Here is a 144,179-nt window from a genome sequence, read left to right on the forward strand (position 1 = left end):
TCTACAAGTGATCTTAGAACTAATGAAAGCATAATATTACTGCCAACTTATAGCATAATATTCTACTCGTCTCGCTCCATCATATTTTAATAAACATTATCTAATTTAAAAATTTTAATTAAACAGTTACTTAAAAAATTCCAGTAATAACTGGTTTTAATTTTAAAAGGATGCATTTTTTATTAAATACATTGAATAATTACATTTTTTTTTTTTTTGAGGAAATGAACTAGTCATTACCCCAAAAAATTTGTTAAGCTATAGATGCAAATTAAAATTTCAAGCAGCAGTTTGTTCACAACAGCCTTGATATGAAAGCTGTCTATGTAAACTGGTGCATTACCTCAACATATACTTAATATTACCTCAATATACTGAAATAGTCAGTATATGCAATAATCCTTGGTGCATTTTTTTTTATTATTAATTATTTCAACAATAATTTTTTTTCATACACCTTTTTTCAGCATATGCAATAATCATGTATTTTTCTCTTATTAAATAATTAATCTTCCTGCATATAAGCTTTTTTTAGTATATGCCATAATCCCTAATGCATGCACTTTTCTATTAATTATTTAAACAATAATTAATCTTTCTGCATATACCTTTTTTTCAGTATATGCCATAATCACTATGCATGCACTTTTCTATTAATTATTTAAACAATAATTAATCTTTCTGCATATACCTTTTTTCAGTATATGCCATAATCACTATGCATGCACTTTTCTATTAATTATTTAAACAATAATTAATCTTTCTGCATATACCTTTTTTTCAGTATATGCCATAATCACTATGCATGCACTTTTCTATTAATTATTTAAACAATAATTAATCTTTCTGCATATACCTTTTTTTCAGTATATGCCATAATCACTAATGCATGCACTTTTCTATTAATTATTTAAACAATAATTAATCTTTCTGCATATACCTTTTTTTCAGTATATGCCATAATCACTATGCATGCACTTTTCTATTAATTATTTAAACAATAATTAATCTTTCTGCATATACCTTTTTTTCAGTATATGCCATAATCACTAATGCATGTACTTTTCTATTAATTATTTAAACAATAATTAATCTTTCTGCATATACCTTTTTTTCAGTATATGCCATAATCACTAATGCATGCACTTTTCTATTAATTATTTAAACAATAATTAATCTTTCTGCATATACCTTTTTTTCAGTATATGCCATAATCACTAATGCATGTACTTTTCTATTAATTATTTAAACAATAATTAATCTTTCTGCATATACCTTTTTTTCAGTATATGCCATAATCACTAATGCATGCACTTTTCTATTAATTATTTAAACAATAATTAATCTTTCTGCATATACCTTTTTTTCAGTATATGCCATAATCACTATGCATGCACTTTTCTATTAATTATTTAAACAATAATTAATCTTTCTGCATATACCTTTTTTTCAGTATATGCCATAATCACTAATGCATGCACTTTTCTATTAATTATTTAAACAATAATTAATCTTTCTGCATATACCTTTTTTTCAGTATATGCCATAATCACTAATGCATGCACTTTTCTATTAATTATTTAAACAATAATTAATCTTTCTGCATATACCTTTTTTTCAGTATATGCCATAATCACTATGCATGCACTTTTCTATTAATTATTTAAACAATAATTAATCTTTCTGCATATACCTTTTTTTCAGTATATGCCATAATCACTATGCATGCACTTTTCTATTAATTATTTAAACAATAATTAATCTTTCTGCATATACCTTTTTTTCAGTATATGCCATAATCACTAATGCATGTACTTTTCTATTAATTATTTAAACAATAATTAATCTTTCTGCATATACCTTTTTTTCAGTATATGCCATAATCACTAATGCATGCACTTTTCTATTAATTATTTAAACAATAATTAATCTTTCTGCATATACCTTTATTTCAGTATATGCCATAATCACTATGCATGCACTTTTCTATTAATTATTTAAACAATAATTAATCTTTCTGCATATACCTTTTTTTCAGTATATGCCATAATCACTAATGCATGCACTTTTCTATTAATTATTTAAACAATAATTAATCTTTCTGCATATACCTTTTTTTCAGTATATGCCATAATCACTAATGCATGCACTTTTCTATTAATTATTTAAACAATAATTAATCTTTCTGCATATACCTTTTTTTCAGTATATGCCATAATCACTAATGCATGCACTTTTCTATTAATTATTTAAACAATAATTAATTTTTCTGCATGCACCTTTTTTGTAGTATATGCAACAATCTTTGGCGCCTTTTTTTATTATAAATAATTTAATAAATTAATTGATAAACATTTTACCAATAAATTAATAGATTGTAGAACTATTTTTCAATAAACTACATTGCATAATCTTCACCTAATTTAGGCTGTAGCAAATTTCAACTGATTGCATCATCTTTTTTTTAAATTGTAGGAATTCATTATATTTTTAAAAATATCAGTCATAGCAAACAGCAGTATATTGAACAAACTACAAATTATTAGAATTTGCAATTTATAAATCCAAAATATAGCCATGAAAGCATGGACAAAAGTCTACAGCCTTGAAACAAGTTTTTATTTAAAAAAATATATCAAATTTAAAAAATGAGAAAATCATATTAACATAAATGTCATAGCAATAAATATTATATTAAATACAATTTAAATGATTTATCTATTTCATAAAAATGAATTTTCTAATTTTTTAACATTAGATAGTCTAAAGCACGTGGCTTTATAATAAATCAGTAACCAGCCAAAATTGAATATTAATTTGTATAATTAATTTAAATACTTAAAAACTATTATTCCTCACATAAATATGCTGCTTTTCAATAAGTTTACCCTAATTTTACCTTAAATCCAGGAAAATAACTTTTTAAGCTAATATGATTACGACGTGTTCGGTTCAGTTATCGACGTAAAATGAACATGTTTTAACAGGTTTGTGGGTTCTACAAAGATTTGAGTCGGGTAACAATCATCCGCGGTCATCTACTTTTGTTTATTAGATTATTTTTAAAAAAATACGTTTATAACTTTTAAATAAATAATATTTGTAAATAAAACTAAATAATATATATTAATTAATGTCTTAATTACAATTAGTTAATAGTTTTACTTATTTACTTATTTATACAATTAGGTACTATTTTAAATACCGATCTCTTTATTTAAATTTAAGTTGGCAAAATGAGAGACTGTTGTTTTTTTTATCGGTTTTACTTAACGTGTATAATTATTTGTAACATGATTTTTTTTTACAATAGAAAATTTAATAAATAAAGTTACAAATATAAATAACAAACAACATTAAATAAAAATATTTTGTAAAATACATCTTTAGAAGAAATCCCGTAATCAGTTTAGTCTGATAACCTCATATGTTTCGTGATAACCAAATCATATGTTTCGCGATTTCTAATTTACTTAAAGCGTTTTGTCTACATAACCTACACAAGATAGGTAAACTTACTTATATTAAAAACTATGTTCGTAAAGGTATTAAATTCTTATGGTGTTATTTTAAATTAATTAGTTAAGCTTAAGTATATCAAAAATTAATTAAATTACAAATAATCTTTTTAGTTTTAATGTAGTGAGGTTATATTATTTTTTTCTTCAGTTGTGTGTAACTACTCGTGACAATATTAAAAAAACTGCTGAAAAATTAATTTTATCGTGCGGTTGATACACACAACCAAAAAATTACTGAATCAGAGATTTATAGGGGGGTAAAAATTAATCCACTTTCATGGAATGAATACAGTATGTGGTCTCCAATATGACAGAATTTTAGAAACTTCTTTCATTGTAACTGTTCCGAAATCGACGATTTTTTTTAATCGATTATATTAAAAAAATATCGTTACATTGTGTCATCTTAACCGATTCTTTTCAGTTTTCTTTTATATAAAAAATGTATCTGATAAAAAAGGTTTTTTTTATCAAAAACACTTATTCTCTTATATAACAAAAAATGTATTCTTTTAAAAGAAAATAGAAAAAAGAGTAAAAGATCATCATGAATTTGTTTGATTTTCAGAAATATTAATTACTAAATTAATACATCATTTTTCTTTCCGACCCTTCATTATATATGTTACCGCCCTCAGTAAATATTTAAATTATTACTTTTTTTCAATTTATTTGTAGTTATTTTGTAATTTAGATCTGTAATATAAGATGTTTCTGTATTTTAGGTTAATATTATGCAACCTAATCTATTTTCCGGCCTCCGTGGCGCGAGTGGTAGCGTCTCGGCCTTTCATCCGGAGGTCCCAGGTTCGAACCCGGTCAGGCATGGCATTTTCACACGCGCTACAAATTGTTCATCTCATCCTCTGAAGCGATAACTTAACTGTCGACCCGGAGGTAAAAAAAAATCTAATCTATTTACACGTTTCATTAATATGTAACCTCTAATGTCATTTTTATAATACATTTAGCTTCATTTATTGTAATAAACGAATAAAATAAAACAGATTGTTAAATTACGGGTTAATATTAATTTTATTATAGTAAACAGTATGAAAATAATAATTGCGAGAAGATAGTACTGTCGGATAAAACGTTCTGGGTTCGATTTCGGGTTGCGCTTGACATTATCTTACATTATTATCAAAATTCATAAGTGAAAAAAAACAATTTAAAAAAAAAAATGCGCGTGATAGTGAGCGGTTAACTCGCGTGGTGCGAGTGATAGCGTCTCGGCCTTTCATCCAAGGTCGCGAGTTCGAATCCTGGTCAGGCGTGATATTTTCACACGCTATAAAATTGCTATTTCATCTCATTCTGTGAAGCGATACATAACGGTTGGCCCGGAGGAAAAGAAAAAAAAAATGCGGATATTCTGGATGTTGTCATAGCGAGTAAAATAAATTTAAAAAAACCGATTATAAATGTTCGTTTAATTCATGTCGGATAACTTTATAAATCATCGTACATCGACGGAACTGCTTGCCGACGCGCTGTCTACAATTTACTTTGCTATGTGAGTCACCCTCTCCAATCGCCGCCTGACCAGTCCTTGATCAAGGTTAAACTACTAGCGCTGTGCGGAACACCCGTTTGTGTAAAGTACATTTTAACAAAAATAATAATTAACGAATAAATACGCGTACTTACAAGATAAATACGTAAAAGATACTTTTTTATGCGATATAATTTATTTCAATATACTGAAATAAGAGATTAAATTAAAAAAATTATAAATATAATTAACAAACTTAATCTACGCTCGCTTCGCTCGCTAGTCAAGTTAGCGAGTGTAGGTTAAGTTTGGTTAAATTACATTTATAATTATTACAAATTTATAATTTTATTACAAACATAATTATCAACAGACAAATGCCTCATTAACCTTGACCTTTATCATATTACCATATTTCTTCTGCTAAATAATTATTTTTGATGGCAGGCATTTTACTAAAAATTACCCAAATTGATTCTAAACGGATTATTTTATAAATATTACAAATAAAATCATGTTTTGAAATCCGATTATGTTATGAGATCGAACCCAGGATCTTCAACTTAAGCTTTTTTTTTATTACCGATACTCGGATATACATTACGAATTGAGGTACTTATGATCCAAGCCGGGAATCGAACCCGAGACCATTTCAGCATATCTCGATTTTTTTTTATTATAATGCATAATATTTTTGAATGAAACTGTTAGATTAAGTCTATTTTTTAACTTATTTAATATTTATTATAACAAGTATGTGATTTTGTGCTGAAACCGAGAATCAAAATCGCGACTTTAAATTTTTCAGTCTTTTTTAATAGGTGATACCTAAATAAAATTTTTAAAAGCGAAAATCAAACTCGCAGACTTTCATTACATCTATATTTTTTAATGAACTTATATATAGATGAAATTTACATTTGAAAAATTTAACTCTGTGGGAATCAAATCGAGTCTAAATTTATTTATTTTTTTTAAACGATTATCCGTGCATTAAATATCTCTATAATCGAATCTTCAATTTACGATAATTTTTTTTTTAACGCGTAAAACTCATACAAGTATTACAGATATGGAGTGATACCCGAGCTGTAACCGAACCCTAAAAATCAAATATAAATTTAATACAAAAATTTGATCTTCTTTAAAAAAAATTCCAATTTTTTTTTTGAACATAGGACGGTTAAGAAATTATAACGAAAAGAACTGGAAATTATACGACGTTTTAACTCTAGACGAGTACAAAACCTGACTTTTTCTGCTCGCGGAAACGATAATACTATTTTAATTCGATAATTTATTATTATTAAATATTCACCGTATTAGGTTGGAGGTTGTGTGGAAGTACGGTATTGAAATTTTGAAGCGAATTAAAATTTCAAGCCTGACCGGGATACGAACCCGGGACCTTTCGGATAAGAGGAAATATATTATTACTCCACCTCGGCGACCGGCGAGGTGACTAGTTTATATGCTCTCAAGTATTACATTACATTTACTTAAGTAAACGTAAGTAAATACTTACGTAAACGTAAAGAATCGTAATAGAAAGTATATGCGATAGAAGATAAAAAGTCTGAAATTTTATAGGATGTGATTTTTACTGACGTTCTAACAAAATAATTAACTTAAAAATAATATGTAACTTTAAATTTGCTTTCAACGGCTTATTTTATTTATTTATTTAGTTTTTTTTTGTTTTCTCTTAAGCGTTATACGTAAATATAATTATTGAGAAAAATACTAATTCTAAACCGAGAACTGAATCTGAGACCTTCAGTTTACTCTTATTTTCAGTAGTGAAACCCGACTAAACCGGCTAAAATTGTGATCCGGTGTCAAGTCGAGAATCAAATCCGTATCTTTCACTATATCAGTCGGTTTCTCTACTGCGTTACCGAGGTGACAAAATTGATTACAGAAATGAAACGAGACACGAAAAATTATAATTATATGTTACTTTGTGATCTCTAAATATAATTTTTGAATTAAATCCATACTAAATGTGTGTTTGCGTGTTCGTGGGTGTATTTGTATTTTAGGCGGGCTGGGCTGTACTGTGAAATACGGTAGTCGGCTTGATGAGATAAATTTAGAAATAATCCTTTTATATAACCCCCTTATGTATTCATTAATACTTCTTATGATCTTTATTAAAACAAAATGATCCTGTTGTTTTTTCTGATTAGTTACTAAAGACGGATAGGGTCTACGTTTTTTAAATTGCTTTTTTATATTAAAAGAAGTAAATATTTAATAATATGTTAACGGGCGCGCACGAGTGTTTTTTTTTTATATCCAAGGGCAGTTATAGTATGCGTGAATGTAAATTATATCCAAATTGAATATTTGGTAAAAAGAAATAATTGAAAACCTTATCGTTATAGTTTGGGTACCTTGGTTACGTTCATTTGTTAATGTGCACATCGGTTTAAGCGAAAATTTGGTTCAGTTATTATTATGTATAATGTCATGAAATCTGTAAACATGAATATTAAACTGTTGGTGTCGGTCGGTCGGTTGTTATGAGAGAGGAAGTGCATTTTAGAGGGGGGGCTTGTTACAGGGGTGGGGACCGACAGGGAAATCACGTGGTGACAATGAAGCTTATGAAATACAGCGGTCAGTCTTGGGTTGTTTACACAGTTATGTTACAAATTAGGTTATCGTTTCTGTGTCCTCTCTTGTTTAACAGTTATTGTTACTTCTTGTACATTTTAGATAATGATCTTCATTATTGATAGCGGTAAGTTTTTCTTATATTATTTTAGTACAGCTTAAAATAAGTGTTATTATTTTTGTTTGCCTGTTGTAGGTACTTATGCGGTTTGGTCCACCCCAAACAAAAGTTTAATTGTTATGACGGGGCGTGATAACTTTAAATGGGGCATGCAAATATATCTGAAAGGAAAGCAAAACAAAATACATTTTGACTTAATAATAAAATACACATTTACACTGATATAATACACTTATAAATAGGATTGTATCGGTAGTGCAAAATGCAATATATTTAATAATTAACTTATCAGTTCTAAATTAAAAACAAGTTTTACACCGGTCAACAAAATTTAATCTTTTGTTTGTAAAATAAAATGGTTATTTCTTATAGTATTTTTTATGCTAATTTCTTATATGTTAATGAATTTTTCTATCGGGCTTAGTTTTTTAATAATCGAAATTTCTTTCGAAACAAAAAGTGTTATAACACTTTCTCTTGACTTGTTTCCCACGTAAACGTTAAAAAATGCACCATAAATGTTTGCAGATTAAGTTTGTTTCGTATATCGTGTAAGCAACATGACATTGTACACTATCAGCGTCCTTTCTAACCGTGCCGTTAACAACTATTACTCAATTTAACGATGTAGATTAATTTGTTACATAAAATAATCTTGCTTGAATGCTTACTAAGGGAAATAATTTTTGGTAGGTCTACCGATTGGTTTTTGCAGATAATGAAATACTATTTTGTGCCGTAGTCCATTACTAAAAGTAAGAATGACATATAGTTAATTTTCTTAATTGTACATAATATGAATGTGAATTTTTGAACCCGTTTTACATTAATTAATTATTTACAGTTGTATTGATTCTAATTATGTTATCTAGATAATATAAAACTTAAAAGTAACTCTTAAGGCTTTATGTTTATAGTTAACTTAGACCTAACATTTTGGTGTATCTTTTGTCTGAAACTTTTTTACCGTTTTAATATTATTTTTAATGCTTGTAAACAAAGTTGCGTTTTATTATTCGTGCTTGTTGTTAGTTCTAATTTTCATGTTAATTATTTTTAATATTATTAAAGCATACTGGATATTGCCGCCAAATAAGAAGTGTCTAATGATTTACCCATCCTAGCTATCTATTTCTAATTGTGTGTTTAAGTGTTTAATACTTGTATTTAAAGAAACGCATGAATATTTACTTCCTCGCACAAATGATTCAAATGTTAGCCTCAAAACCTTTTGCTTATAAACTCAATTTGTAATAATGCTATTGTGAAATGCATAGCGCATTTATTCGTTGAACAGCATGACAAAAAATGACATAAAACTAAAGTTATTAATAATTGAGTTTCAGATTAATGTAATTTTTCTTCTAAGACATGTGTAGCTAATTATTGGCTCCTTCCTGGAATAATAGGAATAGCTGATAATAATTAGCTGCATAAGGCATTTTGGAAGAAAGAGTTTCGTTAATCTGAAACCGGTAGTCAAACTTTAAACCTTATATACTCATTAATTAAACTTAAATGTAAAAAAACATATTCAGAGAATTAAAACTAGGATTCAGATTTTTAAAGGAAGAAAAAATGGAACAGATTAAAGGAAAAAATGGAACAGGTTTTTCTCCAATTTTGTTTTAATAGTTTTAAAATAAATTTTAACTTTTCCCTTTTACAAAACGATTCAAAATTTATTTATATTTGTGGTTATAAGCTCATGTTATGTCACTCCAACGCTTCCAAAAATTCTAATTATCTTTTGATCTCAATGCCTTTAATAAATACTACATGTTAATTCCTAACATTATATCTTCTCATATTTTTTACGGTAGATCATTCTTTCCATTACTAAATTATAACTAACTCAGTGGTGGGAGGGAGGCTTAGGTAAGATGATAATTCTATTGCAACTCCTTACAGTTTGATGATTCCACAACATTGTGCAGAGTAAGATCCTGGAAATTGAAAATTATAAAGTAAAATGGTAATGGCCGAATGATGAATGGCTTAACAAACCTCAGTCAAACCCCTGGCCATCCTAATTATACAGTGAAAATAATCACGATTCTTCTTTTGTATGTAATAATGTTCTTTTAAATCTTTGATTCTCAAACTGTTTTCCCACTGCTCACATTAGAATCAAAACTTTTCTAGCGCCCCAAAATTTTTAAACTTAACCATCCTTAAAAAATAATAATTGCATTTACTGTTTTTAAGATGCGCCCTTAAAAACAGTAAGATTTAAAAACAATTAATGTTTTTGAACGTGGCATATCCTATTTCTGAGTTGAAACTTAGATTTTAAATGAGAGCAATTATAACGCACATTTAATCATATTTAGAAGTATTTTTATTAAAATTGCTTTCAAAAAAATTACAATTGTATCTATACAGTTATATAACAACAATAATGATAGCCCATTCAATATAACAATACAATAATTAAAACAAAGCTTTCAATTGAAAAATTTGTTGTATGTAGTTAGGTATTTAATTTTAGTTTGAAAGATTAGGAAAACATAATTTTATCCTTTTTTTAATCAGTCATTGCCTTCATTGACCGTCTGAACAACCTCAATCTTCTTGGGCTCGGTGAATGCCTCCAGCGCTCACAAGGGAGCATTATCACCCGCTTTGAGAATGAATGTTAAACTAATTGTTTTTTAATCAGGTACAAAATCTTGAATGTTAATTTGTAACATTGTAATTCAATTTCTAAACTTGCGGTTGTTTTTCTTTATGGATTGCATATCTTATTTTACTGCCAAAAAGTGTTAGTTATGTGCTGTATTTATATATTTACAACTTTATTATTTTTTCCTAAGAAATTCCATAGAGCTTTCGAACAGTATAAGACTTCAGGCAAAACTAATGTTCTTTAGCGTGTTAATTTCACTTTTTTGAGTGAATATAATATTTATAAATAACACTTCATGATGCTTGTATCATAGAATTATATAATTCTATAACGGGTGAGATCATAGGTGGTTCTGTTACTTAATTTGTGTTAAGTTAATGTGTAGCATTAAGTATCTTCAAAATAACTATATTAAAAATGACTATGTAAAGGCAATCATTATTTTTAAAAAATACTTTTCAATGTTTATTCATTGTAATGAAATGTTTTTAAAAAAATTATTTTCATGAAGACACTTTTTCAGATAAAACATTGTCCCAGTAAGATACAACTCTGAATGAATTCTTTGATTTACTATATTGTTTGTTTTGAAGAAGCCACTTTTGTTGTAGTTTAAAAAAGTTATAGTTAAGAAATGTTTTATAGTTTTATATTAAAAAAGTTAAAGTTAAGTTAAGTTTCTTAGGAATTCTTGAGAAAAATTGTTGATTTTTTGATCAAGTTATTTTATTTGGCTTCTTAAGCCGGATGAAATTATAAAGTGAATCTGCCGAAGATTTTTTTTGCCATTTCTGATAAATTTGGTAATTACAGTCGTTCAGTTAGGGAAGTTCAGTGTATAAATGTGTGAATCCAATTGTCAATGCATAAAGATGTGAACTAATAAATAAAATAATGTACAGAATCAATAGTCAAGAGTGTTATAACAGATTGATTCAGTTTTTTTTTGATAAGCTAGACTACATTTCAAACGTTATAACACATTTCAAACGTTATAACGTATCCTGTTATTTTTATTTCCTTTTGTTTGCGATTAGACCTTAAAAGGATCACCATGCTTAGTCCAGAGTTCTTTCTTTTCCAAATTGTTTCATTTTTCCCTAAACTTTTCTCTCCTTTCTTTGGTCCAGTCACCATGTTTCATTTTCTGTTTCTTTGGAAATGTAGATTCAATTCACTAGTTTTCTGAACGAATTCATCAAAAATTATTTCTTTGGAAATATTTAATAATTCAAGTTCTTCAGTTGAGAATTTCTCAACTGAATTTTATAAGAAGCTAACAGGTAAGTTACTTTTTACCTTATTTATTATCAGATACCTTTTGAACAGAATTAACTACCAAACTACCATTTGTTGTTGAATATGAATTATTTCAGTAAAACGTTTTTTAATCATTTTGATGAAAAATATGAGTTACTTATCTACTTATAAGTACATAAGTAACGAGAACAAGTTACTTACTAACGAGTAAATGTTTTTTAAAAATTATGTGTAGGAATACACTCCCCTTGTGTCCTTTACTGCACCTTGTACAGACAGTTCTTGATTAATTAATAATTAGAATTTATTTAAGAGACCCACAGACGGACAAACATTCGTTTTTATATATATCGATTCAATAACGTTTACTTCTTAGTCTCGTTGCTGAAATTAGTAATCGTGTGTAAAGGAAAATGAAAGTCGAGATATATCGATATATTTCATTAATCGAATTGTTACTACTTTTTCATTCGAGAGATCCCATCGCTATTGTCCGTTAAAATCAAGTGTATGCGAGTTCAGTTGGTTGAGTTAAAACTGTAGAAAGTTAATGTTAGTTGATCGTTGATATTACTTGTTAATTACTGTAAAATATGACTTTAATTACTTTTATCTGCAGTTTATATGTTTTCCGTTCTTCAGAAATGCAGTTTTAAAGAGAAAATTTTAATTCGTTCATTTTGTGTATGCATATTTATAGTTGTTTGTTAATAATTCATAAACAATAGTTTTGTTTTCGCAGACAGTTATTTAATAATTTTTACGTTATATAATCCTGCGTTTTCTTCAACGTTGTGAACGTCATCGAAAACATACACGGAAAATTATAGTAAGAGTTGAGGAAAGGTTCTATCCATGTTATTTTAAAAATTTATACTTAGGCTGGAACAGCATGATGAAATGTGGTTATACCTTACGTTAACTGTTTGGAAACAGAACTGAGATTCTTACGGTATGACTTTTTTTTTAATTACACATTTACTTAACAGTGACAGGAATTTTTCATTTCGTTTGTGCACAATGTTATTTGTTTTTCTTTATTTTTGTATATCATTACTAAGTAGTCAATCTCTCGAGATAATTTTAACAATAGATCTGATTTAATATTTTTGTTTAACAAACTTTTATTTCAATAATAAAGAATTGAATTTTAAAATTAAAAAAAAAAATTAACTTCTTAAAATAATGCTTGTAGCTTATAACTGTTTACAGATAAATGCATATGTAAACAAAATTTTTAACGATTTTATTTTCCCACTACATTTTAAATAAATTTGGCTAATTTTAAATCATATTCAACCAGAGTTTAAAAGTAAATATCTTAGAAGTTTACTGTAAGGTTTTTAAACATAGAAAACATCTTTGAACATTAATAGGAGGAATTTGTCAGAGGACAGTTATGTTTTGTTGAGAACTATGTGCACTCATATGTTGTACTGCATGTGAATGATTGTCGTAGATGAATGATATTACAGCCAACTCCTGATTATTCATGATAACCAGGGAGAGGATTGCGAATAATCCAAAATCATAGCAGAGTTGCGGTTGATCCAAAAATAATATTTAATAAAGTAATATGAGTTAAAATGACCTAATAGTCTCTACTGTAGTGCAGTTACATGCACTATTATATTAACTTAAGATAGTAAATAATAAAAGAAAATACAATATATTAAACTACACTGTTACGTACTGGCAAAAGTAAGATCCAGAAGTTTATTCAAAATACATATTAACATATAACAAATTTTCACTATTACTAATACTGTACATAAATAGAGCGTACATACCTTAGTACGTTCTACATAATACATTAACAAACACTTATTTAAATAGACTGCAGTAATGTGTGTGAAAGAAATAGATAGACATTAAAAAAATAAAAATTAATAAATTGTGTATTTTACTCTTTTGATATTTTTTTTTTTTTTAAATAAGACATGATTGTTTTAGTGAATGAAACACTTTCTTTTAATTGAAGTTTATAGTTTGCTGGAGACCTTCTGCATATTGGAGTGCTGTTTTGTGCACAGCCTTTTGTTTCATAGTTTCAACTTCATCACTACTACTATTTTTGCTGTTGTCATTTTCTGGCCCCACCCCTATGATTTTATTAACCATCTCTTCATCTGTTATTGCCTCAAATCCAAGATCATTTATATCACATTCAACCATTCAGTTACATTACTTTCGTCAATATTTTCGTATACGGTTGTAGTAGGCTCGGTTGGAGAAATTTCTGCTGATGTATGCTCCTCCTACATTGGTTTCTATAATATTTTCTTTCCACGATCTTGCAAGATCAGTACATTTAATCTTTTTTGATGCTTCTGAGATTGTGTAAATAGCATCAAAGATTGTAAATTCTTTACAAAATGATTTGAAATCAGTTCCCTCATGAATTAGTTTTTGAAGAAAATAAAATCTGTAATATTGATTGAGATTGGTGAGTGTATTAATGCATTAGTAAATTTTTAACTTCGGTACCTTTGAATGATCACATTTCTTGGCCTTACCATTAATCCTTATTTCATTTTATGTTTACCAGAAGTGTTCAAACAGCACATGTTAGTTAATCACTTTGTTTGCTTCGTGACATGGTGCTTGTTGTTCTCTTTTAAAATCGAATGTTCATGTAGGCAACCACTTCCTATTAAACCCATTCTCATTTGCATTAATCTGATCATTACATTAATTTTCTTTTGCAATAAATTCATTGAAATCTTTTATAAATTTACTGGCTGATTCTTCATTATTGTTTAATTTTTCCCTTTGATGGCGATTTTACGGATGCTGTGTCAGTGCTTAAACCTAATTAACCACCCAAAAGATGCTTCAGAATTTCCTTCTAACCAAGTTTATTAAAAAAAAGATTTAATCTGAATTACGCAGATAGGCCCAGATACTGGGTTACTCTAAGCTTGTTGCTGCATGACCTACTCTACCATGGCATTATCAAGCGTTTCATAAAAGGACTTTTTCATGGTTTGCGTTGCTTCATTTCACTGGAAGAATTTAAACCTGTTAAAAACAATATTCAGTTTCTCCTTATTTTTATGAATATCATGTACAGTATTATCTCCAACATTATATTCCATAGAAAGTTGCTTCATAGTTAATTCTATATCCAGCTTCTCTAAATTTTCTAGTTTTGTTGAGTTGACAGCAAGCTTTTGTTTATTGTAGCCATCGAATATACATGTCTTGAAAACAAGTTTTATGTGCATGCTAATTATAAAAAAAAAAAAAAATAGTACAGTCAAAAATACAAACTATTAATTAATTATACAAATTGTTTAAAATTGTCATGCAAATAAAAACAAAGAAGTTCACATGTGACATAGAACTCTCTAACCTACGAATGTGTGACATCAACTAACAGGGTTATGGATTATCCTGACTCATCATTAGTTGCGCCGAAAGACTGATGATGCATTGACAGTAGCCTACAGTATTCTTGATGACTAATTGTTTAGGAATGGTTGGGTGAACACGTACAATGCTTGTAGATTAATAGAAGGATTTGTAATTATAATATTGTGCATTTTATACTAGACTATCATAATTAAAAAAAGCACACATTCAAGTAGTAAATGAATGAAGGAGTAAAATCTATTGTAGAACGATAAAAAACTACATTTTTAGCTTCTTCATAAGTTTTTAAAACTTTTTTCAAGAGGCATTGCGGTTAAGCTGTAATGTGTTTTAACTGCTCGTGGATAATCAGGAGTTGGCTGTATTATGATAATTATTCCACCTTGCTATATTACCATCATAAAATTGAGAAACGGAACTAACAACATTTTATTGTTTTTTTAATTTAAAGGAGGTCTTGTTAAAATAGTTTTTTCTGTCAACACCGATTTTGTTTGTGCCATAATCTAGTAGAACTCTAATTCTACAGCCTTAAATAGTTAGTGTTTAATTTTTTACACTGATCTTGTTATGTCAATCTGTTACTTGAAGTAAGAGAATAGGCATAAAATGTTATTGGTTGATAGTTTTAGCAAAAAAAAAAAAAACAGGTTGACAATGTGATAAAATAATTTTTTTTGTGAAGGTTTGTGTAACTAGTGCTTCAGGTGAATCTTGAAATGCATGTTCCCATTAGGGAATCTTTTTTTTTAACAATGCCAGTAAGTAAAATAATTGGGGAAAAATCCATTTCAAACAACAGACAATTTTTTAAATGTATTCTTTAGACCTCAGGTTTTATTTATTCTGCTGAGTGTAAAAGTAGGTTAAGCTGCATGTTGACTTCTAATTTAATTTGTATAAAAAAATGTAAAAAAAAAAACTGAAAAGCAATTTTATTCTGAAGTCTTACCAGTAAGCATTTTATTTTTCTGTTATCAATAGTGTAGGGTAAGTATCTGCTCATTAATTTCACTACATAAGGATGCAGGAGAAATTAACTGAAATATGACTATGCCAAACAGAATTAAAAGGATTTTTTTTTTTAAATTGAGAAAATAAAAAAATAAATAGTTATTAATGGTTTTTTAAATATTGTAGAAAATTTCAAAAAGTGATTCTGGTTTGCTATTTGATGAAAATGCATTTTCAGCAAGTTGTTAATTATTTATGTACCATGAATACATAACGTGTTTTATTATCTATAAAAATGAAAAAAACAATTCATATGTAAGTATCTTATCCCTTAGAGACTAATGCAAATTGTTACGTTGCTGAGTTGCTGTTGTGATTATCATGTTATAACTAATCATTTTCTTTGGCCTCTTCAAAAAATGCATTTATCTGCACCAAAAGACTCAAATCATTCTGTATCATTGGTATGTTAAAAAAAAGAAAGACTGATTCTTTTCCACGGTATTGGTAAAACCAGATATATTTGCATCTTACCTTGGATAACATCACAATATATCTGGAAATTTTTAACTCCAAATAGTAATGCTTTGTGTATTTATGTACATATTCGTTTGGTACTGTCTTGTATATAAAATATGATGACAAATGTTAATTATTTCCCTTTTGTTGTTAAGAGTTGATGGATGCATTATCTAATTTTAGTGGGGTTGAAAGTCTAACAGTTTTATTACTTAAAGAGAGGGTTAAACCGTTGTAATAAATAAAGTAGTAAATATTAAATCATATGAAAGTAAGTCAATTATTATCTGCAATGTAGTTATATTTTTGTTTATGTTGGTAGTACTGTTGTGTTGCGTAGATGACACATGCGTGGTTTAATTATTGTTGACTGTTCAGGTTTGATGCTGCTAGGTTAGTTCCATTATTGCTTCCTGCCGTTAACCATGGCTACTTTGTTTTCTGTTTGCACCAAATAAGAGCAACATTCTGTGATCTGTTTTTGAGGTCGGAAGGTGTATCAGGGGCCGAAATTCATCGAAGACTTTCGGTACAGTACGGGAACAGTGTGTTGCTGCAACAGATTGTCTATGAATGGATTGAAAAATTCAAAAATGGTCGCACAAGTGTTACGCACAACGAAGGAGCCAGACAACCGTTTACAGCCACAAATGAGGAAAACATTGAGCGTGTACGTGACAAGGTTTTCTTAAGACAGAAGAGTAACTATTGATGAAGTAGCACATCGTCTGCAAATTAGTCACGGTTCTGCTTACGAAATCATCCACAACAGACTTGGGTTTCATAAAGTCTGTGCAAGATGGGTCCAAAACAACTCACACAGTCGCATAAACAAACGCGCTTGGACATCTGCCAAAAACATTTGGATCGCTATGGTAACGAATGGGACATCTTTTTAGATAGAATCATCACTGGTGACGAAACATGGATCCATCATTACGAGCCCGAGAGTAAACGGCAGAGTATGGAATGGAAACATCCAAATTTTCCCTGCAAAAAAAAGTTCAAGACCCAACCATTCGCAGGAAAACTGATGCTTACAGTTTTTTTGGGACTCACAAGGTCCAGTACTGGAACATTATGAGGAAAGGGGCACGACAATAAACAGTGCGTGTTACAGTGAGATGCTTACTGCTAGGCTAAAGCCTGCAATTCGAAGCAAGCGCCAAGGACTGCTGTCGAAAGGTGTTGTGTTGTTGCATGGCAATGCCTGTCCACATTCTGCTGCTCACACTGCTGAAACGCTCCACAAAGTCAACTTTGAAGTACTGGCTAATCCTCCATATAGTCCTGATCTTGCCACTTCTGACTACTATTTGTTTGGTCCACTCAAAGAGGCATTAAGGGGCCGTTGATTTACCTTGGACGAAACAGTGAAAGAAGCAGTGTATCCCTGGCTCGCAGCTCAACCGAAAACCTTCTTTTATGAGGGCATCGGGAAGCTTGTACAACGATGGACCAAGTGCGTTGAAATGCAAGGGGATTGTGTTGAAAAATGATGTAGATGTAAGTTTCCTATTTGTATTGCAATAAAATTTATAACTACATTGCGGATAATAATTGACTTACCCTTGTAGTTTTTCAATCTTTAGCCCTTTGTACAATTACTAAAAGGTTGGTGGCAATGGGTGACTGAGAAAGTTGATTTGGTTGTGTTGATTTTCATCAAATGTGAAATTATTGTTGTTATTATGTGTGTAAATTTTTCTGCTGCACAAAGGAGAGAAAACATGTTTACAACGGAGTGGTTCACCTTTACACAATCATAAATTTGAGTAAATAAGCACATGGTTAGCTACTTTCTGACCTTTATTACGAACATTGCAGTGAAATACAGCTGGATCTCCATTATATATAAAGTAATAGATTTGACAATTTATTTGAATTTCTAAAATTCATTAAAAATAAATTTTTTTATTAAACTTTGATTTTTTTTTTGTTTCTATATAGAATTATTTTGTATATACATTTTCTTTACTCTTTTTGTGTATAGTTAAAAAAGTGTATGAAAGAAAAAGCACATTATCTTAAAAGGTATCTTGATGGAAAAACTTTAATTTTACAAACCATAATTTTTTTACATTTAGACTGTTAATTTGAAGATCTTTAAAAATTGTAGTAAATATGCATAAAAAGTATCGTATTTCTTATCTGTTTCCTTATAGTGTAGTTTAAATTTTCCAAAAGATTGTTAATAAATTTAAAAAAATTTTTTATCATTTATATTTAAGAGAGTTTTTTTTAAATTTAATTATTTCTAAATTTTTCTGATTATTGGTTTCAGTATGACCACCATTTTAAAAAGAAGGTACTTGAGCTCTCTGTATGATTGGAGAATTTTTTCAAGGAAACAATCTTGTGAATTACACTCTTAGATTTTGTGCATAAGTTTAGAATAATGGGGCAGAAAAAGGGCAGTGAAGAAAAGAAGCATTTCCATTAAAATGAGAGGAACATCTATTATGTGCTAAGAATGAGTACAGTTGCTTTGCATAAGTGTGGAATGCAGTGTTGTCTGTTGTTATTTGGCTGTAGAGCAATATTCACTATTTTTCTTTAGTAGAAAGCCAAGATTACCAGTAATTTTAATCAGAATTCTTTTACGTACTAGTGCTTTTCAATTCCATTATTAATCAAAATTTTGGTACTATGTACAAGAAAATGATTTTGTAATTAGTGTAGTGTTAAGATCCTACAAGATTTCTATTTTGACATTGCAATGTTGGTTAGATTGACAGTTCAGTTTCTTTAATTTCTTCATTCTTTTAAATTAAATTTCCTATATTCACCTTATTTATTGGAAAATCTTTGAAAATATATTCAACTTTCCTTTGATTATCCTACTTTTGCATACTATTACTCTGAGATGATCTTAAACACTGACTGCGTCTACTTAAAAGATCTAAAAGACCTAATGTTGTAGAATATTGAAAAGGCCATTGTTGAATATTTTTATAAGATACTCAATAACACCATATACTAATGCTAAGCATCTAGTAATTTATGTATTTTTTAGTTTTAATTCAGTAGTAAAAAATTGATAGTTTAGCTGATCTTCTGAGAAACATCTTTAATACAGTTATTATATTATTCATTGACAGAATAAAGGAAAAGCCTCTTCAAAATAAAAAAAAATACTTATTAAGGGGTAAGGCGGTGCAACAGAGAGTTGTAAAATTCACTTGTGTGCGTGTGCATGCATGTATATGTGAATGTGTTCTAGTATACTGATCAGATTTTTCTGTTTGTGTAGAAGGCCTCAAGTTTCTTGTTGATGAAGTGGCGTACCTCTGTCTTTACAATATTTGCTTATGCATTGCTTTTTATATTCTCTGTTTGCAGGTGTTAATAAATGTTGCATACGCACTCATACATGTGGTGAATTACGAGGCTCAGATGTTGGAAAACATATCAGGCTTTGTGGTTGGTTACAGTTTCAAAGAATGAATAAATTTGCTACAATCCGTGATAGTTACGGTACAACTCAGCTTATTATTCCTGATCATGTAAGGAAAAATTATCTGGTACTATTTTGCCATTCATCCGTTATACTAAATTAAGTAATTCAAGTGTTAAAGATATTATTTTTTCCAATTAAAAGAATTATCACTGAATTTTGTAGAAAATAGTTAAACTGTGTCTTAAGTGCTAAGGTACTATTAGTGTTCAGATTTTTTTTGTCTATAAATGTGAATGAACCTGTTATATGATAATTCAGTTGCTTCTAGGATGTTTGCTGCAACTTAATTTAGTTGAAACCTGTAGGTCACTGCACCCTGTTTTTCTGATGTGGTAGTGAATATACAAACTTTATTATAAACCTTTTGTTAATTTTACTTTGAACTCTTTTACCAGATAAAAGTGTTTGTCAATAAAATTAATTCATAATCATCCTTTTTTGTTATCAAATAAAAGTATTTTGTCAATAACTTCTATTCATTGTCATAAAAAAGTGTCAATGATGACCCCCGTCATTATGATGCTAATAATTTCAAAATACAAAGTTTGGAATGATTAATTTTATATTAAATGATTAATTCTTTAATCTTTAACATTGTTATTGTAAAATAATATATTAAGGTTTTATTTCACAATATATTAGCAAGGTATTTTATAAGGTTTTATTTCATTTTACTGCACTATTAATGAAATGACTGTTTTAACTCGTCTATGTGAATTGTGGCAATTTGACGTTGTTTCTAGCAATCATGAGGGATTGAATTTGTTTTTATAATAGATGAGCAGCTATTTGGATAATTAAAAATGATTCTAATTAATTTTAATGGATTAATTAAATTGTATAAATTCATAATTTTATTATAAACTGGCTGACCCCGCAATGCTTTGCCAAAGCTAGATTTGAATATATATATTTATAGATTAAATGAACATAAATGAAAGTTTGATAAAACATTTAAAAACCGAACATTACAGAACTTCACAAAATTTAACCTCTCCCTTTTTTCATTTTTCCTTTCTTTCCTTTCTCCCTATTTCCCCTTTTTGCAAAAATATTTTTTTTCATGTAACCAAAATATATTCTGAGTATGAGCCAAATTGAACTATAAATGCATTTTTCCAAATATCTCAACCCCAGTGCCATCTAGCAGGTCTATTTTTTGCAGATGTATTTCTTTCTGTGTAAATAACACATATTCTGAATATGAGTCCAATCAGACCATAAATATTTTTTTTTTAAATATCTTGACCCCAGTGCCACCAAGCGGGTCCATTTTTTGCAAAAAATATTTCTTTTCATGTAACTGTTATATATTCTGAATATGAGCCAAATCAGACAATAAATACAATTTTCCCAAATATCTCAAACCTCAGCGCCATCTAGCAGGTACAAACTGATTCAGAAACCTTCGTGGGCATGCGCACAACCAACAATGTTTCATCGCAATTGGATGAATAGTATAGGAACACATATGAGACAAACAAACATTCATTTATATATATATATATTTATTTATTTATATATAAGATTATAAAATATTAAAAGTGTTAGTTTAAAATTTCATGTTATGAGTGTAATAATGTATGTTTAAAGTTTAGTTAAAAAATTATATTTAGTATACAATGGAACTTATTGATAACTGTTCTTGTATCTTTTTAAAGTAATACAGATCCTTGATTTATATCCACTTGATCTAAAATTGCTCATAACCAGCATGTAAATGACTGATTCCCCTAAATACTAAATGTAGTTCATTGTTTCCATAAAAAAAAGGGATATTATTGTCTATTTTTGTATTCTTGGAATAATGCTACAAGTTTTATGCCCTTCATCGACCCAAAACTTACCCCTTCAATCTTACAGAATGCTCTTGCATTCATTCTACAATAAATTGTGTACCCCAGGTTTTTTTAATATAATGCATTTTTAATTTTGGGATATAACATGTTAAAATTATCCATTAATTATGCTGTTTGACCTGCCCAGAAAAGTTCTTTTACATACATATATATATATATCTTAATTTTTTAGTTAAAGATTTTTATTTCTTTGCTTTGCATTATTTTGTGTAGTAATTACATCTAAAATGTATTTTATGTTCATTGTAATTATTAACTTTTGTAAATAAGTTATTGAAAAAACTATTTTAATTAATTTTATCTTCTTAGGGATGATACGTTTTTTAGTGATTAATTGAAGAAAAAGAAGGAAATTGAAAATCTCTTCATAATTTCCAGAAAAGAGATTACAAAGAAGACAAACACAGAATTTTGAAACCATCTGAAAATTAAACTGTCACGTTCAAATAATACTAATATTGTTAAGAACAAGTACAAGTATGTAATATACAAGGACAAGAACATAAAAGGAGTAAAGTGATACACTGATGCTGTCATTGAAAGTAAGAACTCATGAAAGATCTCATACTTGAAGTGGAATTGAAATTTTGAGAATGGGTTAACTATCAAGTAATCAACTTACATGTTTTTTTAACCAGGTTTTTTTAACATTAAAGGAACAGTAATTTGGGATTCAATGCGTTGTGTGTCAATTAAGTTTATTTGATAAATTTAAAAGATCTATTGCATTACACCTTGTGCTACTTGATGTATAAATGGAGGTATTTTACCAACTAAAGGCTGCCATAACACATCAGCTGATGTAACAGAGGCAGGCAGTTATTCAGCATGTTTGACATTCCATGTCAATGAAACAAACTTCTAGTGGAATGTTATGACATTATGGATGTATGCAGGCAAACAAAAAGTATTATGTATCATTTTAAGGACACAAGTGTGATGTTATGATGTATAGAACAATTATGAATCTGATTATTCAGTTGAAATACTGTAATTTAACGTTAAAAATATGCTGCATCTTGCATCTAAATGATGTTAAGAATACAACTTATGATTGGCTGACGAAAGACAATTCTCAAAAAACCAATTAGGACATTGTAGTAGGGGTCTGTTGTACTTCTGGGTGATTTTTTTTATTTTTAATTTTTATTACTTTCACTGATGTTCCTGTCTTGTGCTAATGTTAGATTTGTAAATAAGTATAATAAAAAATGTTTTCTAATTATACATGTTTATGTTTATCTGTTTTTCCACAGTTAATTGATATTGTGGAGGTGTTAGTGAAAACTCCTATAGAAAGTACTATCAGTGTAAAAGGTGTTGTTTGTACTCGCCCTGTAGACCAAGTTAATCCTGTAAGTATTATTTATGCTGCTTTATTTTGTTATTAAAAATATATATGAAAAATATTATATATTAATATATATATATATATATAAAATGTTTTATGATTGTTCTATGTTGTAGCAGGAGGGATGGTTACATTAATGTTATTTCTGATCATCATCACCTTATAGCTATTCTGTGACACTAGTATCTAGATTCATGTCTAGTTGAAGTATAATTACTTTTAATTTGAATGTACATTGTTATAAGCTGTTCTCTGCTCATTGGAGTTCAGTATATGGTATTTTTTTGATAATAATTTCCATGAGATTGCTCATACAAGTTCCAATCTTGTGCTGTAATTGGACTTTCAGTCCGTTACAGAAAAATATAATCCTGAAATAATTAAAAAATTATATAGTGCTGACTTAATATAATCAGAAATATTTGTGTCATATTTTAAAGAGGAAATACAATAAAGTTCTGAAAGTGAATTTTCATGGGAGTGAAGTAAAAGTGTTTTATTCCTGAAACTGCCCATTTATATAAATTTTAAAAATGCGTACTGCATTCGCAAAAACCTGTAAGTTAAATTTTGAAGTCTGAGGTTTTTTAAGTATCATAATTTGAAAAAAAATAAATTCATCAATCAAATTGTTAGATTAACATTAACCCTTCGTGGGCGTAAACCTGAATATGAGCTACCTGTACTTTCATTGTAGAGCTTAAACCCATATATGAGTCTCTGAATGTGACCGGCTATTTTTCTTCACATAGTTACTTATAAATTCCAAGAGATGGCAGGAGATGCATTTTGAGACTGGAATTCCTGATACAACATGATTGGAAACCATTTTACTTCGGTTTTCAGATGATTTCAGTGACTGTGCATTATTTTCAAGATGCATGCATTATTTTTTCATGTTTTTTGCTCATTTTTAAGTAATTTGTTTACAAACTACTGTTCCTTCCAAAACTTCATTTTCGGCTTGTTTCGTTTGAATTCATACAAAATTTTCTAGACAAAAATTCAGAGGGAAATGAATAAAAATATTTATAATAATATTATTATTATTATAATAAAACCATATACTATTCCATGCCTAGGCACACTACTTCTTCAAAATTGCTGTTTTTATATTACCATCAACGTTACTACTTTTACTGTTATTATTCAGTGTCTTTTACATGAAAAGAACTCACTGTAAAACATAACCAAAATCTTCACCTATAGTTTGTAAATTCTAGTGCGGTCAGTGAGACTTGTGCCGTTTTCGCATAAACTTTTTCTCATGAGATAATTAAACAGTGTTCCTAAACCAGATTGGTGGCAGAATTCAGCAAAAACACAATGTATGCTGTTTTTATGCATTAATGCGTGTTTTAAGTTACTTTAAATAGTTTTTGCATGAACTTTTTTTTGAAAATGTTTTCTGTCTACAGCCATAAAACATTGCCGCCTGCGAAGGGTTAAAATTAAATTATACAATAATTTAAATGTATTGAGCAGAACTGGATTAATTGACAACTATGTCAGTTTAAACTGTGAATTTTTTATTGCGCTTTTTGTGCGGTTAGTATCATTAGTATTATTTTTACAGGTAAATTAAGGCCTAGTTTTTATCCCATTTGTAATAAGTTTTTAAATTACTTTTCTTTTTTTTAATTTTAAGCAACATAAATTTCTGTTGTCATTAGCCACTAAAAAATTCAAGTAGAATGCAATGAACTGTATCCAGCATTCCTAACTTTGGGATATCTGTGGGAACTAGTACTTTGAATGTAGCTTTTGTCATTAGGATTTTACCTGACTACACTCTACAGTTGCCATTATGTTACTCCGTGAGGCATTTAAATTGTTGTAGAACCATTAATATGTAAGATGGATTTCAGGCTTGCCTAGGATGCATAATAAATTTTAATTTATTACATTAACTGTGATATAAATTTAAAAAATTATTGCATTAGTTTCATTTTAATTTAATATCGAAGAATGTTCATTTATAAAAGTGTCAAATGTTTTTCTTTCAGAAAACGCTAACTGGAGAAATAGAAGTAACTGTTGTAGAATTTGAGGTTTTAAATCTTGCAAAACCTAATTTGCCATTTCTCATACGGGATCATAATAAGGTGAGAGTGTCTTTATATATCTTTTTTTCTTTTTATATATGAATCTTATGGTTAGTAATTATTGCATAAATATATTTTTATTTTTGATCAGTGGAGTCTGTTATAATGTTTTTGGTCCTGTTCTTTGTAGTTTTCTTAATATTTTTTAATATCTTTTGATTCCTTTTTTATGTTTTATTACTACTAATCTTGTTTTGTATATTAAAATGAGGTTTTCTAACAAATTTAACAGTGTGTAAAATTGTAATAGGGTTAATTCAATAATGTTTTCAGTAAAGTACTAACCGTTTATGTACAATTATTAAAAATTATTTGAATTTTTTGTAACTGACAAAAATAATTTTACGTAAGAATAAAAAATTATTAAAAACAAGCCAATTATATTACAATAATTTAATAGTTCAATAGGAAATGAATGTTAAAACATAATTCAGTCTTAAATATTTAATTTAGAAAACAGGGCCATGATAGAACTAGAATGTGATAGAACTAGTCGGTGAAGATATTCTTAAAATTGTAACGACCAGTAATGATCACAAGCTTAGAGACCAATGCCACCAATTCATCCATGCCTGATTCATCCTCATCTGAGTAGGAGTGATACAATCTCTCACTCCCCTTTCAATCTTCTTTAACTCTTCACCAGCAACTACTGAAGATAAATCTTTAGCGGGCAGCCCGATCTTCATTAAGCCGTGGTGCTCTTCAGCTGCTTCAGGTTTCCTTACCAATTTCTAATTATTGTAGGGCATTCTTCAACGTGTGGCTTCATAGGCTTGCCGGCAGACCTTTGCAGTGATTTAGCTAAGCTTTTCTTGGCTTTAAATTGGTTATTGTGACCCATTTTCTTAAGATTGATTCCTGAATGTGGGAAAAATCTGCCTAGCAAAAGTCAAGGACAAGAAAAAAATTATGGTTAGGTAACATAACTAATGATTCTGTGTACTGAACTTTGTTTGATATCAACATAACCTAACATTTACTTCTCTTGCTAACCTCGTATAAGTAATATTAAATATACAAATCATATAGAACTTATTAATAACAAAATTGATATTTAAATTAAATACAAAAATTAAAATACATAATACCAGCAGAAAACAGCAAAAATTGAGTGGCTCCCATTAACACTGAAGTGCTGAAAAGATCATTAAACATCTAATAGCAATCCATACTAACACAGGCTGATATTACCAGCCAATGTTTTCTATGTAGGTGAAAGATAGATATATAAACATATTCTATTTGTTTATAAGAAAGATCACATCTTAGTATGCTTACGTTATATAGCAATAAATGGTATTATAAAGTATAAAAATCTTCAAGAATGATTTACTTAATGGATGGGCAAAATTCAAATTGAATACTTTTTTAATTATTACTTTCTAAACATGTATGTTCCTAACGAAAAAAGCCACCAGTAATGACAAGATTCAATAGTGCGTTATTGAACAGCAACATCTATATGTATTTAAATTGCTGTAGCATTTGTATTCTTCTATTATAACTTGAAGTACTTAACGTAAAGATAGAAAAACAATATTGCTAAGTAAATTTGATTCAGTTTGTTTTTAAAAATTAGTAGTTTTCTAAAAGACTCTTTGCTGATTGACAATAGAAGAAAAGTTTCACAATATTCTCTTTCCGTTTGGATTATCAAAATTATTTGAGTGTTGTTTTCTGCGTTTGCAAGCATTGTCACTCTAACATTTGTAGTTGATGTGGTTTGGAGTATCTCCACTCTATATTTCTATGTTTTCTAGATGCTTAAATATTCTAAAAAAACATGGAGGTATTCAAGCTAATATGAAAAGGACAGTACATAATTAATGAATAAATAAACACTCTGTCCGATGTAGTATTTAAAAATATAAAATTGTTAAAATAAAGAATCAGAAGGATTAGTTTCAAGAAATTTTATAATTGTTAGAGCAAGAGGGACAAAGTAGAAGAGGTCGTGACAGTAAGGATTGCGAGTGGGAGGAGCTTAACATCGTTATTTATTTGATCATTCCAACTCAGGAAAGTAGTTTTGAGAATTGTGGTACTCCAAAATGTGTCAACATGAATGTTAGGGTGACAGTGCTAGGAAGGGCAGAAAACAGTGCTATTAAGTGCTTGAAAAGTTTGCTTTTAGCATGTGTTTCAAACTATTGTTTGTTTATCAATATACTGCTTATAGTAAATGGTAAAACGGTGTAATGTACTCCAGAGAAATGTTTATTATTCAAGTGTAATTTTACTTATTGATATTACATTATTACTCTGTAAATAATTACTAATAACATAACAAATATCTGCTATAGCATTTGGTTTTAATTACGATTGATAGTTATGATAGATTATAGCAGTTGTCATGTTATAATAAATTTCATGTTCATTTTTATTCAGATTTCAGTTCTAATTAGACCGTTACAAACACAGGTGTTCTTCTTTAAAGGGGTCCCATCACTCAGAAGTTTATACTGAATGCATATCTTTGTTAAAATGCATATATTGGTGTGAGATGGGTAAAATAATATGGACGATGTTGGTACGACTCGAACCAGAGTGAGGGAAGACTGTTTATTGTCTGCATTTGAGTATTGCCAGTCTTTGTCGAGCATTGGCTTTTGACAGGGTTGCCTAATTGTGTGTTTGTTGAAATGCGGTTAACTGTTGAAGGACATGTATTCATGATAGAAACTTATTTACAGATGAAATCTCATGTTGTGTGTTGGCAAAAGATCAGGGAAAAATTTGAAAAGGAAGTACTTGTGAAAAGTGTTATTCAGAAGTTAGTTAAAAGATTTTGTGAAATAGGTTTGGTGTTAGATCACAGATGCGCCCAACACGATCAGCTTTAATAACAGGTCATAAGGTCATACAAGGTTTCAAAACGGCAGTTACAAGATCTCATTAATCTCTGCAGAATGTAAGCCAGGAAAAGAACATTTTACTAGACTCTGCTCACACTGCAGTAAGGAGAATGCTGAAATGTTTTTGCATCAAATGCTGGTTTTCCATGACCTAACTAATGCAGATTATACGAAAAGGGTTCGCCTACTGTCAACGGTTCAAGAACTTTATTAGAGGCAACATTGATCATTTTAGATCAAGTGTTTTGCACAAATGCATAGTTTTTATCTTTGTGTGTATGTTAATAGTCTGAACTACCGGACCTGGGCTGCTGAACATTTTCTTTGAATCTCCCATACGCCCACAAAAAAATAGGAAATGATGTGTGGTTTCAAGGTGATGAATAATAGAACCCTTGATTTTTTGAAAAAACTGTAGATGCTGTTGTCTACCAAGAAATTGTCCAACAGTTCATAGCTTTACTGCAAGAGGATGAGTGTGCTGGTTGCAACAGGGCAATGTCGCTTGCCATACTTCTTGCTCTACTATGGAGTTGCTGTATGATTTTTTCAGTGGAAGAATCATTTCCAAAGGATTGTGGTCACCAAGATCCCCTGATCTGACTAGTCCAGATTTCTTTCTGTGGGGTTACTTAAAAGAAATTGTTTATAGGAGCAATCTATACACTCTGCAAGAGTTGAAGACAAACATTACCAGTGCCATTCAGGAAATAGGTAGATTAGCCAGGAACATGGTTAAACTTATTGACAACTGTATAGAAATGGAGACACATCATTTTCAACATCTTCTGTAAACTATTACGTAAGTTATTGCCAATAAAGTAAGTGATGGGGCCTCTTTTAAGTTGAACACAAGTAATTTATTAATTTTTTTTTCTGTATGGTTTGTTGTAAGAATATATGTTTATGTTTAACATAATTCTGCTAATTTTAAAATAAAATAATATAAGCTCTTTCTAATTAATCTAAGTAAATAATCATGTTTGGTAGCAATTTTGACTTTTTGCAGGGATATTATGGTAATTCAGTATTGAATGTAATTGTTAACTGGGGGCAAGGTTTTTCCTACATGATTTAAACTCTTTATCTCTTCTGAGTATTCTTGGGGAAATGTCAAATTAAGTAAAAATGTATAGCTCTACAGCAAATAATAAAACCAAAAGAAAATATTATTACTTTGAATACAGATATTGTGAAAAAGGTTTATGACTGAAAAAAACAAAATTTTGTGACTCAGTGGATATAAATTTTTTAACTTTGTGCTGATACGATAAATATCACTGGTTATTGGGTCATGTATCTCTACTTAGTTAATTTTTTTTACTGTGTCGCTTTTTATTACTCGCAAATTATCATTTTGTAATTGTTTGTTTGTTTATTATTAACAGCAATATGGTTATTTTTAAGTTAAATATTTTAATGTAATCTTTATATTGTATTTAGTTATAGATTACAAAACTAAAAAAATTACATCATTTAGCAAATTAAAAAATAAAATTTCAAGCAACATTGGAAAAAATACTTGAAATATATTTTTATAAGACATATTCTGTTATAGTTTAAAGATATACTATAAATATTTCTGTAGTTTATTCTTTTTATTGATTTTAAATAAATTGTTGCAAAAATAACCAAAATAACTGTCACTCATACTGTTGATAGCTTCATAAAAATGGTAGAGTAAGTATTGATCGTAAGCCATTAGCTTTATCATAGAAGTACCATTAGTAGTAGTTTATTTAGTTCTAAATTATTACTTACTTTTCTTCATTTTACTGGTTGGAGTCTTTTGTGTCTTGTTTAGTATTAAAGTTTTAATGTGATATTCAGATTGGTGATATCTTGAATTCTCTTATAAATATATATATACAGGGCATTTCATAATGTTCTTAGGAGTTACAAAAATTCAATACAAAAAAAAGTATTTCACTTACCTAAATGAAAGTTGTACAAGGTGATGCAGGGACTCAAACAGTTTTTGTTCAAATCTATAAATATTCAATATGTGCTCCTCTGGTGACACGGCACACATCAACACGAATGTCTAGGTCTTGTCAAACTCGTTCTAACATGTCATTTTCGATTAGAGTTGATTGCATTGATTATGCGATCCTTTAGCTCAGAGATATCGTGCGGCATTGGTGGAATAAACACCTTATCTTTCACGTATCCCCAGAGAAAGAAATCACATGGCATGAGGTCTGGTGATCTTGGTGGCCACAGAATAATGTGTTGCTCTTCTTCAGACGCACGTCCTATCCAGCGCAGAGGTAATGTTGTGTTAAGGTACTGTTGAACCTCGTTATGAAAACGGGCAGGACAACCATCTTGCTGGAAAATGTAGTTGTTGAGTAGCTGAGGCGTAAGCCATAATTGTAACATATCCAGGTATATCATGCCGGTTACTGTGTTTCCATAAAAAAGAACGGCCCATACACTGCCTCACGAGAGATCGCACAAAAAACGTTTACTTTCAGAGAGTCCTGAATGTGTTCCACATAAGCGTGTGGGTTTTCAGTTCCGCAGACTTGCATGTTATGATGGTTTACTTTGCCACTAATATGGAAAGTAGCTTCATTGCTGAAAATTATCTTGTTTACTTCATCTAACAACATCTTTTCCTGTAACTGTAAACAAAAATCGAGCCTAAGTGTTTTATCTCCATCAGAAAGACACTGGATTAATTGAAGACGGTACGGTTTGCATAATAAACGTTTACGGAGAACTCTCCATACTTTTGTTTTCGGAATTCCTAATTCTCTGCCTGCAGCTGCAGTCGATTTTGACGGGCTGCGAATGAAACTTGCACGCACACGTTTGACATTGACTTCTGAGGTTGATGGACGACCAGTTGATCTTTGCTTGCACAAGCAACTGGTTTCACTGAATTGTCACTTGGTGGCTCCTTATGAAATTTCAACCGAAACGCACATTGCACAGAAATTATAATTTCGACAAGTGAAATTGTAACACACAAAATGACTTCTCGCTTCCCGTGGCAGCCATTTTTTCTAGTGTCGACGCCTAGCGAGCAATTGGTTTACTAACTGCCTAGTATACGTGGAAAAAACTATTTGACGTACTCGTTTGTACAGTACTTGTTTTATTCTTATGATTGAAATAGTTTTTTATTAATGAATTTTCGAAACTCCGAAAAACATTATGAAACGCTCTGTATATATATATATATATATATAAATCAACCACATTGTTTTTAATAGATCTTTTCTATTATTTATATATATGTTGGTAACTTGGGTTTAAATTGCTTCTACTTTTAATTGTTTGATTATTTCTTTATTCATTTATTAGAGCAAAGATTTACAGCTTCTGACGTTGTAAAGAATTGGTTAATAACTTATCAGTTACTTTTAACAGGCTAAGGAGCATCTTAGATTGAAACATCGTTACCTGGATCTTAGATTTCCTCAGATGCAGAGGAACTTACGTCTCAGATCAAAGTTTATAATGCAGATGCGTGACTTCCTTATTAATCATCGAGAATTTGTTGAAGTGGAAACCCCCACTCTTTTTCGAAGGACTCCTGGTGTAAGTTTTTGTTGGTTTCATTTGTATATTTTAATTAATATAATGTATTTTCTGAGATTTATTTACCATTTACTTAACTTTACCATTTTCTTACGCTTTGTGTAAGTATATTTAACATTAGCTGAGCATAATGTTCACTTATGTGAACATCTACTAGATGCTTTTATTTTTTCATATCAGAGATTTATGTTGTCAACAGTAGAACACAGCTTCTAATTTCGAAGCCAGCTGGTATTCTTATAAAAACAATACTGGTTATTAATTGTAATAATCGGTGACTATAATTATTTTATTGAGTAGTGTATATGAATTTACTGAAGAAATCTTACTTTATTAATTATAAATGACAAAATTTTTATTTGCGATAAAAATGGCCCTCATTATGTAATTCACCATCTTTGTATTGTCTATGGTGCAGTTAGATTCTAGTTTTTTAATTGTCAAAATGTAAGCGAAAATTATTGTTTTTGAGTTTTGTATGTTACAAAAACTCATAAACCGTTACGCATAAACTGTTTTCAAAAATGCTACTTGAAATCTAAAACTAGATAGTTCATTTTGATTAGGAGAAAGTATAGATAAGAAAATAAGTAAATGTAAAAAGAAGAAATAAAGATAATTCAAAATATTAACTGCCAAATAAGCAGTATTTAATAAATATTAAACGAGTACTTTTAAATGGTTTTACCTTAATAGAAACGTTTATAATAATGACCAAAAACTTCATTGTTGAAAAGTGATAGGGAGTAATATCTAATAGCCTTTTGAATTTTAAATTTATTAAATCTTTTTGAAAATGTTTTCAGTCATACGAACATTAAACAGTTATCAAATTTGGTTTATGGGAGGGGATATCTCTGATTGATGTAAAATTCAATGCTTTCTTATCTTTTTTGATGTAAATTTTTAACTGTATAATCTATGTAAGAGGTATGCATTAAGTTGTAATGAAAATCTGATTTTGAGGTTACAATGATTTTGATGCTTGTAATGATTGCCAACAGTTGTTGATATCTTTTATTCTAGAATCAATATAAATGTTAAAACATTTGTTTTAAGTATTCTGACCCCAGGGTTTACCTGGGTCCTGGGAGTCCAGGGAGCAGAGCCCAAGCAACTAGTACACACATATATATTAAATGCCAGATCCTTTCTGTATACATGTATGTATAATTTTTCATATGCAATGCAATCCAGTTAGCAGAAAATATGTTTTAAACAACAGTAAAATTGGTTTTAAAATTTAGGGATAATTTTGTTAGTATGAATTTGTTATAAGGGTTGATTGGAAGCAAGTTCTGCTGGATACTCCATTGAGGAAGGAGCCAGTAAAATTAACTCTGAAAGAAAAATTTCAATAATTTGAAAATAAGTTTTCAGTAAATTTATATGTTATCTTGTTGTTAAATGAAAAAAGAAGAATTTCCTCTTTTGTCAAATGTGACATGTGATTGCTATGTTTTAGCTCATGTTGGTCAATGATGAAAATGATTTAAAATTATAAAATCTTTGAATCACAACAAACCCAAAGTTACTGAAAACATAATGATATAAGTTTTAAATTATTATTTTTAATTTTAACCTCTGAAATATAAGTATTTTATTTTGAAAAAAAAAATTAATTTTTTCATTATAATTATTTTTATGGCTCCCTGTTGTGTTTGAAATATAACAATTATGAATATTATTCTATTGTAGTATTATTTACACTACTTTAATCACTTCATAATTGTATTTTACTACTTAGAAGATAGGGTTTTCTATTTTTTAAGAAAACTATCAGCTTTGTTTGTTTGATTAGGAAATAATGTAAATCATAATAATTTAGTTGTAACTGTGTAGTAAGCATAATAATAGCATATTTTTAGCTAGAATTACAAAGAATTAAAAGATAACTAAAATAAAAATTAAAAATGTATTAATGCTTAAGGAATAATGTAAAAATTCTTTAAAAACAAAAATTAATGTTGTACATTTATGGGATGGTCTGTTCCCTGTGACAAGTTCAGATTGCTAAAAGCCAATATAGTTGCTGCTATCAGTGATATAGTATACTGATAGTGATATAGTAACTGGTAAAATCATTGGTTTTAGTTGTGCCCAGTACAGTAATCGTTGTGTGGCCAAAAGAATGATAGTTCTTGAAGATGTTGATTCAGTGCGCTTTAGTATCAATTCAACATGTTGCAGCAGTTCAGAAAACACATTTTAGACGTTGATTAGAAGCCACCGGGTTGGTCTAGTGGTGAACGCCTCTTCCCAAATCAGCTGATTTGGAAGTCGAGAGTTCCAGCGTTCAAGTCCTAGTAAAGCCAGCTATTTTTACACGGACTTGCATACTAGATCGTGGATACCTGTGTTCTTTAGTGGTTGGGTTTCAATTAACCACACATCTCAGGTATGGTCGACCTGAGAATGTACAAGACCACACTTCATTCACACTAACACATCATCCTCTGAAGTATTATCTAAACGGTAGTTACCGGAGGCTAAACAGAAAAAAGAAAGAAAAAGATGTTGATTAGAAGGAGCCACATTTGTTGACTAGATTACAATAAAATAAAATTTAAAAGTTTGGTATATGTTTTAACTGGACCTAGAATTAAGTATTTGTGATAGCTACGTAGTCTATCTTTGTAAAATTTTTATTTTTTTTACAGAACACAATTATTTACTTATATGACTTCATTTAGTGAATTTCACTTCATTTTAGATTTTGGATTTTTATTTTAGCTTTTTATTTTTTAAATGTAATTGTTACTGGATATTTTTATATTAAGTTATATAAAAAATTTTGTATAATTTTAAACTGTAGGTATAGATAATTTTCTTTTTTAAAACATTATTTAGAATGCAATTTGGTATTTTTTCTTAATGGAAGATTATTTTAAGTTTTAAATAGTTTTGTTTCAGTTAAGTTTGTTGAGACTATGTTGTTATTATATCAATATTTTTCATAATTATTTAAATATCAGGAGAATTTGGAAAGTAAGTACTGTTTACAAATGTCTGTGCAGCAGCACTGGGAGCCATAATTTCATGCATCCACATTTGCTTTTTTGTTTTATTGAACTACCATTGCTATTAGGAGAACAAAATCATCTTTGTGTTTTTTCTGTACCTTTAAAATATTTAACTCGATCAAGGCAAGAACATGAAACAGGCTAAAACTGATTATCAACTGTTATTCTGTTATCGTTCAAATACTGTTGTTCTTTAAGTAACAACAGGTATTTTAACCTGATCGCACTTGCTAAAGGTAAAATTGATTTTGTGTATTGCATGAAAAAAATGCCAAGCCAACCTTCTAATACAGAAAATTCCAAATAAAAGGCAAAAAACACCACTCTGAAGAAAGGCTACTGTTCTGCCACTGAGCTTGGTAGATGTATTAATTGTATGGAAGAATTGCAATGAGAGATAGAATGGTAAGAAAATGGGCAAGCAGTTCAGTGAAGAATGTGAAAATACACACTAGTCATATATAGCGGCTGTTCATTGATGATTGGGTTCATTTGATCAAACTTGTTAAGAAAACAGACTAGTTACAATTTTTTCTTTGCATTCCTCTTTTCTGTAATTTAGTGACTTCCATGTGAAATTAATTCAGAACAAAAAATGTGACATGCTTATTGCATAGTTGTGATGCTTTGTGACCGACAATGATAGGTTGTACAATGCTGTTTAAACCTAACAACTTTTTCCATCACTTAAGTGGGAACAAAATGATGAATTCTTATTTATCCTACTGAATGACAAGAGATCTGTGTATGTCTGGCCTAATTTTTATTAGGTTTCTAAAAATAATGTTAACAGATGATACCTCCATGTATTCTGAAACTTGCAGTTTGATGAGTGTAACATTTTTTTAAAGTAGATTACAAGATTTTATTGAACATTTTTGTTTTTAAATTCAAATTAGGTTTATTTCAGTTATTAAAGATTTAGAACTTTGCAATGTTTACATTTTCATAAATGTAATTTATTTTCATTACTTAATATTTCTGTTGTGTATCTTTATTTTTAATACTTGTTTATTTTCTTTATATTACTAAAATATGTTTACTAACATATATAAACTTATTTATGAACTTATATTTTTGTTTGTATATATATATATTTTTTTAATTTTTGAATAAAAAAAAATGTACCTATTATGTCAATGTTCTGTATATAAATTGGGGTTAATTTTCTCTTGCTTAGTTGTCTGTTAATTATACAGGATTATAAAGCTTAAATTTAGTAGTATTGTTTTCTTGAAAATGTTACTTAATATTATATTAAAGCTAAAATTTATTGTGCCTCAACTCTGACGTACGTTAAGTGTTTATTGCTTATTCTTAATACGTATTTATTATGCCTGCGCTTAATAAGTTTTAATATGCACACAATAATGTTTCGTTAAAAATCTGGTGTTGCTGCCATAATATTAAATTAACCAGGATTTCATCATGGAAGCATCCTTTCATTTAACCATTAGATCTCTTGTTTTTTGTAGTTTGAAATAAATTCTAATGGAAAATTAGATTGCTAAAAGATTTTTAATATGATTCAGTATTTTATTTAGTATAGATATTACTGGAATAAGTTAACATTAATTACATAAAAACTTTGGATGAAGATATGATCAAAAAATCTTTTTTTAATAGCTAATAGAAATATATGTTGTCCAAATTGTGAATTAATGGAATTAGAGACTGTGCATAATGGTATGACTTATGAATAAATTATTATAATTTTATTTATTTCCATAAGCAATAGAGTAATTTAGTTGCAAGTTGCATTGAATTTTGTTATTTTTTGTTGCACAGGATATTCATGAACATTTGATAAGGTTTGGTGTACCTTGAATCTATTGTTATTGTGATTGAATTTTACGCGAGAGACTTGGTTGAGATGACTGTTTAGTAGAGCAATTAAACTTTAAAAGTGGCTTGTTTTAAAATAAATTCTTAAATGATTAATTGGAAATATAAAAAGCAATTCAAAGTCTACCTATTAAATATTTTGATTGTTTTGTAGTTGTAAAAAAAAATTCTCATAAAGCTATGTTGAAAAAGTCATAACTTGTAAAATTTAAGAACAGTAAATGCTCTGGTATCTGACAGAATGGATTTGCTGGTTGTGAGAATTTCCCGATTACAGAAATTTATGTAACAAGCTATTGAAATAGGTACTACTAACATTTTCTTTGATTCTTTTGCTTGATGATATCACCGCATAACCTTGAAGTTTGTGTGTGGGATATGGAAATTTAGTGTATGAGAAATGCCATGCCTGACCGGGATTCGAACCCAGGATCTCTGGAGAAAAGGCCGAGATAGTACCACTCATGCCGGCCTCCGTGGCGAGAGTTTTCATTTATGTTATATTACATGGGTTCCTGAAAATGCAATGTAAAATTAATGTAATACTGTACATGTAGTAATGTAATACATATAAATAGTCTGACATTAAAACACATTTAAAGGTTAAACAGTTTCATTTAATTTTGATTGAATTTTAGCTACAGTAGGCCTATATTATAAACTACTGTAGTTTAAATAGAATTAAATATGATAATAATGTAAAATTACGATCTTACCCTTCCAGAAAAATACTGGGGCAAATCAACCTATAAAATTCACAAAACATTGAAAACTATGGTTCAGTATTTTAATTAAAATATTGTACAGTAATGCGGTACAGTATATAATCAAAACATTACTTATTGAATTCAGATAAAAACGTGAGCTAAAAAAAATATGGTACACAAGTTTCATACATGTAATTACAATTGAACTATGTTTTTGCACTTCCTTATTACACAAGAATTTACAAATATTGATTTGCCATTAATTGACAGTCGCTTTTGCAGAAAAGATTAATGAAGGAGGTGCAGCTGCAGAATTTCTTGTTCCTAATAGCTTGGCAGCAAAGTTTAACACAGTAGCATTTGCATCTGCAGCACTAGCTAAATTAATCTTTTATCGTGCAATTTTATCTTCATTATCTGAAGATTTGCTGTCATTATTGCATGTTTCCTGTAGAACAGTACTAATCAAATCTTCGCCCACCATCTCCTGTAATGATTCACTTTGTGCATTGGCACCAAACCAGCAATTATGTCATCTTGAGTGAGATCGCTTATAATGTTTGAAGCATTAAGTTCTTCGCAGGTTGACACAATTTCTTGCAATACATTGTCTTCACTTTCCTTTAAAGAATCTTTGATTAAATTTGTAGACAAGTTTTTCCAAGCAATCTGTAAGGTGCTTTGTTTTGCTGTATTGTAGGCAATGCTATATTGAATATCATGAACTTATGCTATAGGTTTTTAAAAATTCTTTACTTGATCAATTGTGGCAAACAAGTGTTTGAAGCATTTTTTATAATGTCATTTCATATTCTGTATCACAACTTGGTCCATTGGCTGCCATCACATTTGGAGGAAAAAAAGAAATGAAATATTACCCAGTTGGAATTCAAGTTCGGTCGGTTGTGTGGTGCAGTTCTTGAGATTAAAACATATTTGCTTCTTCTGCCTTTCCAATTTTTTAAAAATGTTCTTTCACAGAAGGAACAAAGTTATACAGAAACCAATTTTCAAAAATTTCCTTGTTCATCCACGCATTTGCCTGTCCTTTATAATTCCAATTGCAGATGAGGATGTTTGGATTCTACAATGACCGACAACTTCAGATGATGAACACCAGTGGTGTTTGAACAGCACAAAACAGTTATGTGCTGTTCATTTATTTTGAAGTCTTGAGTATTTTTTCATAGTCTCCTGCCAGAGTTTTATTGAAAATGCAAACCTGTTTCATTGGCTTAATACAATAGCGTGCAAATTAATCTGAACACAGATGTTATTTAATAAAGAGTAGTTTTATTTAGAAAACAATCTTTTTTTGTGAATATCTAGTAATTAATATGCCGCCCTCTATTCTTTATCACTTCACGTACATAGTTTGGCATTGATTCAACAGCTGTACTACACATTTTTCTGATTTCTTCATCATGAAACTATACCGATATTATTGTTTTATGAGATCAATTTTTGTGGTATAATTCATTTTTGAGAGTTTTTTTTTTACTATTGCCTAAAAATTTTAGATTGGGTTTAAGTCTGCGGAGCTGCCTGGCCAAGGGAGCGGTTAAATGTTTCGTTCTTCGAAAAAGTTTTCCACGTTTTTGGCAGTATGGCATGATGCCAAATCGTGTTGGAACACTGTTGTCTTGTGGAAATTTGTTTTGAAGTTGTGTTACAACCTATCATGTATCCTAGATTCATAGATTCATATTTTTATATATCATGCATTACTTCAGAATCTTGATATATCCATAACTTTTCAACATACTATCTACTGGAAGTAATGAAAAGGGCCTTCAAACATGAAACATTTTTTCTGGGGATGTTTCACTGATTGTTGGATATGAGATGGTGATGTATTTTCATCTGATACTTTTTGTAATATATGGAACCCTTTGTTCCTGAACATAAAAATGTGAGTTGTCAGAAACGTCTCATTTTTCCAGGCTTTTTTGGTCCAATTACCATGTGCTTTGGCTCGCAAGAGTCTATTTTTCACATTGTTGGTGTTAAAGCTGTATTTTAGCTGGCCAATGCGCATTTTGTCCAGCTCCAATGCAGTAACATTCTGTCCACAACAGTTATCACATGCAGTAACAGTTATCACGTGTAAATCTGTTCATTTGGCTGTTAATTCTCAATTTAACATACTCGATAATTTTTGGGTATAGTTTTTTTTTATGGCCACATTATTTGCCTTTAATTTGAGGTGAAAAAGAACCAGTTTCTTTAAATGGTTTTAATATAGCATTCACTATTTCTAGTCCAACATCACACTCAGAATCTATTTATCATCATGTCACACTGATATGCCCAGAAAGAGAAACAATTTTTGAATGCTTTCTTGGAGATAACAACAAAAATAATCGACATAAGTCCATTATTTTAAATTCAAGACACAAAAAACAAAAATATGATTTTGTAATAAAAAATGAATTAAGCTTTCACAAAACACTATTTATAACATGAAAATTGCTAAATAACCAAAGAACAATAATAACATCACATTATAGATTCAACTTAAACACTGCTTGTGGTCTAGCAGTATAATAATAACATAAAAATGAACAATACATTCCTTGTGTTCAGATTAATTTGCACTTTACTGTATATCTTGTCAGGTGTGAATCTGTGTTCCTTGACTAATAAATTTGCCAAAGGTGTGACTATACTCTTCAGCTTTTTAAAAATCTGATGGTTTGATTTTGCCTGAAATATCCGTCTTTCTGATTTTGTGTCTAAATTTAAACTTAAATAACTTATTTTTTTTTTTGTAAAATTCTTTTGTTTTTTCCAAAGAATTAGAAATAAATTGATCCAGAAAGTGGAACATCTTTTAATTGTTGGCACTAGATGTACTCGTATAATGCTAAATGTAACTTTTCTGATTTGGGTTTGCCTTTCTGTAGGACAATGATTTCTTATTGATTGTTTTGATTCTGATGCTGTGTAAAATTTAAGAAGTTTTTTTGATTCTGAATATCGTTATGTGGTAGATGATCCGATACCATGTTCCCCCATTAATCTATTTCTTTTTCTCCTTTATCCATTTGTTTACAATTGTAGATCTTTCTTTAAGGGTTAATTTTCTTTTTTTGAGATGCTTTCTTTGATTCATTCATCATTTCTTAAAACAAAAGAAAACACTGAAAACTTTAGACTAATTGGCACTATATGTACAGTACTACTGTGTGTATGTAAACTATCGTAAACAAATTAAACTGAACCGTCTACCTAACGCTGAAAAAATTGTAATATATTGAAAATGTTGACACAGTTGAAAAGTAATCAGTAGTATAGACTAAAGTAATGCATCAGTAGGTGGCTGTTTGGCTATGGAGAGGAAAAATAATAGTAGAGAGGGTTTTTTGGAAATTTTTGTTTTGAGACCAGAAGTGTTGGTGATTCCATTATGTATAATAACCTTTTAGGCCTAATAAGCTTACTTGTTGATGCTACATGTATGGCTTGCAAATTTCCATTTTCATTCCCAAATATGCCTACCAAAAATATGATGGCATGTATTTAATTATACAGTATTTTTAGGATGTTTAACTTATTTCACAATTATTTGTTCTCATTTTTACTTCCTTGTATGAAGTAAAGGAAATATTATGAAGTCGTGAAAAATTTCGATTTTCAGATTTCAATGGAAATATCCATTTTGACTACTTTTGGTATTACGTCTATATGGGTGTATGTATATATGTATCTTGTATAACTCAAAAACAATAAGCCATATGATGTTGAAATTTTGGATTTGGGACTGTTGTAATATCTAGTTGTGCACCTCCCGTTTTGATTTAAATCGACTGAATCAAGAGTGTCCAAAAAAGCCCAAAACCCCAAAAAATTGTATCTTGAACTTTTTCTTAACTGCAGTAGTAAGCCCTCATTGAGAGCTTTTCAACGATGTATCATAAGTCTTACTTATTTTCATTGGTTCCAGAACTATAAGCTGAATCAAATTTTAATTAATGAAATATTTGGATCGTAAAAGGGTAAGGCACGTTGGTTTGAATTAGACTTCATCTTCCTTTTTTATAATTTAAATGTACTTACTGATTTTTTAATAATTACTAATCTCCGATTGTAAAAAAAATGTACTATAAATAATAATTCAATAATAATAAAAAAAAATATGAAAAATATCAGAAGTTATTAATGAAATAAAATTTGATATACTTTTTGTTTAAAAAAAAAAGTGTATATTTAATTTAATAGGCGTAGAAGGAAGTCATGTGGTGTCCACATCATTTTTTTTTTTAAAAAGATAAATTATCTTTTCAAAATATTCTCTGTTAAGTGTAAATTATCATATTAATCACTTGATTTATTTAATAATAATAATGATCATATTAAAAATTGAGAATATTTTCAAAATACTCTTTACAGTATCTGAAAGTATATATATATATATATATCAAGGTTTAAAATTTATAAATGTAAAATGTCAAGTTTGGAAATAATGATACAGCTGTTTAAAACTGAATACAAGTAATGATTTTGAAATATTGTAAAAAAGATTGGACTTTTTTTTAGGGCTGCATTTTAAAGAATAAAACGAATTTTTTCACTTAATGCGGTAACCATGTAAAGAAATATTTTTAAAAATTCTACTGAAAAATATACAACCAATAAATGTTTACCCAAGACTTCTTTTTTGGGGGGGGTCAGGTGAATTATGATGAAATTTTTTTGTAACTATTATTAAAAGTTTAAATATACTAAGAAAGTTTTAAAAAAATTTTTTTAAATTTGATTGGCTGCCCAACCTCTTTCACATTACCACCAAAGTTTTTTTTTTTTGGCCGCTTGCACTGCTACACTTAGGAAGACATAAAACAAAAATTCAGTTAAAAAAATGTGCAGCAACTAGAAAAGAGTTTTTTTTTGATTTTTGGGAAAGGGAAGAATTTGAGAGCAAAGTGTTTTTTGAAATGGTAAGGTAAGTACATAGACATGTAGAAGCTTAATATAAAGTGGTGTTATATTTGCAAAATTTTGAAAAAATTGACCCCAAAGAAAATATCTATCCACCCTCTGGAGTTATTAACCCTCAAATGTTTACCAACAAATTGGTCCATATACACAAGTCTCTCTGCTAAATTTCGTCAAAATCGGTTTATGCAGTCACGAGTTATTAAGCTTTAAACACAGCAACACATTTACATACATATGTACAGTTGCCGCCAAGTAACGGCGAACTATTTCGGATGGGTAAATCGGTCCTTGATGCAGTGGCTGCCATTCGTCGACTAGTGGAAGGGATCATCAGGGGAGCAGGAAACCGGGTCAGAGGCAGTCTATGTATATTGGTGACACTTGATGTGAGAAACACCTTCAACAGTGTCTCACACGCAGCAATAAGCAGGGCCTTGGTAACATGCTACCATATATAAAAATTATATCGTATTTGACATAAATTGTGAAGTGGAGTGAATCATCGAAAGGGGAGTTCTGCAGGGGTCAGTACTTGGACTGACTATGTAATATTGTGTATGACGGGGTTTTCCGGCTCCCAATCCCACCAAAAGTCTCCTTACTGGGCTAAGCTGATGATCTGGCCCTTGTATCTGAAGCCAAGAATAGGAGAGAGGCAGTCAAGAAGATAACCAATGCATTCAATACAATAAGCGGATGGATGAACGAGGTCGGGCTACAGATGGCACCTGAAAATATAGAAGTCGTCGTGATCACAAAGACCCATCGTAGTGATACCACTGGAAGGACAAACAATAGTGTCACGGCTGGCGGTTAAGTACGTATATGTCTGGATAGATGCCCGGCTTTATTTCAGCACACACGTAAAGGAGGCACGTGAAAAAACCGAAAGAACAAGGAAGTTAGTTGCTGCCCTTCTCTCGAACTGCCATGGCCCAAGGCAGCAAAGGAGGAAACTACTTGTAAGTGTAGGTTATTCAACGTTACTCTATGGAGCAGAGGTATGGGGGGGAGTAACAAAGTACCAAAAGTACAAAGGTATTATGGTGTTTTTACACAGGAGGTGCTACCTAAGAATCACAGTAGCATACAGGACCGTGTCGAAGGATGCGATAGAAGTACTTACAGGAATCCTTCCGTTAGATCTGGTAGTCAAAATACGGATAAGATTACGTGAGCTTGGGGCCCTTTCTCCCACAGACAGAAGAAGATGGACACGCATACTGACTGAGGAGATGGAGAACAAGTGGCAACACAACAGAACAGTGGGACGGCAGCACAAAAGGCAGATGGACACACTGCCTGGTGAGAGATGTAAGGGACTGGCGAGGGAGAGCTCATGGCTTGCTGGATTACTGCTTTACCCAGTTTATGGCTGGCCATGGGGGCTACAGAGCATACCTTCATAAGTACAGTCTCGACGATGAACAGAACTGCCTGGTATGCCAGGAGGAGGAGGAGGAGGAGGAAATGCCATGCCACGTGTTCTTCCACTGTCTGAGATATGAAGGACCTAGGACAGAGCTACTTGGTATACTAGGGAAGTGATGTTCCAGCCTAAGGAGAAACTGGAAGCCGATCACTACGTATGTGAAAATCATGATGAGGGACCTCCAAGCATGAGAGGAATCACAAAGCAATAGGCGGCGTCGGAAGGTGCAGGGGCGGACAGGTTTGCAAGTGAGCGACTATACACTGAGGGGTCCCCTGTGCATGTGGGGTTGCCTTAACGTGAAGATGCCGTGGACACTCGGCTCCTGTTTCTGATGGCATCTGCAGGTAGTAAATATAAGGAGTATGTATATGCGCCTGGTTAGTTTGTGATGTAAGTTTGCTGTACTGATATTATGATGTAATGTTTTTGATTTATAATTTTTTTTTTACGTATATAGTTGAGTATTTTGCGTTTGATGTATATGATGTCTTTCTGATCTTGGTCTAATTCCCTGTTTCTTGGGGCCTTATTGTAGTATTTAGTATTTTGAATTTACTGCATTCTGTGAGGATTAGCTGTTTGGCTGCAGATTTTTACTGCTGTCCGATGTTTACATTTTTAGTATTGCCTTGTTGCACTGATCGTGTAATATTAATGAATGTCTCTTTTCAGGCGTATTTTTGTGTTCTTGCCGTATTGGTTTTGAAAATTTTTTTCTGATGTTTATATTGTTGCGAGACTTGTTTTCTTGAGTTTTTCTTTTCTTGTATTTGTATATATTGTGTGACTTTTTTCTTTGTATGTAGTTTCATAATCTGTTTTCTGTATTTAGATCTATGGTGATGTATCTTGTTTGCTGTAGTTTTGCTGTGACTGATGTGTTTTTGTTGATATTCCTATTATGATGCAATTGCACTGTGATGTATGAGTGTGTGAGTGAGCGTGTAACCCTACTTCCAGAAGGAATGCTTCACTAGCGGTTCCAGGAAGGGTGGTAGCCAGGGGTGGCAGTTTACATACACATATTGCTACAACATCTTGTAGCACCTGTTAGTGAGCCCAACACTGCTTAGGCATATGTAAGTGGGATTCCCACCTCTTTAACAGCGAGCTTAGAGTGGTGGCAATTACTACCCGATTTAAAAACACTTTATATACTTGGAAAACCAAATGAGAAACAAAAATAAAGTAAAAAATAATTGTTTTGTATTTCAAACATGATGTCATTTTCTTAATATGTAAACACACAAAATACATTGCTTTATAAAAAACAATTGCATCATGTGAATAAGAGATGACTAATAATGGTGTGCCAATGTTTCAGAGAATAGTAGTATAGCAGTGATGTGCAGGCTGATAATATAAGCTCGCCGTTATGTGATGGTGGCTATTGTATGTATGAACATTACCCCTTCTTTTTTTGTTTTTTGGGGTCACTGGATCAAGAAATGTAAAAAACCACACCTCATTTTTTGACTGATTACCATACTGTATTCCTTGCAGCATAGCTCTTATCTAGAGCTAGGATGCCACGAAAATAAAAATAAAAAATTGAACCCAAACTGTTATTTAGTAATATTATTATTTAATAAAATAATATTTAGCGGGGTGATTTAACTTTGTAATCTTCAGATTTTATTACAGCCACTTAAATGAGTTTTTCAAAAGGTTTGTTGTGACAGAATTTTTTTTAGAAAATACTTGTGTATTTAATTGCATTTCACAAGTTTATGTAGGGAGTATTAACGCAGTGCCATAAATTTTTCAAATGTTGTTAAACATTTAATGATATTTATTCTTTATAGATATTGTTTTCTGGAATGAATAAGTACGAGTACATGGGCACTTGGACACAGGTTCAAAACTATGTTCTCTTTGTTATAAATATCTTGCTGGATCACTGTTCTTTTAAAAGATGAAAAATGTAATAAATAGAAATGAAAAAGGTATGTGTTGTAAGGATTCATGTAGATTGTGCTCATGTTCATTTTAAAAAATCATATTTTATTGTGTATCTTAATCATTCTAGATTAGGACTTCATCAGTATTATCCTTTATTGACCTGTTCTGTGCTGTATCTGAATTTTATTTTAATTTGTTTCATATCTTGGTAGATTTTAATTTTCAATCGTTAAATATTTTTTCTTTCATCAGTTATTTTACTGAGTTTGCATAAATTTTCATTCCTTTCTGTTCTGTGGAGATCTCTTTACCACAATGTACCTGTTACATATTACAGCTGCAATTGTCTGTTTCATGAAATTTTCTATCCTAATTTTTTACTAAATTTAGAAGTGTTCATACTAAGCCTTGTATGAACACTTCACAAAACACAAGACCTTTTTCTTTTTTACAAAGTTTCTCTTTTCTCTTATTTGTTTATCTGTAATGTCACATTTTTTAAATATCTTGTTCTTCTGGCTTAACTGTTGTCAATGTTTTGCTGCCATGAAGTAATATAACAGAACAGTCTGGATACAAAACATACAGTAAACCATACAAATATATATTTTTTTAAATTTCTAAACCCGTATTTGATACAGTTGATTTGTTTCCCTTCATTAAAGTTTTCCTGAGTAGTGATAAAATGTTTTTGATATTTTCTTAAGTTTATTCTTTATAATTCTACGTTGCCTAAATAAGTGAATTCTGCATTTTTGGTATATTGTGTAACTCCTTGTTATCCACATTTTTTTTTGAATCTCATAACTTTCGTTTTACCCCTTTATAATATCAAATTGAATTTCTCCACCAGTAGTGAATTCTTAAGTTACTATTTTTTATTCATTCTAAGTTTCAGCTAAGTATTTATATCATCAGTTAATCAGCTGTTACTCTGATCTCAAATTTTTACAGACTTTTCAAAGAAAAGTAGTATGATATTATTTTCTTTGCGTTTTGAGATATATGAGGATTATGAAATACAATACCATTCACTTAAAATGTAATTTCCTTATATATATATATATATATACCCTGGAAAAAAAATTGTGGCTGGAAAGTCTTTAAAACTACTAGATCAATTTTATTAAAATTTAGATTTGCTGTAGTAGTGTACCTGAAGTTGTGCATGTGAAAATTTGATGCAGATTGGTTGAGTCGTTCCTGAGTTAAGCTGAATTTAAGTTTGACAAAAGTCAACCTCAATTTGAAATTATGTTGACTTTGTATTGGTGTATTTTTCATACATGCTTATGCAGAGAATCACAGTTGTGAGTGAGATTAAAGTTGATGCTTGTGTGTAGGGCTATGGTTTGCAACTTGGGAGGCGTGGCTCCCAGGGGAGGTGCCAAACCCTTTTAATAAAAAATTAATGCTCATATCATAATATCTATAAATAAATAAACTTCATATCGTAACGTAAAGTATAAATTCAGTGAAGTAATGTTCATTTTTATTTTTTTTACATTTTTATACATTCATTTAATTCTTATTAAAAAATTATCCAGAGCGGAAGATTTTAAAAATGGTGCCTTTATTTTATGCAAAAAACGACTGCTAGTTGCATGAAACAATAACCTCAAATTTAAACATCACTCGTAGCTAAAGTGTCAATTGAAACATATTGGCGGGGTGTGATGTAGTTTTTATTGTGGTTTCTTTCTAAAAATCACTGTTAGTGTATTTTTATGATTATATTTAATTATTATTTATTTTAAATTATATTAATAAAATATTTTTTAGACAAATGGATAAAATCTGAGTTGTTACAAAAGAAAAGTTGACAATAATGAAGATACTGATGCTGATACAAGTAAAAGCTTGCTTTGCTAAAAGCAAAAAGAAGGTAAAGCTCCTCAAAAAAAGACACTACAATTCATCATATTTATTATTAGGATTCACAAGTGTTATTATAGATGGCTTGGAAAAACCAATGTGTTTGCTGTGTTCAAAAGTTTTGGCTTCAGATAATATGAGACCAGTCAAATTGGAAAGGAGGATAAAGGACCCAGGCACAAACTTAAGGCATTTGGAATGGCATTAGTATAATCATATCTGTGCATTACAGTAATATTTCAGTTTATATTTTATAATTTATATATAATTTTAGGTTTGATTAAGAAAATATTTTAATAGATATTATTGTTGGAAATGGATTATGGCCTGTAGGGTGCCCAAGAATTTATAGTGCCGACTAACAAGAAAGGAGAATTTTATTCACTGGTACAGAGTCCACAACAATTTGCTGATGGCTGGAGCAATAGATCGATACTTCCAAGTAGCTAGATGTTATCGAGATGAGGATTCACGTTCTGATCGTCAGCCAGAATTTACTCAGGTAGTAATATTTATCGTACTAAAGTTTTAATATTGGTGTCAGAATTATTAAATGAAATGACTGGACTATTGTGTGTGTGTGTGTGTGTGTGTGCGCGCACACGCAACACATGCATGTATTTCTTTTTTGTATTATTTGATATTGGAGTTTGTTTCATTCTATCCTTCATGGAGTGAGGAATTTATTTTTATTTAAATCATCAATATTGAAGTGACAATATATATATATATGTATATATAGTTTTTTCTACTTAACTTAATTACAGAAATTTAACAATCCTATAATAATAAAGATGAATTTGTTTGGTTAGTTTGTTAATTGTGATGATTCTGAGGAACATAACTGAGAAAGAATGTACATGAGCAAATGTTGAAGTCTGTAGTAAAGTGCTGTCGCAGCTGATGTTTTGGTTTTATGACATCACTTTTGGAGAGAGTTTTTTAAATGGAAAAGTTTCATAAGCCAAGAATGCTAGAAATGAGCAATTATTTCTACTGAAAAATTTCTTAAGTATCTGCAGTTGTTTCAAAATGTTTACGGTAAAAATAAATACTGATTAATTATGTTTTTTTAAATATACTGATTAATAAAAAAATATAAATTCTGAAAAGTGGACTCTGTCTGAATTATTGGCTTAAGTTATGAAAAATAATATGTCAGTTTTAGCATCCATTTAACAGAGTTTTCTGTAAATGAGAATTTGTCAAAGTTTCTCTGCTTAGTAAAATGTAAATGTAAGCTATTTAAATTTTTTCTATGTCGATTGGAATTAAAAAGTGGTATATTTAACGCCTTTCCCGATGCAAAAATATGTAAAATAATATATATATATATACTTGTATGAGTTTTTTTTGAGTGTTTAAAAAATTGTTTATTTATATTTTTGCTGTACGCGTGTGAAATGTTAATCTATGTGTTCTTGTTATTGAGACTTGGTTTTCTATAATACTGAAGTATTATGTCATTTTTATTGTCTATTTTATAAATGAATGTGTTTTTAAAAACATTTTAATTGTATTCTGCTCAGCTCAGGAATGGTAAATATTTAAAAAGATATTTACAATTGCTAAAATCTTTATTTTTTGAAAATAAGGAGTTAGTAACATAAAGGGTTTCTCCTTTAAAAGTTGAAGCGGGTGTGTTGTTTTTCAATAAATAAAGGAAATATAAACAATAAATTAAAGTGATATATTAATTTATTGCTTTATGCTTTCTGTACCAGTCATTATTTTGACTGTAATTGATGTAAAACATATGATGGACAATATGCATCACCTAAAATTGCTTTCTCTGAAAGAGTGATGTTCATTGTACCAGTCAGTCCCTAGTGTGAACAGAGTGAAGTATTATAGAAAAGATATCCTCTGTATTCCAATAGATTTAGATTTCTGATATGCAAAATTATATTTGGATCAGAGAAGGAGGTAATGGGAAACCTTTTCACTTCTCCTTTCCTTATTAAGGGTGGCATAAGATTGTGTTTTTAAAAATAAATTCAGTTTTTGGGAATGACTTGTGATTAAGGTCAAGTTACAAAACATACATTCAACAAAATGTGGATTTCTTTAAGATATATTTAGAAGCTATTTTGAATAAGAAATCAGTTTTTAAAAATTCCTTTTGTATCTGTCCTTATTATGAAAGAAATCTTTAATAATTTTGTGTTCAATAGCTTTGTACCTGTATTTTGCATTAAACCAAAAATCCTAAAAAAAAACATTAATTGTAAAAATTGATTGGAGCACATACACAGTATGTCTGAAAAGTATCCATACTAAATTAAATAAAAATACAGATTTAAAGATAAACGAATTTACTCACATCAGCCCTCTGTATAGAACTTTTCTCTAGCTACACTCGTTGCAGCGCCAGTAGAGCCCGTCAAATGCTCTGGAAAAATCACTTTGTGGGATTGCCTTCAACTGCTTGGTGCAAGCCCTTTAGATGGCCGGAATGTCGCTGAAAAAGCGGCCTTTCATCTTCAACTTGAGTGTTAGGAATTAAAAATAGTATGTTGGAGCCAAGTCAGATGAATAAGTATGATGATTTAATTTATGGTGTTATAACATGTTAAAAGTATTGTCGTGTGTGCCGGGGCATTGTTGTACAATTGAGTCCAACTGCCTGGATCCCAGTACTTGGGCCAGATTCAATGAATGCGATACATCAGGCGTTTCATTACTTCCAAATAGAATGTAGAATTCACAGTTTGACCAATTGGAACAAATTCAAGATGAATCGGGTCCTTTGAGTCGAAGAATGCAGTCAACATTGTTTTCATTCATGATTTTTGCTGCCTCACTTTCGCCGGTCTTTGTACAACAGGACTCAACCAAGCAGCAGATTGACGCTTCGTTTATGATATGAAGCACCAGCTTTCATTCTCAGTTAGAATTGTTTGCAAAAAATTTGGGTTGCTATCAACAGTTTCAACAAAGTTTTGAATGTAAAAAAGATGCACGTTTTTGTTCTTCGGTCATGAAGTGTGGAATGAAACAAGAGCACACCTTGTACGTGCCGTATCTTTGTACATACATTGTACGTGTCGTGTCTTTACAGATTTTTAGCTCTTGTCCTAGGGTAAGATGAGGTTATCAAAGGCAACCTCAGATGAGGTTAAGATGAGGTTGTCAAAGGTAAGATGGCTTGTCAAAGGGTAAGATGAGGTTGTTCGAGCAGGAGCACATGTACGTGCACTTTCGTAAGATTTTCATTGTGAACAACTGTTGACGGCCTCCCGCTTCATTTGTTGTTATCCAATGACTCTCTGTCATCTTTAAACCGCTTCCACCATCTTTATGTTTTAATACAAGATGCGGCTTCATCACCAAATGCTTACTGTATCATAGAATAAGTTTCAACGAGAGATTTTTGAACTCAAACAAAATATTATCTTGCTTCTCTGTTCCTTGTCGCAAGCTTGCACAAGGTCACATGAACACAATGTACTGAATATAACTGGAGACTGGAGTGATGACATTTTATACACACACTCGTCAAACATACATGCACATCATTCTACATAGTACGCAGCATACTATGTAGTTCCTTGGTTGTCCGAGAGATGGCACTACTTGTACCGACTACAGAAATTTAGTTTGGGAACTTTTCAGACCTACTGTATCTTATGAATAATGTAGTTCTAAAAACATTACCGTGAAAGTACATTTATTCTTATGCAGATATGATAATTATTGCAGTTATGATAAAAGATAGTAATAAAGACCTTAGTGACCTAATATTTTATAAGTTTGCCAGTTACATGAAGTGGCTGGCTTGCTGGTTCACAGCTCCTCAGAATATGCTGATAAATATAATGCTGATAAAATATAATATGCTGATAAAGTATATGTTTTTTTACAGATGGATATAGAACTGTCATTTACTGATAGAGAAGGTGTGATCTCTCTTGTTGAAGATATGCTAAAGCATAGTTGGCCAGATTCTCTACCTCCACTTGTTACTCCTTTTCCACGTTTATCATACCAACAAGCAATGGATATGTATGGCTCTGATAAGCCTGACATTAGTTTTGAGTTAAAGGTTTGTACATTTTGTTTGTTTAATTTCTGTTTTTCATTCATAATAAATTTCAATTATTATTGTTATTCAGCAAGTGGTTTTTTTTATATATATATGCATTTATCCTGATGAATCAGTTTTAAAAAGAATGACTAGTTTTCCACTTAATTGGTTTACTATTTAATTTTGCTCGTACCACTTTATGCTATACTATCATGTACATATTATACTTGGTTCAGACATTTTTTTTCTTATGCGTCATAGCTTCTTCATCATAACACGTTATATAACTTATCTGTTTCCTGTTTTTTTTTTCAAGTTTTTTGTTTCACAGGGATTAGTGTCAGTTAAGTAAATGTCAGTTTTTCTGTTGATTGTTATTATTGTGCTCTTATCTTTGATATATGTAGCTTTTGTATAGGCATTGGGCTGGTTGGTGAGGTTTGTCAGTGGCAAACCTGGAACTTGTATTGGTCCTTCAAAAGGAACAGTAGAATTGGATAGTACTATCCAATTTTATTACAATTGTACAATTTGTAATTTCTAGTTCTAGTACTATCCTGGGATGTCTGGAAACCAGAGAAAGCTACAGGGAAAATTTTAAAGAACTGAATATCATCTCGATGGCAGGTCCTGCCACCGAGATGATCCCCCTAGTTTTAAAAAATTTAAACATTTTTTCTGAAACTGATGCTAATAAACTAATATTAAATTTTGGTTATTAATTTATTCTGTTGAGCCACTTGACTTCAAAACTTAAAATTAAAAAAATTAAATATAATCAAACAAGTAATTTTATATTTCATAGAAATTTTTTTTTTTAAAGATGAGTAACATTAAAATTTATCACATTACATGATTTGTTTTAATGTTGATGAAGAAATACCTGAAGCTGGCTAATGAATATTTTTGATTCTGTTATCACTTGCTGTACTTTTAGTTATTGTGTAAGTTTGGAAAAGAACAAGAATACAGAACAACATTCTCACTGTCCAACTTTCATTAATTTCTCCACCAATATAGAAATAGTTAGTTCTATTGGTATCTTATTAAATGAATAAATACTTTTTGTATTTATTCATTTAACTATGGGCCGTAAAATTATAAATAAATATTTTTATTTAAAAATGTGAAAAAAGAATTCATAATTTTGGTTATTGTTTTTAAAAAAAGTATGTTTGACTTCAATTTTTTGACTTCGCAACAATCTTCACATTAACTATTGGAATTGTAGTTCTAGATTTGTTTTATTGAATTTTTCAGGTAAAAAACTTATAAAACCATCAAATTGCCTCTAAATTTAGTACTCAAGAATTTCAATGTCTTCATTTTACCTTTAGTGTAGAAATTAGGACACAATATTTCATTAGCTGTAACTTAAAATGAAATTATTTCCAGACATTTCTGTTGGAACTGTTTTGCTTTCATTAATGTACCAAATTAGCTCCTGAAGTATTGCCATGTAACTTTGAGTAATGTGAAACGTACGACAAGTAGTATGTTAAGTTTATTATTGTACAAATTTAAAGAACAGTATATAATTGCTGGTTTTTTTGTATAGTAAGTTGTGTTGTGAAATGTATTTCTGTTATTTTAATTCCAGTTAGTGGATTAGCTGAACCAGTTAGCTGAACTAATGGAGAACAAACTGGGATTGTCAGATGATCTTAAAAAGATAGAAAACCTGGCTGCAAGGGCTGTTGTCATACCTAAAGGAGCTGTAAGTGTCTTCTTTGTGTATTTTAATAGTAGGAATAGTAATAATTATAATAATAATATATGTCAGGTTAGTGCTTCCTTTTTTTGGTGGTAGGTTAATATTTATTTTAGTCAACTGTTCGATGTCAGACCACCTATATTTTAACGCTATTGGCTCCTCGATACTGTCTCCTAAGTAACATATGTAGCTAATTAACATATCTTGACATTGAGATCCAGGGATTCTCATGTATCAAATTATAAGTAACTCATTACAGAAATTCACAGTTTAATAAAGCTGCACAAGATATTCTGTCCTGAATTATAGATTAAGTTTATGTGTGTTTTGTATACCTTGGAAATCTGCTTAAGAAATAGGGAACCTGTTCTTCATAGTTTAATAATAATCATGAGAACTTTACCTAAATGTTATTCACTTAAATAAATTAAAAGTGCAGCAATAGTTTATGAAAAATTGCATCAAAAATACCTTAAATTCCTCTTACAAGGGTAACATACCTATTAGAAATTTTCAAACTTTATTGTTTTCTGAGTACAAATATCTTTCCTCAAATATTTTTTTTTTTGTGGGAAATTTAAATTTAGCTTGCACATGGAAAAGTTGTTCACATTTTCCTCTACCTCCTCAAGAAAAAAAAGGTAAATTACTTCCTGAACCCTTACCATAATATGATTTACTTTAAAAAAAAAAGTATATTTTATGAAGCAGGAATGCTGTTGGAGGAATGATGTTTATTTTTTTGACATTTTCAGTGAAAAATATGCTTTGGAGAGAACCTATTCTATGTATGTAAGTATTGTTAAATTGCATGACTCATCACTGTTTGGTGTGAACTAGATACATTAAGATAATTGGCTAATATGTTTCAATCTTATATTCAAGTTTTCATGCCTTCAATAGTGGTAGCTTATGATGTAACAAAATAATTGAAAAAAAAAAAAATTTATTAAAGAAAAAAGTCATATAAACATATAGTGCATGGAAAACCATGGTTTTTTGAGGGAAAAATATTGTACCATTATAACTTTGTATATCTTGCCTTCAGCAGCTCTGTGTGGCATTTAAAAAGGTGAAACAAAATATGTTTTAAAATGAATGTTAGTGATCTGTTGAACACCAGCTTTTTAAAATTTGAATATTTTAACACTGAATATTCAAATATCCAATTTGTTGGTGTTTGTCTTAGATTTAAAATTTTCCTTTTATGTTTATTACTTTTTTCTTTTTATTTATATATATATATATATATATATATATATATATATATATATGAATATTAATTTAAATTTAATTTATTTAAATTTATCTTCTTCTTGATTGGTTAGAATTAAATATAATAACAAGACATATTTTACTTCAAAATATTATCTTTATTAATCTCTTGGGTTAACCAATCAACTATACAAACTTATAAATTAAATCACTACGTTTCATTTAGAATTCTACAAGCTTCCTCAGTTGACAATACACATTCATACATTCATCATACAAAATTCTCTTGCATACTGAGAAATCAAGTGATTTACCATCCTAGATAAAAATATTTTGTCCCCACCCTTATTGTATTAGATCCTTCTATTCGCACGTGACTCATCTTTAGATAATTATATGTATCTCTTTATAAAACCTGATTACTATTTCCTGTATTTTGAAACCTTTACAGAGTATATATTTTTCTCAAAAATTACAAACATTAAAACATTATTTTCCTTAAAACTAAATTTATAATATAAATGTATGATTTTTTAAAATTAAATTAACAATGTTAATACAACATATTAACATATGTTGTGTAATCCGGCTATGTCAGTTCTGTTGTTGACAGCGTTTGTATTTTTCTTGATGTATATCATTTCCAGAGTGGTCCTTTTATGTGTATTTTGTTCTTTGTGTAATATTTTGTTGCTGTTGAAATCGAATGAGTGTTTATGCTCTAAAATTGTACGTATTGTATGTTTAATCACTTACTTTTTTTATATTTATGGGCTTCTATTCTCTTTTTAAGGTATTGGGATGTTTGTCCAATGCACCTAGCATTACAATCTTTACACGGAATGCTGTATACTATGTTGGCTTGTTGATTTTTTCTATCGGCAGTTTTAATTTAAAAAATATACTATTCAGATTGTTGTAATTTTGATGGGCTATTGTGAAATTCTTTTGTAGCAATTCTTTATTCTCACTCTTATTATTTTTATTAGGATGGTTGGCTGATATACTAATGTAGTGTTTATAAATTGTATTTTTAAATATTTTATTTTAAATTTACACATATTTAGTTATCACCTTCAATATACACCCATCCTCTATCCCTCCCCCCATACTCCATGTGAATTTTCCATTGCTAGAAACAGTGCTGGAAGTCTTCTTCTGTAAGCTCTTTCATGACACATGCCACTTTTTTGTAAATTGTAAATGTTCATTTGAAATTTCATATGTGTATAAATTTTTCATTCATGTGCACATACTAGAATGTCATCTACATATCTCTTATAGAATGAGACCTTAGTATTTTCCTAATATTTTATTTGAAAAATTGAGATTAACAGTAATATAAACTTTTTAGATTTAACAATAACGCATTTTGAAAAGAAAATATCAACAAAATGGTATATAAAATCAACATATTCAGGCAGATAACTAATTTCCTATCAACACAACCAATATCACATAAAAAATCAGTAGTCAAGAATCTTGCAAAAAGAGTAATAAAATTTACAAACCCTGAAGCTAGACCACAATATATAAAAAAAGCAAAAGACCTATTAATAAATAAATTATCAGGAAAATATCATATGTAAAATATTAAAAAATACAATTTATAAACACTATAATAATATGTCAGTCAACCATCCTAACAAAAATTAAAATAAATTAACTTAGTATTCAGTAATTTATTAACTTTAATTATATTTACAATTAGCGCTTTTTAGTTTTGTTTTTTTAATTTTGCAAACAATGAATTTTTTTTTTGTTAAGACTCGCAAAGAAAACTTCATAATTTTTAAAAATGCGACTCAGAAAATATTACATATTTTCAAAATCTGATGATTTTCAATAATTACCATAAAATAATAATAGATTACTCTAAAATAACAAAAAAATGTATTAATGGAGGTTGACGCTGCATTGAAAACATAAAAAATGTACTACTTAGTATCAGAAATTGAATTCAAGTTGTAAATAAAATAACTCATAAACTCATACCTATCTTTTTCATATTTAAATCATTAGTTTTTCTTTTAATGTATCAATTAGGCATCATCTTTTTCATGAGCACCTTTTCTTAAGTGCACTGATCTCAGGGTTTTTTTTATTTCAACTGGTTTAATGTGGTGGTTATCTGGCTTCTTTTGGATCATACTGCTTCTACTATACATGAAAAATTTGCTTTTTATTTCAGTTGTACAGAAGGAGATATCCCATGGCAGTGTAGCAAAATTTAGTCATTTGACAATTGTATAATTTTTTGTTGTAAAATTGACATTTATTACTTTTCAAAATAAATTATTCATATGTTAATTTGCCGTTAAATTAATTGTGTACATGTAAAGTGCGTATAATGAAAATAAAAGCTTGTGTTGGAGAAGGTCAAGACTGCGTTACTATCGAACCTGAAAACATAATTTTGTGTTTTTTATTAGTGAATTTTTTTTTTGCAAAGGCAGAATTTAAAATACACACAAAACATTTACTTACAAGCTACATGTTATAAAAGGAACCAGTTATACCACTTGTGCTGGATCATGCCAAGAATTGAACTAAATCTGTTTACTGAAAATGAAAAGTAATGACTAAGCTATTAATAAATTATTATAATATGTTGGGTATAAGCCTAATAAATACCGTAAAATATATTTAGGAAACAAGCATACCACTCGTACCAGGACATACCAAGAATTGAACTAAATCAGTTTTTTGAAAATGAAAAGTAAACATTAGTATTGAATATTAGTCAACAATATGATACAAAAATGACTTAACTATTCTATAAATATGTATAAAATGCCTAAGCTATTAATAAATTATTTAAATTTTTAGGGCATAATCCTATTATTTAATGATAATGTTTATTACCTTCTATAAACATCAATACTAATACCCATTACAAGTGCATATAACATAATTCAGATGAAATATTTTGATAACCTTCATTTTATGACTCACTTGCTGAAGGGTTTATAATAATAATTAACTATAGATTATTATTACAGTATAAACTGTTTGTTTTATAGACTATTAAGCATAAACTATTTGTTTTTGTGCTGTACACAGTAAGAAATATTTATAAGTACGCTAAAAATATTTTTAAGGAAATTAAAATGGTAATAAATTTTAATTGTGGAAAGAATTTTTTTTGTTTATGAAAGTAGTTAAACATATTGTATTGCAGAATACTTGGTTTCTGAATGAGCCTAATGTTACGAGAAAAGAGTAATATAGCCTGCACATAGCAGGCCAGCATAGCAGAATAATAGCAAAGCACATGACAATAAACATACATAATAAAGCTGATCAGTCAGTCTGACTAGAAGTAGTCTATGAACGTTAAGAGAAAAATCAATAGCAGCCATTGATCGTAGAAAACGATCACTTGCTGACTGCAGCAAGTGTGTTGCAATGTTGTCCTTGTGTGTTAGGAATGAACTACTCTCATTAAAATACTTTGAGAGCTCCTGCCGGACCATTCTTTTCGATGACTTTCAGACCTTTAGTGGTCAAATGTAGTTGTCCATTTTGGCCCTAAGACATTTAGTAGATGTTATAGTTTAATGGAAGTAATGCAGTGAGATGCAAAGAGTGTAATAGCAAAGTAATGCAAAAAGATGCAAGCAATGCATCTCTTTTTTCTGATTTTTCAATTGTTATTATTAAATTATATAGTTATTTAATTTTGTTGTGACTTGAAAGTGTGTGACAAGAAAGTAACTGTAAAAAAATCTGCAATAAATTAATTTGAAAATAATCAAGTATTATTTAATTAAAACATTAAGTAAAAAATTGCATCAAATAAAAAATGATATCCAACCATGGCAGGTCAACCAAGATTCATCTATTCTTTTTAAATTGGCATAACCTTCCGTGTGATAATTGGTCTGTGAGCTTATTTATTAACTTCATCTTCTTTTTGTCATGCTTGAAAAAAATTTAATTTTTCAATGAATTTTTTTTATTTTTTTTTACACCTAACTAAATCCCTTTCTGAAAATTTTATTTATATTACTTTCTTTAGAAATTTCATTTTCAAAGCTTGGAAAACTTTCTGTTTATTTACTCCTGTAAAGTAAGATGCCTGATTCAAGAGTAAGAGCTGATGAGTTATAAATAGCAATTGGCAACACTGATTGGTTTGCACATGCACAGTAACTTTAAGTGGTCTGTTGGGCATGTAACTATTAGTTCATTGTTGTTTGCCTTAGCGAGTTAGTGTGTTAAAATGAGTTTGGTAATAACAAATCCTGCCAGTTGTGAAGTTTGATCAGCGGTTAGGTTTCTAAATGCAAGAGGTTAGAATGCTGCTGAAATTCACCATCATTTGTGTGAAACATATGGGCCTAGTGCTATGAGTGAAGGAAGGCAGTGGTGTCATGAGTTTAAGGAAGGGTGTTCAAATGTTCATGATGACAGAGACGTAGTAAGACTAGTGTTGAGACTGATGTTCTCATTGAACATGACAATGCAAAAGTGAAAAAAAATTGCCACTTTACAACTTATAATCTTTCTCTAGAATTTTTCAAAGTTTCAAAAACAACATTATTTAGAATAAAGACCGGGCTATTGTAAACTGTATATGTGATAGGTGCTGAAAATGTTGACAAGTGCTCACAAAAATCACAGAATGACGTGCACATGCTTTTCTCGATTTCTTTAACCATGAGGGAGACAAATTTTTTCCCATATTGTCACTGGTAACCTCAAAATTTGGATTTTGCATGTCAATTCTGGGACAAAACAACAATCCATGCAGTGATATCATTCGGTTCACTTAAACTAAAAAATTCAAACAAGTCCATTATCAAAGGAAAATCATGGCAACTATATTCTGGGACTAAAAGGATGTGCCTTTTTATTGATTTCTAAACTGCATTGTTCCATTCAAAACTAATGATGGGGAATGCTGAGATCAAGAATTGTTCTTGATGCATGCACAGAAACAATTAAAAAATTTGGATGGGAGATTTTTGATCATCTCCCTTATAGCCCTGATCCTACACCTCAAAAACTGGCTTGCATCTCAACAATTCGAGTAAATTGAAGAGTTGAAAATTTCAGGCGGAATTTTATGCAGTGGGTTTGAAGATGCTTGTTTCACAATGTTAAAAGTGTTTGAAATGAAATTATGATTTTGTAAGAAAATAAAGTAAATATGTAAGTATTTGAAACCATTTTTCAAGTGTTTTCATTTTGTTACCGATCAACTCTTAACATTTGAACTGCGTTTCATAATTTTGATATTATTGTAACTTATAAAATATTTTCAGTTTTTTAACTCTTATTATTTTGAGTTTTATTCCCTAGAGCACTTCTAAAATAAATCCTACAAATACTTTGAGAATCTATCAACTTTTTTATAACTTACATCTTTTTCTAATTACTTGGAATCTACAATTCGGTGGATGAAACATAATCTGCTGTAGTGGATAGCTCTGAATATGCACGGCATACGGCCATAATAGTCGTTCGATTCTTACAGGAAATTCTTTCATTCAACAGGCACTGTTGAATGACAAATTGGTTATAGAGAGTTGGTTATATACTTCTTGACCCATAACCAGACGCACACCAGAATTCATGCCACTAAACAGGAAGAATAAGGAGCATTCGATTGAGGTGTTGGGTTCAATTTCCAATTGAAACTTAATAGAATTCAATAAATCCATCACTGCCTATTAACTATATTTATATGCAGCACTTTTTCTAATTAATTAAAAATTTAACTGTACACCAAAAAAACTGTGTTGAATGACTTATATGCCTGAAGATAATTTCTTCTCTTCCAGCACTTGATTTATGAAAACAATTTTTTCAAAATTTTAAACATTACCTCTACTCGTTTAAGTTCTCATGTGGATGTCGAAAACAATCTTCTTAATAAATTTTTCACTTGTGAACAAAATAGGTAAGGGGTATGCTGGTAATTTAATTCTTCTATCGATGCGTGTGTCAACAAAAGGTCCCATCTTTTATTAAAGATAATTAAGAATGCTCAAAAATAATCAAGTAATTGACATGTAATTTTCATTTTGTAATTAATTAAGATTGTTGTGTTTGATAGTAAATATTATATCTTCCTTTGTATTTTGTCTTTTAAATGTAATTTCTGATTTAGGTAAGAGGATTGCATTATGATTTAGTTCTCAATGGAGCTGAAGTAGGAGGTGGTTCCATACGTGTACATAACTCTGACCTTCAGAAGTACATTTTAAATGATTTATTGAGAGTTCCAGTAGAATCCCTCCATCATTTATTAGATGCACTTGAATCAGGATGTCCACCGCATGGTGGTATAGCTTTAGGTAACTACTAAATGTTAATATGTTATGTATTTATTAGAACTATTTTTGTTTATTGTACAAGAAAATATAAACCTGCATAATTATCTACTTTTAATTGCAGGAGACAATTATTAAATGTTAAATATTTTTCTGCTTTTTCCAAGATTGGTACCGTCTACTTCCTCATTGGTGTTGATAATTTTTTTTTTATTGGATTCTTGCTTATCATTAAATTCCTCTATAAATTTTCTGTAATGCTTTCTATAAATCTGATTTTTTTTGGTTGATGCTGGTAAAGATTTGATTAAATCAATAATAGCAAAATATTGAAAGATTATTCCTTCCTTATACACATAATTTGAGACATGTCTATAAATAAAAATTAGTATTTTTGGTTTTCTTATTGCATTAATATAACATTGCAATCAAAGCAGCATTATTCTGATTAGGTGGAATGTGCAGCTGCCCCCCCTTAAATATTAACATTCATTTAAGATTTTATTTTGAGTATTATAGGGAAGCTACTTTGTTTTCTCTTCTAAATCCCCAGAATTTTACACTCCGTTATTAGGAATGGGTGTCATTTTGGGAATTATAGGTGTATGGTGTTATTTGTTAGAGACGTGGTCATAAGCAGCTGAGTGTAATGCATGTACAAACTCTTTTTTACAATGTTTGAGGCCACTTTGTGGAGCACGTATATACTGATGTTAATCTCCATTGTTATGTTCATCTTTAGTTTCTCCAGTGCGTATGGCCTATTTTAAAATACCTTTCCTTTAAGTAACTCCACTGGAAGAAATCTGGGGATATCAAATTGGGTGAAAGTGGGGGTCATATTCCTTTAGAGATGATACTCTCACCAAAAAACTATCACAAGAAATGCACGGTTTCTTTAGATATTTGACACGTGTCACTGTCCTGCTGGAACCAACAATCACGTTCATCATCTTCAAGAAGCACAATAAACTGTGTAATGATGTCTTGGTACACAATACTATTCACTGTAGTTTCAAAGAAAATGGGCCCCACTACCTTTGATGACAGGATATGGCACACCACACCCCCATTTTCTGAGTGTAAGGGGTTTTCAAGTAACACATGTGGATTTTCAGTTGACCAAATTCTAGTGTTTTGGCTGTTCACATAGCCTCTAAGGTGAAAAAATACATCTCATCAGTGGAGAAAACATGGTCAAGCTCTGCAATTCCACGATTATTACAGTACACTACATGCTTTTCTTTATTCTGCTCCTTCAATTCCTCAACATTGCAAACGTGACATGCATGAAAGCGTAACCGCTTCATTATGATTTGAACACTTCCATATGAAATCTGAGCGTGAGTTGATGACAGTCTCTTCAAGTTTTTTGAAGGTAAATGCTGCATCACAATCTTAAGCTTAGCCAGTTTAGCATCAGTCAAAGTAGCCGGTCTCCCAATTCTCATCTGCAACTGATCCACATTCTTTAAAATGAGCGATTAATCTTGTTATGGATGAATTGTTAGGCACTGACAGATCCAGATATTTTCCATGAAATTCGTCTACAACACGTGCATAAGAACGACTGGAAAAATAATGTTCAACAACGAAAACTTGCTCTTGGGAATATGACATGTTTACCAAGCAATAAACAAGTCATTACTGCAAGCGTTGTGTGTGATCAGTACATATTGCAATGGCATCTAGGTTTGTTGTTAATATCTGTGGTGCTGTCTTGCAGTAGCTGATAGAACTTTTCTATATTACTATTTATAGACACTTCAATTTCAATGTGCACAACTTTTGGGTTTCTCTGTAATTGTGTAGAGTAAATTGTCTTTTGCACATCATTTTATTTTCCTTTGTGTCTGTCTTTAAAGTGATTTCTAAAAATTGTAGGCTGACCATTCCTGAGATTTGTGGTTAATTAAATCTCAACCAATAAAGTACCATATTACTTATAAATAACTTAAATTATCTGTTTAGATAAACAGAGTACTGATAAATAGTGATATGTTTTTCTTAGAAAATATGTGTAGAAGTACTTGTATTTCTTATAATTTGTTGACACTTTTAACTCTGGGTAAACATTTTCTCATGTTAGTTGAAGATAGTAAATTTTGCACACATGAACCTTGTTTTTTCTTTCTAATTCTCATTTATTAATTTTTATAGTTTTACTTCAATAATTTAAAAAAAATATTGATTTTGTGTTATATTGAGGGCTATTATATAACTAACTTTCTTAAGAAAGGCCAAATATTCAAATCTCCCCTTTTCTCACCAGTAAACCTTTAATATTCTTTCTCTGAAACCTTACATGTCTTTTTCATACCAATCCTCTGCTCAGTTTTTTCTTCCAGAATTCAGTAACCAATACGGAAAAGTTCTGGTATGATTTATTAAGTTGAAATAAATACATATTATTTATTTTTGCAGGTGTTGATAGGCTGATAGCAATATTAGCTGGTGCAGAATCGATCAGGGATGTTATAGCATTTCCCAAAGGGTATGATGGCAAAGATGATCTTTCTGGTGCACCTTGTGGAATATCTGATGAAGAAAGAAAACGTTATCATCTTCCTAGTCATTCATAATACTCTTTTACTATAATTTAATTGCAGTTTATGAATAAATTGTAGGCATACCTAATTATAATCTTGGAAGACTGTTGAAAGTATTTGCATGATACTTACATAAAATGTTTTGACAGTATAAATAATTTTTAATTGGAAATGGAATGTTTAAAGTTAAGTGAAAACATCTAGTTTTAAAAAGGAAAAAAGATTGTTACTGTTGTTTCAATTCCTTATAATCTGATCCTGTTAACTTATCAGAAATATGTGTTCTCTTGTTATACAATTGTTTCATCTTCTGTTGAGCCCTTGTTTTTCTATACCTGTGATCTTTTACCATAAATATTAATACTAGATAGGTTTGTTTATCTTGTAAAATATTGTCCAATAAAACTATGGTATTACAAAAAAATTGATAATTTGTTAACTCATTTTCTTAGCTATTACTTAAGATAGTTTTATTACTTAATTAAAGAAAATATAGATAATACTGGAGACTTAAATTCCAGTTACCTCTCAGGGAATGTAAAGTACTGTATTGTTGCATTTGATGATTAATAATCACTTGCAGATACCAAGTGATACCATCTTACAGTTAAGTTCTCTAACTTTGGTCATTTTATTTTTAGTTTTTTTACATTTTTAATTTGCACCCTTTTTATAAAAGTTTTGATTAATTGTATTCTAAAATTATTTTTTAAAGTTTTCTATTCTTGTCTTTGGATTTTTATTAGTCATTTGTTTCAATTGTAATTCTATCATATATTGACATAGTACTTGAAGTGCTTTTTTGAGGAGTTGAAGTTTTGGGAAAATGAAATACTATTTTATTCTGTTACACATTTTATTTCATAAATTTTCTTATTTATATCCTTTTTATTGATTTTCTTTTAAAAAAATTATGTTTTACTAATAAGATTTTTCTTTTATTTATTATGTAAAATTTAATAATAATTTTCCAATATATCATCCATATCTAATCAATAGTATGGATTATGAAGATACATTTGAGCCAGTTGGAATGAGAATGGTGTGAGTCAGTATTTTACCGTTCAGAGCAATTCAGATTTTTCATAAGTCTAATATTAAAAATCAGTGTTGATCATTATTCTTTTGTTTTTTTATTCAAAAGTATTGAAACATTTATTGCATATATAAAGTATAATCATAATTTTAGAGTTTGTATTAAAAACTGGCTTAAATGACTTAACCACTTTCAGTTTAAAAGGTGTAACAATAAATGTGACACATATATCATTAAAATTCATTTTACTATATTTTATCGAAACAAAACTTTGTTAAATTATTTAAAAGATACATTGTTACTTCTTACTGACAAACTTATTTGTGTCCTTTCATCATTTTTAAACATGTAAAAATAAGTAAGTTCATAAAAAAAAGAAAAATATTAAACACAATGTTTCAAAAACCACTTAATTCTGTCTTTCATTATAAAAAAATGTAAAAAAAATATTGAAAAAGTAGTTCAAAATTGGTCACACAGGTAAATTTTAATCGGAGATCTCAGCAACTGTTTCTTGTTCTTCCTCCTCATAAGGTAGAAGTCCTATTTTTTTTTCAGGAGAGGTTAATAAATCCATGAAAAATCTATGATGCACATTCATACAAATAAAATTTATTTGTATAAATTTTAATAAATTCATCATCATAGCTTGTTTCTTCTTCTTCTCTGTTTTTCTAGTACAGTGTTCATTAAAAGTACAGGTCTACCTTATCTTCCTGTTGGTTTAGCGTTTAAAGTTGCAAGATTTAACATCTCCGAAAGCATTTCCTTATATAAAATGATGTAAGGATTAGTTTTGGTTAGTTTTATACACTGAATCTTTAACCATTTAACAGGATCCTTATTCATATTTTTTCCTCTTGATTGTATTGCTTTCCAAATTTGATGTGAAAAAATTCTTCACTTTTTACAAACAATAAATTTATTTTTACTGCAGCATGTACCATGATTTCACCCCATTGTTCCATAATAAATTACTTTTACTTTATCAGCCAATTAATTCCATACTCCCAAAATCAGAAATCCTTGGCAAGTATGAGTGGCCTGAAACTAATAATTTTTGTTCAGTAGTTTCAGTCTGCACTTCATCAGTTTGTATCAATCTCACTCATTAAAGCGAAGGTGATATTGAAATTTCTGTTCTGGTCGGTACACATATCGCTGTAGATCACAACATTTTTTTTGTTTCTTGCGTGTTATTAAGCACTTCACCACACACAAGGAAATTTCTTGCAATACTCTTAATGTTTTTGCCTTGTCCTAGACATAAAATATAGCAGAACAACTGACAAGGATATGTATGCCAAGATTGTACCATGTTTTTATTTTATAGTTAAGCAGTAAAAGGAAATGCTGTCTGTAAATCAGTAATACACATTTAACTTTCAGGATGTTTTTTAGCATATTCTGCTTCTTTTTCCATGCATTCTCTTGCGAGTTCAGCTTCTCTTAAGTGGTATTCATGATTAAATTCTAGGTTTATTTTTTCTTCTGAATTTAAACTGTCATCACTGATTTTTATTTAAAAAAATCACATTTTCTTATTTTGGAATTTAGAAATTCAGTTTAAATTTCTATTAGAAAGGTTACAGTTGTCATCTGATGAATCGCTCATAAACATTTTGAACTGATTTTGTTTACAAGTAGCCCTACTCATTTTTCTGTAGGAATTGAAAGTAAGAGAGTTAACAGCATTAAATTTAAATAAAAAATCAAAGGAAACACCACTTTTAAAGGGTCTTCTTTTCAAAAATTACCTAAAACTTCACACCAATAAAAGTAAATCTACACACATTAAATTAAAACAGTTTTTGTTAAAATTAATACAAATAAATGTTCTGTATTTATATTGAAAAACTGTTTAATGTAACCTGAATATCTAATTTAGCCAATACAGTCATTAAAACTTAATAAAATAGACCTGATCTTAAAATGATGATATGCTGCTAGACCACAACACAATGATGTGCTGCTCCTTGTGGTAAATAGTAGAGCTTATGACTTACTTCACTATCATACTGAACAGAATAGACATTGAGAATGATAATCTACGTGGACTTAACTGAAAATCAGATTTTTCTTGACTTAACCATTTTTTTTCCAACCAGCTCATTTATTGTGTTAACATTTTCTTGTGTTACTATTATTATTGATGCATCTGCATTACTGGATAAATATATACTATTGTATCATACTATATACAAAAAAAAATAAAATAAAAAATAATTTAAATATTGTTTATTCATTTACTTAGTATTAATTTCCTTGAAATTGTTTGCTCCATCTGATTTTTTGTGTACACATATATATAAAAATAACTTAACCACCAAATGGTTTTTTTTGTTTTAATGCCTGATTTAGTATGTTTATTATTATGTTGGGATGGGTAGGGTTTGATATATATATATATATATATATATATATATATATATATCTTTTCCAATCAAACATTTTTGTTCACAATAGTAAAACCCTTGGTTGTTATCCAAAGGATAATAATTTATATCTTCAATGTTGGATAATACTTCTTGCAAAATCTATATTTTGGTTGATAAATGTGATTTAGAAAATACATTGACATTGTTATAATGCAAACCATTACGATCAAATAAATTAAAAATGTGTTCTTGCTACAGTTCGAATGACTTACAATTACACACCTGATATTACTATGGAAAGGTGTTGTTGGGTAAAGTTAACAAAAATAAAAGAAAACACAGCTCGTATTTGCCAAAAGAAATTGGACTTTAATTGGAAAGAAAACAAATGAACTATTAAATTATAACCTTAAAAACTAAAAAGAAATTATGAAATTGACATAATTTAATGATACTTAAAATATCAGCTGAATCAACATATGGACAATGATGTTAAATGCAAAAATACATGAATATACATTTTTTAAATACACAATTTAACAAAGCCTGAAAACAAGAGAACATAAAAAAACACCTTATTTTCAAATTAGATACTTAAAACATAAAATCAATAGAAAGTGGAACTGGAAAACAGTAGCACTACTAACATATACTGTAATATGAAAATTAGCAGTGAACAGATGTGATTAGCTTAGAAAAAATAAATTACAATAAATCTTAATTAGCACTGGCCTTTTCTGAATTAAGAACATCAACAAACTTAACGTTAAATAATTAATACATGTAACTCTAGTTTAACATAGAAAAGGGACACAATAATATTCTAGTACAAAAGGAGTTAATTACAATAATCCAATTGAAATTAATAAGCATATAAATAGAGTTCCTTTGCTAGTAAGCTTTCTTGAAAAATATAAATTACAAAGTCCTAAAACATAATTGCACATCAGGAACAAACTGTTTTAGGTTAATTTTAGAGCAGTAATGAACACAGTTCATGAATAGAAATGGATTAATCTTGGCAGTTAATAAGATATAAGATTAAATTGTAGAGTTAATTATCATAACTACAGAATTGAAATTAATAAAGCACGTGAAATAGGTTGCAGCTGAACAATGACAGAACCTTATGTAAGTAACCTGTCGTGACTGTAAAGTGAATAAATGGTTTTTTAAATTAAACATGAAATTGAAATGCGTAATGCGCACGATGAACGGAATGTTCCACAAATATTAATGATAAAATAAATGTTTAACGTAATAAATGATGAAAATTAAACTTGCCTGTAGCACACCAATATTAATAAACGACGAACTCGTAAATGAAGGTAAAACGAATACATACAGTAAATTCCGGGGTGTAGTCCGCCGTGGTGTATGAGGAATACACTGGTGAGAGTGTGGCTTCGAGGTTGAGCAAGACTGGGCGTCTGAAATGTGTAGCAACGAGTTTGAAGAAATTCTGCTTCGCTGAAATTGTAATAAGAAGCTGGAGAAAATTCGGCATCGACAGAATTGACAGCTTGTAGTAATTTAAGCACTTTCATGAAAAACAAAATATTGTGAATTTGAAGAATAACTGGTCTATTCTGGACTGCGTGGTACGAAGTAAAGAAGTGAAGTGAGTCCGTAGGTCAGCACACTACGAAAGTCTAATCTGTACAGCGTTGTACGAGAGGGAAAGAGAACGATCCACAAATGGTGAGAGTCAAATTTGAATTGCAACTGTAAGAGATAGAGAAAAGACAGAGTCCTGGGTCCGCACATTACAAAAGTCTGGTCTGGACTGAAGAAAATGATGGCGTGAAGAGTAGAGGGGGAAACAAAGAAGGCAATACCAACGAGAGTGTGTGTGTTGACAACAAGAGCTAGTGTGCTGGTATTGGTAAGACAAAGAAAATTAGCATAGACGGGAAGTTTGGGTAAGAAACAACATATCGAAAAATTAATATTATAAGCAGACAGACCATTAAAAGAGTAATGTAAAACTGATAAAAAAACTGAAATATGAACAAGTACAGGATATGATCGCAGACAAAGAAATGTATATTTCTAGGAACTTGACAATATTAAAATGAGCTAACAAAAAACAGTTAAAAATTAACGTGGTTAAATAGAATTGCTTTTATGAAACATTGCGACCACAGTAGATAAGATAAAGACAAAAAACATTATTGAAAATAAAAACAACTTTATGCCAAACGGTGTAAACAGGTGTAGCTTGTCCAAGCCGAATTGGCACTGATCTGATGGGCTCCTCACCCTTTGATGTGGGAGTGGCGAACAACTGTACGCTAGCTTAGGCTATGAGTCATAATATAAGAAAAATTTTGTTATTCAGGTTTGTATAAATAATAACTAAACAATGTGTCATTATAAACATTGCAATGTAAAGACACCTTTTTACGTTTTCGCTTTCAAGATTTGTGCTAATCTCTTCATCACCTCCATACTCGCATGCCTGTTGCGGTATTCCTGTGTTGAAAATTCTACTCGTCAGTTTTTCGTGATTTCACAGTTTTCTATGTTCGTCCAGCCTCGTTTCTTCGTTAAGTTGTTCTTCAAATTCACTATATTACGTTTCTCCTGAAAGTGCTTCAATTACTACAAACTGCCATTTCTATCGCCGCCGAATCTTCTCGAATCACAGATTACATTTTACTCGATCCAAAATCTCCAACCTCGTTGCTACATATCTACTACGTATTAGTCTAATGCTACACCACGTCTCACCCCCTGCGTTCCTGATTCACCACTGCGGACTACGCCCAGGAATTACTGTACTGTATGTATCCATTCACCTTCATTCATTAGTTTGTCATTTACTGATATTTGTATGCTACAGGCAAGTTTAATTTTCATTATTTATTACATTTAAACAGTTACTTTATCAGTAAAAGTTTGTGGAACATTCATCATACCTATGCCTTTCAAGTTTCAATTTCACTTAAGTACAGTCACTACAGGTTACTTACATAAGGTTGAGTCTTTGTTCAGCTGCAACCTATTTCACGTGCTTTATTAATTTAATCTTGTATCTTGTTATTCGCCGAGATTAATCTATTTCTATTCATGAACTGTGTTCATAATCCTGCTCTAAAATTAACCCAAAACAATTTGTTCCTGATGTGCAATTATGTTTTAGGACTTTGTAATTTACATTTTTCAAGAAAGCTTACTAGCAAAGGAACTCTATTTATATGTTTATTAATTTCAATTGGAACATTGTAATTAACTCCTTTTGTACCATAATATTATTGTGGCCTTTTTCTACGTTAAACTAGAATTACATTTTTATATTTTTTAATGCTAAGTTTGGTCATAAATCAGGAAAGGCCAGTGCCAATTAAGATTTACTGTAATTTATTTTTCTAAGTTCATGACATTTGTTCATTCCTAATTTTCAATATTACTGCATTTGTCAGCAAGGCAATAGTTTTTCAGACATACTATGTTTATTGATGTTATGTTTTTCTAAATTTATAATTAAAATTAAGGTGTTTCATGTTCTCTTTTGCAGGCTTTGTTAAAAATGTGTATTTAAAAGTGTATATTCATGTATTTTTTCATTTAATATTATTGCTATGCTGATTTCATTTGATATTCTTATGTATCGTTAAATTATGTTATTTTCATAATTTCTTTCTAGTTTTTAAGTTAAGTTGTTTTCTTTCTCAATTAAAGTCCAATTTCTTTTGGCAAATACGAGCTGTGTTTTTTCTTAGTTAACCTTACCCAACAATGATGCTATTATGTTGTAATTATTGCAGTTAGTTGGATAGACCTTTAATATTTCTACTGAATGGTTGAAAATTATAGAGGTAGAAATAATTTTATATACGATGAGGTTTAATAAAAAAATTCATCTAATTTTTTAATTTTCCAGACTGTATAGCCTGGTAAATTAAAACAAAGCTTCCTGAAGAGATAAGATTGAAGAAAAATAATCAAGTTCGATCAAACGTGAAGGTTCTGATCACTGTGTGTCTTTGATTTCAATAGCTTAGTGTATCATGAATTCTTGCTACCAGTTTGTATGGTCAATAAGGAGGACTACCTGGAAGTTCTACGCTGTTTAAGTGAAGCAATCCAAAGAAAACGTTTGGATTTGTGATGAAACAATTCATGGCAATTACACCACAATAATACACCTGCTCACACTCCACTGCTTGTTTGTGAATTTTTTACCAAAAACAACACTGTTATTGATGCCTCAGCCTTTGTATTTGTTGGATATGGCTCCCTGTGACTTTTTCCTATTCCCCAAACTGAAAGAACCATTAAAGGACAATGTTTTGCTGACATTGAAGAAATAAAGACAGAATCGCTGAAGGAGCTAAACACCGTACCGAAAATTGCATTCAAGAGATGCTTTAAAGATTATAAAAAGCACAAACGAGAGTACTTTGAAGGTGACAAAATCAGTATTGATGAATAAAGTAAGATTTTTTGAGAAAAACTAAAATTCTGCATATTTTTTTATCAAACCTCTTATTTAAAAATATGAACCAGAAAACCTAATTGTATTATATGTTAGTGTATTAGTATTAAGTGTATTTCTTGTAGTTTTCTGTTATGCTTAGGAACAAATTTATTCAGAATTTCATTTTATATATATATATATATATATTCTTTTTAATACTTTAATTCTTTTTAATACCAAAAAATATGTGGCTGAAAATATTTCAGTTACATTTTGTTAATTTTTTAGACAATAAAAATTGATCAAACTAGTAGAGTAGTTAAGTTATTGATGTATTGGTTGGTGGTAAATCTGTCCACGTATTTTATTTTATGTTGATAATTGTCAAAAACTTAAAATAATGGAATATACTTTATTTTTCTATGCTTTATCATGCTTTTACTATTTGTGTTAAAATCAGTCCATGATGTAGGTTGTAGAGAGGTTCAGAGACGTTATATGTATACATATTTACATAGACTTAGGTAATTTGTGTGCTGAAATCAGTTAAAAACTCAGACTGGGAAATGGATAGGGCCATTATTTTCTAACTCTGTAGTGGGTATTATTTAGTTTAATTTTGTTAGAGATTGTTAGAGTGGCAAAAAAATTTCTAAATTTGTTTTGGTCTGTGATTCCCATAGTTTAAAAAAATATAATTCTATTTCTTATTAAAGGATAATCTAAAAAAAAAGAAAAGCCAAAACCAAAATCTGTAGTTTATATTTTCTATTGATTCAATTTGAAGATGGTTACTGATATAATTTTGTTTTTTCTTTGCTCTAGATTTATAGTGGGTGAACGTTGGCTTCCTCTGTTCTTTGCTGAACAGTGATTATTTTTTTATTGTAAAACTGTTAACATTGTTTCCATCTCAGGGGTAGAAGAATCCATCTGGCATTGGGTTTACCGTAGCTTAGCTGAGAAAACCCAGTTTTAAAGCACCAGGCACTTGTTTTCAACATATTCCACTTGGTGTAGGATTTTCAAATGGAATAAAGCTTTTTAGTTACGTACTGGTTGTACCTACATGACATTAGAACAGACATTTTAAGTTCCACTGATGGAACTTACTCAGGAAAGCAAGGTTGTTGCTTCCTGAGTATTCCGGATATAATGAAACCATGAAGTTATAGGGTATGCAGTTTCTGTCTTCCAGACATTTTTTTATGCTACATATTAGTAAGCTAGGGTGCCATCTACAGAAATTTTAGTTTTAATTACTTACTCACGTTTGGTATATATTTTGTAAATCAAATTTATAGTTTAAATGTCAAAAGATTTAGTTTAAAATAAATTTTATTACTCGCATGGAAAACAAAAGATTTAAATTACTTTATTGTGATAAACATATACTCCTGTATAATTTTATGACACCTGGTTTCACATTTTATTTTCAATCTAGTTGAAAGTTACTATCAGAATTCTGTCTCTTTAAATTTTCTTTCATTTTTTTATTTTAGATTGATGCTCAGATTTCCAGTGAATTGTTAACAAATTTAACAAAAGACTTTAAAGTTGCAGGTATTTATTTTTTATTTTTTTAATATATTAGTAATAGCTTTAAATACAGCATTAGCAGTAATTATTATTTATAGATAGTATAGTAGCTAGCTTTTATTGGCACTACTCAGAAGTTGTCAGTATTGTACAAAAAAAGAAAAAAAGATTATCTAAAGTTTATTTTATTGACATGTCAAACCTTTCGCTACTTATACATTTGCAGCAGTGTTTTTCATTTTTTGAATGTATTCTGGAAGCCTCTTTTGATTAGTTTGTTCTGGACTCCTGTGGTTTTTTATCTCTTCTTCATGTATATGTTTAGGATCAATGAAAAGTTTAGGAGACCAAATCTAATGCATGTACTGGGGATACTGGAGGGGATTGTTATCTTGACCCCATAGGGAAGACACCTATGATGGGTCCGAGTGTCACACCACCCCTTCTGTACCTAGTCCTTAGGAGCTTTACTGGTCATTTTCAATAAGCCTCAAAACATCTTTCAGCTTGGCCTCGATCAAGATGTCACTGATGTGAATGCCACGAATGACATTCCCATTGGTATTCAACTCCTAAAGTGGACGTATAACACATACTTAAAGTCTCAAATGAGACAACTAATCTTCAATCCTACTTGAAGGGAGAGTGAGTCTGACATGCATACACCAACTCTGGAACTTTAACATCAAAACACAAAACATTAGAGTATCAGAAATTAAAAACACTAATCCAAGCTAAACCAAACAGCTAATAATAAACATAACACCATCAACTATGAAACAAAAACAAAAACAATACAAGGAATACAAAACCAAAAAAATACATAAACAACCCAGAAACTAAAATAACACAAACCCCATAACTATAACAAAAATAACACAAAACCAAAGAACAACACAAGACTAACAAAAACTTTAAAAAGAACACCTAACCTAAAATAACAAAAACTAGAAACACTAAACTGAACTAAACCAAACATAAAAACAATAACGCAAACACTATAAAGAAGCCGATGGGAAACAAACCAAACCAAATAAGACTGAAATAGAAACATATAAACAATAAATAACCAACCAATGAACAATAAACTCGAAACATATAGCACAAAACAAAAACACTATCACTAAAGAAAACAAGAACAAAATATGAAAGATAACAACACAAACACTATAGAGAACAAACATGATGGAAGTTAAATAGAACCAACGCAAAAACAAAAGTATATAAGCAATAAACAAACAATAAAAAAACCCAACACTATCATCAAATAATAAAACAAAAATATATCAAAGAAGCTCCACATTCCACCCCACGGGACTGTCTGTCACTAGAAATGAAGATGACTGATTAATAAATCCTGCACACTCTTATATGCAGGACAGTCCTTGCACTTACAGTCGTGATTATTGGGCTTTACCACCCGAACTCAGTTAACGCAACAAGGAGATTCCCTGTTGTTAACTTTACAATCTTTGGTGTGATGACCTCCTTCACTACGGAAACAAATTTTCGTATACATGCAACCCTTAACCACATGTCCAAATAAATAAAACTGAAAACATCTTTGAACATTAATAGGAGGAATTTATCAGAGGACAGTTATGTTTTGTTGAGAACTATGTGCACTCATATGTTGTACTGCATGTGAATGATTGTCGTAGATGAATGATATTACAGCCAACTCCTGATTATTCATGATAACCAGGGAGAGGATTGCGAATAATCCAAAATCATAGCAGAGTTGCGGTTGATCCAAAAATAATATTTAATAAAGTAATATGAGTTAAAATGACCTAATAGTCTCTACTGTAGTGCAGTTACATGCACTATTATATTAACTTAAGATAGTAAATAATAAAAGAAAATAAATATATTAAACTACACTGTCTGTTACGTACTGGCAAAAGTAAGATCCAGAAGTTTATTCAAAATACATATTAACATATAACAAATTTTCACTATTACTAATACTGTACATAAATAGAGCGTACATACCTTAGTACGTTCTACATAATACATTAACAAACACTTATTTAAATAGACTGCAGTAATGTGTGTGAAAGAAATAGATAGACATTAAAAAAATAAAAATTAATAAATTGTGTATTTTACTCTTTTGATATTTTTTTTTTTTTAAATAAGACATGATTGTTTTAGTGAATGAAACACTTTCTTTTAATTGAAGTTTATAGTTTGCTGGAGACCTTCTGCATATTGGAGTGCTGTTTTGTGCACAGCCTTTTGTTTCATAGTTTCAACTTCATCACTACTACTATTTTTGCTGTTGTCATTTTCTGGCCCCACCCCTATGATTTTATTAACCATCTCTTCATCTGTTATTGCCTCAAATCCAAGATCATTTATATCACATTCAACCATTCAGTTACATTACTTTCGTCAATATTTTCGTATACGGTTGTAGTAGGCTCGGTTGGAGAAATTTCTGCTGATGTATGCTCCTCCTACATTGGTTTCTATAATATTTTCTTTCCACGATCTTGCAAGATCAGTACATTTAATCTTTTTTGATGCTTCTGAGATTGTGTAAATAGCATCAAAGATTGTAAATTCTTTACAAAATGATTTGAAATCAGTTCCCTCATGAATTAGTTTTTGAAGAAAATAAAATCTGTAATATTGATTGAGATTGGTGAGTGTATTAATGCATTAGTAAATTTTTAACTTCGGTACCTTTGAATGATCACATTTCTTGGCCTTACCATTAATCCTTATTTCATTTTATGTTTACCAGAAGTGTTCAAACAGCACATGTTAGTTAATCACTTTGTTTGCTTCGTGACATGGTGCTTGTTGTTCTCTTTTAAAATCGAATGTTCATGTAGGCAACCACTTCCTATTAAACCCATTCTCATTTGCATTAATCTGATCATTACATTAATTTTCTTTTGCAATAAATTCATTGAAATCTTTTATAAATTTACTGGCTGATTCTTCATTATTGTTTAATTTTTCCCTTTGATGGCGATTTTACGGATGCTGTGTCAGTGCTTAAACCTAATTAACCACCCAAAAGATGCTTCAGAATTTCCTTCTAACCAAGTTTATTAAAAAAAAGATTTAATCTGAATTACGCAGATAGGCCCAGATACTGGGTTACTCTAAGCTTGTTGCTGCATGACCTACTCTACCATGGCATTATCAAGCGTTTCATAAAAGGACTTTTTCATGGTTTGCGTTGCTTCATTTCACTGGAAGAATTTAAACCTGTTAAAAACAATATTCAGTTTCTCCTTATTTTTATGAATATCATGTACAGTATTATCTCCAACATTATATTCCATAGAAAGTTGCTTCATAGTTAATTCTATATCCAGCTTCTCTAAATTTTCTAGTTTTGTTGAGTTGACAGCAAGCTTTTGTTTATTGTAGCCATCGAATATACATGTCTTGAAAACAAGTTTTATGTGCATGCTAATTATAAAAAAAAAAAAAATAGTACAGTCAAAAATACAAACTATTAATTAATTATACAAATTGTTTAAAATTGTCATGCAAATAAAAACAAAGAAGTTCACATGTGACATAGAACTCTCTAACCTACGAATGTGTGACATCAACTAACAGGGTTATGGATTATCCTGACTCATCATTAGTTGCGCCGAAAGACTGATGATGCATTGACAGTAGCCTACAGTATTCTTGATGACTAATTGTTTAGGAATGGTTGGGTGAACACGTACAATGCTTGTAGATTAATAGAAGGATTTGTAATTATAATATTGTGCATTTTATACTAGACTATCATAATTAAAAAAAGCACACATTCAAGTAGTAAATGAATGAAGGAGTAAAATCTATTGTAGAACGATAAAAAACTACATTTTTAGCTTCTTCATAAGTTTTTAAAACTTTTTTCAAGAGGCATTGCGGTTAAGCTGTAATGTGTTTTAACTGCTCGTGGATAATCAGGAGTTGGCTGTATTATGATAATTATTCCACCTTGCTATATTACCATCATAAAATTGAGAAACGGAACTAACAACATTTTATTGTTTTTTTTATTTAAAGGAGGTCTTGTTAAAATAGTTTTTTCTGTCAACACCGATTTTGTTTGTGCCATAATCTAGTAGAACTCTAATTCTACAGCCTTAAATAGTTAGTGTTTAATTTTTTACACTGATCTTGTTATGTCAATCTGTTACTTGAAGTAAGAGAATAGGCATAAAATGTTATTGGTTGATAGTTTTAGCAAAAAAAAAAACAGGTTGACAATGTGATAAAATAATTTTTTTTGTGAAGGTTTGTGTAACTAGTGCTTCAGGTGAATCTTGAAATGCATGTTCCCATTAGGGAATCTTTTTTTTTAACAATGCCAGTAAGTAAAATAATTGGGGAAAAATCCATTTCAAACAATAGACAATTTTTTAAATGTATTCTTTAGACCTCAGGTTTTATTTATTCTGCTGAGTGTAAAAGTAGGTTAAGCTGCATGTTGACTTCTAATTTAATTTGTATAAAAAAATGTAAAAAAAAAAACTGAAAAGCAATTTTATTCTGAAGTCTTACCAGTAAGCATTTTATTTTTCTGTTATCAATAGTGTAGGGTAAGTATCTGCTCATTAATTTCACTACATAAGGATGCAGGAGAAATTAACTGAAATATGACTATGCCAAACAGAATTAAAAGGATTTTTTTTTTTTAAATTGAGAAAATAAAAAAATAAATAGTTATTAATGGTTTTTTAAATATTGTAGAAAATTTCAAAAAGTGATTCTGGTTTGCTATTTGATGAAAATGCATTTTCAGCAAGTTGTTAATTATTTATATACCATGAATACATAACGTGTTTTATTATCTATAAAAATGAAAAAAACAATTCATATGTAAGTATCTTATCCCTTAGAGACTAATGCAAATTGTTACATTGCTGAGTTGCTGTTGTGATTATCATGTTATTACTAATCATTTTCTTTGGCCTCTTCAAAAAATGCATTTATCTGCACCAAAAGACTCAAATCATTCTGTATCATTGGTATGTTAAAAAAAAGAAAGACTGATTCTTTTCCACGGTATTGGTAAAACCAGATATATTTGCATCTTACCTTGGATAACATCACAATATATCTGGAAATTTTTAACTCCAAATAGTAATGCTTTGTGTATTTATGTACATATTCGTTTGGTACTGTCTTGTATATAAAATATGATGACAAATGTTAATTATTTCCCTTTTGTTGTTAAGAGTTGATGGATGCATTATCTAATTTTAGTGGGGTTGAAAGTCTAACAGTTTTATTACTTAAAGAGAGGGTTAAACCGTTGTAATAAATAAAGTAGTAAATATTAAATCATATGAAAGTAAGTCAATTATTATCTGCAATGTAGTTATATTTTTGTTTATGTTGGTAGTACTGTTGTGTTGCGTAGATGACACATGCGTGGTTTAGTTATTGTTGACTGTTCAGGTTTGATGCTGCTAGGTTAGTTCCATTATTGCTTCCTGCCGTTAACCATGGCTACTCTGTTTTCTGTTTGCACCAAATAAGAGCAACATTCTGTGATCTGTTTTTGAGGTCGGAAGGTGTATCAGGGGCCGAAATTCATCGAAGACTTTCGGTACAGTACGGGAACAGTGTGTTGCTGCAACAGATTGTCTATGAATGGATTGAAAAATTCAAAAATGGTCGCACAAGTGTTACGCACAACGAAGGAGCCAGACAACCGTTTACAGCCACAAGTGAGGAAAACATTGAGCGTGTACGTGACAAGGTTTTCTTAAGACAGAAGAGTAACTATTGATGAAGTAGCACATCGTCTGCAAATTAGTCACGGTTCTGCTTACGAAATCATCCACAACAGACTTGGGTTTCATAAAGTCTGTGCAAGATGGGTCCAAAACAACTCACACAGTCGCATAAACAAACGCGCTTGGACATCTGCCAAAAACATTTGGATCGCTATGGTAACGAATGGGACATCTTTTTAGATAGAATCATCACTGGTGACGAAACATGGATCCATCATTACGAGCCCGAGAGTAAACGGCAGAGTATGGAATGGAAACATCCAAATTTTCCCTGCAAAAAAAAGTTCAAGACCCAACCATTCGCAGGAAAACTGATGCTTACAGTTTTTTTGGGACTCACAAGGTCCAGTACTGGAACATTATGAGGAAAGGGGCACGACAATAAACAGTGCGTGTTACAGTGAGATGCTTACTGCTAGGCTAAAGCCTGCAATTCGAAGCAAGCGCCAAGGACTGCTGTCGAAAGGTGTTGTGTTGTTGCATGGTAATGCCTGTCCACATTCTGCTGCTCACACTGCTGAAACGCTCCACAAAGTCAACTTTGAAGTACTGGCTAATCCTCCATATAGTCCTGATCTTGCCACTTCTGACTACTATTTGTTTGGTCCACTCAAAGAGGCATTAAGGGGCCGTTGATTTACCTTGGACGAAACAGTGAAAGAAGCAGTGTATCCCTGGCTCGCAGCTCAACCGAAAACCTTCTTTTATGAGGGCATCAGGAAGCTTGTACAACGATGGACCAAGTGCGTTGAAATGCAAGGGGATTGTGTTGAAAAATGATGTACATGTAAGTTTCCTATTTGTATTGCAATAAAATTTATAACTACATTGCGGATAATAATTGACTTACCCTTGTAGTTTTTCAATCTTTAGCCCTTTGTACAATTACTAAAAGGTTGGTGGCAATGGGTGACTGAGAAAGTTGATTTGGTTGTGTTGATTTTCATCAAATGTGAAATTATTGTTGTTATTATGTGTGTAAATTTTTCTGCTGCACAAAGGAGAGAAAACATGTTTACAACGGAGTGGTTCACCTTTACACAATCATAAATTTGAGTAAATAAGCACATGGTTAGCTACTTTCTGACCTTTATTACGAACATTGCAGTGAAATACAGCTGGATCTCCATTATATATAAAGTAATAGATTTGACAATTTATTTGAATTTCTAAAATTCATTAAAAATAAATTTTTTTATTAAACTTTGATTTTTTTTTTGTTTCTATATAGAATTATTTTGTATATACATTTTCTTTACTCTTTTTGTGTATAGTTAAAAAAGTGTAATCATGAAAGAAAAAGCACATTATCTTAAAAGGTATCTTGATGGAAAAACTTTAATTTTACAAACCATAATTTTTTTACATTTAGACTGTTAATTTGAAGATCTTTAAAAATTGTAGTAAATATGCATAAAAAGTATCGTATTTCTTATCTGTTTCCTTATAGTGTAGTTTAAATTTTCCAAAAGATTGTTAATAAATTAAAAAAAAATTTTTATCATTTATATTTAAGAGAGTTTTTTTTTAAATTTAATTATTTCTAAATTTTTCTGATTATTGGTTTCAGTATGACCACCATTTTAAAAAGAAGGTACTTGAGCTCTCTGTATGATTGGAGAATTTTTTCAAGGAAACAATCTTGTGAATTACACTCTTAGATTTTGTGCATAAGTTTAGAATAATGGGGCAGAAAAAGGGCAGTGAAGAAAAGAAGCATTTCCATTAAAATGAGAGGAACATCTATTATGTGCTAAGAATGAGTACAGTTGCTTTGCATAAGTGTGGAATGCAGTGTTGTCTGTTGTTATTTGGCTGTAGAGCAATATTCACTATTTTTCTTTAGTAGAAAGCCAAGATTACCAGTAATTTTAATCAGAATTCTTTTACGTACTAGTGCTTTTCAATTCCATTATTAATCAAAATTTTGGTACTATGTACAAGAAAATGATTTTGTAATTAGTGTAGTGTTAAGATCCTACAAGATTTCTATTTTGACATTGCAATGTTGGTTAGATTGACAGTTCAGTTTCTTTAATTTCTTCATTCTTTTAAATTAAATTTCCTATATTCACCTTATTTATTGGAAAATCTTTGAAAATATATTCAACTTTCCTTTGATTATCCTACTTTTGCATACTATTACTCTGAGATGATCTTAAACACTGACTGCGTCTACTTAAAAGATCTAAAAGACCTAATGTTGTAGAATATTGAAAAGGCCATTGTTGAACATTTTTATAAGATACTCAATAACACCATATACTAATGCTAAGCATCTAGTAATTTATGTATTTTTTAGTTTTAATTCAGTAGTAAAAAATTGATAGTTTAGCTGATCTTCTGAGAAACATCTTTAATACAGTTATTATATTATTCATTGACAGAATAAAGGAAAAGCCTCTTCAAAATAAAAAAAAAAACTTATTAAGGGGTAAGGCGGTGCAACAGAGAGTTGCAAAATTCACTTGTGTGCGTGTGCATGCATGTATATGTGAATGTGTTCTAGTATACTGATCAGATTTTTCTGTTTGTGTAGAAGGCCTCAAGTTTCTTGTTGATGAAGTGGCGTACCTCTGTCTTTACAATATTTGCCTATGCATTGCTTTTTATATTCTCTGTTTGCAGGTGTTAATAAATGTTGCATACGCACTCATACATGTGGTGAATTACGAGGCTCAGATGTTGGAAAACATATCAGGCTTTGTGGTTGGTTACAGTTTCAAAGAATGAATAAATTTGCTACAATCCGTGATAGTTACGGTACAACTCAGCTTATTATTCCTGATCATGTAAGGAAAAATTATCTGGTACTATTTTGCCATTCATCCGTTATACTAAATTAAGTAATTCAAGTGTTAAAGATATTATTTTTTCCAATTAAAAGAATTATCACTGAATTTTGTAGAAAATAGTTAAACTGTGTCTTAAGTGCTAAGGTACTATTAGTGTTCAGATTTTTTTTGTCTATAAATGTGAATGAACCTGTTATATGATAATTCAGTTGCTTCTAGGATGTTTGCTGCAACTTAATTTAGTTGAAACCTGTAGGTCACTGCACCCTGTTTTTCTGATGTGGTAGTGAATATACAAACTTTATTATAAACCTTTTGTTAATTTTACTTTGAACTCTTTTACCAGATAAAAGTGTTTGTCAATAAAATTAATTCATAATCATCCTTTTTTGTTATCAAATAAAAGTATTTTGTCAATAACTTCTATTCATTGTCATAAAAAAGTGTCAATGATGACCCCCGTCATTATGATGCTAATAATTTCAAAATACAAAGTTTGGAATGATTAATTTTATATTAAATGATTAATTCTTTAATCTTTAACATTGTTATTGTAAAATAATATATTAAGGTTTTATTTCACAATATATTAGCAAGGTATTTTATAAGGTTTTATTTCATTTTACTGCACTATTAATGAAATGACTGTTTTAACTCGTCTATGTGAATTGTGGCAATTTGACGTTGTTTCTAGCAATCATGAGGGATTGAATTTGTTTTTATAATAGATGAGCAGCTATTTGGATAATTAAAAATGATTCTAATTAATTTTAATGGATTAATTAAATTGTATAAATTCATAATTCTATTATAAACTGGCTGACCCCGCAATGCTTTGCCAAAGCTAGATTTGAATATATATATTTATAGATTAAATGAACATAAATGAAAGTTTGATAAAACATTTAAAAACCGAACATTGCAAAAATATTTTTTTTCATGTAACCAAAATATATTCTGAGTATGAGCCAAATTGAAATATAAATGCATTTTTCCATATATCTCAACCCCAGTGCCATCTAGCAGGTCTATTTTTTGCAGATGTATTTCTGTGTAAGTAACACATATTCTGAATATGAGTCCAATCAGACCATAAATATTTTTTTTTTTTAAATATCTTGACCCCAGTGCCACCAAGCGGGTCCATTTTTTGCAAAAAATATTTCTTTTCATGTAACTATTATATATTCTGAATATGAGCCAAATCAGACAATAAATACAATTTTCCCAAATATCTCAAACCTCAGCGCCATCTAGCAGGTACAAACTGATTCAGAAACCTTCGTGGGCATGCGCACAACCAACAATGTTTCATCGCAATTGGATGAATAGTATAGGAACACATATGAGACAAACAAACATTCATTTATATATATATATTTATTTATTTATATATAAGATTATAAAATATTAAAAGTGTTAGTTTAAAATTTCATGTTATGAGTGTACTAATGTATGTTTAAAGTTTAGTTAAAAAATTATATTTAGTATACAATGGAACTTATTGATAACTGTTCTTGTATCTTTTTAAAGTAATACAGATCCTTGATTTATATCCACTTGATCTAAAATTGCTCATAACCAGCATGTAAATGACTGATTCCCCTAAATACTAAATGTAGTTCATTGTTTCCATAAAAAAAAGGGATATTATTGTCTATTTTTGTATTCTTGGAATAATGCTACAAGTTTTATACCCTTCATCGACCCAAAACTTACCCCTTCAATCTTACAGAATGCTCTTGCATTCATTCTACAATAAATTGTGTACCCCAGGTTTTTTTAATATAATGCATTTTTAATTTTGGGATATAACATGTTAAAATTATCCATTAATTATGCTGTTTGACCTGCCCAGAAAAGTTCTTTTACATATATATATATATATATCTTAATTTTTTAGTTAAAGATTTTTATTTCTTTGCTTTGCATTATTTTGTGTAGTAATTACATCTAAAATGTATTTTATGTTCATTGTAATTATTAACTTTTGTAAATAAGTTATTGAAAAAAATGTTTTAATTAATTTTATCTTCTTAGGGATGATACGTTTTTTAGTGATTAATTGAAGAAAAAGAAGGAAATTGAAAATCTCTTCATAATTTCCAGAAAAGAGATTACAAAGAAGACAAACACAGAATTTTGAAACCATCTGAAAATTAAACTGTCACGTTCAAATAATACTAATATTGTTAAGAACAAGTACAAGTATGTAATATACAAGGACAAGAACATAAAAGGAGTAAAGTGATACACTGATGCTGTCATTGAAAGTAAGAACTCATGAAAGATCTCATACTTGAAGTGGAATTGAAATTTTGAGAATGGGTTAACTATCAAGTAATCAACTTACATGTTTTTTTAACCAGGTGACTATAGGATAAGCATTATCAGTGTTTTAAACATTAAAGGAACAGTAATTTGGGATTCAATGCGTTGTGTGTCAATTAAGTTTGATTTGATAAATTTAAAAGATCTATTGCATTACACCTTGTACTACTTGATGTATAAATGGAGGTATTTTACCAGCTAAAGGCTGCCATAACACATTAGCTGACGTAACAGAGGCAGGCAGTTATTCAGCATGTTTGACATTCCATGTCAATGAAACAAACTTCTAGTGGAATGTTATGACATTATGGATGTATGCAGGCAAACAAAAAGTATTATGTATCATTTTAAGGACACAAGTGTGATGTTATGATGTATAGAACAATTATGAATCTGATTATTCAGTTGAAATACTGTAATTTAACGTTAAAAATATGCTGCATCTTGCATCTAAATGATGTTAAGAATACAACTTATGATTGGCTGACGAAAGACAATTCTCAAAAAACCAATTAGGACATTGTAGTAGGGGTCTGTTGTACTTCTGGGTGATTTTTTTTATTTTTAATTTTTATTACTTTCACTGATGTTCCTGTCTTGTGCTAATGTTAGATTTGTAAATAAGTATAATAAAAAATGTTTTCTAATTATACATGTTTATGTTTATCTGTTTTTCCACAGTTAATTGATATTGTGGAGGTGTTAGTGAAAACTCCTATAGAAAGTACCATCAGTGTAAAAGGTGTTGTTTGTACTCGCCCTGTAGACCAAGTTAATCCTGTAAGTATTATTTATGCTGCTTTATTTTGTTATTAAAAATATATATGAAAAATATTATATATTAATATATATATATATATAAAATGTTTTATGATTGTTCTATGTTGTAGCAGGAGGGATGGTTACATTAATGTTATTGCTGATCATCATCACCTTATAGCTATTCTGTGACACTAGTATCTAGATTCATGTCTAGTTGAAGTATAATTACTTTTAATTTGAATGTACATTGTTATAAGCTGTTCTCTGCTCATTGGAGTTCAGTATATGGTATTTTTTTGATAATAATTTCCATGAGATTGCTCATACAAGTTCCAATCTTGTGCTGTAATTGGACTTTCAGTCCGTTACAGAAAAATATAATCCTGAAATAATTAAAAAATTATATAGTGCTGACTTAATATAATCAGAAATATTTGTGTCATATTTTAAAGAGGAAATACAATAAAGTTCTGAAAGTGAATTTTCATGGGAGTGAAGTAAAAGTGTTTTATTCCTGAAACTGCCCATTTATATAAATTTTAAAAATGCGTACTGCATTCGCAAAAACCTGTAAGTTAAATTTTGAAGTCTGAGGTTTTTTAAGTATCATAATTTGAAAAAAAATAAATTCATCAATCAAATTGTTAGATTAACATTAACCCTTCGTGGGCGTAAACCTGAATATGAGCTACCTGTACTTTCATTGTAGAGCTTAAACCCATATATGAGTCTCTGAATGTGACCGGCTATTTTTCTTCACATAGTTACTTATAAATTCCAAGAGATGGCAGGAGATGCATTTTGAGACTGGAATTCCTGATACAACATGATTGGAAACCATTTTACTTCGGTTTTCAGATGATTTCAGTGACTGTGCATTATTTTCAAGATGCATGCATTATTTTTTCATGTTTTTTGCTCATTTTTAAGTAATTTGTTTACAAACTACTGTTCCTTCCAAAACTTCATTTTCGGCTTGTTTCGTTTGAATTCATACAAAATTTTCTAGACAAAAATTCAGAGGGAAATGAATAAAAATATTTATAATAATATTATTATTATTATAATAAAACCATATACTATTCCATGCCTAGGCACACTACTTCTTCAAAATTGCTGTTTTTATATTACCATCAACGTTACTACTTTTACTGTTATTATTCAGTGTCTTTTACATGAAAAGAACTCACTGTAAAACATAACCAAAATCTTCACCTATAGTTTGTAAATTCTAGTGCGGTCAGCGAGACTTGTGCCGTTTTCGCATAAACTTTTTCTCATGAGATAATTAAACAGTGTTCCTAAACCAGATTGGTGGCAGAATTCAGCAAAAACACAATGTATGCTGTTTTTATGCATTAATGCGTGTTTTAAGTTACTTTAAATAGTTTTTGCATGAACTTTTTTTTGAAAATGTTTTCTGTCTACAGCCATAAAACATTGCCGCCTGCGAAGGGTTAAAATTAAATTATACAATAATTTAAATGTATTGAGCAGAACTGGATTAATTGACAACTATGTCAGTTTAAACTGTGAATTTTTTATTGCGCTTTTTGTGCGGTTAGTATCATTAGTATTATTTTTACAGGTAAATTAAGGCCTAGTTTTTATCCCATTTGTAATAAGTTTTTAAATTACTTTTCTTTTTTTTAATTTTAAGTAACATAAATTTCTGTTGTCATTAGCCACTAAAAAATTCAAGTAGAATGCAATGAACTGTATCCAGCATTCCTAACTTTGGTGATCTGTGGGAACTAGTACTTTGAATGTAGCTTTTGTCATTAGGATTTTACCTGACTACACTCTACAGTTGCCATTATGTTACTCCGTGAGGCATTTAAATTGTTGTAGAACCATTAATATGTAAGATGGATTTCAGGCTTGCCTAGGATGCATAATAAATTTTAATTTATTACATTAACTGTGATATAAATTAAAAAAATTATTGCATTAGTTTCATTTTAATTTAATATCGAAGAATGTTCATTTATAAAAGTGTCAAATGTTTTTCTTTCAGAAAATGTTAACTGGAGAAATAGAAGTAACTGTTGTAGAATTTGAGGTTTTAAATCCTGCAAAACCTAATTTGCCATTTCTCATACGGGATCATAATAAGGTGAGAGTGTCTTTATATATCTTTTTTCTTTTTATATATGAATCTTATGGTTAGTAATAATTACATAAATATATTTTTATTTTTGATCAGTGGAGTCTGTTATAATGTTTTTGGTCCTGTTCTTTGTAGTTTTCTTAATATCTTTTGATTCCTTTTTTATGTTTTATTACTACTAATCTTGTTTTGTATATTAAAATGAGGTTTTCTAACAAATTTAACAGTGTGTAAAATTGTAATAGGGTTAATTCAATAATGTTTTCAGTAAAGTACTAACCGTTTATGTACAATTATTAAAAATTATTTGAATTTTTTGTAACTGACAAAAATAATTTTACTTAAGAATAAAAAATTATTAAAAACAAGCCAATTATATTACAATAATCTAATAGTTCAATAGAAAATGAATGTTAAAACATAATTCAGTCTTAAATATTTAATTTAGAAAACAGGGCCATGATAGAACTAGAATGTGATAGAACTACAGTAGGTGAAGATATTCTTAAAATTGTAACGACCAGTAATGATCACAAGCTTAGAGACCAATGCCACCAATTCATCCATGCCTGATTCATCCTCATCTGAGTAGGAGTGATACAATCTCTCACTCCCCATTCAATGTTCTTTAACTCTTCACCAGCAACTACTGAAGATAAATCTTTAGCGGGCAGCCCGATCTTCATTAAGCCGTGATGCTCTTCAGCTGCTTCAGGTTTCCTTACCAATTTCTAATTATTGTAGGGCATTCTTCAACGTGTGGCTTCATAGGCTTGCCGGCAGACCTTTGCAGTGATTTAGCTAAGCTTTTCTTGGCTTTAAATTGGTTATTGTGACCCATTTTCTTAAGATTGATTCCTGAATGTGGGAAAAATCTGCCTAGCAAAAGTCAAGGACAAGAAAAAAATTATGGTTAGGTAACATAACTAATGATTCTGTGTACTGAACTTTGTTTGATATCAACATAACCTAACATTTACTTCTCTTGCTAACCTCGTATAAGTAATATTAAATATACAAATCATATAGAACTTATTAATAACAAAATTGATATTTAAATTAAATACAAAAATTAAAATACACAATACCAGCAGAAAACAGCAAAAATTGAGTGGCTCCCATTAACACAGAAGTGCTGAAAGATCATTAAATATCTAATAGCATTCCATACTAACACAGGCTGATATTACCAGCCAATGTTTTCTATGTAGGTGAAAGATAGATATATTAAAAAATTCTATTTGTTTATAAGAAAGATCACATCTTAGTATGCTTACGTTATATAGCAATAAATGGTATTATAAAGTATAATGTAAAAATCTTCAAGAATGATTTACTTAATGGATGGGCAAAATTCAAATTGAATACTTTTTTAATTATTACTTTCTAAACATGTATCTTCCTAACGAAAAAAGCCACCAGTAATGACAAGATTCAATAGTGCGTTATTGAACAGCAACATCTATATGTATTTAAATTGCTGTAGCATTTGTATTCTTCTATTATAACTTGAAGTACTTAACGTAAAGATAGAAAAACAATATTGCTAAGTAAATTTGATTCAGTTTGTTTTTAAAAATTAGTAGTTTTCTAAAAGACTCTTTGCTGATTGACAATAGAAGAAAAGTTTCACAATATTCTATTTCCGTTTGGATTATCAAAATTATTTGAGTGTTGTTTTCTGCATTTGCTAGCATTGTCACTCTAACATTTGTAGTTGATGTGTTTTGGAGTATCTCCACACTAAATTTCTATGTTTTCTAGATGCTTAAATATTCTAAAAAAACATGGAGGTATTCAAGCTAATATGAAAAGGAGAGTACATAATTAATGAATAAATAAACACTCTGTCCGATGTAGTATTTAAAAATATAAAATTGTAAAAAAAAGAATCAGAAGGATTAGTTTCAAGAAATTTTATAATTGTTAGAGCAAGAGGGACAAAGTAGAAGAGGTCGTGACAGTAAGGATTGCGAGTGGGAGGAGCTTAACATCGTTATTTATTTGATCATTCCAACTCAGGAAAGTAGTTTTGAGAATGGTGGTACTCCAAAATGTGTCAACATGAATGTTAGGGTGACAGTGCTAGGAAGGGCAGAAAACAGTGCTATTAAGTGCTTGAAAAGTTTGCTTTTAGCATGTATTTCAAACTATTGTTTGTTTATCAATATACTGCTTATAGTAAATGGTAAAAGGGTGTAATGTACTCCAGAGAAATGTTTATTATTCAAGTGTAATTTTACTTATTGATATTAGATTATTACTCTGTAAATAATTACTAATAACATAACAAATATCTGCTATAGCATTTGGTTTTAATTACGATTGATAGTTATGATAGATTATAGCAGTTGTCATGTTATAATAAATTTCATGTTCATTTTTATTCAGATTTCAGTTCTAATTAGACCGTTACAAACACAGGTGTTCTTCTTTAAAGGAGTCCCATCACTCAGAAGTTTATACTGAATGCATATCTTTGTTAAAATGCATATATTGGTGTGAGATGGGTAAAATAATATGGACGATGTTGGTACGACTCGAACCAGAGTGAGGGAAGACTGTTTATTGTCTGCATTTGAGTATTGCCAGTCTTTGTCGAGCATTGGCTTTTGACAGGGTTGCCTAATTGTGTGTTTGTTGAAATGCGGTTAACTGTTGAAGCACGTGTATTGATGATAGAAACTTATTTAGAGATGAAATCTCATGTTGTGTGTTGGCAAAAGATCAGGGAAAAATTTGAAAAGGAAGTACTTGTGAAAAGTGTTATTCAGAAGTTAGTTAAAAGATTTTGTGAAATAGGTTTGGTGTTAGATCAGAGATGCGCCCAACACAATCAGCTTTAATAACAGGTCATAAGATCATACAAGGTTTCAAAACGGCAGTTACAAGATCTCTGCAGAATGTAAGCGGCATTAATCTCTGCAGAATGTAAGCCAGGAAAAGAACATTTTACTAGACTCTGCTCACACTGCAGTAAGGAGAATGCTGAAATGTTTTTACATCAAATGCTGGTTTTCCAGGACCTAACCAATGCAGATTATACGAAAAGGGTTCGCTACTGTCAACGGTTCAAGAACTTCATTAGAGGCAACATTGATCATTTTAGATCAAGTGTTTTGCACAGATGCATAGTTTTTATCTTGGTGGGTATGTTAATAGTCTGAACTACCGGACCTGGGCTGCTGAACATTTTCTTTGAATCTCCCATACGCCCACAAAAAAATAAGAAATGATGTGTGGTTTCAAGGTGATGAATAGTAGAACCCTTGATTTTTTGAAAAAACTTTAGATGCTGTTGTCTACCAAGAAATTGTCCAACAGTTCATAGCTTTACTGCAAGAGGATGAGTGTGCTGGTTGCAACAGGGCAATGTCGCTTGCCATACTTCTTGCTCTACTATGGAGTTGCTGTATGATTTTTTCAGTGAAAGAATCATTTCCAAAGGATTGTGGTCACCAAGATCCCCTGATCTGACTAGTCCAGATTTCTTTCTGTGGGGTTACTTAAAAGAAATTGTTTATAGGAGCAATCTATACACTCTGCAAAAGTTGAAGACAAACATTACCAGTGCCATTCAGGAAATAGGTAGATTAGCCAGGAACATGGTTAAACTTATTGACAACTGTATAGAAATGGAGAAACATCATTTTCAACATCTTCTGTAAACTATTACGTAAGTTATTGCCAATAAAGTAAGTGATGGGGCCTCTTTTAAGTTGAACACAAGTAATTTATTAATTTTTTTTCTGTATGGTTTGTTGTAAGAATATATGTTTATGTTTAACATAATTCTGCTAATTTTAAAATAAAATAATATAAGCTCTTTCTAATTAATCTAAGTAAATAATCATGTTTGGTAGCAATTTTGACTTTTTGCAGGGATATTATGGTAATTCAGTATTGACTGTAATTGTTAACTGGGGGCAAGGTTTTTCCTACATGATTTAAACTCTTTATCTCTTCTGAGTATTCTTGGAGAAATGTCAAATTAAGTAAAAATGTATAGCTCTACAGCAAATAATAAAACCAAAAGAAAATATTATTACTTTGAATACAGATATTGTGAAAAAGGTTTATGACTGAAAAAATGAAATTTTATGACTCAGTGGATATAAATTTTTTAACTTTGTGCTGATACGATAAATATCACTGGTTATTGGGTCCTGTATCTCTACTTAGTTATTTTTTTTTACTGTGTCGCTTTTTATTACTCGCAAATTATCATTTTGTAATTGTTTGTTTGTTTATTATTAACAGCAATATGGTTATTTTTAAGTTAAATATTTTAATGTAATCTTTATATTGTATTTAGTTATAGATTACAAAACTAAAAAAATTACATCATTTAGCAAATTAAAAAATAAAATTTCAAGCAACATTGGAAAAAATACTTGAAATATATTTTTATAAGACATATTCTGTTATAGTTTAAAGATATACTATAAATATTTCTGTAGTTTATTCTTTTTATTGATTTTAAATAAATTGTTGCAAAAATAACCAAAATAACTGTCACTCATACTGTTGATAGCTTCATAAAAATGGTAGAGTAAGTATTGATCGTAAGCCATTAGCTTTATCATAGAAGTACCATTAGTAGTAGTTTATTTAGTTCTAAATTATTACTTACTTTTCTTCATTTTACTGGTTGGAGTCTTTTGTGTCTTGTTTAGTATTAAAGTTTTAATGTGATATTCAGATTGCTGATATCTTGAATTCTCTTATAAATATATATATACAGGGCATTTCATAATGTTCTTAGGAGTTACAAAAATTCAATACAAAAAAAAGTATTTCACTTACCTAAATGAAAGTTGTACAAGGTGATGCAGGGACTCAAACAGTTTTTGTTCAAATCTATAAATATTCAATATGTGCTCCTCTGGTGACACGGCACACATCAACACGAATGTCTAGGTCTTGTCAAACTCGTTCTAACATGTCATTTTCGATTAGAGTTGATTGCATTGATTATGCGATCCTTTAGCTCAGAGATATCGTGCGGCATTGGTGGAATAAACACCTTATCTTTCACGTATCCCCAGAGAAAGAAATCACATGGCATGAGGTCTGGTGATCTTGGTGGCCACAGAATAATGTGTTGCTCTTCTTCAGACGCACGTCCTATCCAGCGCAGAGGTAATGTTGTGTTAAGGTACTGTTGAACCTCGTTATGAAAACGGGCAGGACAACCATCTTGCTGGAAAATGTAGTTGTTGAGTAGCTGAGGCGTAAGCCATAATTGTAACATATCCAGGTATATCATGCCGGTTACTGTGTTTCCATAAAAAAGAACGGCCCATACACTGCCTCACGAGAGATCGCACAGAAAACGTTTACTTTCAGAGAGTCCTGAATGTGTTCCACATAAGCGTGTGGGTTTTCAGTTCCGCAGACTTGCATGTTATGATGGTTTACTTTGCCACTAATATGGAAAGTAGCTTCATTGCTGAAAATTATCTTGTTTACTTCATCTAACAACATCTTTTCCTGTAACTGTAAACAAAAATCGAGCCTAAGTGTTTTATCTCCATCAGAAAGACACTGGATTAATTGAAGACGGTACGGTTTGCATAATAAACGTTTACGGAGAACTCTCCATACTTTTGTTTTCGGAATTCCTAATTCTCTGCCTGCAGCTGCAGTCGATTTTGACGGGCTGCGAATGAAACTTGCACGCACACGTTTGACATTGACTTCTGAGGTTGATGGACGACCAGTTGATCTTTGCTTGCACAAGCAACTGGTTTCACTGAATTGTCACTTGGTGGCTCCTTATGAAATTTCAACCGAAACGCACATTGCACAGAAATTATAATTTCGACAAGTGAAATTGTAACACACAAAATGACTTCTCGCTTCCCGTGGCAGCCATTTTTTCTAGTGTCGACGCCTAGCGAGCAATTGGTTTACTAACTGCCTAGTATACGTGGAAAAAACTATTTGACGTACTCGTTCGTACAGTACTTGTTTTATTCTTATGATTGAAATAGTTTTTTATTAATGAATTTTCGAAACTCCGAAAAACATTATGAAACGCTCTGTATATATATATATATATATATATATATATATATATATATATATAAATCAACCACATTGTTTTTAATAGATCTTTTCTATTATTTATATATATGTTGGTAACTTGGGTTTAAATTGCTTCTACTTTTAATTGTTTGATTATTTCTTTATTCATTTATTAGAGCAAAGATTTACAGCTTCTGACGTTGTAAAGAATTGGTTAATAACTTATCAGTTACTTTTAACAGGCTAAGGAGCATCTTAGATTGAAACATCGTTACCTGGATCTTAGATTTCCTCAGATGCAGAGGAACTTACGTCTCAGATCAAAGTTTATAATGCAGATGCGTGACTTCCTTATTAATCATCGAGAATTTGTTGAAGTGGAAACCCCCACTCTTTTTCGAAGGACTCCTGGTGTAAGTTTTTGTTGGTTTCATTTGTATATTTTAATTAATATAATGTATTTTCTGAGATTTGTTTACCATTTACTTAACTTTACCATTTTCTTACGCTTTGTGTAAGTATATTTAACATTAGCTGAGCATAATGTTCACTTATGTGAACATCTACTAGATGCTTTTATTTTTTCATATCAGAGATTTATGTTGTCAACAGTAGAACACAGCTTTTAATTTTGGAGCCAGCTGGTATTCTTATAAAAACAATACTGGTTATTAATTGTAATAATCGGTGACTATAATTATTTTATTGAGTAGTGTATATGAATTTACTGAAGAAATCTTACTTTATTAATTATAAATGACAAAATTTTTATTTGCGATAAAAATGGACCTCATTATGTAATTCACCATCTTTGTATGGTCTGTGGTGCAGTTAGATTCTAGTTTTTTAATTGTCAAAATGTAAGCAAAAATTATTGTTTTTGAGTTTTGTATGCTACAAAAACTCATAAACCGTTACGCATAAACTGTTTTCAAAAATGCTACTTGAAATCTAAAACTAGATAGTTCATTTTGATTAGGAGAAAGTATAGATAAGAAAATAAGTAAATGTAAAATGAAGAAATAAAGATAATTCAAAATATTAACTGCCAAATAAACAGTATTTAATAAATATTAAACGAGTACTTTTAAATGGTTTTACCTTAATAGAAACGTTTATAATAATGGCCAAAAACTTCATTGTTGAAAAGTGATAGGGAGTAGTATCTAATAGCCTTTTGAATTTTAAATTTATAAAAATCTTTTTGAAAATGTTTTCAGCCATACGAACATTAAACAGTTATCAAATTTGGTTTATGGGAGGGGATATCTCTGATTGATGTAAAATTCAATGCTTTCTTATCTTTTTTGATGTAAATTTTTAACTGTATAATCTATGTAAGAGGTATGCATTAGGTTGTAATGAAAATCTGATTTTGAGGTTACAATGATTTTGATGCTTGTAATGATTGCCAACAGTTGTTGATATCTTTTATTCTAGAATCAATATAAATGTTAAAACATTTGTTTTAAGTATTCTGACCCCAGGGTTTACCTGGGTCCTGGGAGTCCAGGGAGCAGAGCCCAAGCAACTAGTACACACATATATATTAAATGCCAGATCCTTTCTGTATACATGTATGTATAATTTTTCATATGCAATGCAATCCAGTTAGCAGAAAATATGTTTTAAACAACAGTAAAATTGGTTTTAAAATTTAGGGATAATTTTGTTAGTATGAATTTGTTATAAGGGTTGATTGGAAGCAAGTTCTGCTGGATACTCCATTGAGGAAGGAGCCAGTAAAATTAACTCTGAAAGAAAAATTTCAATAATTTGAAAATAAGTTTTCAGTAAATTTATATGTTATCTTGTTGTTAAATGAAAAAAGAAGAATTTCCTCTTTTGTCAAATGTGACATGTGATTGCTATGTTTTAGCTCATGTTGGTCAATGATGAAAATGATTTAAAATGATAAAATCTTTGAATCACAACAAACCCAAAGTTACTGAAAACATAATGACATAAACATAAGTTTTAAATTATTATTTTTAATTTTAACCTCTGAATTATAAGTATTTTATTTTGAAAAAAAAATTAATTTTTTCGTTATAATTATTTTTATGGCTCCCTATTGTGTTTCAAATATAACAATTATGAATATTATTCTATTGTAGTATTATTTACACTACTTTAATCACTTCATAATTGTATTTTACTACTTAGTAGATAGGGTTTTCTATTTTTTAAGAAAACTATCAGCTTTGTTTGTTTGATTAGGAAATAATGTAAATCATAATAATTTAGTTGTAACTGTGTAGTAAGCATAATAATAACATATTTTTAGCTAGAATTAAAAGATAACTAAAATAAAAATTAAAAATGTATTAATGCTTAAGGAATAATGTAAAAATTCTTTAAAAACAAAAATTAATGTTGTACATTTATGGGATGGTCTGTTCCCTGTGACAAGTTCAGATTGCTAAAAGCCAATATAGTTGCTGCTATCAGTGATATAGTATACTGATAGTGATATAGTAACTGGTAAAATCATTGGTTTTAGTTGTGCCCAGTACAGTAATCGTTGTGTGGCCAAAAGAATGATAGTTCTTGAAGATGTTGATTCAGTGCGCTTTAGTATCAATTCAACATGTTGCAGCAGTTCAGAAAACACATTTTAGACGTTGATTAGAAGCCACCGGGTTGGTCTAGTGGTGAACGCCTCTTCCCAAATCAGCTGATTTGGAAGTCGAGAGTTCCAGCGTTCAAGTCCTAGTAAAGCCAGCTATTTTTACACGGACTTGCATACTAGATCGTGGATACCTGTGTTCTTTAGTGGTTGGGTTTCAATTAACCACACATCTCAGGTATGGTCGACCTGAGAATGTACAAGACCACACTTCATTCACACTAACACATCATCCTCTGAAGTATTATCTAAACGGTAGTTACCGGAGGCTAAACAGAAAAAAGAAAGAAAAAGATGTTGATTAGAAGGAGCCACATTTGTTGACTAGATTACAATAAAATAAAATTTAAAAGTTTGGTATATGTTTTAACTGGACCTAGAATTAAGTATTTGTGATAGCTACGTAGTCTATCTTTGTAAAATTTTTATTTTTTTTACAGAACACAATTATTTACTTATATGACTTCATTTAGTGAATTTCACTTCATTTTAGATTTTGGATTTTTATTTTAGCTTTTTATTTTTTAAATGTAATTGTTACTGGATATTTTTATATTAAGTTATATAAAAAATTTTGTATAATTTTAAACTGTAGGTATAGATAATTTTCTTTTTTAAAACATTATTTAGAATGCAATTTGGTATTTTTTCTTAATGGAAGATTATTTTAAGTTTTAAATAGTTTTGTTTCAGTTAAGTTTGTTGAGACTATGTTGTTATTATATCAATATTTTTCATAATTATTTAAATATCAGGAGAATTTGGAAAGTAAGTACTGTTTACAAATGTCTGTGCAGCAGCACTGGGAGCCATAATTTCATGCATCCACATTTGCTTTTTTGTTTTATTGAACTACCATTGCTATTAGGAGAACAAAATCATCTTTGTGTTTTTTCTGTACCTTTAAAATATTTAACTCGATCAAGGCAAGAACATGAAACAGGCTAAAACTGATTATCAACTGTTATTCTGTTATCGTTCAAATACTGTTGTTCTTTAAGTAACAACAGGTATTTTAACCTGATCGCACTTGCTAAAGGTAAAATTGATTTTGTGTATTGCATGAAAAAAATGCCAAGCCAACCTTCTAATACAGAAAATTCCAAATAAAAGGCAAAAAACACCACTCTGAAGAAAGGCTACTGTTCTGCCACTGAGCTTGGTAGATGTATTAATTGTATGGAAGAATTGCAATGAGAGATAGAATGGTAAGAAAATGGGCAAGCAGTTCAGTGAAGAATGTGAAAATACACACTAGTCATATATAGCGGCTGTTCATTGATGATTGGGTTCATTTGATCAAACTTGTTAAGAAAACAGACTAGTTACAATTTTTTCTTTGCATTCCTCTTTTCTGTAATTTAGTGACTTCCATGTGAAATTAATTCAGAACAAAAAATGTGACATGCTTATTGCATAGTTGTGATGCTTTGTGACCGACAATGATAGGTTGTACAATGCTGTTTAAACCTAACAACTTTTTCCATCACTTAAGTGGGAACAAAATGATGAATTCTTATTTATCCTACTGAATGACAAGAGATCTGTGTATGTCTGGCCTAATTTTTATTAGGTTTCTAAAAATAATGTTAACAGATGATACCTTCATGTATTCTGAAACTTGCAGTTTGATGAGTGTAACATTTTTTTAAAGTAGATTACAAGATTTTATTGAACATTTTTGTTTTTAAATTCAAATTAGGTTTATTTCAGTTATTAAAGATTTAGAACTTTGCAATGTTTACATTTTCATAAATGTAATTTATTTTCATTACTTAATATTTCTGTTGTGTATTTTTATTTTTAATACTTGTTTATTTTCTTTATATTACTAAAATATGTTTACTAACATATATAAACTTATTTATGAACTTATATTTTTGTTTGTATATATATATTTTTTTAATTTTTGAATAAAAAAAAATGTACCTATTATGTCAATGTTCTGTATATAAATTGTGGTTAATTTTCTCTTGCTTAGTTGTCTGTTAATTATACAGGATTATAAAGCTTAAATTTAGTAGTATTGTTTTCTTGAAAATGTTACTTAATATTATATTAAAGCTAAAATTTATTGTGCCTCAACTCTGACGTACATTAAGTGTTTATTGCTTATTCTTAATACGTATTTATTATGCCTGCGCTTAATAAGTTTTAATATGCACACAATAATGTTTCGTTAAAAATCTGGTGTTGCTGCCATAATATTAAATTAACCAGGATTTCATCATGGAAGCATCCTTTCATTTAACCATTAGATCTCTTGTTTTTTGTAGTTTGAAATAAATTCTAATGGAAAATTAGATTGCTAAAAGTATTTTAATATGATTCAGTATTTTATTTAGTATAGATATTACTGGAATAAGTTAACATTAATTACATAAAAACTTTGGATGAAGATATGATCACAAAATCTTTTTTTAATAGCTAATAGAAATATATGTTGTCCAAATTGTGAATTAATGGAATTAGAGACTGTGCATAATGGTATGACTTATGAATAAATTATTATAATTTTATTTATTTCCATAAGCAATAGAGTAATTTAGTTGCAAGTTGCATTGAATTTTGTTATTTTTTGTTGCACAGGATATTCATGAACATTTGATAAGGTTTGGTGTACCTTGAATCTATTGTTATTGTGATTGAATTTTACGCGAGAGACTTGGTTGAGATGACTGTTTAGTAGAGCAATTAAACTTTAAAAGTGGCTTGTTTTAAAATAAATTCTTAAATGATTAATTGGAAATATAAAAAGCAATTCAAAGTCTACCTATTAAATATTTTGATTGTTTTGTAGTTGTAAAAAAAATTCTCATAAAGCTATGTTGAAAAAGTCATAACTTGTAAAATTTAAGAACAGTAAATGCTCTGGTATCTGACAGAATGGATTTGCTGGTTGTGAGAATTTCCCGATTACAGAAATTTATGTAACAAGCTATTGAAATAGGTACTACTAACATTTTCTTTGATTCTTTTGCTTGATGATATCACCGCATAACCTTGAAGTTTGTGTGTGGGATATGGAAATTTAGTGTATGAGAAATGCCATGCCTGACCGGGATTCGAACCCAGGATCTCTGGAGAAAAGGCCGAGATAGTACCACTCATGCCGGCCTCCGTGGCGAGAGTTTTCATTTATGTTATATTACATGGGTTCCTGAAAATGCAATGTAAAATTAATGTAATACTGTACATGTAGTAATGTAATACATATAAATAGTCTGACATTAAAACACATTTAAAGGTTAAACAGTTTCATTTAATTTTGATTGAATTTTAGCTACAGTAGGCCTATATTATAAACTACTGTAGTTTAAATAGAATTAAATATGATAATAATGTAAAATTACGATCTTACCCTTCCAGAAAAATACTGGGGCAAATCAACCTATAAAATTCACAAAACATTGAAAACTATGGTTCAGTATTTTAATTAAAATATTGTACAGTAATGCGGTACAGTATATAATCAAAACATTACTTATTGAATTCAGATAAAAACGTGAGCTAAAAAAAATATGGTACACAAGTTTCATACATGTAATTACAATTGAACTATGTTTTTGCACTTCCTTATTACACAAGAATTTACAAATATTGATTTGCCATTAATTGACAGTCGCTTTTGCAGAAAAGATTAATGAAGGAGGTGCAGCTGCAGAATTTCTTGTTCCTAATAGCTTGGCAGCAAAGTTTAACACAGTAGCATTTGCATCTGCAGCACTAGCTAAATTAATCTTTTATCGTGCAATTTTATCTTCATTATCTGAAGATTTGCTGTCATTATTGCATGTTTCCTGTAGAACAGTACTAATCAAATCTTCGCCCACCATCTCCTGTAATGATTCACTTTGTGCATTGGCACCAAACCAGCAATTATGTCATCTTGAGTGAGATCGCTTATAATGTTTGAAGCATTAAGTTCTTCGCAGGTTGACACAATTTCTTGCAATACGTTGTCTTCACTTTCCTTTAAAGAATCTTTGATTAAATTTGTAGACAAGTTTTTCCAAGCAATCTGTAAGGTGCTTTGTTTTGCTGTATTGTAGGCAATGCTATATTGAATATCATGAACTTATGCTATAGGTTTTTAAAAATTCTTTACTTGATCAATTGTGGCAAACAAGTGTTTGAAGCATTTTTTATAATGTCATTTCATATTCTGTATCACAACTTGGTCCATTGGCTGCCATCACATTTGGAGGAAAATAAGAAATGAAATATTACCCAGTTGGAATTCAAGTTCGGTCGGTTGTGTGGTGCAGTTCTTGAGATTAAAACATATTTGCTTCTTCTGCCTTTCCAATTTTTTAAAAATGTTCTTTCACAGAAGGAACAAAGTTATACAGAAACCAATTTTCAAAAATTTCCTTGTTCATCCACGCATTTGCCTGTCCTTTATAATTCCAATTGCAGATGAGGATGTTTGGATTCTACAATGACCGACAACTTCAGATGATGAACACCAGTGGTGTTTGAACAGCACAAAACAGTTATGTGTTGTTCATTTATTTTGAAGTCTTGAGTATTTTTTCATAGTCTCCTGCCAGAGTTTTATTGAAAATGCAAACCTGTTTCATTGGCTTAATACAATAGCGTGCAAATTAATCTGAACACAGATGTTATTTAATAAAGAGTAGTTTTATTTAGAAAACAATCTTTTTTTGTGAATATCTAGTAATTAATATGCCGCCCTCTATTCTTTATCACTTCACGTACATAGTTTGGCATTGATTCAACAGCTGTACTACACATTTTTCTGATTTCTTCGTCATGAAACTATACCGATATTATTGTCTTATGAGATCAATTTTTGTGGTATAATTCATTTTTGAGAGTTTTTTTTTTACTATTGCCTAAAAATTTTAAGTTGGGTTTAAGTCTACGGAGCTGCCTGGCCAAGGGAGCGGTTAAATGTTTCGTTCTTCGAAAAAGTTTTCCACGTTTTTGGCAGTATGGCATGATGCCAAATCGTGTTGGAACACTGTTGTCTTGTGGAAATTTGTTTTGAAGTTGTGTTACAACCTATCATGTATCCTAGATTCATAGATTCATATTTTTATATATCATGCATTACTTCAGAATCTTGATATATCCATAACTTTTCAACATACTATCTACTGGAAGTAATGAAAAGGGCCTTCAAACATGAAACATTTTTTCTGGGGATGTTTCACTGATTGTTGGATATGAGATGGTGATGTATTTTCATCTGATACTTTTTGTAATATATGGAACCCTTTGTTGCTGAACATAAAAATGTGAGTTGTCAGAAACGTAACATTTTTCCAGTCTTTTTTGGTCCAATTAGCATGTGCTTTGGCTTGCAAGAGCCTTTTTTTCACATTGTTGGTGTTAAAAGCTGTGTTTTAGCTGACCAACACGCATTTTGTCCAGCTCCAATGCAGTAACATTCTGTCCAGAACAGTTATCACATGCAGTAACAGTTATCACATGTAAATCTGTTCATTTGGCTGTTAATTCTCAATTTAACATACTCGATAATTTTTGGGTATAGTTTTTTTTATGGCCACATTTGCCTTTAATTTGAGGTGAAAAAGAACCAGTTTCTTTAAATGGTTTTAAAATAGCATTCACTATTTCTAGTCCAACATCACACTCAGAAGCTATTTATCATCATGTCACACTGATATGCCCTGAAAGAGAAACAATTTTTGAATGCTTTCTTGGAGATAACTCCAAAAATAATGGACATAAGTCCATTATTTTAAATTCAAGACACAAAAAACAAAAATATGATTTTGTAATAAAAAATGAATTAAGCTTTCACAAAACACTATTTATAACATGAAAATTGCTAAATAACCAAAGAACAATAATAACATCAAATTATAGATTCAACTTAAACACTGCTTGTGGTCTAGCAGTATAATAATAACATAAAAATGAACAATACATTCCTTGTGTTCAGATTAATTTGCACTTTACTGTATATCTTGTCAGGTGTGAATCTGTGTTCCTTGACTAATAAATTTGCCAAAGGTGTGACTATACTCTTCAGCTTTTTAAAAATCTGATGGTTTGATTTTGCCTGAAATATCCGTCTTTCTTATTTTGATTCTAAATTTAAACTTAAATAACTTCTTTTTTTTTTTTGTAAAATTCTTTTGTTTTTTCCAAAGAATTAGAAATAAATTGATCCAGAAAGTGGAACAACTTTTAATTGTTGGCACTAGATGTACTCGTATAATGCTAAATGTAACTTTTCTGATTTGGGTTTGCCTTTCTGTAGGACAATGATTTCTTATTGATTGTTTTGATTCTGATGCTGTGTAAAATTTAAGAAGTTTTTTTGTTTCTGAATATCGTTATGTGGTAGATGATCCGATACCATGTTCCCCCATTAATCTATTTCTTTTTCTCCTTTATCCAGTTGTTTACAATTGTAGATCTTTCTTTAAGGGTTAATACTACCCTTTTCTTTTTTTAGAGGCTTTCTTTGATTCATTCATCATTTCTTAAAACAAAAGAAAACACTCAAAACTTTAGACTAATTGGCACTATATGTACAGTACTACTGTGTGTATGTAAACTATCGTAAACAAATTAAACTGAACCGTCTACCTAATGCTGAAAAAATTGTAATATATTGAAAATGTTGACACAGTTGAAAAGTAATCAGTAGTATAGACTAAAGTAATGCATCAGTAAGTGGCTGTTAGGCTATGGAGAGGAAAAATAATAGTAGAGAGGTTTTTTGGAAATTTTTGTTTTGAGACCAGAAGTGTTGGTGATTCCATTATGTATAATAACCTTTTAGGCCTAATAAGCTTACTTGTTGATGCTACATGTATGGCTTGCAAATTTCCATTTTTATTCCCAAATATGCCTACAAAAAATATGATGGCATGTATTTAATTATACAGTATTTTTAGGATGTTTAACTTATTTCACAATTATTTGTTCTCATTTTTACTTCCTTGTATGAAGTAAAGGAAATATTATGAAGTCGTAAAAAATTTCGATTTTCAGATTTCAATGGAAATGTCCATTTTGACTACTTTTGGTATGACGTGTATATGGGTGTATGTATATATATATCTTGTATATCTTGTGTATCTTGTATAACTCAAAAACGATAAGCCATAGGATGTTGAAATTTTGGATTTGGGACTGTTGTAATATCTAGTTGTGCACCTCCCGTTTTGATTTAAATTGACTGAATCAAGAGTGCCCAAAAAAGCCCAAAACCCAAAAAAAATTGTATCTTGAACTTTTTCTTAACTGCAGTAGTAAGCCCTCATTGAGAGCTTTTCAACGATGTATCATAAGTCTTACTTATTTTCATTGGTTCCAGAACTATAAGCTGAATCAAATTTTAATTAATGAAATATTTGGATCGTAAAAGGGGAAGGCACGTTGGTTTGAATTAGACTTCATCTTCCTTTTTTTTAATTTAAATGTACTTACTGATTTTTTAATAATTACTAATCTCCGATTGTAAAAAAAATTTACTATAAATAATAATTCAATAATAATAAAAAAAAATATGAAAAATATCAGAAGTTATTAATGAAATAAAATTTGATATACTTTTTGTTTAAAAAAAAAAGTGTATATATAATTTAATAGGCGTAGAAGGAAGTCATGTGGTGTCCACATCATTTTTTTTTTTAAAAAAGATAAATTATCTTTTCAAAATATTCTCTGTTAAGTGTAAACTATCACATTAATCACTTGATTTATTTAATAATAATAATGATCATATTAAAATTTGAGTATATTTTCAAAATACTCTTTACAGTATCTGAAAGTATATATATATATATATATATATATCAAGGTTTAAAATTTATAAATGTAAAATGTCAAGTTTGGAAATAATGATACAGCTGTTTAAAACTGAATACAAGTAATGATTTTGAATTATTGTAAAAAAGATTGGACTCTTTTTTAGGGCTGCATTTTAAAGAATAAAACAAATTTTTTCACTTAATGCGGTAACCATGTAAAGAAATATTTTTAAAAATTCTACTGAAAAATATACAACCAATAAATGGTTACCCAAGACTTCTTTTTTGGGGGGGGGTCAGGTGAATTATGATGAAATTTTTTTGTAACTATTATTAAAAGTTTAAATATACTAAGAAAGTTTTAAAAAAATTTTTTAAAATTTGATTGGCTGCCCAACCTCTTTCACATTACCACCAAAGTTTTTTTTTTTTTTGGCCGCTTGCACTGCTACACTTAGGAAGACATAAAACAAAAATTCAGTTAAAAAAATGTGCAGCAACTAGAAAAGAGTTTTTTTTTTATTTTTGGGAAAGGGAAGAATTTGAGAGCAAAGTGTTTTTTGAAATGGTAAGGTAAGTACATAGACATGTAGAAGCTTAATATAAAGTGGTGTTATATTTGCAAAATTTTGAAAAAATTGACCCCAAAGAAAATATCTATCCACCCTCTGGAGTTATTAACCCTCAAATGTTTACCAAAAAATTGGTCCATATACACAAGTCTCTCTGCTAAATTTCATCAAAATCGGTTTATGCAGTCAAAAGTTATTAAGCTTTAAACACAGCAACACATTTATATACATATGTATAGTTGCCGCCAAGTAACGGCGAACTATTTCGGATGGGTAGATCGGTCCTTGATGCAGTGGCTGCCATTCGTCGACTAGTGGAAGGGATCATCAGGGGAACAGGAAACCGGGTCAGAGGCAGTCTATGTATATTGGTGACACTTGATGTGAGAAACACCTTTAACAGTGTCTCACACGCAGCAATAAGCAGGGTGACATGCCTCCATATATAAAAATTATATCGTATTTGACATAAATTGTGAAGTGGAGTGAATCATCGAAAGTTAGTAATGATTTGCATTCTGGAGCTCATATGTCAAATTGTTTCCTGGTTATATTCTTTCCTTTCACAGTTTTAAATAATTATTTTATATAAATTATATTTTTATCATTTTATTTATGATTCTTGTTATATTTTAATAGGAATTTTTTCTGTGTAATTGGCAGTGTTTTTTTTTTTTTGTTATTTTTGTAAGCAAACATAACTTGTATGACAGTACTAGTAAATAATTTATTTAAAAATTTGAATTTTATGTTTAAATTTTGAAAGAGGTAGTAGATTAGTTAATTTTAATAATTTTTACTAGGTTTGTTAGCTTGTGAATTTAGTTGTTAGGATATCAATTTTTAAGAATAGATGATGTTTCATCTATAAAAAATTATTTAAATTATTATTTTGTTAAAACTGATTGTTTAATATTGAAATTTGTTTAGCGTTTACATTTAATTAATGCATATTGTTTAACATCAACGCATTAAAAATATATTTATTGGTAAATGAGGTTTTTGAAGTTGTAAAATTTTCCTGTAAATGGTTGAAAAGGGAAACAGAGTTTGAAGGAATAGAGTAGTAAATTATTACATCTAATTACCGGTTTTTGTAGTACTTTATTGTACTGTAAATCACACAAACTTCAAAATTTTAAACCAGATTAATGTATTATTTTAAATTGAAGTATATTCCACTGATTGTGTGTCTCTAACTATACAGCTAATGGTGAGGAGTTTGCTGTTTAAGTAGAGTAGAGTAGTACTGGCTAGAACTGGTTGTAGAGAAAGGGTTAGCATATGTTTTTTATAGTTTCACTTTTTTTGTTTATGGACAAAGTGTGTTTGTTAATTATGAACCAGCTTCAAAATGATCAGTTTTAAAATAATTTCTCTTAATAGTTTAAAGGAGAATTTTTGTCACTGTTATAAAGAAACAAGAGAAAATATTCTATTTTTGTTTTTAAATCAGCAAATCAGCAGTGCTTTAAAAATACTTGGTGATATCTGGTTTAATATTTTATTATAGTAAAAAAAGAGATGTGCTTAGAAAATGGGTTTTTATAATTTGCTTAATTTTCAAAAGATTTTGGTAGTAAGTGAGTGGTAGATATTTTAACTACAAAAATAAAAATAGTGTATAATAATTTTATAAAAATTAACTTTTCAGTTCCTGTTTTGTGGTACTTTATGTAATTTATGTAGTTTTATTATATTTCACATTTTTTCTATGCAGGATATTAAAACTATTATTTATTTAATAATTAATAAATTGAATTTATTATTTCAGGTTAAATATACTGGAACTGTGAAATCTAATTATGAATCTTTGGTAACAAAACGCTATCCAGGTACTAGGTTTACTCCTATTAAAGTTAATTCCCAGTGGCAGACTGTTTTTAAGAAAGTACTTCCCATGGTTTCTCCTGAAAAACTTAAAGAAAAACTAAATTTTGATGTTGAAGATCTTGTGTTCATAGCTATTGGTAAAGAAGAATATGTGGTGAGTAAATAAATTGAATTTTATTTATTTATATATATATATATTCTTAATATAGTACTAGAACTGTTTATTAAAAATAACTTTTATTTATTATAAAATTATTTATATATATTATTAATATTAAATTACAAATCTTGCCCATAGTGAAACACTTTCTCTTTATTTGTTATAGCTTACTTTTTATGGGCATTTCATATGGTATCAAATTCAAAGTGGACTAAGACAAGGTAGTATAGCATTTTCAATAACCTTTGTTGTGGATGAGATTCATAAAAAGGTGATGAGGAAAATAAGAAACTAAGAAACAAGAGTTTTGATTTTTGCTGGTGACATTGTTATTATTGGAGAAGAAAGGATATAATCCAGAATCACTTTGCTGCTTGTGTTGAATTAAGAAAGTGGAAGATGAAAGTAACCATAGAGAAAAGTAAAATGGTATTAGTGACAAAGTGAGTAATTGAAATGGAAGAAGCAGTCTATAAATACAAGAAATACTAAAAATTATTAACAGTTTTAGATAGAGTGCAAAATATTCTGGGATGAAAAGATGAAGTGGGAAATAAGCAATGGAGTGCACATGATGTTTTTTTCTTTTAATCAGTGTCAGAAGTTTGATGTAGGATAAGGAAATACCAATGAAATCTAAATACTATTCAAGAAAAAATTCCCTAATCTTTTTTCTGTGATAAATTACTATGCTCCCATTCTAAATATATTTCAGAGACTTAGGTTATTACAACCAGAAAAGAGCAAAATTTGGGTGATCGAAACAAAGTTTTTAAGAGGTATGTTAGGAAAGATATTAATACATCAAATAAGAAATGTGATATTAAGAGAAGACCTAGGATGTAGAGCATTACAGGATAGAATTGAAAAGGACAGAATAACATGGTTTTTGGCTTAGAGAATGCCAAGTAGAAGAGTATTATTAGAAAATTTAATTTAAATGTAATAGGAAGAAAACAGACTGAAAAAAGTCGGTAATAAAGTAGAGAAAGTTTTCAAAGGGGATAATGATTCTGTTTATTTATGAAGCCTGAAAGATAAAAATTGGCTTCATAAATTGTTAAAAAATTATTCAGAACATCTGGGTTTTCTTGTGCAAATTGTTCACTGGGGTGCAGAATGTAGTTAGTGCTTCCTTGTCTCTGGTGTAGAGTTTCTGTACAATTTGTAAGGGTAAAATTTGATCTCTTTAAGTGTTATGAATAAACAAAGTCTCATATTTGGGAGTACTTGTGGACCAGTGATCCAGGGCTGTATTCAAAAGTTTCCCTTGTACTGTAGGTTATAAAATCTGCACTGTTTGTGATGCTCCATGCTTCTCTTTGAACACAAGAGGCTTGTAGTCTTCTTTAAATTTCTTCACCCAAGCCAATAAGATGTTCTGATATGGTACATGACCATATCAACCAACAATATTTATCACAGTGTACAGCATTGTTGCACATTCCAATACGCCATTGTGACTCACCATATGAAATGACATCATCTTTACCACTTTCCTTCTCACCAACCATGACAAGCTATCGTACCGGAGTATTATTCAAATTTCAAATGTGTCAGTTGACTTTACTCCATTCTTTATTTAAATTTACTTATAGCATGGATTAATTTAATTAATAAAATTGCTTTTACTTGAAATTAATTTTTCATGTGCTTATTTATTTATAATTTTTTCTAACAAAAATCAATTTAGCTACATTAATAGATCCGTGAGGTGTTGTTACCTTCCACATGAATTATTTTAATGATTTATTATCTTTTTTTAATTTATTTGAATTAAAATGCTAATTATAATTTTTTAAAAAAGCATTACGTAAACATTATATAAATTTATATTTCAAGTAAATAAATGTTTATTTAAGAAAAAATATTGCCCTTTTACAGTTACCTCTATTGGGGAAGCTTCGGCTTGACTTTGCGCCAGAGAAGGCAGATTTAGAGAAGAAATTTGATTTTCTTTGGGTGATAGATTTCCCATTATTTTTATCTATCGATGAAGGTGGAGTAAAAAAAGGAATGGAATCAGCACATCATCCTTTCACACAACCCCATCCAAGTGATGCACATCTGTTAAAAAGTGATCCATTAAAGGTATGTTAAATAATCCTTATTTCTTTGTAAAAGCATTTAGAAGAAAAATTTTTCTTTGAAGAAGTCTTGTTAGGGTTTTAGATTTTTGCTCTAGAAATTGAATCTGAACCTGTAATTTTGTATTCTTGAGCAGTATTTATTAATACATGAACTGCTTTTAGCAGTTTATGTTAACCACATTGGTTGAAAATCAATGTTTTATCTGTGATTATGATCATAGCGAGCTGTTGGGAGTGGTTGGCCTCAACTGCATGTTTGAATGGGGGAATGTTAGCCACTTGTAATTACACTCCCGCAAATGACAATATAACGTTTTATGAGGAGTCACTAGTATTTCTCCTATTAATGAAACAATGGGAAAAAAAGCAAAAAAAAAATATTGGCTGTATCCAATTTTTGTACCTTGCTCAGTCAGTTTCCGATAGAATGTATCATTATATGATGAACTGTTAGGAAAAATAGTTATTAGCGCGAATTGACAGGGTATCAGCTTCTCCAGAACTATAAATAGCCATAATTTTATGGTAATTATAGTTAATTAAATAATTACACTGATAAACATAATTTTTGTTTCCTAACATGCGATACATGATTTAATCTGTTTTTTTGATGCCGAAAACAAATTTGAACTCAGAATCTTTCTGTTGCCCACCATTTATGAAAAAACTTTTAAATTTTAATTAAAGGTTTTTTTTTCATTTTTCATTGTATAGTTAGCATTTTAAGCTCCTATATTGTATTCTGTTAGCTCATTTTTTATTGTTTAACTTTATTAATGTAATTTGTAAGCTATAAATAAACAATAATAGACAAAGAATTAAATCATATCATAGTCACACATTATGACATGACATCTAATACTAAAGAGTGAGCCTTCATGGACAAGATTAATCAAGTCTATGCAGGTCAAAACATGTAGTTGAAAACACCACTGTGTTGTTTGTATTAAGTACTGGATTTAGGAATGAATTAATTTTGTTCAGTCTTATTGCTGTCTTAAGTTTGTTAACAGTGCAGTGTTATAATGCCTCAGAATTGTGTAAATGATGTGGTTGCCTTTTGTTGTGTATTTGGTGAGTTTACCATAAAATTAAATAGAAAAAAATGTAAAATTGGTGATTGGAGTAAGACGTGGACTCCTCATATAGTATGCACTAGTTGGTCTGTATATTTAAGAGGATGGCTGAAAGGTACATGGAAGGCTTTGCCAATTGGTGTACCTATGGTTTGGCATGAACCAAAGGATCATGTAATCGATTGTTACTTTTATTTAACAAGTGTGTCTGGAATTGCTAAAAAATCTAAACATACTATAAAACATCCTTCATTGTAATCCGCAATCAGGCAACCCACAGTGAAATTATTCCAGTTCCTGAGCCATCTGTGAATGTATATTTTGAAAGCAGCAATGAAGAATCAGGCAGTACTGAAGAAGACAACAATGATTTGTGAATGGAACGACCGAGTTAGGGATAAACATTATGTTACTAAAGAGTGAAAGAAACGAGACAACTCCAAAACGTTAAATATTATTTATGAGCCCTTAGTAGAACCCCAAAAAATATTTTTACCTCCTTTCAATATCAAGCTAGGACTAATGAAAACTTTTGTAAATGCTGTGAAGAACGAAAGTCCTGGATTTTTGAACATCAGGCACAAATTTCCGATGGTAAGTGAAGGAAAAATTAAAGAAGGAATATTTGTTGATCCTTAAATAAGAGAGCTTGTCAAAGGTGATGTAGTTAATTCAATGTTAAATAATGTAGAAAGTGCAGCTTGGGCTTCATTTAAAGACGTTTACAAAAAGACTTTCTCGGTAAACAAAAATCCGACAATTACGACGATATTGTTAATCAACTTCTTACTTTATACAGAGCTATGGGATGTAATATGTCTCTGAAGATACTACATTTCCTCCACTCTCATCTGGATTTTTTCCCGGACAACCTCGGAGACGTAAGTGACGAACATGGTGAACGTTTCCACCCTAGACATTTCGGTGATGGAAAGCCACAACGGAACTGGAATACTAACATGCTAGTCGATTCCTGTTGGACGTTAATTTGGGATGTGCCTGAGGCTATTTATAAAAGAAAAGCATCAGTGAAATCATTCTAACACAGGTATGGCCTTGCAAAATTATAAATTTTAATTAAATTTTCCCTTAATTTTTTTTTTTTGGAGTGATAGAAAAATTGTATTTACAGAACTGTAATGTACAAAAAAAAGCAATTCAAGAAATGGTATCATACTTACAGAAACATTAAAAAAGGTTTTTGTGTATGAGTGTTATTTGATGTATTTAATTTTCTATAGAGCAATTCTTATTTTAAAATTTAAATTAATATTGATGCTTAATGATGTGAATTACTTGCATGTCATTTGTGATATGATGCCTGTTGAGATCAAATCATATTTATTTCTCTATCTAAGGGGACCTTAACTTCCTTTAATTAATTAGTTGTTAGTTGATGAACAATTCATTTGTACTTATCTATTATTGATTTTAGCAAGATTTTAAGTATTTAAAATGTCTATGAGAAAAGTGATGTAATTTTAATAAAAGACTTTATCTATTGCTACTGAGTACTAAATATTAAAATAAATTAACTTAGTATTCAGTAATTTATTAACTTTAATTATATTTACAATTAGCGCTTTTTGGTTTTATTTTTTTAATTTTGCAAACAATGAATTTTTTTTTTGTTAGACTCGCAAAGAAAACTTCATAATTTTTAAAAATGCGACTCAGAAAATATTACAAATTTTCAAAATCTGATGATTTTCAATAATTACCATAAAATAATAATAGATTACCCTAAAATAACAAAAAAATGTATTAATGTAGGTTGACACTGCATTGAAAACATAAAAAATGTACTACATAGTATCAGAAATTGAATTCAAGTTGTAAATAAAATAACTCATAAACTCATACCTATCTTTTTCATATTTAAATCATTAGTTTTTCTTTTAATGTATCAATTAGGCATCATCTTTTTCATGAGCACCTTTGCTTAAGTGCACTGATCTCAGGGTTTTTTTTATTTCAACTGGTTTAATGTGGTGGTTATCTGGCTTCTTTTGGATCATACTGCTTCTACTATACATGAAAAATTTGCTTTTTATTTCAGTTGTACAGAAGGAGATATCCCATGGCAGTGTAGCAAAATTTAGTCATTTGACAATTTGTATAATTTTTTGTTGTAAAATTGACATTTATTACTTTTCAAAATAAATTATTCATATGTTAATTTGCCGTTAAATTAATTGTGTACATGTAAAGTGCGTATAATGAAAGTAAAAGCTTGTGTTGGAGAAGGTCAAGACTGCGTTACTATCGAACCTGAAAACATAATTTTGTGTTTTTTATTAGTGAATTTTTTTTTGCAAAGGCAGAATTTAAAATACACACAAAACATTTACTTACAAGCTACATGTTATAAAAGGAACCAGTTATACCACTTGTGCTGGATCATGCCAAGAATTGAACTAAATCTGTTTACTGAAAATGAAAAGTAATGACTAAGCTATTAATAAATTATTATAATATGTTGGGTATAAGCCTAATAAATACCGTAAAATATATTTAGGAAACAAGCATACCACTCGTACCAGGACATACCAAGAATTGAACTAAATCAGTTTTTTGAAAATGAAAAGTAAACATTAGTATTGAATATTAGTCAACAATATGATACAAAAATGACTTAACTATTCTATAAATATGTATAAAATGCCTAAGCTATTAATAAATTATTTAAATTTTTAGGGCATAATCCTATTATTTAATGATAATGTTTATTACCTTCTATAAACATCAATACTAATACCCATTACAAGTGCATATAACATAATTCAGATGAAATATTTTGATAACCTTCATTTTATGACTCACTTGCTGAAGGGTTTATAATAATAATTAACTATAGATTATTATTACAGTATAAACTGTTTGTTTTATAGACTATTAAGCATAAACTATTTGTTTTTGTGCTGTACACAGTAAGAAATATTTATAAGTACGCTAAAAATATTTTTAAGGAAATTAAAATGGTAATAAATTTTAATTGTGGAAAGAATTTTTTTTGTTTATGAAAGTAGTTAAACATATTGTATTGCAGAATACTTGGTTTCTGAATGAGCCTAATGTTACGAGAAAAGAGTAATATAGCCTGCACATAGCAGGCCAGCATAGCAGAATAATAGCAAAGCACATGACAATAAACATACATAATAAAGCTGATCAGTCAGTCTGACTAGAAGTAGTCTATGAACGTTAAGAGAAAAATCAATAGCAGCCATTGATCGTAGAAAACGATCACTTGCTGACTGCAGCAAGTGTGTTGCAATGTTGTCCTTGTGTGTTAGGAATGAACTACTCTCATTAAAATACTTTGAGAGCTCCTGCCGGACCATTCTTTTCGATGACTTTCAGACCTTTAGTGGTCAAATGTAGTTGTCCATTTTGGCCCTAAGACATTTAGTAGATGTTATAGTTTAATGGAAGTAATGCAGTGAGATGCAAAGAGTGTAATAGCAAAGTAATGCAAAAAGATGCAAGCAATGCATCTCTTTTTTCTGATTTTTCAATTGTTATTATTAAATTATATAGTTATTTAATTTTGTTGTGACTTGAAAGTGTGTGACAAGAAAGTAACTGTAAAAAAATCTGCAATAAATTAATTTGAAAATAATCAAATATTATTTAATTAAAACATTAAGTAAAAAATTGCATCAAATAAAAAATGATATCCAACCATGGCAGGTCAACCAAGATTCATCTATTCTTTTTAAATTGGCATAACCTTCCGTGTGATAATTGGTCTGTGAGCTTATTTATTAACTTTATCTTCTTTTTGTCATGACTGAAAAAAATTTAATTTTTCAATGAATTTTTTTTATTTTTGTTTACACCTAACTAAATCCCTTTCTGAAAATTTTATTTATATTACTTTCTTTAGAAATTTCATTTTCAAAGCTTGGAAAACTTTCTGTTTATTTACTCCTGTAAAGTAAGATGCCTGATTCAAGAGTAAGAGCTGATGAGTTATAAATAGCAATTGGCAACACTGATTGGTTTGCACATGCACAGTAACTTTAAGTGGTCTGTTGGGCATGTAACTATTAGTTCATTGTTGTTTGCCTTAGCGAGTTAGTGTGTTAAAATGAGTTTGGTAATAACAAATCCTGCCAGTTGTGAAGTTTGATCAGCGGTTAGGTTTCTAAATGCAAGAGGTTAGAATGCTGCTGAAATTCACCATCATTTGTGTGAAACATATGGGCCTAGTGCTATGAGTGAAGGAAGGCAGTGGTGTCATGAGTTTAAGGAAGGGTGTTCAAATGTTCATGATGACAGAGACGTAGTAAGACTAGTGTTGAGACTGATGTTCTCATTGAACATGACAATGCAAAAGTGAGAAAAAATTGCCACTTTACAACTTATAATCTTTCTCTAGAATTTTTCAAAGTTTCAAAAACAACATTATTTAGAATAAAGACTGGGCTATTGTAAACTGTATATGTGATAGGTGCTGAAAATGTTGACAAGTGCTCACAAAAATCACAGAATGACGTGCACATGCTTTTCTCGATTTCTTTAACCATGAGGGAGACAAATTTTTTCCCATATTGTCACTGGTAACCTCAAAACTTGGATTTTGCATGTCAATTCTGGGACAAAACAACAATCCATGCAGTGATATCATTCGGTTCACATAAACTAAAAAATTCAAACAAGTCCATTATCAAAGGAAAATCATGGCAACTGTATTCTGGGACTAAAAGGATGTGCCTTTTTATTGATTTCTAAACTGCATTGTTCCATTCAAAACTAATGATGGGGGATGCTGAGATCAAGAATTGTTCTTGATGCATGCACAGAAACAATTAAAAAATTTGGATGGGAGATTTTTGATCATCTCCCTTATAGCCCTGATCCTACACCTCAAAAACTGGCTTGCGTCTCAACAATTCGAGTAAATTGAAGAGTTGAAAATTTCAGGCGGAATTTTATGCAGTGGGTTTGAAGATGCTTGTTTCACAATGTTAAAAGTGTTTGAAATGAAATTATGATTTTGTAAGAAAATAAAGTAAATATGTAAGTATTTGAAACCATTTTTCAAGTGTTTTCATTTTGTTACCGATCAACTCTTAACATTTGAACTGCGTTTCATAATTTTGATATTATTGTAACTTATAAAATATTTTCAGTATTTTAACTCTTATTATTTTGAGTTTTATTCCCTAGAGCACTTCTAAAATAAATCCTACAAATACTTTGAGAATCTATCAACTTTTTTATAACTTACATCTTTTTCTAATTACTTGGAATCTACAATTCGGTGGATGAAACATAATCTGCTGTAGTGGATAGCTCTGAATATGCACGGCATACGGCCATAATAGTTGTTCGATTCTTACAGGAAATTCTTTCATTCAACAGGCACTGTTGAATGACAAATTGGTTATAGAGAGTTGGTTATATACTTCTTGACCCATAACCAGACGCACACCAGAATTCATGCCACTAAACAGGAAGAATAAGGAGCATTCGATTGAAGTGTTGGGTTCAATTTCCAATTGAAACTTAATAGAATTCAACAAATCCATCACTACCTGTTAACTATATTTATATGCAGCACTTTTTCTAATTAATTAAAAATTTAACTGTACACCAAAAAAACTGTGTTGAATGACTTATATGCCTGAAGATAATTTCTTCTCTTCCAGCACTTGATTTATGAAAACAATTTTTTCAAAATTTTAAACATTACCTCTACTCGTTTAAGTTCTCATGTGGATGTCGAAAACAATCTTCTTAATAAATTAAGAATATAACCAGCTGAGTGTAATGCATGTACAAACTCTTTTTTACAATGTTTGAAGCCACTTTGTGGAGCACGTATATACTGATGTTAATCTCCATTGTTATGTTCATCTTTAGTTTCTCCAGTGCGTATGGCCTATTTTAAAATACCTTTCCTTTAAGTAACTCCACTGGAAATAATCTGGGGATATCAAATTGGGTGAACGTGGGGGTCATATTCCTTTAGAGATGATACTCTCACCAAAAAACTATCACAAGAAATGCACGGTTTCTTTAGATATTTGACACGTGTCACTGTCCTGCTGGAACCAACAATCACGTTCATCATCTTCAAGAAGCACAATAAACTGTGTAATGATGTCTTGGTACACAATACTATTCACTGTAGTTTCAAAGAAAATGGGCCCCACTACCTTTGATGACAGGATATGGCACGCCACACCCCCATTTTCTGAGTGTAAGGGGTTTTCAAGTAACACATGTGGATTATCAGTTGACCAAATTCTGGTGTTTTGGCTGTTCACATAGCCTCTAAGGTGAAAAACCACATCTCATCAGTGGAGAAAACATGGTCAAGCTCTGCAATTCCACGATTATTAGTACACTGCATGCTTTTCTTTATCCTGCTCCTTCAATTCCTCAACATTGCAAATGTGACATGCATGAAAGCGTAACCGCTTCATCACTCTCTGAACACTTCCATATGAAATCTGAGCGTGAGTTGATGACAGTCTCTTCAAGTTTTTTGAAGGTAAATGCTGCATCACAATCTTAAGCTTAGCCAGTTTAGCATCAGTCAAAGTAGCCGGTCTCCCAATTCTCATCTGCAACTGATTTACATTCTTTAAAATGAGCGATTAATCTTGTTATGGATGAATTGTTAGGCACTGTCAGATTCAGATATTTTCCATGAAATTCGTCTACAACACGTGCATAAGAACGACTGGAAAAATAATGTTCAACAACGAAAACTTGCTCTTGGGAAAATGACATGTTTACCAAGCAATAAACAAATCATTACTGCAAGCGTTGTGTGTGATCTATACATATCGCAATGGCATCTAGGTTTGTTGTTAATATCTGTGGTGCTATCTTGCAGTAGCCGATAGAACTTTTCTATATTACTATTTATAGACACTTCAATTTTAATGTGCACAACTTTTGGGTTTCTCTGTAATTGTGTAGAGTAAATTGTCTTTTGCACATCATTTTATTTTCCTTTGTGTCTGTCTTTAAAGTGATTTCTAAAAATTGTACGCTGACCATTCCTGAGATTTGTGGTTAATTAAATCTCAACCAATAAAGTATGATATTACTTATAAATAACTTAAATTATCTGTTTAGATAAACAGAGTACTTATAAATAGTGATATGTTTTTCTTAGAAAATATGTGTAGAAGTACTTGTATTTCTTATAATTTGTTGACACTTTTAACTCTAGGTAAACATTTTCTCATGTTAGTTGAAGATAGTAAATTTTGCACACATCAACCTTGTTTTTTCTTTCTAATTCTCATTTATTAATTTTTATAGTTTTACTTCAATAATTTAAAAAAAATATTGATTTTGTGTTATATTGAGGGCTATTATATAACTAACTTTCTTAAGAAAGGCCAAATATTCAAATCTCCCCTTTTTTCACCAGTAAACCTTTAATATTCTTTCTCTGAAACCTTACATGTCTTTTTCATACGAATCCTCTGCTCAGTTTTTTCTTCCAGAATTCAGTAACCAATACGGAAAAGTTCTGGTATGATTTATTAAGTTGAAATAAATACATATTATTTATTTTTGCAGGTGTTGATAGGCTGATAGCAATATTAGCTGGTGCAGAATCGATCAGGGATGTTATAGCATTTCCCAAAGGGTATGATGGCAAAGATGATCTTTCTGGTGCTCCTTGTGGAATATCTGATGAAGAAAGAAAACGTTATCATCTTCCTAGTCATTCATAATACTCTTTTACTATAATTTAATTGCAGTTTATGAATAAATTATAGGTATACCTAATTATAATCTTGGAAGACTGTTGAAAGTATTTGCATGATACTTACATAAAATGTTTTGACAGTATAAATAATTTTTAATTGGAAATGGAGTGTTTAAAGTTAAGTGAAAACATCTAGTTTTAAAAAGGAAAAAAGATTGTTACTGTTGTTTCAATTCCTTATAATCTGATCCTGTTAACTTATCAGAAATATGTGTTCTCTTGTTATACAATTGTTTCATCTTCTGTTGAAACCTTGTTTTTCTTAGCTATTACTTAAGATAGTTTTATTACTTAATTAAGAAAATATAGATAATACTGGAGACTTAAATTCCAGTTACCTCTCAGGGAATGTAAAGTACTGTATTGTTGCATTTGATGATTAATAATCACTTGCAGATACCAAGTGATACCATCTTACAGTTAAGTTCTCTAACTTTGGTCATTTTATTTTTAGTTTTTTTACATTTTTAATTTGCACCCTTTTTATAAAAGTTTTGATTAGTTGTATTCTAAAATTATTTTTTAAAGTTTTCTATTCATGTCTTTGGATTTTTATTAGTCATTTGTTTCAATTGTAATTCTATCATCTATTGGCATAGCACTTGAAGTGCGTTTTTGAGGAGTTAAGTTTTGGGAAAATGAAATACTATTTTATTCTGTTACACATTTTATTTCATAAATTTTCTTATTTATATCCTTGTTATTGATTTTCTTTTAAAAAAATTATGTTTTACTAATAGATTTTTCTTTTATTTATTACGTAAAATTTAATAATAATTTTCCAATATATCATCCATATCTAATCAATAGTATGGATTATGAAGATACATTTGAACCAGTTGGAATGAGAATGGTGTGAGTCAGTATTTTACCGTTCAGAGCAATTCAGATTTTTCATAAGTCTAATATTAAAAATCAGTGTTGATCATTATTCTTTTGTTTTTTTATTCAAAAGTATTGAAACATTTATTGCATATATAAAGTATAATCATAATTTTAGAGTTTGTATTAAAAACTAGCTTAAATGACTTAACCACTTTCAGTTTAAAAGGTGTAACAATAAATGTGACACATATATCATTAAAATTCATTTTACTATATTTTATCGAAACAAAACTTTGTTAAATTATTTAAAAGATACATTGTTACTTCTTACTGACAAAATTATTTGTGTCCTTTCATCACTTTTAAACATGTAACAATAAGTAAGTTCATAAAAAAAGAAAAATATTAAACACAATGTTTCAAAAACCACTTAATTCTGTCTTTCATTATAAAAAATTGTAAAAAAAATATTGAAAAAGTAGTTCAAAATTGGTCACACAAGTAAATTTTAATCGGAGATCTCAGCAACTGTTTCTTGTTCTTCCTCCTCATAAGGTAGTAGTCCTATTTTTTTTTCAGGAGAGGTTAATAAATCCAAGAAAAATCTATGATGCACATTCATACAAATAAAATTTATTTGTATAAATTTTAATAAATTCATCATCATAGCTTGTTTCTTCTTCTTCTCTGTTTTTCTAGTACAGTGTTCATTAAAAGTACAGGTCTACCTTTTCTTCCTGTTGGTTTAGCGTTTAAAGTTGCAAGATTTAACATCTCCGAAAGCATTTCCTTATATAAAATGATGTAAGGATTAGTTTTGGTTAGTTTTATACACTGAATCTTTAACCATTTAACAGGATCCTTATTCATATTTTTTCCTCTTGATTGTATTTCTTTCCAAATTTGATGTGAAAAAATTCTTCACTTTTTACAAACAATAAATTTATTTTTACTGCAGCATGTACCATGATTTCACACCATTGTTCCATAATAAACTACTTTTACTTTATCAGCCAATTAATTCCATACTCCCAAAATCAGAAATCCTTGGCAAGTATGAGTGGCCTGAAACTAATAATTTTTGTTCAGTAGTTTCAGTCTGCATTTCATCAGTTTGTATCAATCTCATTAAAGCGAAGGTGATATTGAAATTTCTGTCCTGGTCGGTACACGTATCGCTGTAGATCACAACATTTTTTCTGTTTCTTGCGTGTTATTAAGCGCTTCACCACACACAAGGAAATTTCTTGCAATACTCTTAATGTTTTTGCCTTGTCCTAGACATAAAATATAGCAGAACAACTGACAAGGATATGTATGCCAAGATTGTACCATGTTTTTATTTTATAGTTAAGCAGTAAAAGGCAATGCTGTCTGTAAATCAGTAATACACATTTAACTTTCAGGATGTTTTTTAGCATATTCTGCTTCTTTTTCCATGCATTCTCTTGCGAGTTCAGCTTCTCTTAAGTGGTATTCATGATTAAATTCTAAGTTTATTTTTTCTTCTGAATTTAAATTGCCATCACTGATTTTTATTTAAAAAAATCACATTTTCTTATTTTGGAATGTAGAAATTCAGTTTAAATTTCTATTAGAAAGGTTACAGTTGTCATCTGATGAATCGCTCATAAACATTTTGAACTGATTTTGTTTACAAGTAGCCCTACTCATTCTTCTGTAGGAATTGAAAGTAAGAGAGTTAACAGCATTAAATTTAAATAAAAAATCAAAGGAAACACCACTTTTAAAGGGTCTTCTTTTCAAAAATTACCTAACACTTCACACCATTAAAAGTAAATCTACACACATTAAATTAAAACAGTTTTTGTTAAAATTAATACAAATAAATGTTCTGTATTTATATTGAAAAACTGTTTAATGTAACCTGAATATCTAATTTAGCCAATACAGTCATTAAAACTTAATAAAATAGACCTGATCTTAAAATGATGATATGCTGCTAGACCACAACACAATGATGTACTGCTCCTTGTGGTAAATAGTAGAGCTTATGACTTACTTCACTATCATACTGAACAGAATAGACATTGAGGATGATAATCTACGTGGACTTAACTGAAAATCAGATTTTTCTTGACTTAACCATTTTTTTTCCAACCAGCTCATTTATTGTGTTAACATTTTCTTGTGTTACTATTATTATTGATGCATCTGCATTACTGGATAAATATATACTATTGTATCATACTATATACAAAAAAAATAAACTAAAAAATAATTTAAATATTGTTTATTCATTTACTTAGTATTAATTTCCTTGAAATTGTTTGCTCCATCTGATTTTTTGTGTACACATATATATAAAAATAACTTAACCACCAAATGGTTTTTTTTGTTTTAATGCCTGATTTAGTATGTTTATTATTATGTTGGGATGGGTAGGGTTTGGTATATATATATATCTTTTCCAATCAAACATTTTTGTTCACAATAGTAAAACCCTTGGTTGTTATCCAAAGGATAATAATTTATATCTTCAATGTTTGATAATACTTCTTGCAAAATCTATATTTTGGTTGATAAATGTGATTTAGAAAATACATTGACATTGTTATAATGCAAACCATTACGATCAAATAAATTAAAACTGTGTTCTTGCTACAGTTCGAATGACTTTACTATTACACACCTGATATTACTATGGAAAGGTGTTGTTGGGTAAAGTTAACAAAAATAAAAGAAAACACAGCTCGTATTTGCCAAAAGAAATTGGACTTTAATTGGAAAGAAAACAAATGAACTATTAAATTAAAACCTTAAAAACTAAAAAGAAATTATGAAATTGACATAATTTAATGATACTTAAACTATCAGCTGAATCAACATATGAACAATGATGTTAAATGCAAAAATACATGAATATACATTTTTTAAATACACAATTTAACAAAGCCTGAAAACAATAGAACATAAAAAAAACACCTTATTTTCAAATTAGATACTTAAAACATAAAATCAATAGAAAGTGGAACTGGAAAACAGTAGCACTACTAACATATACTGTAATATGAAAATTAGCAGTGAACAGATGTGATTAGCTTAGAAAAAATAAATTACAATAAATCTTAATTAGCACTGGCCTTTTCTGAATTAAGAACATCAACAAACTTAACGTTAAATAATTAATTAATACATGTAACTCTAGTTTAACATAGAAAAGGGACACAATAATATTCTAGTACAAAAGGAGTTAATTATAATAATCCAATTGAAATTAATAAACATATAAATAGAGTTCCTTTGCTAGTAAGCTTTCTTGAAAAATATAAATTACAAAGTCCTAAAACATAATTGCACATCAGGAACAAACTGTTTTAGGTTAATTTTAGAGCAGTAATGAACACAGTTCATGAATAGAAATGGATTAATCTTGGCAATTAATAAGATATAAGATTAAATTGTAGAGTTAATTATCATAACTACAGAATTGAAATTAATAAAGCACGTGAAATAGGTTGCAGCTGAACAATGACAGAACCTTATGTAAGTAACCTGTCGTGACTGTAAAGTGAATAAATGGTTTTTTAAATTAAACATGAAATTGAAATGCGTAATGCGCACGATGAACGGAATGTTCCACAAATATTAATGATAAAATAAATGTTTAACGTAATAAATGATGAAAATTAAACTTGCCTGTAGCACACCAATATTAATAAACGACGAACTCGTAAATGAAGGTAAAACGAATACATACAGTAAATTCCGGGGTGTAGTCCGCCGTGGTGTATGAGGAATACACTGGTGAGAGTGTGGCTTCGAGGTTGAGCAAGACTGGGCGTCTGAAATGTGTAGCAACGAGTTTGAAGAACTTCTGCTTCGCTGAAATTGTAATAAGAAGCTGGAGAAAATTCGGCATCGACAGAATTGACAGCTTGTAGTAATTGAAGCACTTTCAGGAAAAACAAAATATAGTGAATTTGAAGAATAACTGGTCTATTCTGGACTGCGTGGTACGAAGTAATGAAGTGAAGTGAGTCCGTAGGTCAGCACACTACGAAAGTCTAATCTGGACAGCGTTGTACGAGAGGGAAAGAGAACGATCCACAAATGGTGAGAGTCAAATTTGAACTGCAACTGTAAGAGATAGAGAAAAGACAGAGTCCTGGGTCCGCACATTACAAAAGTCTGTCTGGACTGAAGAAAATGATGGCGTGAAGAGTAGAGGGGGAAACAAAGAAGGCAATAAACCGACGAGAGTGTGTGTGTTGACAACAAGAGCTAGTGTGCTGGTATTGGTAAGACAAAGAAAATTAGCATAGACGGGAAGTTTGGGTAAGAAACAACATATCGAAAAATTAATATTACAAGTACAGGAAATGATCGCAGACAAAGAAATGTATATTTCTAGGAACTTGACAATATTAAAATGAGCTAACAAAAAACAGTTAAAAATTAATGTGGTTAAATAGAAATTGCTTTTATGAAACATTGCGACCACAGCAGATAAGATAAAGACAAAAAACATTATTGAAAATAAAAACAACTTTACGCCAAACGTTGTAAACAGGTGTAGCTTGTCCAAGCCGAATTGGCACTGATCTGATGGGCTCCTCACCCTTTGATCTGGGAGTGGCGAACAATTGTACGCTAGCTTAGGCTATGAGTCATAATATAAGAAAAATTTTGTTATTCAGGTTTGTATAAATAATAACTAAACAATGTGTCATTATAAACATTCAAATGAGACATTAAATCTCAATTTATACAAACCGTTCCGGATGAATTAAGAAACTAACTTGTTTTTGTAAATAATTACATTCTAATTTATATTTGCAATTAAAACTTGTTCAATTGATTGTGTGTATCCAAAGAGTATAAGGTTATATAGTGTTCTTTGAGTTTCAATTCTTGAAAGTAGTTGAAGTCTTAAGTGAGATTTTAAAAGTAATTTATTCACCATTAAATGACTAAATTTTTGTCGTTTCCGTTCTTATGGTGGTAGTGAATTGATTTTATTGTTTTGCGTATTATGTCTAATTTACATGGAAAAGGCATTCACCATTAAGGGAAAGAAATTATACACAATGTTTTTAATTACATGGCAGGAGAAGATGCAGTTGGAATGTTTGTTACTGACCCCAAAAAAGTTGTAGAATGTGTTGTCTGCCACAGGAGTCTCAAAAAGAATAGTTAAATTACTGGTGAAATAGCTTCGGAAAAAAATTTGTTTCTCCTCACACAGTAATAAAACACAAGAAGGAAAGTGACAAACCTGGACAGTTTTGATCAGAATGCCATACGTTGTAAAGTGTTAAAATTTTACTTAAATGAGGGCTGCTTGCCTTCTCTAAGGAAACTTACCGCAAAACTGATGGGGTATTAGCTTATGGACATTTTTGTTAAGCGTGGACTTCAAATGGAAGACAATCAGAAATAACAGGTCAATTGTTATTGAAAAACATGATGTTCACTACAAACGGTTTGAGTATTTGAATAAAGTTGAAGAAGATGTAGAAGAAGACTTAGATCGAGTTGAAGAAAGATGAATAGACTTATATTTTAAGTTCTCATTGCCAACAGAAATGTTGGCAGCCTTCAAATGCGCCTTACTATTTTGCTGAACCAATTTCAAAAAGAGAAAGGATAATAATTATCCACGCTGGTAGTGAAATGGGATTTGTTCCCAACTGCTAGACAGTATTTCAACAGTGATAAAAAAATATCAGTTGATAAAATATCAAAAGAATTAGAAAGTAGTACTTCAAATGATAATATTAAAACCAAGGAATCAGGTGTAACAATAACTGAAAGTAAAAAACAAAATTATATCAGTAAAAAAGACTGGTGTTGCTAAACAAAATTCAACATCTGCCGACAGTAGTAATTTAAAAGTGAAACAAATCTCTGTAAGTATAGTACAGAAAATTTCAATTGATAATTTGTAAACTTGATAAAGAAAATAAATCGTTAAAACATTTATGATTATGTTGAAACAATTGATGAAAAAGTCAATAGTTGTGGAAAAATTAAGTACTTTTTAACCGGATCTTAATTTTCAGATGGAAATTGCAAATATCTTGAAAACGGTCAGTTCTAGTGCTATGACAAATTTTTTCAATCCCCGACAGTTCTGCTCCCAATGATACTCATCAGATGATAATATTCTCAAGTGCTGCCGTTTGGAAATTGGAGAAGGAGTGCAATGGGGTACTACCACTGTAATATCTCGGGTAACTGCTCATCTGATTTTCATTATTCAAACGGCATATGTATCAGCAGGTTGAGTGCTAACTGTTTAATCCATCGGGTACGCTCCTGATTGACTGGATCTTGGTTATCTGGAAATTAATGGTTTAGCCCTATGTTTTGATTACTCTCACCCACCGTAAAACATAGCGATCCGATCTTTCACTAAATACGCTCAAACCTGTGTGCTAGCGCAGTTGTAAAGTGTAAACTTATGAAGACTAAAAAGTAGGAAATAAAAAATATATAAAAAACGTTTTAAACACCACTCTTAACTTAAATGCACTAAAAGGTAAAAAATAATTTTAGGGCACAATGGATTGACAACAAACTTTGATGGTATGTAAGATTAAACGTCATAGTTTCAAATTAAAAATTTGATGTTTTTGCCATATTTTTTATAAACGTGATGTTTCAAAAATATCAAATTTTTAATTGAAGCTGACTTTCACATAACCATCAAAGCTTGTACTAGCCTAAAATTATTTTTTACCTTTTAGTGCGTTTAATTTAAGTGGTGTTTTAAATATTTTTTTGTTTTATTTTTAGTATTTAAAAGTAAGTTAGCTAAATATGTGTGCATTGTTTTATTCAGGTAAAAATTTATTTTTTTATGTAAATATAAGACTAAAAACAATTTAAAAATTTATGATATGAATTTTTTTATTGATTTGGAATAAACATTAGTATAAAAAAAAATTATACCGTAAATTAGTATAAAAAAATTACTATAAGATTAAAAAAAATTTATACTGTATATACAGCGTAAAATTTGTTATACCGTATACATATGCTGTCTTCCATGAGTAGTATAGCCCCGCGCTAGCTAGGCATCCGTTGCCTAGTTCAGATCTGCGCCAATTTGGCTTGGACAAACTATACTTTTTGTGTCTGTGTCATTTTATCCTCAACACTATTTGCGATTAAGTTATTGAAATTATACACCACTGAAAGCTTACCTTGTTCTGTTCCTTTAACTTCATTTTTAAACATGACATGTTCTTAGAAGTGCTTTTGCTTATAATACATCTTTTGTATCAACCCACGAATCATAATACCCCTTCTGTTGTATAAGCATTTTGTTCCCTTTCCCTTTACGTACGTAACGAGTATTGTAGGGAATACCTGTTACATATGTATTAAAAGAACTTTTGGTTTTAAATGAACTTTGGTCAGTTCATTTAAAATATTAGTTCATCTGTAATTACCCCTTTCAGTAAACATACGCCATCTTGTTCAGAGTTCTATTAAAGCATTTCACTACAGAAGCTTTTGGTATATGACTATGATTAATAAATTATATTTGATCATAAACGATTCAATTCTTAACATTGAACTTCTTCTTACCATCATCTGTTTGAAAATGTTTCATCTAATTTGTTTTCAAAATGAGATTTGACAACTTCAGCTGTTTTACTTTTTAATGGTTTAGTGAATGCAAATTTGGTAAAACTATTGATTACTGTCATTATATACTTATAACCTTTATTATTTGCATATATCATCTCCATTATATTGACCTGATGTAGGTCACTTATGCCTTTCAGGTCGACCCTAAGTATATATTAATTGCGATGAACTTGTCGGTGAAGCTCTTTAGCTATTGACACTCATCTTAACACTTATAGTTATCTGATGAGTACATAAGATTGTAAAGAAGGTATTATTTCTTTTAAATATAATTGATTTTTTTAAGATTAGGATTAGTCGTAAGAAAAAAACATTATTAAAGTTAAGTTAACGTTATTGAAGTTTTAAATTGCACAAAGATTAGATAATGATGGTAGGTGAGAGGAAGTTGGTATTGTTATCGGTATTTGCAGTACTGATGCAGTGAGAATAATTTATTCAGTACAGTTGTTACAATGCCCTCGCTTCTCTCACTTAAGTTTATTGCATGGTTAAAACTTCTTCAGGACACAATAATACAGCCTACTGTGATTATTAAATGTAAGTTCAAAAGTAATTTGCATATTACATTCGAGTAATATTAACATATTACGAAACAGATCATAAAACTACAAAAATATCTACAGGTAAATAATGGATCAGGATAGGTCAAAAGATGAAGTCGAATCTGCTATTTCGATGGATCCGTATCACTTGATGAAAGATAATGAAAAGCATAATGAACAGGATGATGACATACGCATGGATGATTATTGAGCTAGAATGAAGAAAAAAAGAAAATAAATGTTTGAAAAAATAGAAGTTGCAAAGTCTGACTAGTTAAAAATTGGATGCAAACCTAAGGGACTGTTCCACCAGAATTTACACATCACCTGCTGATTTTTGTGAGGTGGAGTGCCGGAGTATTCGAGCAAGAAGTTGTGTGGCCATACCTTTGACATGTACACAATGCCGCCGGGTTGGGAATGAATGGTCGAACTCGAATAGACATGTACTCTATCTACTACATACAAGTATATATATCCTTCTCTTATTTACTCCGGTGGTACAGGAAGGTTAAAAAACGTTAGTATAAATGAGGTGGTAGTAGATTCCACCATTCCGCTCTGACGCTTCATAATTCGTAATTTCGAATCTCCAGACAAAAGATTACTTACTCTTCTGCTGATATTCAGGGATTTGTGGCGTATAACTTTTATAATAATACCACCCATGTTAGTGAGGCTCTGTTCATCACTAAATGTCTCAACAAGTATCGTGCCGTCCCTCGGATTTCCAGAAATTTTTAATTGAACTAATTAATCCTGTTATAACTTTGTTTATCAGGAAAGGGGAGAACTTTTGAAGGGAGCCTCCTTCTTGATTGTTTTTTTTTTAGAATAAATTGTATATTATTATATTACGGACGAGATGACTCATCAATCAAACTGTTCTCTTCAACAGAGTTTTTTCACATGACTTCTGGTGGTGGTTTTTTCAGATGGACCACCAGCCATTATAGGGGTTTTTGTAAGATCCAAAATTTTTCCCCACTAGTACCGGGGAAATACAAGACCAACTTTGCAGAGTCCACGTGTACAGAGGCTAGCGCTAATACAACTGGGTTTGCCCAGAGGACATCATTCAAGACTTACCGCTGCATCGAGTGTAAGTGTAAGAAGAGATATTGTGTAAGGATGTATGTTGTAATTTGTGTACTGTATGTGTATAAGGTAAACTGTTCTGCAGCTCAGTGTGTAGTATAAAGAAAACCTGCAGAGGCTAAGGCCCTTGGGGATGCCAACCCCTAAATTCTTAAAGAATAAGATCCCCATCGTAAACCTTTTCGCGTTATTGATAGATTAAATTCTAGAAAGTTGCTGATGGATGATCAGTATGCTTTTCATCCAAGAGGGGCACAGAAGAAGGTACAAGGTGTGATAAAAAAATACGGTGGTCCTTGGCTAGCAATGCACTTATCCCAACGTTGACTCCATGACTGGAGGCATTTCTGGAAGGGCTTTCAGCTGCTCGGTCGTGGCCCTCTCAATATCAGCAATGGTGTCAAAACGTTTTCCTTTAAGCACAGTTTTAATTTTTGGGCAGAGTCAAAAGTCGCATGGTGCTAAATCCGGCGAGTATGGCGAATATGGACAGATAGGAACACTTTTTTCGGCCAAAAACTCACGAATCAGGTGTGACACGGCGCGTTGTGGTGGTGAAGAAGGAAGCCATCGGCCCATTTTTCTGGTCGCTTTCTTTGTACGTCGTTTTGCAAACGTTGCAGTACACCCTTATAAAATTCAGAGTTTACAGTTGTTCCCCCTGGAATGAACTCTGATCGCACTATGCCCTCATTATAAAAAAAACAACGAGCATGACCTTGATGTTGGATTTTGACTGACGTGCCTTTTTAGGGCGAGGAGATGAACCGGTTTTCAATTGGGAACTCTGCATTTTGGTCTGTCAGGGTCATAGCCCGACCCAACTTTCATCTCTAGTTACAATTTTGGCCATGAAGTCCGGATCTGCATGAAGACGACTCTTCAACTCCGTGCAAATTGACACATGATTTTCAAAATCCATGTTGCGCGATAGACATGATAAACACAACCTCACTCTAGCGGCTCTGGCAGCTGACTGGCAAGCTCGAACGAGTTACAACTTGTCCCTGCCTGTCTCAGTTGATCACGCTATTGGACAAATTACAGCATATGGATGTAGCGTCCATCGGCAGTTGCCGCTATAAAACTTCATTCACCTTATTTTTTGATACTTCATTATGGGAAACTGTGTTTCAGAAGTAGGAAGAACGCTATCTAAAGGTTGTTTCCAGGTAATGTTTTAGGACCCTGTTCTGGGTTGTTATGTACATATTGTTGATCTAAGCAGACACATAATTGGTAAAAACAGTGATGATAATCTAATTGTAAAGTTAAATTTCAGGCCGCCATATAATCTAAAGTTATATATTGTGAATTCAAATGTGGTGGTCACACTATTGCTCTTATTGGCGGTAAAAAAATAATATTTTCTTCCTAGTTCTTTAAATAAAATCAGTCCAAAACAGAAAAAAAGATTATTCAGTATGAAAGTGTTAATACGGACTATCAAGTTCCTCACTTCCTTTCATCAGAAATTTTATTTTTACAAAAATATTACAGTATGAATGTAGTACTGTACAATATGCAGTTCAGTCATTGTCTTTCCTTTATTGTGTTAGCATCATTTTTTATTCGGTCTACGATTGGATTAGAGGGCCTAAAAGACAACCTACGGTAAAGTCCATCAGGACTAGGAAGGAGAGGGTTGGTGTGGCAACCCACTGTCACAAGACATATGTCACATTTGATGTTCAATTACATATAATTTCTCAAGTGATACCATCTTACGGTTAAGTTATCCAATATGATTTTGGTCATTCACTTTTTAGTTCATTTCTCATTTTTAATTTGCACTTTTTTGTATGTTTTCATCAGTTGTACAGTAATATTATTTTTGATAATTTTCTATTCTTGTCTTTAGATCTTTATTATAGTTTGTTTTAATTGTCATTCATTCATTCTATCTATCTCTTGCCTAAGAATCAAACGTTAAGTACAGTCAGTACTAACACAAATAAGTACAGTACTTTAGGACACAAACTATTTTATTCTGTCGCACTTTTTATTTCAGTTTTTTTTATATTTATCATTGTTATTGATTTCATCATAAAATTATGTCTTTGTAATCGATATTTTTTAATATATTATGTAAAATTTAATGAAAAATTTTCCAATATAACTATGTCTAATCAATAGTATGGATAAAAAAAAATTTGTTAATTTACTTTGTATTAATTTCCTTGAAATTGTTTGCTCCATCTGATTTGTATACATACACACACACATCTTTCCTGATTAAACACTGCTGTTCACAATGCATTGCTTTGAGAGGTTGCCTACAAATGCTAATGATTATGATCTCTTAACGAACCATATTTCCATCTTGGTTTATTTCATACTGTTAGACATGTTTGCACCACTTATAACTAAACAAAACATTATATTTTACATTTTAAGACAAAAGCAATTAGGTATATACAAAAGAGACAAATTAATCACAACACTTCATTTTATTCAAATAATCTTAATGTATTCATTTGACCAGCTTATTTCTTATTATATATAATTAAGAAGTCAAAGGCCTAAAATGAGACCCAATATATATTACAATATCCAAAGATAGATAACAAAATAATTTTTAAAATATACATTTAAAAAAAAAAAATTATATAAAAAAATGGGGCTATAATATTGTACTTTATATTTGTATATATCGTTTCCCTAGTTTTCTTCAAATAACTTTTTCTTAACGAGTATATACATGAAGCCACACAATGATGCTATCTATCGACTAAAATGTATAAACCAAAATAAATTTATCACAATTATAATAAACGTACATTCACACATATATTAATGTAAATGTCAGTACTCTGAGAACTTAAATCTTAGTGATGAGGATGTTAAAATATGCATACTACTCAGGTTATTAAACTTTTACGAACAAGGAGTAGAAAATAAATGGATCACTCTTTAAGAAGAATTTCACTTGAAGCATATTCATAGTACAGTAAGGTTCAATAAATCAATTTATTTTTGGAGAAAATAAATTTGACTTATTCCAAAAATAAAATGTATCATGATTTTGAAATGTTTCATTTTTGTGCTATAATTAATTACAGTTAATTATTTATAAATAATACGTTGTGTAAGAAAAAAGATAAAAAGAAAACATTCAATTTATCTTTCTACCTTTTATAACTCAGATTAACTGTCTATTTTGAATATCGCTCTAAGGGTTTCTTGCAACAATGACATCAGGTATTAGATTCTCAGCAAAGATGAAATTGTGAAAGCTTGTAAATCAACTTTATAGGATTTAGAAGACAGCAGCTCAGACAATGACAAAAATGAAGAAACCATCCAAAATCATGTAAAGCCCATGATATGCTTGGAGCAGTTACTAACCAATTTTGAGAAGCAGAAAGCATTTATGAGATTCTGCAGCAGTGAAGCGACTTTCAAATATAAACAACAGAATATAGGTCATACTATGCTTATGAAAGATGTCACCTTTTCAGACACAAAGGTTGGCCAAACAGTAACTAATCTTTTCTTTCATAACTTTACAATTTATATACGTAACTGTTACAGTACTTTACATAAAAAGTTTAGCGTAATTTGCTAATAACAATATTATTCTTACTAAATTAGCAATATTATAGTTCTATACTTTTTTTTTGGAATGTTTTATTTCTGTAAAAAACCTAACCTAGAACAAAAATATTAGTACTGGTTAATCTGGACTTTTGCTGGTAGTGACCGGGTACGGTACCATCTATTCTGGATTAACGTGTTTAGTCTGACTGTATTTGGAAACATTAAAAAGTACATTTTATCACTTTTCAAAAAATAAGATCATGTAGAATTGTATATTCACCATAAATAGTAAATACAAATTATTTATTTATTTAATAAATTGCATTCAATTGCAGCAAAATTATTAATTTTAAATTAATTAAATAAATTTATCAATTCAATTTTCTTTTGAACATGAGGAAAAAATACACATTGATGAACAAAAATGAAAATATAATTAATGAACAAATAAATCTGAAATGCGACTAGTTAGGAAAATAATAAAATTTAATTAAAATCTTTGAAAATCTGTTTAAATATAAATTCTTAATTTATATTTTAAAACATTACCAAAATAATATTTTCATTACTTACCGGTAGATTGTGATATCAGCAAAATATTTTTATTTCAGCGATTGAGATAGAAAAACATCTCCTTACAACCCTAAATGGAAAAATCTATAAATCTAAATAATCTGAATATTTTGTTAGCCCTTTATGGGCTTCATATTCATGACATTTGTGTTTGGCATTCTTTTCATAACCTTTTCAGACCTACTGTCCACTCCAGTGGGCATTCTTGTTCTAGAAAAAATAATACTAACACTCTCTGTTAGATTCTATTGAAACTATCTGCAGAATGTTTGAAAACTACCTTGACGTGCTATTATTTTCTTGTTTACAAATTATTCCTTTCATTAACAGGATTGGTAGGTTTACTTTCTTGAACAGAAATATTCATAGAATATTTTACATGTCCAGTTTATTTTTTATTGATCATTTTGTCTCGCAGAATTTTTTGAAAAATGACTGTCCATGCCAATGGACATCAGGCTGTTTGAGTTGTATTCGTACATCTTGTTGAAAGCATTCATATATGTTTACATTCTTGAGGTTTGCTTATCTAATTTGGTTAAAGTAGTTTTAAAGGTATTTGTGTTTTTTATTAAGTGATATATGATGAGTAAAAACAATATTTTGTTAGAACAAGATATTATAATCTGGATAGTTAACTGACTGATGAAAATGACAACGTAAACTCACAGTCACATTAGGGTTGCTTCCACCATAACATTCTGTATAAATTTGTCACAGTATAATGTAAATTGATGTTTCTGTAGTTTCTATACTAGATCTATGTTATATTTACAAAAATAAATATAATGACCCCTTATCAGTGGTTTTTATTCGTTAAATGAAATATATTAATAAATAACTCTCAGCAACTCCTAAAAATAATAAACATTCTCGTAAAAATGAGACTGTTACACCTGTGACAAAAATATGTCATCCCCGTGACAGAAAAGAACCTCTCTTATTTACAAAAAGGGACGGTTAGTATTCTTGCCGTGGTACATGATCACTGTAGAATGATTTTTCACACTATTACCAGTTAACAGATTAATGTCCATTAAATTGACAGATTTTTACAACAGTAAGAATGCAAGTGGAGTGAGCTGTCCATTTTTCATCACAACTGTGACAAAACAGTGTATTTGGACATAACGACAATTTAAAAGGAATAACTTTAAAAAATTTAAGTGAATATATACTGCTATATCTATACTATTAACATCTCATGTTCTTCAAAGTTTGAATATTGTTAAGTAATGTTATTTAATTCTAAAGAGAGCAAATACTTGTGAAAATGTCACACCTGTGACAACAAATTCATCCATTATCGAGTGCTTAAATTAAAAAGAAAGCTGAATTTAGAATTGACTGACACAATGGAGCTTTTTGTAGAATCTATGGGTGAAAAAATGCAGCTCACATCCACAAGCACCATGCTTGTATATGTTTACACTTGTTAAATTATCTAACACAGAATATACCTTTCCCATAAACATATTTTCTCAGAAAAGTTTTTTTCAGAGTGTGGCATCATTTACATAAAACCAGCTTTTACATAGACAACATTCATAACTCTAACCGATACATTATATAAAACTATAAAGTAAAATAAAAATATAACTTACATTTAGAAAACATTGATATATTCAAAAAAAAAAAAAAGAATGTGTAGCTAAAGAGACTATTACACTATTATGAACTTATATTAGAAACAACATATATAATTGACATAATCATATATAAATGTCCACTAGATTACAATTTATATACTAATTACTTAACTTTATTTCACTAATTATATATACAACTATAAACATTTATACATATAAGAATTATTTATATTAAGAATCTAAATTTATTTTAAATGAAGAAACACCAGATTAATAATAAGGTAAAATACTCCATAAAATATAAATATATATTAATTTTTTAAACATGTTATCCTGTGTGTTGAATTATAATTAGTATTTATAAATTACCAGATACACACATATAAAAGCAAGACTGATCTTACCTGCAATCTAATAAGACGTTTTCAAATCCTTTAGATTCATCAACAGTTATCAAAAACACTATAATTAACATTAGCATTGAGATACTTTGTCAACCAAGTCATAACTGATTAAAATTATTAGTCAGATGTTAAAATTCTATTATACAGGCCTATGAATTTAAATAAATTATTGGAAAATGAAACGGATTTTTTACCCAATCATCATTATCATTATGAATATATGCCAACAGAACTATTTTAAGTTCAATAATAAATATTATTCACAAGAGGATTGTTTACCTGTGGATATGCCATTATGTCAGAGATTTATCTACACAATTTTGAGAGGATCATTATACACGGTATATTAAACACTCATAATATTCTTTTATGGGTGACATACTTGTAATATTTAACTAAATTTATTAATAATAAATTCAAATTTACTATGGAAGCAGACAATGACAGGACCATACATTTTCCAGATATAAACATAAAAATTAATAACAATAATGAAATAGAAAACCTACCAACAATAATAATATAACAATTCAAAAAACTCATTTTCACATAAGGGAACATTTACTACGGTATGAAACATAGAGCTATAATTTATGCATGACAATGAGGTGGTATTAAATAATGAACTGGAATATATAAAAAATAGAGCTTTGCAAAATGGTTACAATAAATTTTATATTGATAACATTTACAGGGGATATTTAAAGAAAAAATATAACAAAAACGCTACCCTTATTCCAGTGAATGGTTCTAAACAATATGATAGAGAATATATTTTATACAATTTTATAAACAAAAACACAAATAAAATAATGAATGTTTATAATGAAGGACAATATACATGTAAACCAGTAAATAATATTTAAAAAAAAATTCTTTAATTATAACACTAATTATATTTTTGACAAATTTAACTTAAGTGGCAAATATAAAATTAAACGCACAGACTGCGATGCCACATATATAATATCAGTCTGTCAGTTTTACCTATATATATATATACGGTAAAACTCAGATCATTTAAAGCAAGATTCTTGTAACATCTAAGAGTATTTAAAAATAAAAATTTTTCAAATATGGCTGATCACTTGATTTCAAATGGACTTAAAATTACGGCTTAAGTAAATAATCTTAAAATATTAGAAATTTGTAACGTTAAAAAAAAACTGGAGCATTTGGGGAAATATATTTATAAATATAAAAAATTTAACCTAATAAACCAACAGGTAAATTTTGAACAGGATGATCTGTTTAAAACTGGCAAACCTGTAATAACAGAATTTTAACAACTGACTAATAATTTTATCAGTCATAACTTGGTTAACAAAGTATCTCAATGCTAATGCTAATTATAGTATTTTTATAACTGATAATGAATTTAAAAGATTTGAAAAGGCCTTATTAGGTTGAAGGTAAGATCAATCTTGCTTTATATGTGTGTATCTACTGGTTTATAAATATTAAATATATATACATTAACTTAGTAAAAACAATCCTTTTGTTATTGTATTTGTCCATATTTCCCTCTGTACTAATATCTCAAAGACAAAAGTATAAAAACCATTTATCACCAAAAGTACAGAATTCAATAATGCTTCTTACTTTATGCTTATTATTTTTTAGTAGCGTTTTCAAGGTTTTCCCTCATCATTTGTTAAACTTCTTTTTTTTTTACTTGTATATTTGTATACGTTTTAATTGTAATGTTTGAATTTAATGTGCGATTTGAGAAAAAAAAGTTTAACTGATGATAAGGGAAAACTTCAAAAGCACTATTTAAAATAATAAGCATAAAGTAAGAAGCATTTTTGAATTCTCTACTCTTGGTGGTAAACAGTTTTTATATTTTTGTCTTTGATATATATATATATATAATTAATACATATTAACAACCAAACTGCCAAGTAGGAAATATTGAATTTTTATTTTTAGAATCGTGTTTAATAATATCTACCATTCTAACAATATTTATAAATACCCACATTGCAATACTGAATTTATTCTTAATATTTAACAAAAGTACAGTTTGGTGCTAGTTGATTTCCTAAGTCAAAGAATTATAGTGTAAAATCAAAAGAACAAATTTCAAGCTTAAATTATTACAGATTTTAAAACATTTTTGAACACAGTAATTTTATTTTTCTTCCCCCCCCCCTCAACAAAATGGTCTTAATTTTATTATAGTGGTCACTGCATTAAAATTCACATTTTATTCTTCCCAAAGTTTAACATAAGGTTGTCTGTTAATCTTATACTGATTATCTTAAAAAAACTTAAGTAATGTTTTTATAAACTTTGGGTATGATGAATGTTTGAGACTTCAGTTCAGTTTTTATTTTATGTCTAAGAGGAAATTACAATTAATTTAATTTAACCAGGTTATTTTAGAAAATGTACTTTCACTTTTCTGAAGTCACCTGAATGTCTAACATGTAAAATACTACAGTTTTTTGAGGGGGGGTCATGAGCAGTTTAAAACATTTAATAATGTTAAATGTGCCAATTTCCAACCTCATATTTTATCTATAAGTAAGTTAAATAAACCTTCCGCACTAGATGGATGAAAGCTCATATGAAATGAGCACAATGTGCCATTCCTTACGAGTACAGTCCATTAATGCCGACATTAAACATTGTCTGAATGAATGGAATCATCCAGACATGTCTGAATGCTATTGTGTTTTTATGTTATACAATGTTTGAATTGTCTAAACTATTTTTGCTAAATACAACTTTTTTATTGTTTTTACAAAATAAAGTATCAGTTAAAAAAAGTTTTCTAACAATTTATATCATTACCTCTTAACATATGGTTTTACCTTATCCTCATTTCTGATGTAAATCTATACCAAATCTTTAGAAAAAATTGTAACATATCAACAATTTATGGTATAAAGATTTTGTTGTTATTAACACTGATTAAAACTGAGGTTTTTAAGTGAAAACACGATCTGTAGTATTATATATTGGGAAAAGTTTAGATCTTAAAAAGACAATATTTTACAATAAAAAATTCAACAACATGCAGATTAATAACAACAGAGTGTTACAATCTGTAGTGTTACAGATTAATAACAACATGTAGTTGCATGTTGTTATTAATCTGTCACTATAAATAATAAAACATGAGGCATACAAACCTGTAAGATAATATTAAAATCGATGTTAAATATTATGTACAGAAACAATTTTATAATAAAATTTAACTTACATTAATTACTAGCTTTCCAGAGAATGTTCAAACAATTTACTACAACTAATACTGCCATACTTTATACATATTTATTCAGTTAACATAAATAGAATGAAATATATCACTGTAAAAATCAATCTAACATAAAACTAACATATTTACATTTCTGTCACAAGCCTCACAAAAAGTAAAAAAATGAAATAATATATAACTCATACACATACCTGCATAAGGGTATATTATCAAAATTACAATTCCTAATTTTTTATGAATTTTTTTTTAGATTTTAAGTAAACTGATAAAGCAAGTTTCTTACACATCTACTTACATCAAATTTTGTTTTCCAAATTACTTCTCATTTAATTTAATCTATTATTACTAATTTATTTATTTACATAATGCAGTATAAAAAAGGCACAAATTTCAGAAGGAATAAGTCAAACCTTCATTCACATGTATTAATAAAGGCAAGATTAAATGATTTCTAAACTTCCTTCATGAAATCAATAATTTATTTATATAAGCATACTAAGATTCCTTACTACAAAAAAGCCCAATTTTACTCCAGGACAAATATAAAATGCAGATGAAGTCAAATCTATTCTGGAAATCTACGCCAATAAAAACTTTAGCTGCCCAGTCAGAAAAGTCTGCCTCTGGACATAAATTCAGTAAGGAAAGAATAAGTATTATGAGCTGCTCAAATGTACTGGGAACACACAAATTCAAATTAACTGTTATTGGTAGAGCAAAAAAGTCTAGATCTTTTAAGGGCACAGAAATGCAATTTCTTCCTTGCGATTATTATCAACATCCAAAAGTTTGAATATCACAAGCAATATTTAAAACCTGGTTTTTTAAAGTGTTTTTCCTATCGGTTCTCAATACCAAAAACGAAAAATATTCCACCCAAGGAATTCCTATTACTAGATAATGCTCCATCATGTCATCCTTCCGAATCCAGTCTTATTTCTGAGGATGGACAAATTTTTTCATTACCTTCCAACAAATGTAAACATCTTTGATCCAACCAATGGATCTAGGAGTAATAAGAAGTTTAAAAAAAATATTTCTTTTTTTTTTGTTTTAGAAGAAAACTGTGGTGCATCAATGAAAGACATTTTAAAAATGTGGACAATAAAAGACATGATATTTGCTGTTGGCGGAATAGTTTGCCAACCAAAACCTTAAAACATTCATGGTCAAAAATATTATAATCAAACGATTTTGAAAAAGAAATACCAAGATGAAACCGATTCCTGCCTTGAAAATTGTAAAATCTATTCCAGATTTTATTAATGTAGTCAGAGATGTGAGCGAGTGGTAGGACACAATGACAACGAAGAAGGCTTTGAGCAATTAACCAATAATGACATTGTCGTTCATCAAAAGCCATCTTCAGTAAAAGATGTCCCTTCTACAGCTGAAGAGAATGATTCAGAAAGTGACAAAAGCAAAGATAACCTAGCTATGAGCAATAAAAAATTAAACCTTCTATGGCTTGGTAGCAGTAGATATGTTAATTAATTTTTTTGAATAGAATTGTGAGTTTAATAAAATAATAACTTTGAGAAATACAGGAACCGAAATTAGAAAAATAATGATGAACACTAAAAAACAAAAATTGATAAGCAATTGTTTCTGTGTAAATATTTTTTAATTTTTTTTCAAGTACTATAATTTGTAATACTGTATACATACCAAATATTTGTATAGGATCATAATTTTTATTAGTAAAATATTTTGTAAAATGAAAACTGTCTTCATGTTTTATATGGATGCCTATAACGTATTAGTTTTGCAGTCATAAGTATACCATTTTTACGCAAAACTATTGTAAAACTAATCATCTCTATCTATATTTCAAGAACCTACGGCCGATGTAGAAATTAAAACATGTAATTTCCATCAACCACGTTTTCCTTTTTCTGGGGTCACTCCATCCTGTCATTACCATGGTTAATGAAGGTTCTAATGTACTTGGTTTTCATTTTTAGATAGTGAACTTGAGGATGAAGGGGCCCAGGGATATGAAAGTAGCAACCATGCTGCAGGAAACAAAAGTGAAAAACCAAAGCAGTCTTGAAAAAAAGCAAAAAAACATATAAATATTAGAAAAAAGAGCAGCCTTAGAAACTCAGGTGCGAGTACACAACTAAAAAGGGGAAACTGTTTTAGGTAAGAGATCTGTTAACAATAACTATTCATATAAAAAAAAAAATGTTTTCAAGAGATAACTGAGGAGGCACAAAGCATGCTTTTGATTCTTTTTGGAAGTTATGCTCTCTCATTTACTGCTCAAAACACTTTTTTGTCTGGTCTAATGAAAAGAGTGAACCAGAACAAAGACATCCCAAAAATCAGTCACGACCTCAAAAGTCAGTATTAACTGACCAATTTTTTACTTGTACTCAACAAAAAATGATCAACTTTATAAAACGTTCTTTCTTCAGACATTCCAAATATCAGATAGCTGTATGAGTAGGGTTGTTAACATGTTTGCTGCGGATAACACACTTGTGCATTGGTGACAATAAATGCACTGTGCGGGTGATGGAGCTGTGAGTTATTAACTTGAAAAACTACACACTCTTTTCTAAACAGATTATATCATTCCACATCAGTTTGCTTAATGAATTTGTATTTCGACAAATTTATGGACTGGTTGTAACAATAAAATGCTTAAGAAACGATGTGTCACACGATATTGAAATGAAAAGTACAGACTATTTATTAATGTTTGGCTTGTCCAGATAAACCAGCATTATGTCTTAATGAGTGTTTTAAATCATATGATTAATAATAATAAAAGATACTGTGTAAGTAAGAGATTCATCATGTAAATATAAAAATATTATGTAGTGTTTTAATAGTTGAATAAAGAAGAAAGGTTTGCTGTAAAATATAAGTAATTATCATTTTACCTAAATTTAGTCATGGATATATTTATTAATATATTAAAATGTTTACGCACATGAGCGTTGTCTGTATATCAAAAATATAAATAGAATGTGCTGACGACACACAAGTACGTCATGTGCTTTTCCAATTTCCATTACAGTATTTTCTAAACCAAAAAAATTTAAATTGGCACTGAAGTAATAACCAGATAGATCCTATGCAGCAAAAGTGTTAAGAAAATGAAAAGTTGAGAGCAACTTGGATCTGACGACCAAGGGTGCAGTGTTCCACCTAATGAAACCTCTGGTGAGTGCATGAAGTCAGTTTAAGAACATATTGAAGAATTCCCATCCTATGAATCACATTACACTACTGCATTGGTTCCCAAAGTGGTTTGTATGGACCCCTGGAGATCATTGTGACTGCTGAGGGAGTCTGTGGCAAATTAATATTAATCTGGGGGCATGGACAACATCAGCGAATGTTGTGAAAGGTTTAATATAAAGTAAAATACGAACTTAACTGACTTACCTTCTTCCTTTTACCATCTCAAATGTAAATGAACAAGGTATGTTATAATTTATTTTACTTTTTATTTATATCATTTTAAGGTCACAAAGCAAATTTATATTCTTTTTAAACAGACAGCGTTATTTCCCAACGTTACAATATTTAGTTTTCTGGTAGCTTATTTGGCAAAAATTTTTGTTACTTGTTAGTTTCCTGATATAATGGGTTAAATGTAATATTAGTATTAACTATTATTGATAGACTATTATTGTCACTCAAATTTTCAAATATATTTCTTACTAAGAAGTTAACTACAGCAATCCCTGTTTTGTTTACTTTCTGGTATTCTGCATCTGGTTTGCCAAAAAAAAAAAAATAAGCTGCAGTCATGACAAGAAAGGGAATACCAATAAATGTATTGAATGCAGATTAGGCTAATTTTTAATAAGCATTTTATTCTGAACCTAATAAACAGTTGTAAGATGGTTTATTTAATTTTAAAATACACTAATACAAAAACCATTCCATAAGAGGAGGAAAAGTAAAACAATTAGTATTATATACCAAAAGAAGATTAAAATAAAAATTACAAGTTTGTAAACAAACACTTTTATCTACTTTTCCACTATCTAAAAACAGAATGGAGATGTTAAATTATAAAAGTTAATTTTATAATTAAATTTATAAAACAATTTCCTGCCACAGAGTCATTATTGTAGGGATGAAACAAGGAATATATTTAAGCAGTGACTTTAATATACAAAAGACATGGAAGAAGTATAACAAACAAAACAATTTACCAGTAAAAGAATGGTATTTTAGAAACATTTTCTGTAGAAAATTTATGAAGTTCAGCTGATAAATTTTGCACACTAGTGTGCTACATGGAGACTTAAAGTACTATTGAGTCGGGTGTGGCAGCACATGATAGCTAAAATACCCCTCTACAAACTTGCGATATAATGAGTTGAAATCCATTTTCCATTTTGTTTTCAGTAGCAGTTAAAATCGAGTCAAGTACGGTCAATATGTCAACACAGTTAAAACTCCATGCAGTGTTTGAATTTTTAACACCAGAAAATGTGAATCCAACGAATATTTTTCATTGTTTAAAAGCAGTTTACTGTAGTGAAGCTATTGACAAAAAGTACTGACAATAGGTGGGCATAGAAATTTTGTGAATGTGAAGCTGGTAAAGTAAAAATTGAGGACACACCCACAACAGACGTTCTGTGACTGACAAGAAACATTGAAAGGAGGTGGATGATTTGCATCAAAGTGATCAGTGAATCACCCAGCAATGCGTCGCTATTCAGTTAGCCATATCTAAAGAATGAGTAAGCCATATCATCGAGCAATTGGGTTACTGTAAAATCTGTGCACGATGGGTACCATGCAAACTGACGAACAAACACAAGCAGCATCGCGTCAAATGTTACAAAGAACTATTATTAAGTGCTACTGTGCCAAGGGAAACAAATTCCTTTTCAATATTCTGACTGGGGATAAGAGTTGGGTACATCATTACAACCCTGAAGAGAAAAGGCAAAGCACGCAATACAGACATTATGAATCGCCAAAACCAAAATAATTCAAAACTCAAGCCTTGGCAAAGAAACTCCTTTTGATGGTTTTTGGGATGCCAAACACATTTATGTGATTGAGTATCTGGAAAATGGGGCGACTGTGAACTTTTTTGTTAACATGCTATGCATATATGTGCAAAATTTATCAGCCGAGCCTTGTAATATAGGTTCTACAACACCTGTTACTGATAAATGTTCTACCACTAAAAAAAATAATCATATATTCAGATAGTGATACATATAAATGTGAGTTAAAAACAAAAAAGTAATAATTTTATCACTAGAATGTAAAAAACAAACTGCTACTTCGTGTAAGCAATCATATCGCTTGTTACTCAAGGCAGATTTATTTACATAATTTGACTACGGTGGTATGGTGATTGGCAATTCTAAAAGTCTGCCAAATACGATGTTTTTAATTATTGCTGATGTAAGACAACATTACAGAGGTTCTAATGAAGTTGCCTCAGCTCTTCATAATCTATGAAGTACAAAATTAAATATTCCTCCAATTGTAGAAATTGTGAATACTTCATCTGCTTGAGTAAAATAGTTGCTTGAAATAAAATACAATTATAATGGGCATGCTGGCCATTTGGTTCCTTAGAAATGTATCAAATTAATACAGTTTGTGTTTCCCATTGTCAGGCACTCATTTCTTCCCTCAAATAGAATTTTTGCTTGGATAGAAAATGTTACAAAAAAAAAATGGTCATAACAGACCTTAAAGAATATGAAAATATCTTTTCTGAGTTTGGTACAACCACTCAGTAAAAAAATACAGAAAATGAAATAATATAAGATGGCATACAGAATGGATAACAAAAGAGTGAATAAATTAAACGAAAATAAAACCACAATAATTAAGTACAATTAACCAGGTATGTATAAAATAAAATGTGGTAATGAAGATTGAGAAAAGTTTCATATAGGTATGTCTAATAGAATTATTAAAAAAAGATACCAAGAGAACATTTGCAAGCGTATTAATACTCAAAAGTAAAATTTGCAGACATAAAAAAAATAAAATACATATTCATCACCAGGTTGAATATATATCTTGTAATAGCAATCAAGTTTTAACTTCATGACAGAGAATAACAACTCTCTAAAATTGTTACTATTAACTTAAGATTTTATTTAACAAACACATGAAGAAGCCGTGACCACAGTGAAAGTGTTTGTGTGAATTTAATAGGTATAAATATAAACAGTAATTTAAGGTAAATAATTTTAATTTATTATTCATAAATTTATTTTAAAATTTAAATTTTTTACTGCTAGGATACTTATAAAGAATTAAAAAAAGTGTTAATGATTGGAAGAGTTTTGTTCAGGAGGTATTTATAACACGCTGCAGGTTTGTGGCACTTCTAATTCAACAAGAGCAAAAGAATGTTATTTCTGAAGAGTAGAAAGCAACAAAATATTCTTATCAAAAGAAAGGTTTTCTTAAGAGTAAGACAGGATAGCAGAGTATGATGGGATGATTGAGCTACTGACTCAATTTGAGAATTTACTAGCATTTAAGGTATTAACTAGTAGAGGCAGAGAAGAAGCCTTGGTTTAAGTAGCAGCTATCTTGAGCGACTTGATTAGTTTATTTAGTGGTTTTTCGTGCTAGTGGTGAGATTCCACTTGATAGTGTATTTTTTTTGTTGTTGTGGTTTGATGCTGAATACAGGTAACTTATACTGTTTTATTAGTAAATCCATATATACAAATGAATAATATTATTTGTTGTGATTGATTTACGTAAGTCATATTTACTCTTAAATAAAACCTAACCAAATAAAGAGCAATGAGAACTTAAAAACATATCAGTGGGGCAAGACAAGGTAATGTCTGCAGAATAAGATGGGGTACTTCTTTCTCATCTTGCCCCAAGTCTTTTTGGTTCATTCTTCTTTTCTTTGTAGATTAATCAAGAAGGTTAGGCTGTACAAATAGAGGACTGATTGAGGAAGATGGGATCAGGAATCCATGAAAAATGCTATTGAAGTTGTTATCAAGGGAGATATGGGGTACAAAAGAGAAGCTGACTTCTTCAGAGTGTCATAATTTATACTTGAAATAAGAGTAAATATGACTCTGGAGCAAGCAGAAAAAAATGACAAAATGTTTACTATATGGAGTAGTACTGTATATACAAATCAAATAAATCCAATTTTGGTACAGAGTCTAGGCCTGATAAAAACTGTCTTTACTGTTGATGAAAAGAATATATTGATTAAAAATATTAATTAGAGAATTTACTTGTAAAGAAGATTATTTGGGCTAACATTTTACGATCTAAGAAGTCTTGCCTATCAATGGGCAGATAAACTCTGTAAACCCATTAAAGAAACATGCAATTTTTAGACCATGCAAGGGAAATTGGTATTGTGTTGTGCTTTCCGCCCTACTGTATCATCACTAACAGCCTCTTGATACAAGCTATATGAAACCACTGAGTGTTTTTTACCAGGTCGTGTTGTTTCCCTGTTCAAGATGGCAAAGTTGTAAGGAAATTTAGGTTAAACAATGTTTACAGCTTTTGTAATGCTTTAATGATCATGTTTATGCACCTTCTGATACTATAGATAGACCATCAGCCACCAATTTCTGCAAAAAAATGTGATTTATTCCAAAAGTACGATGCCAGAAGACATCCATCCTACAAATTTCCAGTTGCAATGGCCTCTATTTCAAAAAGAGTCAAAAGCATGGCAAGGCTACAGTTTTAATGAAAAAATTAACTGCAAAACAAAAATAAGTTATAAAAAACAGAAAATTAAGAAAAAGATAAGGAAGCCTTTGAATAAGGGAAAAAAGGAAAAGGATAAGAAAACTCTTTGTCAAGTTTTTCTTGCCAAAGGGTTTATCAAACAGAAATTGGAAAAAACGACAAAAGAAAGATAAAAATATAAAACCTAAACGAAAATGGTCACATTCCTCTTTATCATCAGAGGCTTCTGATGCTGAATGCCTTTTTGCTTTGTACATGAATATTCTCAGTCTACAGAGGGATGGGTCCAGTGTTGGAAGTGTAAACAATGGGCTCATTGCTCCTTCACAGATGAAGATGAAAATGATGGTTAGTTCACCATGGTGCATAATGCCAAGATTAACTTCCTCATGCCATAATAGTAACCCCATCTTTGCTCCACCTGGAAGGACAGGATGAAGTCTTGTGTTGCTAACAGAAAATATAGTTTTTTTGTTAATTTAAAATAGAAAATAAGTTTATTTCTATTTCAATCTGAATAAGAATAATAATGTAGAATTAAATGACTTTTTTTTTTTTATTTTCAAAGCACTTTTAGTGATACTGTTAACCCAAAATATTAAGTACCCCATCTTGCTCCACTCTCTCCTACATTTATGTGACAGCATTAAAACTTACTAATATAACAAATTGTCATAAAAACATTTCGGTGGCCATTGGATAAAATTACATTCATTAATATTTGAAACAAATGTACTTTTTATGATAATAAACAACAATGCATTGAAATAGCTGATAATTAAATTAAAACTACATAAAGAATTATTTTATATAAAAACAAATTAATGTTTTAAATGAATAAT

The 144,179-nt window shown here is 29.9% G+C and overlaps 2 protein-coding genes across 4 annotated transcripts; both read left to right on the forward strand.

The window, feature by feature from the left end:
* The first annotated feature begins 7,651 nt into the window (after nucleotides 1–7,651).
* Nucleotides 7,652–66,457, forward strand: LOC142320083 (aspartate--tRNA ligase, mitochondrial-like). Its single transcript, XM_075357758.1, is given in 12 exon segments — nucleotides 7,652–7,762; nucleotides 19,836–19,999; nucleotides 23,069–23,167; nucleotides 25,170–25,268; nucleotides 31,505–31,675; nucleotides 47,737–47,807; nucleotides 47,809–47,905; nucleotides 51,269–51,448; nucleotides 53,052–53,213; nucleotides 53,856–53,936; nucleotides 60,478–60,664; nucleotides 63,065–66,457. Coding segments are annotated over 12 exon segments (1,491 nt in total). The 5' UTR covers nucleotides 7,652–7,740; the 3' UTR covers nucleotides 63,223–66,457.
* A 2,116-nt stretch (nucleotides 66,458–68,573) lies between these two features.
* Nucleotides 68,574–116,195, forward strand: LOC142319710 (aspartate--tRNA ligase, mitochondrial-like). Of its 3 annotated transcripts, none has more exons than XM_075357288.1 (9): nucleotides 68,574–68,944; nucleotides 72,529–72,589; nucleotides 80,962–81,125; nucleotides 84,141–84,239; nucleotides 86,239–86,337; nucleotides 92,604–92,774; nucleotides 105,094–105,306; nucleotides 107,197–107,403; nucleotides 109,278–109,509. In XM_075357288.1, the coding sequence occupies exons 3-9, from the start codon at nucleotides 81,063–81,065 to the stop codon at nucleotides 109,290–109,292; spliced, it is 867 nt and encodes a 288-aa protein (XP_075213403.1). In that variant the 5' UTR covers nucleotides 68,574–68,944; nucleotides 72,529–72,589; nucleotides 80,962–81,062; the 3' UTR covers nucleotides 109,293–109,509. The 3 variants fall into 3 exon arrangements, with proteins under 3 accessions (XP_075213403.1, XP_075213402.1, XP_075213401.1); XM_075357287.1 differs by lacking the exons at nucleotides 68,574–68,944; nucleotides 109,278–109,509 and adding exons at nucleotides 69,068–69,448; nucleotides 116,030–116,195; XM_075357286.1 differs by lacking the exon at nucleotides 68,574–68,944 and adding an exon at nucleotides 69,068–69,448 and having other exon boundaries at nucleotides 109,278–109,512.
* Nucleotides 116,196–144,179: the final 27,984 nt, after the last annotated feature.

This window comes from Lycorma delicatula, chromosome 2 (assembly GCF_047948215.1).
Source record: "Lycorma delicatula isolate Av1 chromosome 2, ASM4794821v1, whole genome shotgun sequence".
NCBI classification, from domain to species: Eukaryota; Metazoa; Arthropoda; class Insecta; order Hemiptera; family Fulgoridae; genus Lycorma; species Lycorma delicatula.

Bases quoted from the DNA above. Each gene is read 5' to 3' on its own strand.
- LOC142319710 (XM_075357287.1), top strand. The intron at 86,338-92,603 runs GTGAGAGTGTCT...TACTTTTAACAG, and splicing joins TCATACGGGATCATAATAAG to GCTAAGGAGCATCTTAGATT. The intron at 105,307-107,196 runs GTGAGTAAATAA...GCCCTTTTACAG, and splicing joins TTGGTAAAGAAGAATATGTG to TTACCTCTATTGGGGAAGCT.